This window comes from Rhinopithecus roxellana, chromosome 10 (genome assembly GCF_007565055.1).
Source record: "Rhinopithecus roxellana isolate Shanxi Qingling chromosome 10, ASM756505v1, whole genome shotgun sequence".
NCBI lineage: Eukaryota > Metazoa > Chordata > Mammalia > Primates > Cercopithecidae > Rhinopithecus > Rhinopithecus roxellana.
Window position 1 is genome coordinate 92487958 of NC_044558.1, and position 124435 is coordinate 92612392.

Here is a 124435-nt window from a genome sequence, read left to right on the forward strand (position 1 = left end):
GCGGTGGCTCACACCTGTAATCCCAGCACTTTGGGAGGCCAAGGCAGGCGGATCATGAGGTCAGGAGATCGAGACCATCCTGGCTAACACCGTGAAACCCCGTCTCTACTAAAAAGTACAAAAAAAATTAGCCGAGCGTGATGGTGGGCACCTGTAGTCCCACCTACTCGGGAGGCTGAGGCAGGAGAATGGCGTGAACCCCAGTTTGCACCACTGCACTCCAGCCTGGGCGACAGAGGGAGACTCCATCTAAAAAAAAAAGAGGCCGGGCGCGGTGGCTCAAGCCTGTAATCCCAGCACTTTGGGAGGCCGAGACGGGCGGATCACGAGGTCAGGAGATTGAGACCATCCTGGCTAACACAGTGAAACCTCGTCTCTACTAAAAATACAAAAAACTAGCCAGGCGAGGTGGCGGGTGCCTGTAGTCCCAGCTACTCGGGAGGCTGAGGCAGGAGAATGGCGTGAACCCGGGAGGCGGAGCTTGCAGTGAGCTGAGATCCGGCCACTGTACTCCAGCCCGGGCGACAGAGCCAGACTCTGTCTCAAAAAAAAAAAAAAAAAAAAAAAAAAAAAAAAACAAATAAAAAAAAAGAAAAAGGAAAAGAAAGAAATTTAAAAAACTAGCCAGGCATGGTGGCACACAACTGTAGTCCCAGTTACTTGGGAGGCTGAGGTGGGAGGATCACTTGACCCAGGAGGTCAAGGATGCAGTGAGCCAAGATCACACCACTGCACTCCAGCCTGGGTGACAGAGGGAGATCCTGTCTCAAAAAAGATAAGGAAAAACATCTGGAAGGACCTCAGGAGGTTGGTACTAGTATCACCCCCATTTCACCAAGAGGAAAACTGAGGCTCAAAGAGATGCTCTAAGTGTTTAGAGAAGGTCCTATAGAAACCTGATGTTCTGCGATTCCAAACATCATGTTCCAGGTCACAATGTCACCTGCCCAGAGGTGGGAATTAGAGGCAGACTCTGAAGGCGGGGAGCCCCGTGGCCATATGGAGGGGTGGGGAGGAGGGTGAAAGACCACCTCGTGGCGGTGACCTCTGAGCTGAGCCTGACAACATGAGTAGGCGTTTGTCAGGTGGAAAAGAGAAAAGGGTGTCATCAGGGCAGGGGGCTTGGAAGGAGCAGAGGCAGGTGGCTGTGGGCAAGAGGCCAACACGTTCAGGAAACAGGGAGCACTTCTGGGCAGGAGGTGGAGGTAGGGGTGAAAGATGATTTCAGAAAGGTGTGCTAGGGCTGGATGCTGCAGGGCCTTGAATACCAGGCTTGGCATTGGGCCCGGGTCCGGCCCATGATGAGGAAGCAGGTCGTACCCTGAGGATGAGAGATGGGGGGATTAGATGCACGATAATGGCAGAAGCGGGGCTGCAGGCAGGAGTGGCCTGGGAGGACACACTCCAGCCTTAAGGACCCCAGGTCCAGCCCCCATTACCACCTCCTCCCACTTCCCCATCCCCCCAGCAGAAGAAATGGCAGAATGAACAGAGCTTCCCCAGGAGGCTGGGAAACTGGAAATAGGGGGAGATACTAATACGTCCACCAGTAGATCACTAACTCCTCAGTCTTGATTTGTTTGCCACATTCTTTTAAAAGCGATGCTGTGTGCCCCCTTCTGCAGCACATCTACTAAAATTGGAACAATATAGAGATTAGCAAAAAGAAAAGGGAAACAATTAAATACAAATTTTAAATATTAGAAAAAAAGGTAGTCGTGTTGGCTCACACTTGTCTTCCAAGCACTTTTGTTACCGGAAAGGGGTCCTGATCCAGACCCCAAGAGAGGGTTCTTGGATCTCGCGCAAGAACGAATTCAGGGCGATTCCATAGAGAAAAGTGAAAGCAAGTTTATTAATAAAGTAAAGGAATAAAAGAATGGTTACTCCATAGGCGGAGCAGCCCCGGGGGCTGCTGGTTGCCCATTTTTATGGTTATTTCTTGATGATGTGCTAAACAAGGGGTGGATTATCTATGTCTCCCCTTTTTAGACCATATAGGGTAACTTCCTGATGTTGCCATGGCATTTGTAAACTGTCATGGTGCGGGTGGGAGTGCAGCAGTGAGGACAACCAGAGGTCATTCTTGTCACCATCTTGGTTTTGGTGGGTTTGGGCCGGCTCCTTTACTGCAACCTGTCTTATCAGCAAGGTCTTTATGACCTGTATCTTGTGCCGACCTTCTATTTCAACCTGTGACTTAGAATGCCTTAACCATCTGGGAATGCAGCCCAGTAAGTCTCAGCCTCATTTTATCCATTGGAGATGCAGTTGCTCTGGTTTACACAGCTCTGATACTTTGAGAGGAAGAGGCGGAAGGATCGCTTGAGATCCAGCTACGTGGGAGGCTGAGGCGAGAGGATTGTATAAGCCCGGGAGTTCGGGACCAGTTTGGCCAACATAGTGAGAACTTTTTTTTTTTTTGAGAGGGAGCCTTGCTCTGTTGCCCAGGCTGGAGTGCAGTGGCGCGATCTCGGCTCACTGCAAGCTCCGCCTCCGGGGTTCATGCAATTCTCCTGCCTCAGCCTCCCAAATAGCTGGGACCACAAGTGCGTGCCTCCACGCCCGGCTAATTTTTTTGTATTTTTAGTAGAGACGGGGTTTCACCGTGTTAGCCAGGATGGTCTTGATCTCCTGACCTCGTGATCTGCCCGTCTCTGCCCCTCAAAGTGCTGGGATTACAGGCGTGAGCCACTGCGCCCGGCCCATAGTGAGAACATTTTACAAAAAATGAACAAAATTAGCCGGGCATGGTGGCACTTGCCTGTAGTCCCAGCTACTTGGGAGGCCGAGGTGGGAGGATTGTTTGAGCCTTGGAGGTTGAGGCTGCAGTGAGCCGTGACAGATGCTACTGCATTTCAGCCTGGGTGATAGAGACCCTGGCTTAAAAAATTAAAATTTAAATTAAAAAAAAAAAGCTATGCTACTAGAGGGGAATGCTGAACCCAGTTAGGATCTCAGAAGGATTTCAGGTGAAACCGCCCGAACTTTCGTGGGCAGGGTGGGGCTTTCTCCACCTGGGATTTTCTCAAATCCTCTTTGTCACCATTCATTACCAGGAGCAGCTTGACACCCTCTGGTCCCTCTGCTCTCGGGAAATGAACCTCCTAGTTTCACCCTCTAACTGTCCCTCTCCGCCTTCCTGCAGTCCTTACCCATCGGCTTGTATCTCAGTTTCAAAGTGGAGAGAGAGGACAGTGGAGAGTGGGAAGACCCTAGGAAGCTCCCCGGGAGCTGTACCTTTAAGGGCAGGGGCGGGGCGAGTCTCCTGGGGCGTGTCCCGAGGGGGCGTGTCCCGAGGGCGTGGCCGGGACCGGGGCAGGGCGAGCTGGGGCGGGCCCGGACGGGAAGAGTAGGATCCCGTACGCTGCAGCAGGCGGGGCACCCGGGCTGGCGGCTTCGCTGGCGGAAGGTCGGGCCGGCGGCCAGGGACCTGGAAGGCTGCGAGGACCTGCGACGTCGAGGTTCGGAGTTTGCGTGTCCCAGGCCCGGCCCGAGTAAGAAAAAGCCGCCTCCCCGCAAGGCCGGAGGAACCGGGCGCCCCGAGTTCTACTTCTCAACCTCCGTCCGGATCGGGAAACGGAGCACGGAAATGTTCCTGAGGTCTCTTCCCTGGAAAGCGCAGCCCCGATTTCCCGCCCCAGACCCTTAGCAGGTCGGCGACCATCCGAGCGCTAGACATAGGCCCACGTGTACAGAGGACGCTGAGTAAATGCTCACTAGTGAATCAGTAAAATAAATCGGCGGCAAAGAGAGACGACACGCATGCTGATCTTCAGGTGTTGGGGACACCAGGGAGGCGAGCATTTATTGTGCTCTTATTGTATACCCCGTCGGCCAGCATTTGTGTCCATTTTACACATGAGGAATAAGAGGCTCGGAGAGGTGAAGTATCCTTAAGGCCACACAGATAGTAAGTGGCTGAGACGAATTTGAAACCAGGGGTGTCCTGTTTCAACTTGGTGCCAAATAGAGTAACTCGGACTCCACTTGGAGGGGTTCAGGAGAACCACAGAAGAGGAAGGGCCGTGTCTTCCGTGGACAGGTAAGGAACCGTGGCTGGGACAGGCGCCTTTCTGATCTCTCTTCCCCTCCCTACCTCCTCTCCCTCCCCTCAGGCTGCCAGTACATTGAGAAACACCTGTGCAGACTTAAAGAAAAAAACGGTTTTATGGGGTTTGGTTTCCTGATTGCAAAAATAAGACATACTCACCGTAGAACACATGAAAAAGCCAAAACAGGAAATTTAGTTTGCTGAGGACTTTTGTTTTTCCAGTTTAATTCCTTTGAAATAAATTGAAGCCATTTTGGCCCTGGGCTTGAGGGAAGAGGCACATGGTAGTGACCAGCCCAGCCCCACTGCTAACCGGCTGTCTCTGAGCAACTCACTTCCCTCTTGCCCTTAAGTTCCCTGTCGGAGGGGCTGTGGGCTCTGTGACCCTCTTGCTGTGTGACCTTCGGCGGGTTACAGAATTCCTCTCCTGGGCATGGTGGCTCATGCCTGTATTCCCAGCACTTTGAGAGGTCGAGGTCGGCAGATCACTTGAAGCTCAGAGTTCGAGACCAGCCTGGCCAACATGGTGAAACCCCATCTCCATTAAAAATACAAAAATTAGCTGGGCATGGTGGTGAGTGCCTGTAATCCCAGCTACTCAGGAGGCTGAGGCAGGAGAATCACTTGCACCTGGGAGGCATTGGTTGCAGTGAGCCGAGATCGTGCCACTGCACTCCAGCTTGGGTGACAGAGCAAGACTCCATCTGAAAAAACAAAAAAACAAAACAAAAAAACTCCTCTGAGCCCCTGTCCCTGTTGTGCAGGGTGCGGGGGTGACATTTCCAGAATTGTTCTGAGGACTGGATGAGGGAGGCATGGTGCAGGGAGGAAACAAGCCTGGCTTCACTTCTCTGTGCCTCAGTTAGTTCATCTGTGAAATGGAATGGTAATGCTACCCCCTCTCAGCATGTTGTGAGGATAGAATGAGGTCATCCATGTAAAGCTTGGCTCCTTGTAAGACACAGAATAACAGCATTGCTTAGTGGGCTCCATAAAATGTGGTGGGCAAGCCTCTCTAGGTCTCAAACTGGTGGCCTAGAGGCCAAGTCCACCCCTAGAAGTAGAGTTTGTTTTGTTTTGTTTTGAGGGCTTCTGCAATCCCGCCCACTGCCCATTTCCCACATGTATGTCACCCAGCTGGCCCCAGAAGCCTGAGACTCTGAATCTTGGTTCAAGTCCTAGTCCCTTGCAGCCCTGACATTCTGGCCTCAGGCTGGGGGTCAGGTGGGACAGGGTAGGTTTTCATGGGGGCTCAGGAAGAAGGGTGTATCTGATCTGCACACTGAATAGGCAGGGCCTTGGGTCCCTCCAGTGAGACTATGCAGAACACGGTTTCTCCATCAGCTTTCCTTTGCTGCTGGGAGGCAGGAAGGCAGTTCCTTAACTGAGAAAGTCTTCCGGCCCCTTTTGCTGGGTCCATGGGTTTTCAGTGACATTGTCCCCCCTTCTCACTCCCACCTTGCAGGCCACCGGAGCCGCCAGCTGTTTGGAACTGAGCTACTGCAGAAAGGGAAGTGGAGAGTGAGGGCCAGGCCCCGTGGGGGCGGATGGCCGGCAGATGGCTGGATCTGTGCTGGGCACTGACTGTGCTTTGTGTGCTGCTAATGGCGGAGACAGTGTCTGGGGCTAGGGACTCGTCTACAGGGGCTCACATTAGCCCTCAATTTCCAGCTTCAGGTGTGAACCAGACCCCCGTGGTAGACGTGAGTATCCTGATAGGAACCTGGGGTTGGATGGGGCTGTGTTCCTCCAATCGATAAATAACTGTTGAGCATCTGCTATGTGCCAGGCACTGACCACAGCCTGGGATATACCAGGGAACAACACAGACAAAACTCACTACTCTCAAGGAGCTGACAGTCTCCTGAATAGACAGATCAAGAAGTAAATGTATACACTTTGGGAGGCTGAGGCCAAGAGTTCGAGACCAGCCTGGCTATGGTGTCAAAACCCTGTATCTCCTAAAAATACAAAAACTAGCCGAGCGTGGTGGCGGACGCCTGTAATCCTCAGAACCCTGAGACAGGAGAATTGCTTGAACCCGTGAGGTGGATGTTGCAGTGAGCCAGGATTGTGCCACTGCACTCCAGCCTGGGCAGCAAAGCAAGACTCTGTCTTAACAAAAAAAGAGAAGTAAGCATATACATTTCAGGTGGTGATGTGCTAAGTGCCCCGCACACAATTGCTAAAGTGGTATGGGGGACGGCGTGAGCATTTCCAAATATTTCAGATTGAGCGGTCACAGATGATCTTTGAGGCAAGCCACTGAATGGAGAGAGGAAACCACCTACATAGACACCCCAGGGAAGAGCATTCTGGGCAAAGGGAACAGCAAGTACAAAGATTCTGCAGCAGGAACAAGCTTAGTGTGTTCCCGGAACAGCAGGGAGGCTAGAATGGATGGAACAGAGCAAGTGAGAGGAAGAATGTTAAGAGAGGAGGATGGAGAGGTAATGGCGGGCAGATTACAAAAGGCCTTACAGGCTGCGGCTAGGAGATGAGAATTGTTTTGCGGTAGTGGGGAGCCAATGGAAGATTTTAAGCAGAGGGCACCAAAATCTGTGTTAGTCAGAGTTCTCTAGCGGGACAGAACTAATAGGATAGATGTATATATAAAGGGGAGTTTTTTAAGGAATATTGACTCACATGATCACAGATGAGGTCCCACAATAGGTCATCTGCAAGCTGAAGAGCGAGGAAGTCAGTCTGAATCCCAAAACCTCAAGAGTAGGGAAGCCGACAGTGCAGCCTTCAGTCTGTGGCTGAAGGTCCAAGAGTCCCAAAGCTGAAGAACTTGGAGTCTGATGTTCGAGGGCAGGAAGCATCCAGCACGGGAGAAAGTTGCAGGCCAGAAGACAAAGCTAGTCTAGTCTCTCCACATTCTTCTGCCTGCTTTTATTCTGGCTGTGCTGGTAGCTGATTAGATTGTACCCACCCAGATTGAGGGTGGGTCTGCCTTTCCTAGTCCACTGACTCAAATTTTTTTTTTTTTTTTTTTTTTTGATAACAGTTTCACTCTATACCCAGGCTGGAGGCAAAGGCTGGCGATCTCAGCTCACTGCAACCTCTGCCTCCTGGGTTCAAGCAATTCTCATGCACAGCCTCCCGAGTAGTTGGGATTACAGGTGCATACCACCACACCTGGCTAATTTTTTTGTATTTTTAGTAGAACCAGGATTTCACCATGTTGGCCAGGCTGGTATTGAACTCCCAGCCTCTCTCTTTCTCCCAGTGGTGGGAGAAAGAGAGCAGTCGTGGATGACTCCAGGTTTCTGGCCTGATCAGCTGAGGGTCTGCTGGTGCTGTGATTTGAATGGAGAGCACTGAAGGAGGACCAGTGACGACGCTGGAGTTAGAGGCAAGAGGCCTTCCTCCCAGGGCAGGGAGGGCACAGCCCATTGAGACGGGCTACAGAGAACTTACATCTTTCCGCTCTGATGTCTGTAAGGGGAGCAGAGGAGGTCACAGCGGATCTGGAGTGAAGGAACAAAAGCAGGGGACTGCTCAAGATGACCCCCTGGAGTCCCCTGTAACTGTCAGGGGCTGGAGTTCTCGCCATTTCTTCAGCAGGAATCCCAAACTCAAACTGATGGGCTGAGAGCATTCAACGCCCACAGCAACTTTATGAGGCTGCAAAGTGCCTTCAAGTCCACCCTCTGAAGCAGGCCAACAGGCAATTAAGCCCATTTTACAGATGGGAAGGTGGTTTGTGGTTACTGTGGTTATAAAATTGAGTACCCCCTCTTGGAGCGTGCTCCTTGGGGGCAGGAAAACTGGGAGATCATACCAGATCATTGTGCCAGATAATCTCTCCAAGTTATTGAGTACTTACGTCAGCCCTTTGCTCACAAGTCCTCCCCTGAACCCTATGAGGTGGGAGGTGCTGTAGATGAAGGCTCCGAGGTTCAGGGAGGTGAAGGTGGCCAGGAGGAAAGTGGCAGAGCCAGGTTGAGAACTCTTGGCTGCTTCATGCTAAATCTGTCCCCTTCCCCTCTAGTCCACCGCCTCCCAGGACAGATGGGCCAGCTGCCTTTCTGGAAGTCCCCACCATCCAGGGAGCCCGCAGGCTGGGAAAGGCCCCTCCAGCCCCTTACCTTAGGTCCTTTTCAAGTAGTCATTATGCAACAAATATTTATTGAGCACCTACTGTGTGCCAGGGCCTGTGCCACGTGCTGAGGGGATAGCAGGAAGCAGAGAGACCTGGTCCCTGCCCCCCTGGAGCTTATACTCTAGTGGGGTCATGGATGAGAAGCAAGTTGACAAATCATTCCACAGGGTGAGGGGGAGGGGGACGCTGCTCTGCTTAGGCTATCATGGAAGGCCTCCCTGAGGACAGGACATTTTGACCAAGACCTGAATGGCTTATGAAGATCCAGGGGAAGTGAGAGAACAGTAGATGCAAAGGCCCTGGGGCAGGAACAGAATGACAGATTTTGCAAAGTGGCTGGAACAGTGAACAAGGGAGAAGGAAGGGAGACCAGGCAGGAGAGAACAGGGGCCAGATCATACAGGGCCCTGGGAACCACTGCAGAGTTGGCTATCAGTGAGAGGAAGGTGGGAGCCACGGGAGGCTTTAGAGCACAGGAAGATGTGATCTGACATAAGTTTTTATAAGAATTCCAAGGCATTGAGTCCGTTACCCTTTCCCGTCCAGCCTGACCCCTGTGTGCACCTCTCTGGGTTTCCTGGGACTGAGTTAGTGATGCAGGAAAGAGGGTGGGAAGAACTGGAAGGAAGTGAAGTCACCCCCTCTTCCCCACACGCAGAACAATCCCACCTTCCTCTGTCTCTCTTGAGCAGAGAGCTGGGGAGGGGTCCTGAGGGACCTGGGGGAGGGCTGTGCAGCTCGGGGAGGGCGGAGTGAGGCAGACTGTACAATAATGTGATTTGGGAGGCCAGATTTGGGGGAGCTGCCTTGCTGACTCATTCTGCTGTCAGCGAGATGGGGTGACACCCCACATCCTCCCTGGCTGACCCCGAGGACAGGGAGGAGGGAGGGGAGGAAGATAGTGAGAAGGCAGGAAATGGAGGCTGCCCCTGCCCAGTTGGGCAGTTTCCTCAGGAGATGTAGCAGGTAACTTTTAGCAGATGGAGCTGAGTTTGGAGCCACTTCTCAGTGGTGGGCTGTGTGCTCCTGGGCAAGCCACTTTGCCTCTGTGCCTCAGTTTTCTCATCTGTGAAGTGGAAATAATCGTGCCAACCTCCTGGGTCTCTGATGAAGACTGAATGAGTGAGATGATGCCCAGCACAGTGTGCAGCACGACTGTTAGGAGGGCCTGCTCTGCCAGGCACTGTGCGAGACTTTGGTGGGAGGGACAGATAAACAAGTCTATGATCCTGCCCGGGTACGGTGGCTCACACCTGTAATCCCAGCACTTTGGGAGGCTGAGGCACGTGGATCACTTCAGGCCAGGAGTTCGAGACCAGCCTGGCCAAAATAGCAAAACCATCTCTACTAAAATACAAAAATTACCTGGTCATGGTGGTGGGCACCTGTAATCCCAGCTACTCGGGAGGCTGAGGTAGGATAATCTCTTGAACCCATGAGGTAGAGGTTGCAGTGAGCTGAGATCACACCACTGCCCTCCTGCCTGGGTGATGGAGTGAGACTCCATCTCAAAAAAGGAAAAAAAATAAAAAGTAACTGGGAGGGCCTACTAGGCTGGGAGTAGTCAGGGAGGGCTTCCTGCAAGAAGTGTCCTGGGACCAAGAATTGGATGGTGAACGTGGATTAACTAGAACGAAAGGAGCTGTGGCACCAAGCAGAAGGAACAGCATGTGCAAAAGCTGGACCAATGCCAGGAGGGTCTGGGCATTCCAGGACCTGACAGCTGACCAGACGAGCTTTACTGGAGACTGACAAGGGCAGAACACAGGGACCAAAAACAGGCAAAGGAGGGCTCTTCAGCAGCTGGAGGAGGGAGCACTTTAGAAAGAGCCCCTCTGGTAAGACTGGGGGTAAGAGGCCGAATGAGAACCTCTGCAATTGTTCTTCGTGGTGGTGGAGATGGAAGGAAGGGATGAATTCAAGCATTGTTTAAGAGAGAAAAATTTTGGGCCAGGCTTGGTGGCCCATCCCTGTAATCCCAGCACGTTGGAAGGCCAAGGCGGGAGGATCGCTTGAGCCCAGCAGTTTGAGACTAGCCTGGCCAACATGGCGAGACCCCTTCTCAACAAAAAATTTAAAAATTAGCCTCGTGTGATGCACACCTGTGGTGTCAGCTACTCAGGAGGCTGAGGTAGGAGACTGCTTGAGCCTGGGTGGTTGAGGCTGGAGTGAGCTGTGATCATGCCACTGCACTCCAGCCTGGGTGACATAGACAGAACCTGTCTCAAAAATAAATAAATAAATAATTAAAACTTAGATGATGATAATGCAACTTTTTTTAATTTTTTTTTGGAGACGTAGTTTCGCTCTTGTTGCCCAGGCTGGAGTGCAATGGCGCAATCTCAGCTCACTGCAATCTCCGCCTCCCCGGTTCAAGCGATTCTCCTGCCTCAGCTTCCCAAGTAGCTGGGATTACAGGTGCCTGCCACCACACCCAGCTTTTTGTATTTTTAGTAGAGACAGGGTTTCATCATGTTGGTCAGGCTGGTCTCGAACTCCTGACCTCAGGTGATCTACCTGCCTCTGCCTCCCAAAGTGCTGGGATTACAGGTGTGACCCACTGCGCCCAGCCTATTTTTTTTTTTTTTCTTTTTTTTGAGACAGAGTCTCACTCTGTTGCCCAGCCTGGAGTACAATGGTATGATCTTGGCTCACTGCAACCTCCGCCTCCCAGGTTCAAGCGATTCTCATGCCTCCGCTTCCCAAGTAGCTGCGATTACAGGCGCCCACCACAATGCCCGGCTAACTTTTTGTATTTTTGGTAGAGACAGGGTTTCACCATGTTGATCAGGCTAGTCTCAAACTCCTGACCTCAGGTGATCCACCTGCCTTTGCCTTCCAAAGTGCTGGGATTACAGGTGTGACCCACTGTGCCCAGCCTATTTTTTTTTTTTTCTTTTTTTTTTTTTGAGACAGAGTCTCACTCTGTTGCCCAGCCTGGAGTGCAATGGTGTGATCTCGGCTCACTGCAACCTCCTCTTCCTGGGTTCAAGTGATTCTCCAGCCTCAGCCTCCTGAGTAGCTGGGAACACAGGCGCACGCCACCACACCCAGCTAATTTTTATATTTTTAGTGGAGAAGGAGTTTCACCATGTTGGCCAGGCTGGTCTCAAACTCATGGCCTCAAGCACTGGGATTACAGATGTGAGCCACCATGCCTGGCCTCCATGGCCTTATCCCGTTCTTATCTAGGCATGTGGGTGTTATTGCCCCCATTGTTCAGAGGAGAAAACTGAGGTTAATTTACTTGCCCAAGATCACTCACCTCGAAGGATGCAAATTAGAATTTCAACCAGGCAGTTTCATGAGAGAGGAGGCTCAGTAGGGGGAGCTGTACTGCCTCCCAATATACTATTGTTCTTCCCAGAGGAGGAAATGGCAGCCCGCCTGCTTCCCTGGCCCCCATTTAGTGTCTTCCCTCCTTGTGCTGGGCAGGACCCTCTTTATCAGAAACCCCTTCGGTGACTTTATCTCCCTGGGAAATTCCTGGGCCCCAGCAAAGCCACAGGCCCAGGCTTAGGGCAAGACTGAAACCCTCCCCCCAGCAGTATGGAAGGAGCCCAGTTGACTTTTGCTTTTGGGTGGGAGCTGGGGATGGGATAAGGGAATCTCAGGACAGGAACTTGAGACTTGCTTCTGCATTTTTTGGTGGGAATAGTTGATGGAGATTCCCAAGCCTGGGTTGGGATGTGCACACCATCACTCCAGCCTGGGGCACAGACTTTTTCTGTAAAGAGCCAGATAGTAGGGCCGGGTGTGAGCTCACATTTGTAGCTCCAGCCACTTAGGAGGTTGAAGTCAGGGGAATTCCTTAAGCCCAAGAGTTGGAGGCTGCAGGGAGCTGTACTCAGGCTTCTGCACTCCAGCCTGGACAACAGTGAGACCTTGTCTGAAAAAAAAAAAAAAAAAGAGAGAGAAAAAAGACCAGGCACAGTGAACACACCTATAATCCCAGCACTTTGGGAGGCTGAGGCTGCACTTTGGGAGGCTGAGGCTGCACTTTGGGAGGCTGAGGCAGCACTTTGGGATCACTTGAGGCCAGGAGTTTGAGAGTAGCCTGACCAACATGGTGAAACCCCTTCTCTTCTAAAAATAAAAAAATTAGTCAGGCGTGGTGGCACATGTCTGTGATCCCAGCTCCTCCAGAGGCTGAGGTAGGATAATCATTTGAACCCAGGAGGCAGAGGTTGCAGTGAGCTGAGATCTGACCACTATACTTCAGCCTGGGCAACAGAGCAAGACTCCGTCAAAGAAAGAAAGAGAGAGAGAGAGAGAGAGAGAAAGAGAAAAAGGAAGGAAAGGAAAGAGAGAAAGAGAAAAGAAACGAATAGGAACTAGACAGTAAATATTTTCAACTTTGTGGGCCGCATGGTTTCTACAACTACTCAGTGCTCTCACAGTGCCCAGGCAGCCACAGATTGTATGTCAATGAATGGGTGTGGCTGTGCCCCAGTAAAATATTTATGGACATGGAAATTTGGATTTTATATAATTTTACATGTCATGAAAAATTCTTCTTTTGACTTAATGTCTCCCAACCATTTAAAAATGTAAGAATCATTCTTGGCTTGCAGGCTGTGCATAACCAGATGGCGGGCTGGATGTGGTCCAGGGGCCGACGTTTGCTGACCCTTGGCTTACCCATGTGTTAAAGGGGAATCATTCCATTTGCCTCACAGGAGTGTTGGAAAGACTACACGAAATCACTTAGTCATTCAAACAGCCATTAACTCAAATATATTAAGCCCCTACTATGGGCCAGTCTCAGGGCAAATACAAGAATGCAGACAAAAAAAAATTCAGGCCAGGTTTGGTGGTTCATGCCTATAATCCCAGCACATTGGGAGGCTGAGGTGGGAGGATGGTTTGAGGCCAGGAGTTCGAGACCAGCCTAGGCAACGTAGCGACACCTCCATCTCTACAAAAAATATTTTTAAAAAAATTAACTGGGTGTGGTGGTGTATGTCTGTAGTCCCAGCTACTTGGTAGGCAAAGGCAGGAGGATCACATGCGCCCAGGAGTTCGAGGCTGAAGTGAGCCATGATTGCCCCACTGCACTCCAGCCTGAGTGACAAAGCACCCTGTCTCTAAAATAATAAAATTCAGTAAACAAGGAAATGAACAAAATAAAGATTGTGATAACTTCTATGAATGCAGAAAACTGGGTGTTAATAGTGGAGATAGGGGTAATAGCTACTTTACATGGACAGTCTTTGAGGAGGGCAAATTTGAACACCTGTAATCTCATTTGATTCCTTTATCAATGGGGTTGGTATAATTAGTCCCATTTTACTAATGAGACTGAAGCTCAAAGAGAGGAAGGGAATTGCTACAGACGGTGGAGCTGGTTGGGCGCGGAGGCTCACACCTGTAATCCCAGTACTTTGGGAGGCTGAGTTAGGTGGATCACTTGAGGTCACGAGTTCAAGACCAGCCTGGCCAACACAGTGAAACCCCATCCTTACCCAAAATGCAAAAATTAGCCAGGTGTGATGTTGCTTGCATGTAGTCACAGGTACTCAGGTGGCTGAGGCAGGAGAATCACTTGAACCCATTAGGTGGAGGTTACAGTAAGCCAAGATTGCACTACTGTACTCCAGCCTAGGCGACAGAGGGAGACTCGGTCTCAAAGGAGAAAAAGGGGCTGGGCATGGTGGCTCACACCTGTAATCCGAGCACTCTGGGAGGCCAAGGCGGGTAGATCACTTGAGGTTAGAAGTTCAAGACCAGCCTGGCCAACGTGGCGAAACCCCATTTCTACTAAATATACAAAAATTAGCCGAGCGTGTTGGTGGGCACCTGTAGTCCTAGCTACTCGGGAGGCTGAGGCAGGAGAATCAGTTGAACCCGAGAGGCAGAGGTTGCAGTTAGCCGAGATTGTGCCATTGGTGCCATTGCACTCCAGCCTGGGCGACAGAGCGAGACTCTGTCTCAAAAAAAAAAAAAAAAAAAAATCTGAGTGGCTGAGTGGGTATTATGCTCAGGTTGTCCTGATCTCAAAAAAGTTTTTTTTTTTTTTTGAGATGGAGCTTGCTCTGTCACTCAGGCTGGAGCGCAGTGGTGCCATCATAGTTCACTGCAGCCTCAACCTCCCAGACTCAAGCAATCCTCTCACCTCAGCCTCCGAAGTAGCTGGGACCACAGGCGTGTGCCACCATCCCTGGCTCATTTTTAATTTTTTTTTGTAGCAATGGGGTCTTACTGTGTTACCCAAGTTGGTCTCAAACTCCTGGGCTTAAACGATCCTCCTGCCTCAGCCTTCCAAAGTGTTGGGATTACAGGTGTGAGCCAGTTTACCGGGCCATGGATTTTGTCTTCCCCACTGGCATGTGCTTTCTGAGGACGGGGCACTGTAGAAAGATTGAGGAGTTGGGACAGGGCTGGGAGGTTTCAGTCTCTGCTCAGGGGATACTGTATGGTGGGCAGAACTCTTAGCAAAAATTGGTGAGAAGGCCAGAGGCTCAGAGATAAGAAATCTCACTTCCAGTCTGGTGTTGGTGGGAGTTCAGAGAGGGCTTGTGGAGGAGGTGGAACTGTGGTTTGACAAAGTGTTTAAAAAATTATAATGAAATACACACAATCTAAAATTTACTGTCTTAACTTTTTTTGTTGTTGTTGTTGTTTTGAGATGGGGTCTCACTTTGTCACCCAGGCTGGAGTGCCGTGGTATGATCTCAGCTCACTGCAACCTCCGCCTCCTGGGTTCAAGTGATTCTCCTGCCTCAGCCTCTGGAGTAGTTGGGACTACAGGTGCATGTCACCACGCCCAGCTAAATTTTGTATTTTTAGTAGAGATGGGGTTTCCCCATGTTGACCAGGCTGGTCATGAATTCCTGACCTCAAGTAATCTACCTACCTCGGCCTCCCAACATGCTGGGATTACAGGCATGAGCCACCACACCTGGCTAGACTTGCAGTTAAACAATGACATTCCTATCACATTGATCTGATAAGGCTGCTCATAGCCAGTGTTGGTGCAGGCTTATGAGAATTGCTTTTCCCATTCCTGGTGGGAGTGTATATAGGTAGAGCGCGGCCAGGGCATTTTGGCAAAATCCAGCAATGTTCAAGATCCCCTGTAAGGGTCTTGACCATTTCTTTCGGACTGTATTATTTTGTTGGGCTTTTGTTGACTTCCAGTTGCCAGTTTATTGTTCTAGAACCACTTATAAGCATAGTAGGCTAGAGGTGCTGGGGAACTAAAACCTCCATCTAGCAGTCCTCACCCAGTGGCTGATGGGAGTTGGTATATAAATACCCCAGCTCCCTTGCCTCCTGATTAAGCTCATGGTGGTGGTAACTGGCTCAACCCAGCCTTCATTGGCAGCTATCCCTTCTCTGTACCACTTCTTTTCTTCTATTTCTTTTATTTTTTTTTTTTTTTTATTTTGAGACAGGGTCTCACTCTTGTCACCCAGGCTGGAGTGCAGTGGCACAATCATAGCTCTCTGCAACCTTGACCTTTCAGGCTCAGGTGCTCCTCCTACCTCCTTCTCCTGAGTAGCTGGGACTACAGGTGTATGCCACCAAGCCCAGCTAATTTTTTTGTATTTCTTGTAAGGTGGGGTTTTGCCGTGGCTGGTCTCGAACTCCTGAGGTCAAGTGATCCTGCAGCCTTGGCCTCCCAAAATGCTGCAGTTATAGGCGTCAGCCACCGCACCCGGGCCCACTTCCCTTTCTCTATGTTTGTGTTCCTTAGCTCTCCCAAACATACTATGTCCCTCTCAATCTTTGTCTCTGAGTCAGCTTCTGGAAGAGCCCAGATCAGGATACCCTCTGACTCAGCACTTTTACTTCTCAGATCCTCTCTGACATTTTTCTCACATGTGCTCAGAGAATCATGTGTGAGGAAGTTCGTTGGCTATATTGAAAAATTAGGCCTCCCCAAATGCCCAGAAGGGAAATGCTTACCTCAGTGATGTATCACCCATAGTACAAAATACTCTGCTGCAGTGAAAGACTGCGGGGAGGCAGGGGAGAACAATGGGCTCTAGAGCCTCAAACTGCCTGGGTTCCAACCCTGACCCTCCCACTGAGTGCACACGGACATTGTCTCAGTCTCCTTTTCTGTTTAATGGGCATGATAATAGTTCCTTCCTCGCAGATTGTTGTGCAGAGTAATTGAGATACACTTTTTTTTTTTTTTTTGAGACAAGATCTCACTCCATTCCCCAGGCTAAATACGGTACTGCAGCCTCAACCTCCCAGGCTCAAGTGAGCCTCCCACCTCAGTCTCCTGAGTAGCTGAGACTACAAGTGCACATTACCATGCCTAGCTAATTTTTTATTTATTTTTTTTGCAGAGATGGGGTCTTGCTATGTTGCCCAGGCTGGTCTTGAAATCCTGGGCTCAAGCAATCCTCCCACCTCAGCCTCCCAAAGTGCTGGGATTATAGGCATGAGCCACTGCCCCCAGTCATCATAGAATTATTGTACAGATTAATTGAGGTACATTTTAAGCTCTTAGCACTATGCTTCACATATAGAAATCACTTTAGTATATTTTGAATTTTATTATGTGTATTAAGGTATATTAATATTATATATATCTAAAAAATGGTAAAAGCAAATTGTAGAAACAAGAGATTTGGGATGGATCCATTTCTGTTAAACAAAACAAAGTGTGTAATAAGGTATGTATACAAATGTAATTGATCTGATAAATGTCTGTAAGGATGTGCTTCAAACTAATTATGGTGGGACCACTGGAGTGGGGGGATTACAGAGGGCAGGGATAAGAAAGTGGAATTTAGATATCTTTATGTATTTTTTTTAAAAAAAACAAATATGTATTCATGAATTACTTGTGTCAATTTCAAGCAGACGTTTATTTATTTGTTTATTTATTTATTTATTTATTTATTTATTATTATTATTATTTATTTTTTTTTGAGACAGAGTCTCGCTCTGTCGCCCGGGCTGGAGTGCAGTGGCCGGATCTCAGCTCACTGCAAGCTCCACCTCCCGGGTTTATGCCATTCTCCTGCCTCAGCCTCCCGAATAGCTGGGACTACAGGCGCCCGCCACCTCGCCCGGCTAGTTTTTTGTATTTTTTAGTAGAGACGAGGTTTCACCGTGTTAGCCAGGATGGTCTTGATCTCCTGACCTCGTGATCTGCCCGTCTCGGCCTCCCAAAGTGCTGGGATTACAGGCTTGAGCCACCGCGCCCGGCCCAGACGTTTATTTTTTAAATTAAAAGTGCATACATAGTTGGCACCCAGAGGGTATAGTGGCCTTGGAGACCAGGCTGAAGGGATGTTATGTTTAGCTGCTTAGATGGGCCTAGTCCAGTCCTCAGGGAGGTCTCTGCCCCCGATGTCCCCCTCCCTGTCTTCCTACAGTGTCGCAAGGTGTGTGGCCTGAATGTCTCTGACCGCTGTGACTTCATCCGGACCAACCCCGACTGCCACAGTGATGGGGGCTACCTGGACTACCTGGAAGGCATCTTCTGCCACTTCCCTCCCAACCTCCTCCCTCTGGCTGTCACCCTCTACGTGAGGCCCTGCCCCGGGGGGCTGGTGAGAGGGGCTGGTGTCCCCAGCTGGACTTGACTCTCTCCTCCCCGCCGGCTCCCTACCCAGGTTTCCTGGCTGCTCTACTTGTTTCTGATTCTGGGAGTCACCGCGGCCAAGTTGTGAGTTTGGCTCTGGGCTCCGGTCTGGCTTATCAATGGGAGGAGGGGTTCCAGGAGGCTGACATCCGCTCACCCTGGGTTTGGGGGAAGGATAGGGGTCCGGGGCCAGTCACTATGGAAATGTTTCCTGTCTGCTTTTTCTCCGTAGTTTCTGCCCCAACTTGTCGGCCATTTCCACCACGCTCAAGCTCTCCCACAACGTGGCAGTATCCTTTTGTCCAGTGTCCTGCACCCTGGAGGGAGGGCAGTTGTGGGGAGGCCAGGGGATAGGGTTGTGGCTCGTGGCCCAGGGAAGGCCTGGGTGGGCTGCAGCTGCGATCCTAGCCTGCCTTGACATGCTCCCCACATGGCGTCACCTTCCTGGCATTTGGGAATGGTGCACCTGACATCTTCAGTGCCCTGGTGGCCTTCTCCGACCCGCACACAGCCGGCCTGGCCCTTGGGGCACTGTTTGGTGAGAGCAGCCCCGGTGAGGGGGGCGGGAGAAGCAGCAGGAGAGGGTGCAGGGTGACTGAGCTCTGACCTCCTCTCCCCAGGCGCTGGCGTGCTGGTTACCACGGTGGTGGCCGGAGGCATCACCATCCTACACCCCTTCATGGCTGCCTCCAGGCCCTTCTTCAGGGACATCGTTTTCTACATGGTGGCTGTGTTCCTGACCTTCATCATGCTCTTCCGTGGCAGGGTCACGATGGCATGGGCTCTGGGTGAGCAGCTGTGGGGCTCAGGAGGCAGATCCCAGGGCTGATGGGCAGGAGGTTTAGGAGGTGCCTGGGACAGAGAGATGTGAGGGGTGGTCAGTGGGGGGCTTGATTTGATTACAAGTGACAGAAACCCTCCTCAAGCTGGCTTGCGCAAAAATGGGAACATGTGGGTCACATAACCAAAGAGGCCCAGCAGAGCTGGGGGCTGGGGAGGAAGTATTCAAAAGTTTCACAATTTTTTGGCCAGGCGTGATGGCCTATCATCCCAGCAATTTGAGAGTCTGAGGCAGGAGGATCACTTTGGTTCAGGAGTTTGAGACCAGCCTGGGCAACATAGTGAGACTACATCTCTACAAAAAAGAAAAAACTTAGCTGGGCATGGTAGTAGAGTGTTGCTGTGGCCCCAGTTACTCTAGAAGCTAGGGCAGGAGGATCCCTTGAGCCTAGGAGTTCGAGACTGCAGTGACCCATGATTGTGCCACAGTACTCCAGCCTGGGCAACAGAGCAAGACTCTGTCTCAAAAAAAATTTTTTTTCATAATTTCCAATTTTAACAAGCAGTACAGGTGGGATGCTAACTGGGGCCACCTGGATCGTGACAGCATACATGTTCCATTCAGATGGCTCAAGGGGTATGAATGGAGGGACAATTTATGCAGAAGGATAACGAAACCAACAAGGGACACTGAATTGCGAGATACCCAGGGGCCAGCAACAGTGGGAGCTGTGACCACACCTATCCCCCGTGGCAAAAGGAGCAGGGAATGGAGTGGTGGGGCCCAGTGAGAGCTGGAGGGCTGAAGGCCTGGAGCTATACTGAAGAGGGTTGCAGGCCCTACCAGAGACACACAACAGGGAGGGAGTAGGAAGAAACACTCCAAACTCTCTCCCGCTGCTTCTGATTTCCTGTCTGGCCTCCCACTGGCTGAACCTAGTTGTAGCCAGAGCTGCAGGGCTGCCTCCTTCCAGGGCACCGAGTGGGACACCTACCCTTAGCGCTTGAATAGGGTCCTGGAGGTCACGCTGTGTGCCTGGCATTACCTCCTCAATTGCAAGGGAGACAGGAAGGGAGATGGTCCTGGAAGGTGGGAGGAAGGATTGGGGAGCTCAAGGAAAAGACCATTTACCCACCGGTACCAGGCGGGGCTAACACAGATTGCCACCGCTAAAATGCACCAGTGATAGATAGAACTGCCAGCCTTTGTTCTCTGGGCCTGTAGCCAGGACACCACTTGGTGACGGCCTGCACCATCCTATCTGCAGGTTACCTGGGCTTGTATGTGTTCTATGTGGTCACTGTGATTCTCTGCACCTGGATCTACCGATGGCAACGGAGAGGATCCCTGGTCTATTCCATGCCAGTTACTCCAGGTAAGAGTCTGCATCGGACTCCAGAGAGGACCAGTGGGGATTGGGAGCCTCTGTGCCCTTCAGTGCTACCGTGGGTCTCTTGAGGCCATTGTCCCCACCAAGCTCATCTCCTCTTCATGCTTTTTCTACTCATTCTGCTGAGGTCCCGCCTCCATGCTTCCACTAGTGCCCATGAGCCTCCTCATCACCTACTGGCTCAAGTGCACTCCTTCCTCCTCTATGCAGTTGCCAGGGCCATCTCTCTAAGAATCGCCACTGCTCCCTGCTCTGATGTTTCCCACCACTTTCAGGGTAAAACCCAAACGCTGCGGTGACAGGGACACTGAGAAATAAAAAATAAATAGAAATCAGTAATATTCAAACATAGTCATATACACAAATACACGCACACACACATGCACCCAGCATACATACACAACTCACACCCATATATAAATACATGCACACATACATGCACACACATACACAAATACACAACTCACATGTACGTGCACACATATACATGCACACACGTACACCCAACATATACATAGACAAATACATGCACACATACACAACACACAAATACACAAATACATGCACACACATATACAACACACACACAAATATGTGTACATATACAACACACACATATACAAATACATGCACACACATATACAACCCACACACACAATATACACACATACATATACAGATACAAACCCGTACACATACACATATACAAATACATGCACACACATACGCAACACACATACGAATACATGCGCACACACATGCAACACAAATACATGCACACATACACAACATGTACACACACAAACGTACACACAACACTATATGAATACATGCACACACATACACAGATACACAACACATACAAACTCTCATGCACATACAACACACAAATATATGAACACACATTCTACACACATAAAGATACATGCACACACATATACAAATATGTGGACACACATATTTGTGTTCACATAATGCTTCCAACATACAAAAATACATGCACACACACAACACACACATATACAAATATGTATACACACAGCACACACATATGCAACACAGATACATGCACACACACACGCAACACAAATACATGCATGCACATACACAACACACACAAAAACATAAATGCACACAAATACACAACATATACATACACAAATTCATACACACATACACAACACAAATGCATGCACACACAAATACGCAGCACATAGTACACATACACAAATACATGCACCTATACAACACACATACACAAATACATGGACACACGCACAAACAAATACATGAACACAGATACATAACACACACGCAGCGTACTCAGAGGCAGAATCAGGGCTAGAGCTGACTGACTTCTCACTCGAGGTGGGCCATTTTCCTTTCAGGCCCCTTCTTACAGGTCTCAGGCCTCTCAGCATCCACAGGCCTCCTGAGAAGAGAAAAATAATATAGGTTCCAGATTCTGAAAAGGACAGCACTGAAGTCAATAAATGTTTGAGTTGTGTCTTTGAATGCCCCTATTAACTTTAGCATTTTAGCTGCATGCTTACATTTGGCCACGTTTGATGAGTTAGACTTTTTCACTGTGTAAGAATTCCTGAGCATGCATGCAGACTGCTAGAAATCCAAAATAGAGAGGACCTGGACATGGCTGGGCGCAGTGGCCCCTGCCTGTAATGCCATCATTTTGGGAGGCTGAGGCGGGTAGACTGCTGAGGTCGGGAGTTTGATACCAGCCTGGCCAACATAGCAAGACTCCATCTCTAAAAAATTTTTTTTTAATTAGCTGGGCATAGTCTCAGCTACTCGGGAGGCTGAGGTGGGAGGATAGAGTGAGCCCAGGAGGTCGAGGCTGCAGTGAACCATGATCATGCCACTGCACTCCAGCCTGGGTGACAGACGAAGATCCTGTCCCAAATAACTAAGTAAATAAGATGGCCTGAACACTTGCACCCCTAAACCTGCTGTGTCCCAGTGTGCTCCCTTGAGAATGGTCTGGGTTCTGTATGTAGCTGGGCCTCTCTCCTGCAGAGATCCTCTCAGACTCCGAGGAGGACCGGGTATCTTCTAACAGCAACAGCTATGACTACGGTGAGTCCATGCCCTGTGCCCAGCTGGGGTGGGGGTAACAGGGAAAGGCTGGGGGTGGAAAGATGGGTCCCTGCAAGACCTGGGCTCCAGGAATGAGGCTCCAAATTGGCCCCACCTCTCACTGCAGCTCAGGTGAGCCAAGGGCCAGGGTTGTCTGCCCTCTGCTGGGTGCTGGGCTTTGCCTCCTCCCCTAGGGCTGGGAGGACTGGTGGGATGGAGCAGGGAAGGTTTCCTGGAGACCAAGCCAGCTGCAGGCACACCTCACCACCCGACCCCCTGCACACAGGTGACGAGTACCGGCCACTGTTCTTCTACCAGGAGACCACGGCTCAGATCTTGGCCCGGGCCCTCAATCCCCTGGATTACATGAAGTGGAGAAGGAAGTCAGCATACTGGAAAGCCCTCAAGGTCTTCAAGGTAAGAGGGGTCCTGGAGCTAGGCTCACAGCCTTGTGAGAGCGGCAAGACAGAGGTCACGCTACCCTCTCCAGCTCTATGAGGGGGAGGGCATGGGGTCTACCGAGACCCTCTCAGAATACATGACTTAGGATTTGATGGGGAAACTGAGGCATGGAGCTTGGCTGATGACTTGACCTGGGGCTCTGCCCTCTAGTGGCCCCCAAAGACATCCATATCCTAACCTCTGAAACCTGGGAATATGTTACCTTTATGGCAGAAAGACCTTTGCAGATGTGATTAAAGATCTTGAGATGAGCCTGGCTTATATCCAGTGGGCCCAGTGTCATCACAGGAATTGGCATAGGGAAAGAGGGAGGCAGGAGGGTCAGAGTCAGAGACTGAGAAGTGGCGACAGGAGCACAGGGTGGAATGATGTGGGGCCAGGAAGGCAGGCGGCCCCTGGAAGCTGGAAGGACCCTCATTCTCCCCTAGAGCTTCCAGAAGGAACAGCCCTGCTAACAACTTGACTTCAGGACTTCTGCCCTCCAGAACTGTCCAAGAATACATTTGTGCTATTGACAGTCTCTCTGTTTGTGGTCATTTGTCCCAGTAGCCAGAGGCAACCGGGCGCTTAGCCTGGGACCCACACACAGTCGGTGCTTCAGCAAGGGCGGGAGCTCTTGAGTCACTGAAGTCCATCTGTGGCAGCTGGGATTCAGGCTTCCCTACCGACACCCTCCCACCTTTGCCCCCTTGACAGCTGCCTGTGGAGTTCCTGCTGCTTCTCACAGTCCCTGTCGTGGACCCGGACAAGGATGACCGGAACTGGAAACGGCCCCTCAACTGTCTGCATCTGGTTATCAGCCCCCTGGTTGTGGTCCTAACCCTGCAGTCGGGGACCTGTGAGTATCCCCTACCCCGGGCCAACCCACCTTCCACCTCCTTCCCATGTTCCGGAGTTTTCTTCCACCCAGGCTGGGGTACAGTGGCACAATCTCAGCTCATTGCAGCCTCCCTCCGCCTCTCGGGTTCAAGTGATCATCCTGTCTCAGCCTCCCTGGCAGCTGGAATTACAGGCGTGTACTACCATGCCCGACTAATTTTGTATTTTTCGTAGAGACAGGATTTCACCATGATGGCCAGGCTGGTCTTAGATTCCTGACCTCAAGTGATCCGTCCATCTTGGCCTTCCGAAATGCTGGGATTACAGGCATGAGCCACCATGCACGGTGGAGTTTTCTTCTCAACCACATGAGGGAGGTTTGGGCTAGAGGCAGAAACCTGGATATACAGCAGGCGCTTACTATGTGCTTGTGCCATAAGGGACACCAGCCGGGAAGTTCACCCAGGGACCGCCTGCAGTCAGTTGATCCAATCTTGCTGGCCCCAGATGGAGGCTGCAAAACAGGTGACCCCAGGGCCAAATCCAGTCCTCTGGCTTGTTTGCCTGCATTTAAAATTTGGGGGATTTTACGTTAAAATCTGGATTTTGGCTTCTCAAGATCTGGGCCACATTCCTGAAGGCAAAACTGGCTGGAGCAGAGAAGGGGCACCCCCTATGGGGTGCCTGCGGCCTGAATCATCACAGTCCCCTCCATTGCCTGTTGGGTGCTCTGGGCTGAGCTTCCTTCCCTCGTTTGTGTTCCCTCATTTGTGTTCCCTCGTTTGTGTTCCCTCGTTTGTGTGACCTGGCTGGTCCCCACTGGCATTTGAATTTTCCCATCTGCCCCAGAATGTCCTTTTCTTTCTTGCCCTGCTCTGGCCAAGGAAATGCTCAGGCTTGTCTGACGTCTTCTAACTCCTGCTACCCAGGTTTCTTCCTGTTGTCTAACTTCAGTATCTCATGCTGTCTGTTTCCTATCATCTAGGCTCCTCCCCCTCAGCCCCGGGGCATTGCCTGGAGGTGGGAGTAGGACTCTGGTGCAAATGCCTGGCTGGGCATGGTGTTGTGCGCTATAACAGAGTCAGTGTGAAACTCCATCGGGATGAAACAGCCTCCTTGCCACATTCCCTGTGAATTTCTCCCCTGGTTTGTGGGAGGATGCAGGCATAGAGGGAAGGAGATGGGAGGAGAGGTGATTGATAGTGACTCAGAGCTGAAAAGGGCCACCCCCTAGGGCTGTCTGGTTCATCACAGTCCTCCATTCTTCATCCATTCTCTACGGAGCAGGGAAGCCTTGCCTTTCAGGCCAGGGCAAATCCAGGGACTTGCTTTCACAAGCGGTGTGGCATCTTTATTTATTTATTTATTTTAATTTTATTTTATTTTGAAATGGAGTCTGACTGTCACCCAGGCCCGAGTACAGTGGCGCGATCTCAGCTCACTCTAACCTCCACCTCCAGGGCTCAAGCGATTCTCCTGCCTCAGCCTCCCGAGTAGCTGGGATTACAGGCAACTGCCACCACGCTTGACTAATTTTTGTATGTGTTGTGGCTTCTTAAAAGAGTGATTCGCACACATCAGTCATTCACAGACCATCTTCCCAATTTTTCTCTTACTCTATACTATTACATTTGATATTTTTCTTTGTTTTTCTTGAGACAGAATCTCACTCTGTCACCCAGGCTGGAGTGCAGTGGCACAATCTCGGCTCACTGCAGCCACCACCTCCGGGGTAAGCAATCCTCCTGCCTCAGCCTTCTGAGTAGTTGGGACTACAAGCACCCGCCACCATGCCCAGCTGATTTTTGTATTTTTGGTAGAGATGGGGTTTCACCATGTTGGCCAGGCTTGTCTTGAACTCCTGACCTCGGGCGATCCGCCCGCCTCAGCTTCCCAAAGTGCTGGGATTATAGGTGTGAGCCACCACACCCGGCCGAGGCCTCTGAGACTCTGAGCCAGCTGCCTCCTACAGCCTTTTCTGTGCTATTCCTGGTGCAGGTCTGCTTGATTCCATCTTACCCAACTCCCCTCTTCCCACAGAGTCCTTGTACCCCTCTCTGCTTAACACTCAGCTCAGATCCTCAGTGTCTTCACGCCCCAGCCACCTCCTCAAATTTCTCTAGCACAGGAATGGCAAATACATGGAAAGGGCTTCCAACCCAGGCGTCTGGATCCAAAGCCAGCACTGAGGTAAAAATCCCATGCTGGCAAAATTATCTCAGGAGCTGGGTACAGTGGCACACACGTGCAGTCCCCACTACTCAGGAAGCTGAGGTGGGAGGATGGCTTGAGCCCAGGAGTTTGAGGCTGCAGTGAGCTGTGATTGTGCCAGTGCACTCCAGTTTGGTTGACAGAATGAGACCCTATCTCAAAAAAAAAAAAAAAAATCCCCCTTGACAATCACTCATAACATATTGTGTATACAAATTTGTGTATTTCGCCCACTCACATAACATTTTTTTTTTTTTTGGAGACAAGATCTCACTGTGTTGCCCAGGCTGGAGTACAGTGGTGCAATTTAGGTTCACTGCAACTGCCACCTCTCGGGACTCAAGTGATCCTTCCACTTCAGCCTCCCAAGTAGCTGGGACCAGAGGTGCCCACCGCCACACCCAGCTAATTTGGTTTTGTTTTTTTTTTGAGATGGAGTCTTGCTCTGTTGCCCAAGCTGGAGTGCAGTGGTGCGATCTTGGCTCACTGCAACCTCCACCTCCTGGGTTCAAGTGATTCTCCTGCCTTAGCCTCCTGAGTAACTGGGACTGCAGGTGTGTGCCACCACCCCCGGCAAATTTTTGTATTTTTAGTAGAGACGGGGTTTTGCCACCTTGGCCAGGCTGGTCTCGAACTCCAGACCTCAGGTGATCTGCCTGCCTCAGCTTCCCCAAGTGCTGGGATTACAGGTGTGAGCCACCGCGCCCAGTCTAATTTTTGTATTTTTTGTAGAGGTGGGGTCGCACCATGTTGCCCAGGCTGGTCTTGAACTCCTGGGCTCAAGCAATCTGCACGCCGGGGCCTCCCAAAGTGCTGGGATTGTAGGCATGAGTCACTGCACCCGGCCTTCTCACATAATTCTTAAGCCCACTGACATTTGGGAGCCATGAGCTAGACTAAAAAAAGAACAAAAGAAGGGTCTCGATGCAGGTATATGAGCATTCGAACGATTCATTGTCTTTAAGACCAGTACCGACTCCTAGTGGTGAAAAGGGTGATGTGTGGGGAATTCTAGAGTGTTCTCCTCACCTTAGGGTATCTCCCTTGGGTGTTTAATATGAAGCCTCTGGAACCTTCATATTTGTTAATGGATTGGATGATAGAGTGGACTTACTTGGGTACCTCTTAGTGGGGAGGCTGGGTTTGACTGTCAGGTTCATCTCATAGAGCAATGCCATCCACTGGTAATGCCTGGCTGGAGGGGGCTGCCTGGAAATGCAGTTGAATGGAAGTGTTGTGCTTGATTAATGATGTCTGTCACGGAGGTGGAAGAGGGTGATGGTGTTAGTGGTTCTAGCCATTCCTATCCTAGTTCCACAGCAACAGGCTGGAGAGAGTCGTTTTTGTGTGTCTCTATTGTCTTTCAAATGTGACTAACTTGAGGGCAGAGGCTGCATTTTTAATTTTTCTGTCCCCTTGAAGTGTCTAGGACAGGGCTGGGCAGATAGCAAGCATCTACCTGACATCCAAACAGTCCGTTGTAAGTGGGTGTTGAGGCAGCTGGGAAGGTACCGGTCCCTTTCTGTCCCTTTGCAGATGGTGTCTATGAGATAGGCGGCCTCGTTCCTGTCTGGGTCGTGGTGGTGATCGCAGGCACAGCCTTGGCTTCAGTGACCTTTTTTGCCACATCTGACAGCCAGCCCCCCAGGCTTCACTGGGTAAGAAGCCCGGGCTCTCTGAGATGGGGGAAGAGGGATACTGAGGTCTCCCACGCAGATGTCCTGTCTGCATCTCTGAGGCACTTTGACCAGTTTGATCAGGAGTCACACAAAGACAGGTAACTGAACTTTAAAGCTGCTTTTGAGAGTTTTTGTTTCTGTGCAGGGTTACTTTTTTCTTTTTTTGGTAATAGCTTTTGTTGAGATGTAATTCACATACCATGCAATTTACCCATTTAAAGTATACAATTTAATGTTTTTTATTATAGTTACAGAGTTGTGTAATCATCACAGTCAATTTTAGAGAATTTCATCACCCCAAAAAGAGACCTCATGCCCATGAGTCACTCCCCGTTTCCCCACCCCCCACATAGCCTCTGGCAACCACAACTCCACTCTCTGTCTCTATGGGTTTGCCTATCACAGACAGTTTATATAAATAGAATCCTACAATATGTGATTTCCTTTTTTTCGAGACAGGGTCTCCCTCTGCTGTCCAGGCTGGAGTTCAGTGGTGCAATCATTGCTCACTGCAGCCTCGACCTCCTGGGCTGAAGCCATCCTCCCACCTCAGCCTCCCGAGTAGATGGAACTACAGGCGCGAGCCACCACACCCAGCTAATTTTTGTATGTTTTTTGTAAAGATGAGGTCTCACTATGTTGCCCAGACTACTCTCAAACTCCTGGCCTCAAGCAGTCCTCCTGCCTCAGCTTCCCAAAGTGCTAGGATTACAGGCATGAGCCACTGCACCTAGTCTTGGGTTTCCAAAGACATTCCAGGGATAGTATGGAATTGCCTTTGGGGGTATCTTTTTCCATTTTCCCTAGTCTATGCACTCTAAGGAATATTTAGGGAGTTTGTCCAGAGACGTTTTCCTTAAAAGTTTACTTAATATTAAATTAGCTGAGCGTGGTAATCTCAGCTGTAATCCCAAGGTGCCTGTAATCTCAGCTACTTGGGAGGCTGAGGCAGGAGAATCACTTGAACCCAGGAGCCAGAGGTTGCAGTGAGCTGAGATCGCATCATGGCACTTCAGCCTGGGTGACAGAGTGAGACTCCGTTTCAAAAAAAAAGTTTACTTAATATTTTTATTTTGGCTGAGCTTAGGGGCTCATACCTGTAATCCCAACACTTTGGGAGGCCGAGACGGGTGGATCATCTGAGATCAGGAGTTCTAGACCAGTCTGGCCAACATGTTGAAACCCTGTCTCTACTAAAAATAGAAAAATTAGCCGGGCATGGTGGTGGGCACCTGTAATCCCAGCTACTTGGGTGGCTGAGGCAGGAGAATCGCTTGAACCCAGGAAGTGGAGGTTGCAGTGTGCCGAGATCACGCCGCTGCATTCCAGCCTGGGCCACAGAGTGAGACATCATCCTTAAAAAAAAGTTTACTTAAAATTTTCATGTTTTAGTACTTAGTGATTTTTAAAAATTTTAGTTTTTACTTTTGGGAACTCTCAATGAATGTACCAACCGAAGGGTGTTGAATTTTCAGCAAATGGATCATTTAGGTAAGTTGCTTTTTACTACTTAGGGAAAATTGTCTTTCACTATTTTTTCAAGTACCGATGTGTGCCACAACATGGATGACCCTTGAAAACATGATGCTGAGTGAGAGAAGACTGAAGCAGAGGATCACACACTGTGGGATTCCATTGTTGTGAAATGTCCATGAGGCACATTCAGATACACAGAGAGCAGAGTAGTGGTTGCATTGGGCTGGCGGGGTGGGGCTAGGGAGTGACTGCTCATGAGTACAGGGATACTTTTGGGGATGAGGGGTGCTGTTTGGTTCATAGACTGGAAATCTGATGAAAGTGATAAGGAACCCTTTCCAGACAAAATAATATTTTTTTTTTAGTATATGAAAGGGAGGATTTTTTTTTTTTTTTGAGACAGAGTCTCAGTCGCCCAGGCTGGAGTACACTGGCACGATCTAGGCTCATTGCAACTTCTGCCTCCCAGCTTCAAGCGGTTCTCCCACCTCAGCCTCTCAAGTAGCTGGCATTATAGGTGTGTGGCACCAGCCCGACTAATTTTTGTATTTTTAGTAGAGACAAGGTTTCACCATGTTGGCCAGGTTGGTCTTGAACTCCTGATCTCAGGTGACCTGCCCACCTCGGCCTCCCATAGTGCTGCGATTACAGGCGTGAGCCACTATGCCTGGCCTGAAAGGGAGTTTATTAAGGAAAAAAGAAAATAATATTGAACTCACGTTTTATTGAGCACTAACTATGTGCAGGCACCAATGCATATAATAACGTGTTTTATACTCATAATAAGCTCATGAGGTAGATACTGTTATCCCATTTCACAGGTGAGGAACTGAGGCTGTGTCCCTGTTGGGGCTGGCCTTGGTCCCACAGCAAACCATTCCCTCCGCAGCTCTTTGCTTTCCTGGGCTTTCTGACCAGCGCTCTGTGGATCAATGCGGCCGCCACAGAGGTGGTGAACATCTTGCGGTCCCTGGGCGTGGTCTTCCGGCTAAGCAACACTGTGCTCGGGCTCACGCTGCTGGCCTGGGGGAACAGCATTGGAGGTGACTCAGGGCTGGGTAGGGTTGAGTGGGGGGTCAGTGCAGCCACATCTTAGCTCTTTCCTCCCCCAGCCAGAGTTGCATCTGGGCAGGGGTGTCCAGGGTGTCTGCCCTCTGCACCTGTGCAGTGTCCCCTGTCACTGTGGAGTGGCCAGCATCGGGGTGAGATGGTCCTGACTGCAGTTGGACCAAGAAACTCTATAGAGGCCCCTGCCGCTTCCCCTCCCTCTGATGCGGGGATGCTCGGTGGCTCCTAGAGTTCAGGCAGGACGTGGATCCCATTGCAGCCAGCCATGCTTGATGTGTACACGGGTGTGTGACATGCGGGCATTCACACTTACATACATACACCCTTAACTAGTGTAGCAGCCAGGTACGGTTGGCCAGTTTATGCACTGCTCTAGAGCATCCAGACAAGAGGATGAGGGAGCTGAAATCTAGCCCCTCCTCCACTCACCTTTTTGAGCACCTTCTTCTAATTCATGTGGAGGTGCTGTGCATGTTAGCAGCAGATGAGACTTTGAAAAATTGGTGGCCGGGCGCGGTGGCTCAAGCCTGTAATCCCAGCACTTTGGGAGGCCGAGACGGGCGGATCATGAGGTCAGGAGATCGAGACCATCCTGGCTAATACGGTGAAACCCCGTCTCTACTAAAAAATACAAAAAACTAGCCGGGCGACGAGGCGGGCGCCTGTAGTCCCAGCTACTCGGGAGGCTGAGACAGGAGAATGGCGTGAACCCGGGAGGCGGAGCTTGCAGTGAGCTGGGATCCGGCCACTGCACTCCAGCCTGGGCGGCAGAGCAAGACTCCGTCTCAAAAAAAAAAAAAAAAAAAAAAAAAAGAAAAATTGGTAACTGAGGCTTTTTTTTTTTTTTTTTTTTTGAGATGGAGTCTTGCTCTGTTGCCCAGGCTGGAGTGCAATGGTGCGATCTCGGCTCATTGCTGCAACCTCTGCCTCCCAGGTTCAAGCAATCCTCCTGCCTCAGCCTCCTGAGTAGCTGGGATTAGAGGCGCCCACCACCACACCCGGCTAATTTTTGTATTTTTAGTAGAGACAGGGTTTCATCACGTTGGCCAGGCTGGTCTCGAACTCCTGACCTCAGGTGATCCATCTATCTTGGCCTCCCAAAGTGCTGGGATTACAGGTGTGAGCCACTGTGCCCAGCTGATAGCCACGTTTTTCACACCTGGGAAGTTGTTGCTGGTGGGAAAGAGTGGGGTAAAGGACTTAAGGAAGGAAATGTGTCTTCCCAGTTGCTGTGCCCCTTCACAGAGCACCCCACCAGCTAGTGCCCATGCACACATGGGCATCTATCTGTTTGTTGCCTGAATGACCGTGGGTGAGAATGAAGGCGTGGATGACCAGGGAGGGCGGGGGAAGCGACTCACCACTGCAGGCCCCTCTTGTTCCTGCGCAGATGCCTTCTCGGATTTCACGCTGGCCCGCCAGGGCTACCCGCGGATGGCGTTCTCCGCCTGCTTTGGTGGTATCATCTTCAGTATCCTTTGTGGTCTGTTCTTGGCCTTAGCACTGGTGTCACAGCCATGGGTGAGGGGTGCTCCGTGCCCCACCCTGGGGATTGGCTCTCGGTGTAACACCTGGGGCAGGTAACGTGGCTGCCTGGCCCTCAGCCTCTAAGGCTTTAAAATAGGAATTTGGGGAGTGCTAACCTCCTAGGGGGGTGTTGTAAGGATCCAATGAGGTGAATGAAATTCTTGGCCCCTGGTAAGGGCTCAGCAGACAGCAGCTGTTATTGTTAGGGCGGTGAGTGGTGTGAGAAGCAGGTGCCCACAGGATGAGCTTGTGTGTTCTATGGAAGACCCTTTCTCTCTTGCTGACGGACATGTCATGGTCTATGCTAGGGGTTGGCAGACTTTTTCTAAAAGGGCCAGAGAATACTTTTTTTTTTTTTTTTTTTTTGAGACAGAGTCTCGCTCTGTCACCCAGGCTGGAGTGCAGTGACACAATCTCGGCTCACTGCAATTTCTGCCTCCTGGGTTCAAGCAATTTTCCTGCCTTAGCCTCCCAAGTAGCTGGGACTATGGGCACGTGCCACCACACCCAGCTAATTTTTGTATTTTTAGTAGAGACAGGGTTTCACTATGTTGACCAGGCTGTTCTCAAACTCCTCACCTCAAGTGATCTGCCGGCCTCAGCCTCCAAGTGCTGGGATTACAGGCGTGAGCCACCATGCCTGACCCAAAGAATAAATATTTTAGACTTTGGGCGCCGTGCAGGCGGTTTTGCAGCTACTCAACTCTGCTGCTGTAGTGCAGAAACAGGCCCAGACAATGCATAAGTCAATGGCCATGGCTCTGTTCCAATAAAACTTTATTTATAAAATCAGTTAGTGGGCCAAATTTGGCCAGAGGGCTGATGTTTGCCAACTTTTGGTCTATATAGAAAGGATGGATATAGCCAGCCTGGGGCTATGAAGAGAAAGAGCTTTGAAACTAGATGGTCATGGGTTCCAGACAGTGCCTGGCACACGGAAGGCATTCAGCCAGCAGTGGATATTGTTGGCTGCTAAAGAAAGAAAGATGATCACAAAGCACCTGAAGGGCTGCTCTCTCCAGGCTCCACAATGACAGAGCCTCACCAGGGGCTACGGTGTGAGCAGCTGGCTGGCAAAACAAGCTAACTACAGGGACCATGATGCCTGCGCTTTTAACTCCCAGGCTGAGCAGGACCCTTGATGGCCCTTTTGTGCCCACTGAGGCCTACTTCTGGCTTTCGGGCTGCAGCCTTGCCTGACCTCCCAGGTTGGTTGTGAAGGAGGGAGCCCTGAACGACCCCTAGAGATGGCCTTGGCTCACACACCATCACCAGTCCCTCTAGGGACTGTGGGTAGTCCCTTCACCTCTCCTGGCCTCTGTTCCCCACCTACTGAGTGCTTACATGGGCCAAGTATTCCTGGCACCCTAAGGTGTTTGATCCTTAGAGACTGACTGCAACACGTACTCAACACCCATCTTCTTAAAGGCCTAAATGAATAGGGTGTCCTCAGATAGGGTGTTTGGGGAAAGGGGGAGTTGGGCATAAAGAAAGCCAAGTGAGTTCATTTTTTTGTAGGTCTGGGCATGGTGGTTCATACCTGTAATCCCAGCACTTTGGGAGGCTGAGGCACGAGGATCACTTGAGCCCAGGAATTTGAGATTTGCCTGGGCAACATAGCAAGACCCTATCTCTACAAAAAAATTAAAAAATTAGCCAGGCGTATGCCTGTGATCCCAGCTACTTGGGAGGTTGAGGTGGGAGAATCACTAAGCCTAGGAGGTCGAGGCTGCAGTGAGTCGTGTTCACACCACTGCACTTGTCTTCGTCCAACCACCACCAAATTTTTTTTTGAGACGGGTCTCACTCTATTGCCCAGGCTGGTCTCAAACTCCTGGCCTCTAGTGATCCTCCTGCCTCGGCCTCCCAAAGTGCTGGGATTACAGGCGTGAGCCACTGCGCCTGGCCCAAGTTCATTCTTGCAGTGGCATCCCAAGCCCCGGAGATGAACGCAGTAGGAGGAAAGGGCTATATGGTCGGGTTATGTGCAGGCCATTCCAGCAAAGCTTCCTGAGCTGGGCTGCAGACATCCTTGTGGGCGTGGGGCTGGGCTGCCTGCTCCAGATCTCCCGGAGCCACACAGAGGTGAAGGTGAGTATTCCTTGTAAGTTTACAAGTGTATATAACCAAGATGTAGCTTGACATGGGAAGGGGCAGGAAGGCCCTGGGTTTGGATCTGGGTGCCATCACTTAAGTCCCTGGCTGTATGACTTTGAGTGAGTTAGGGCATCTTGGCCGGGTGTGGTAGCTCATGCCTATAATCCCAGCACTTTGGCAGACTGAGGCAGAATATCACTTGAGGTCAGGAGTTCGAGACCAGCCTGGCCAACATGGTGAAACCCCATCTCTCCACTAAAAATACAAAAATTAGCCAGGTGTGGTGGTGCACTCCTGTAATCTCAGCTACTTGGGAGGCTGAGGCAGGGGAATCACTTGAACCCAGGAGGTAGAGATCACAGTAAGCCGAGATCACGCCACTGCACTCCAGCCTGGGCGACAGAGTGAGACTTCATCTCAGAAAAAAAAAATGGAGTTAGGACATCTCTGGGCCTCGATTTCCTGCCCTGTAAAATGAGATTGATAACACCAGCTGAGCTTCCTGGATAAGCACGCAGGGGGAAGGGCCAGGCTGAGCACCATATCCCAGCACTGCCCACAGGGGAGGTGACAGAAATGTGTGGGTGATTTGGGTGGGTAGCATGTGGCCAGATATTCCAGGTCCTCTAGAGAAGAAATCGAGATTCCTAGGTGAATTGTTTTCTATTTGAAAATCTGCCTTGCATGCAAACAAAACCCTGTGAGTGGGAGGCAGATGGGACCCCTGAGCCGCAAGCTGGCAGTCCCATCCCTGCATCTCTATTCTGGAGGACTTGAGTCCGGAGGCTCAGCAAGGAAGACATAGGCTGGGGAGGAAGAGATGGCCTGGGGGCTGGTTTTAAGCCTCGTGGAGGGAAAGCACTTGGAGTGTTATGAGGCTGAACAAAGTCTCCCGTTTCTCCCAGAGGCATGAGGCACAAGTTGTTGAATAGGCTCTCAGCAGAGCCTATTAGCTGGGGGCAGGGCGGTTCTTTCACACTGGTCATGCCCACAAGCAAACAGCTACTTAGGGCTTGTAAAGTTTTCTTTTCTGAAAGGTAAACACCCTCTGCAAACTTTGTTGACCCTCTTTATCGGTGTAATAGGTTCCCTTTCATGGTAGATTCTAGGGCAGTTCCAGGTAATGAGGCTTTAGGGTTGGCCCCTCAGGGGACCTATTTCTTCTTTTCTCCGGGGCCGGGGGGGGGGGGGGGGGGGGGGGGGGGGGGGGGGGGGGGGGTGGGGGGGGTGGGGTGTGTGTGTGTGTGTTCACCGCCTTTGTGCTGAGTTTAGGAAATTGTGTGTGTGAGTGTGTGTGTCCACTGCCTTTGTGCTGAGTTTAGGAAATGTGTGTGTCTGTGTGTGTCCACCGCCTTTGTGCTGAGTTTAGGAAATGCTCCTGCCGTTAAATTGCATGAGACATCAACATGGAAGGATGTCCATGGTGTACAGTTGGTTGAAAACCACAAGTCGCTTTGAAACGCTCACCTATTGTATGGCCCCATCTCTGTTTTCAGAATTGATGCACATGTCTAGAGGGGTGTGTGTCCACAGGTGTGTGTAATATGGCACCCCATGGGGAGGGAGGGTAGGCATTGGTTAAGAGCTTGCACTTAGATTTGGGCTCTGTCAGTTACTCTGTCAGTTTCTTCATCTGTGGGTTGGAGATGAGAAGGATGCAGATGGCTGGAAACACCCTGCACAGTACCTCGTGTTGTCTTCCTGTGTGTTGGATGCCTGCTAAGTGTGGAAGGAAGAGAAGTGGGGAGGGAACATTTCAATCCCTTTTACTCTTCTGTACTGCTTGAAAATGTGTCAGCAACCATGTGTGACATGTATACCATAGATTGTGTTAGTTCCCTAGCACTGTCATAAATGACCACAAACCAGGGGGCTGACAACAGCAAAAATTGAGTCTCTCACAGTTCTGGAGGCCAAAAGTTTGCAATCAGGGCGTCAGCCAGGCAGTGCTGCCTCCAAACTCCGGGGGAGAATCTTTCCTCGCTTCTTCCAGCTGCTGGTGGCTCCGGGCGTTCCTTGCCCAGTGGGCCCATCACTGCAGTCTCTGCCTCTGTGTCCCCATGGCCATCTCTCTCTTCTTCTTACGGAGACATGAGTCATTGGATTTAGGGGCCACCCTAAGTCCAAGGTGATTGTATCTTGAAACCCTTAGCTTATTATATTTGCAATGACCCTATTTCAAGCAAGGCCACATGCTGAGCTTCTGGATGGGTGTGACTTTGTTGGGGGTGGGGCACTACTTATCCTACTACATATATAAAAACCTGCAGCTGAAATCTGCAGGCTCCTCCCCAGTTCTAGAGAACGGGAATTGCAGTCAGCTCCTCCTTCTCTTGCAGAGGAGCCTGTCTTGTGCCTGACACTGGCTCTCGCTCATTCATTTCTGCTGCTGCCACTCCTCTATCATTCATCCATCCCCTCCTTCACCCAGAAGGCGGAGTCCTCCCAAGTTCAGAGTCAGGCTGAGGTGCCAGGCCCAGTGCTGCTGAGCACCTTGGACAAGTCAGTCAATTCTGAGAGTCTTGGTTTCCTCATCTGTAAAATGGAGTCCATCCTAGTACCCACCATACAAGACTATTGTTAGATCAAAGACGACAGTGTCTGTTAGGCCCTTTGCACAATGCCTGGCATAGAGCAGGCACTCAATAGATACTTGTAGCTGCCATTTTTTCAAAAACCTTATGGGCTGGGCATAGTGGCTCATGCCTGTAATCCCAGCACTTTGGGAGGCTGAGGTGGGCGGATCACTTGAGATCAGGAGTTCAAGACCGGCCTGGCCAACATGGTGAAACCCCATCTCTACTAAAAATACAAAAAAATTAGCCAGGCATGGTGGCAGATACCTGTAAGCCCAGCTACTCAGGAGGCTGAGGCAGGGGAATCACTTGAACCCAGGAGGTGGAGGTTGCTGTGAGCCGAGATCATGCCATTGCACTTCAGCCTGGGTGACAAGAATGAGACTCCAAGTCAAAAAAAAAAAAAAAAAAAAAAGCCTCATAAAGATTTTTTCCATTTTATTATGAAAACTCAAACATAGAACAAAGACTTGTATGATAGACACACATATTCCCACCACCCAGGCTCTACTGTTTACATTTGGCTGCCTTTGCTTTGTCATCTGTCTGTCCATGCCTGTCTGTCTATGCCTCCATCTGTTCTTTTTTTTTTTTTTTTTTTTTTGAGATGGAGTCTTGCTCTGTCACCCAGGCTGGAGTGCAGTGGTGCAATCTTGGCTTGCTGCAGCCTCCGCCTCCCAGGTTCAAGTGATTCTCCTGCCTCAGCATCCCAAGTAGCTGGGATTACAGGCACGTGCCACTGCATCCGACTAATTTTGGCATTTTTAATAGAGATGGGGTTTCACCATGTTGGTCAGGCTGGTCTCGAACTCCTGACTTCAAGTGATCTGCCCGCTTTGGCCTCCCAAGGTGTTGGGATTACAGGCGTGAGCCACCGTTCCTGCCCTAACACATCCATGTTGTTTCTTGATGCACTTCACAGTAAGTGGTGGACATCCGCTTGTGCATGTCATTGACTAGAGTTCAGTGTTAAAAACAGAGGGAATTATAATGACATCTGACTCAAGCCAGGGGAGAGGCACCCAGGCAGGTGGACCTGGCTGAAGTTGGAAGAGAAGGTTCCCTTTCCCTGCTGCTTCTGAGTCTGGAAACTTCTGGGGCCATGTCTGGGTAACTTTAGGGTGGGGCCTGCCATCCCACAGGGCAGGCCAGGGTGCTGCAGGCCAGTCTTCCTCAACTGGCCCCCAGCTGGTGCCCTCAAACATTGTTGAGGCTGCATTGTTGTTGTTATTTTTATTTATTTATTTATTTTTTTGAGACAGAGTCTTACTCCATCACCCAGGCTAGAGTGCAGTAGCACGATGTCGGCTTACTGCAACCTCTGCTTCCTGAGTTCAAGTGATTCTCCTGCCTCAGCCTCCTCAGTAGCACACCATCATGCCTGGCTAATTTTTGTATTTTTAGTAGATACAGGGTTTCACCGTATTGGCCAGGCTGGTCTTGAACTCCTGATCTCAGGTGATCCACCTGCCTCAGCCTACCAAAGTGCTGGAATTACAGACATGAGCCACCGTGCTCGGCCGAGATTGCATTGTTGTTGAGGGTACATTGTTGAGGCTGCATTATTGTTAAGGCTGCATTGCTGAAGATGCATTGTTGTTCAGGGTGCATTGTTATTGAGGCTGCATTGTTGTTGAGGCTGCATTGTTGTTGAGGTTACATTGTTATTGAGACTGCATTGTTGAGGCTGCATTGTTGAGGGTGCATTGTTATTGAGGCTGCATTGTTGAGGGTGCATTGTTGAGGCCGCATTATTGAGTGTGCATTGTTGTTGAGTGTGCATTGTTGAGGATGCATTGTTATTGAGGCTGCATTGTTGTTGAGGCTGCATTGTTGTTAAGGGTGCATTGTTGAGGCTGCATTGTTGAGGGTGCATTGTTGAGGCTGCATTGTTGTTGAGAGTGCATTGTTGAGGCTGCATTGTTGTTGAGGGTGCATTGTTGAGGCTGCATTGTTGTTGAGGGTGCATTGTTGAGGCTGCACTGTTGTTGAGGGTGCATTGTTGAGGCTGCATTGTTGTTGAGGGTGCATTGTTGAGGCTGCATTGTTGTTGAGGGTGCATTGTTGTTGAGGTTGCATTGTTGTTGAGTCTGCATTGTTGTTGAGGATGCATTGTTATTGAGGCTGCATTGTTGTTGAGGGTACATTGTTGAGGCTGCATTGCTGTTGAGGGTTCATTGCTGTTGAGGTTCCATTGCTGTTGAGGCTGCATTGCTGTTGAGGGTGCATTGTTGTTGAGGGTGCATTGTTGTTGAGGTTGCATTGTTGTTGAGGGTGCATTGTTGTTGAGGGTGCATTGTTGAGGTTACACTGTTGTTGAGGGTGCATTGTTGAGGTTGCATTGTTGTTTAGGGTGCATTGTTGAGGTTGCATTGTTGCTGAGGGTGCATTGTTGAGGTTGCATTGTTGTTGAGGTTGCATTGTTGTTGAGTTGCATTGTTGTTGAGGCTGCATTGTTGTTGAGGCTGCATTGTTATGTTGGCTGCAGATGGGGCGGGGCCTGTGACGGGCAGTGACCCAGCCTCTCTCCCCTCATTCTTCCACAGCTGGAGCCAGATGGACTGCTGGTGTGGGTCCTGGCAGGCGCCCTGGGGCTCAGCCTCGTCTTCTCCCTGGTCTCAGTCCCATTGCAGTGCTTCCAGCTCAGCAGAGTCTACGGCATTTGCCTGCTCCTCTTCTACCTGAACTTCCTTGTTGTGGCCCTCCTCACTGAATTTGGAGTGGTTCGCCTGAAAAGCACGTGACTGAAGCTGCTTAGTGCTGTGGCCTCACTGCAGGCAGATGCCCCACCCCTCCTGCTGGGGGAGGCCCAGGGACTGGAGCATTTCTGCAAGGCCCCTGTGGACACGAGAGCGTGGCCCTTGCTGCTGGAGATCTGAGGTCACTGCTGTGAGCTGAGAGAACTGCTCCGTACTTTTTTTTTTTTTTGAGACGGAGTCTTGCTCTCTTGCCCAGGCTGGAGTGCAGTGGCCGGATCTCGGCTCACTGCAAGCTCCGCCTCCCAGGTTCACACCATTCTCCTGCCTCAGCCTCCCAAGTAGCTGGGACTACAGGCACCCGCCACCATGCCTGGCTATTTTGTATTTTTAGTAGAGATGGGGTTTCACCGTGTTAGCCAGGACAGTCTTGATCTCCTGACCTTGTGATCCACCCACCTCAGCCTCCCAAAGTGCTGGGATTACAGGCATGAGCCACGGCGCCCGGCCTGCTCTGTACCTCTTGCTGCCAGCATCTAACAGCCTTGCCTTGGGGACCTTGGAAACCGGGCTTTGCTCTGGACAAAGGGTTCCAGAGAGAAGCTAGAAGGCCCCCTTGAATGACCCCCAGAGCTCCTCTGAGAAGGTCTGGAGTTTGGGGGAAGGGGACAGCTGGGTGTGTTCCAGGCCATGCTGGAGGTACCCCCGAGACACAGGCGCTGCCCATTCCCCTTGCCTGGGCTTCAGGCCTTCTGGTACCTTCTCAGGGCACAAGTGGCTGCCCAACCCTGACTCAGAGAACAAGGGTGGCTTGGACCCCTGGGAATCAGGCCGCCAAGGGCTGAGCTCCAGAGCTGCACCATCTGCCAGAAACAGAATTTGAGACATACTTAATTTTGAATTTCTCCTTGCCACGTTAATAAAGCCAAAAGCAGTGGGTGCCATTCATGGCAACACACTTCACTGAACCCACTTGCTCCCAAAACGACGTCAGCCCGAGGCACTGCTACGCCAGCAGCTGCCACGTGGGATGGCGGCTCAGGCGCTCCCTCCAGGATTCTGCCCCGACTGTCCACAAACTCCTTTGTTTGTGCTGGAACTTGGGCTTCTCCAGCTGCCAAGCAGGAGTCAGTAGGACCGTGCCTGTGCCTCCCTCAGTGGGGACCCTGGGCGGGGTTCCAAGGCCTGTGAGCTGGGAAAGGACAGATGAGGGGACCTTGTGCCTTCTTACTGTCATGCAGTGACCCTGCCTTATGCTGCCGAAATAAGCAACTCTTAGGTTTGCCTGACTGCCTTATGCTGGTAAAGAAAAGGGATTCAACTATCTTTTTTCCAAATAAAAAAAAAAATTCAAAATTTCAAGTGTAGAGAAAATGATACCCCCAACTATCACCAGTTCTTCCTCACCTGGGGCCAGCGTTGAGTGGCTGAGCCCAGGGCCCGACTCGGGGTGGGGCTGAGGCAGGATCAGGAGTGGCCATGGCCTTGGATGGGACCACTCTCCCGACAATACCCGAAACCACAGAAGTCAAGAGGCAGCAACCGTGTTTACAAAGCAGAGGCTCTTTTATTAATATGCCAGAAATCCAGAGACGTAGTGGGTTTTCTAGGAAACAAACCACCGATGTACAAAACCATACAGCATTGCTCCCGTGATCCGTACAAAATGATTGTCCGCATGGTGGAGTAAGGCTGGGGTTGTGGGAGGGGAAGCGAGGAGCTGGGGAGGAGCACAGTTCTGTTGCCGCCACCAACAGGCTGTGCCCCTGGCTGCCAGTGAGTGTCACTTGGGTGCACTCAACTGTGACATCAAGGACGAGAGGGCATCTGAGCTAGATCACATCCCGGGGCCCACAGAGCTCACAGCCTGTGGGGGGACCCCAACTCCCTGCTTGGTGGGGCCAGGCATAACCTGGAGATAGCTGTCCCTGGCCTCAATGACAAGGGCGCCCACCTCTGGTCTGTTAACACTGCTGCCATGAGGCATTTGTCGGGTCCTGTGGCCAAAACCGGGTCCTTTCTCAGGACAGGGTTGGGCGGATGGACACTTCACTTGCTCTGAACAGGGCTGAGATCCCCCTTCTCCTGGAATAGGGGGCCTCGACTGCCCTGGGCAGACCCCGGGGCGCTGCTGGCCCCTCCAGGTTTCCACCCCTGGGGAGAAAGGGCTGAGGCAAGGCCCAGATGCTCAGGTCAGAGACTCACACCTTTAGAAGCTGTCCCCTGACCCTTGCTTCCAAAATGCCCATTTCAACACACAAAAGCTAAAAGGCACCCAATTGTGCAATAAAGTTCCCTCTCTGCAAAAGGGAGGGGGTTCTGGCCTGGGGCTCGATGTGGAGCTCCCGGTGACGGCCCATGGCCCTCCAGAGAGGAAGAGGACAAAGCCAGTCTGACTCCCAGGGGAATCACAGTGAGTCTCAATAATTTGTGATTTTCCCAAAGGGCTGTGCTTTAAAAACAAACACCCACCACTTCTCCAACTCCCCTGACCTGGGAAGAGGGGAAGGGGAGAACCATGCCATGCTGGCTGTGGGATCCAGCTTGGCCTTGGAGGTGGTTGGGAGCAGAGGTTGGGGGTCCAGGTACTGCTCCCCTGGGGTTGGGTACCACCTCGCCCGTTCTGTGGCTGAGAAAAGGACAAGGCCAGAGGGAGCCTCTGTCCACCTTCCTTCTGAAGTCACAGAAAGCAGGCACCAGAGGGCCGGGGCGGCCGGAAATGCCCAGCAGCGCACTCCTTGCCCTCCGCACCCTCCATGCTGCCGCTGCAGCTCCTGCTATGGAACCTGTGCTGTGCTCTGTTCTGTGGCCCAGGAAAGCGGAACCAAAGCAACCTCTGCACTGACCCTGCCTCTGTGGGTACTGTGGCGGGAGAGGGGGGTGGTGACGTTAACTGAGGGTTCATCTGAACCTACTTCTGCACCAACAGCTCCTGCTACTGTAATCTCTGGTGTGAGCAGAGCCAGGGAGTGTGGCTGGGAGCTGGGCCAGGGCCACAGGGCTGCTGCGTCCCACAGGGAGCATCTCCCTGTGCTGTTCGCTCCTGTTCCTAGTGCACACGTGTGAAGGACCTGGTATCAGCTTTAGCACAATCCTTAATTAACCAAAATGTTGTTTTGCTTGCAAGGATAAATCACAAAAAAGGGATCTGGTCAAGAGCCCATTCCAGGAAGTGGTCTGGGTTACAGACATCGGCCCTACCTCCTGCCTCATGCCCCTTCCTCCAGGGTCTGGGTCCCCAAGGAGGCCACTGTGGAAGGATTTTTGTCAATAAGGGTTAAGCCAGAGAAGGCTGGGTGGGAGGCTTGCAGAGCCAAGAGAGGAGATTGGTCAGTGTAGTCTGTGGCCGCCTGGAACTGGCTAACTGAGCTCTGGCCACATGGGCACAGTCACCCCAATTCCACTTCCCATTAGATCCTGGGCACTGGTCCCCGAAGAGTGTTGCATGACATTATCACAGAAGCTGAAAATACCACCCTGGACACCAGGCGTTCTTTCCTTCCTAAGTGGTTCGGTCCCAAAAGCAAAACACAGAAACCTGTGGCATGGGCCGCCGGGAGAGGGGTGGGGATGCCATCAGGTCGGGGCACGTGAGCCTGAAGCAGTAGCAGTGACGGCTTTGGACATGGCCGACGGAGGCCAGCCCACGTGGGGGGCAAGTCCCGCAGAGTCGACTGGATCCAGGTGAGGGGTTTCCTTGTGAAGGGGCTTCTGGAGCCTTCCACAGTAGGAAGAGCTCAGACCTGGTGGCCACACCCCACCCCTCACCAAACTGGCTTCTGGAGTTAAGGAAAACAGGGCAAGGTGGTTATAAACCGAGCCCCATCTTGTCTGTCTTCTTTCTTCCTGTATATAAATATGTGCATATACGTAAGTATGTGTACACACACCACAGTTCCGTACATCGCAGTAGAGTAATACTATTATTGTGTTATTGCATAGAAGAGATGGCTTTCGGGCACTGGGCTAGGTAACAGTCTGGGAGCGCTGGCGGCTGCTGGGGGGCTGCTGGGTGGCGGGCGCTGCACTGCTGCTGAGCTGTCGCTGCTGCTCCTGCTCCCTGGCATGCTCCTCGTACCACTCCTGGAGAAGAGAGCAGAGGGGGCGCTGAGGGCTGCACCCCACCCCGTGCCCTGCCCACCCCACAAGGTCACACAGCCCACAGCATCCAGGCTGGAGGGGGCAGGGCTGCCAGCCTCACCCAGCTGGTACTGAAACTCCCCTGTCACAGGCCCAGAAATGCTGGGAATTTTGAATATGGCCCCAGAGGCGAAAATGACAATGACATCTTTCCCTAGTGTCTGGAGGCTTGCACACAGCAGCTGTCCAACAGGTCCAGGCAGGAACAACCCTCGCCCCTTGTTTGTGAGCATAACCCTTCACTAAAGGGTCCCCCTGAGTGACCCCTTTTGAGCTTGGCAGGAATTGTGTCCATTTCACACCTGAGATACTGAGGCTCAGAGCTGTATTGTACTGATACTTCACCTAACTTTCACCCTCCAACAGGAATGTGAAGGCATTCTGAAAACATCCAACAGTGCACCCACCCAAGGCCATGATTATAACCTCTGACATTTTCAGGGACTGAGGTATTCAGGTAATTAAGGAATTAAGAAGTATACCCCACATTTCCTTTTTTTTTTGGAGACAGAGTCTCACTGTGTGGCACAGGCTGGAGGGCAGTGGCGAGGTACGGCTCACTGCAGCCTTCCACTCCTGGGCTCAAGTGATCCTCCCACCTCATCCTCCCAAGTAGCTGGGAGTACAGGCATGCACCACCATACCCTACCCGCCTTTTTAAAACACTGAACCATAGACTTTGAGAGCTTCAGGATGGCCTAGTTCTGAGCACCCTTGTTTTACAGAGGGGAAAACTGAGCCTGGAGCAGATGGACAGGCAGAAGGGCAGAGGCCGAGCGCAGCACACCTCCCTCCGACCACACCTGAGTGGGTGCTGCTGCACAGTTGTCCGCTTGCACAGACAGGCATGGAGTGACTTGCCCAAGGTCAAATGCTTCTATTATTCCCATGTCTCTGTGATACCAAGTTCAGTGAGCCGCTACACATCAGCCCAGAGAACACTGCCTGAGTCTCTTGTGTTCCTGAAGAGAATGTGTAAGCTGCTTTGGGGATGGCACCGCCTGCTTTTCAGGTGTGGACCCCGGTTGTCACCGTTTTAGTGAAACAGAAGGGCTTCGAGTTGTTAAAATGCTAGAAAACAAAGCAAAGCCACCACAGCTGGTGTAGGAGAGGCTCCCCAGAGCCCTGGCAACCCTGAGGTGGTTGAGAAGACCCTGCAGGGCTCATGTGCTGGTGGCCCATGGTCTGGAAGGCACAGTGCCAAGTGCCAGCCCACATGATGCTTTGTGAGATATTTTCCTTAGCTGCCAATATGTAGAGATTGGGAGATTGTGCGAAGAAAAGGAAAAAGAAAAACATCTGACTCTGCCTTTTTTTTTTTTTTTGGAGACAGAGTCTTGCTTTGTCACCCAAGCTGGAGTGCAGTGGCATGATCTTGGCTCACTGCAGCCTCCATCTCCTGGAGTCAAGCAATTCTGCCTCAGCCTCCTCAGCAGCTGGGATTACAGGTGCACAGAACCAGGCCTGGCTAAATTGTTTATTTTTAGTAGAGACAGGGTTTCACCATGTTGGCCAGACTGGTCTTGAGCTCCTGGCATCAAGTGATCTGCCTGCCTTGGCCTTCCAAAGTGCTGGGATTACAGGTGTGAGCCACCGTGCCTGGCCTGCCTTTTCTTAAATTAGAAGCCAAGGTGGCAGGATCGCTTGAGGCCAGGAGTTTGAGACCATAGCAAGACCTCACCGCTACAAAATAAGATAATTATGGTGTCACGGTTCACACCTGTAGTTCCAGCTGCTTGGGTAGGCTGAGTGGGGAGGATCACTTGAACCCAGGGGTTGGAGGCTACAGTGAGCTATGATCGCGCCACTGGACTCCAGCCTGGGTGACAGAGCGATACCATCTCTAAAAGAAAAAAAACAAACACCCAATTATGAAAAACCCCAAGCGGTCCCAGCCTGGCCAACATGGTGAAACCCCATCTCCACTAAAAATACAAAAATTAGCCAGGTGTGGTGGCGTGTGCCTGTAATCCCAGCTACTGGGGAGGCTGAGGCAGGAGAATCGCTTGAACCCAGGAGGCGGAGGTTGCAGTGAGCCTAGATTGCGCCACTGCACTCCAGCATGGGAGACAGAGCGAGACTCCATCTCAAAACAAAACACCAAGCGGCCTGGCCACAGCAGACCTTCTTCCTATTGGGCAGCACTCGCTGGAGCTGGGAGGAGGCTGTGTCCCCTTTGGACAGGCACATCCTTGCCAGTTCACCACCGTCACTGCTCTTTCCTCTTTGCTCGCTGTTTCTTGCTACACACGTTTGAGTTTGCAGCTGACTCAGAATAAGAGATGGAGGTTCTGGAGAATTCATAAGGGGCAGGGACATATGGCGGCAGGCAAATGGGAGAGCTGCCTCTGCTGTGCACGTGTCAAGGGTTTAAGGCTAAGTGGGCCCCACTCAGGTCCCACACAACCCCAGCAGTGGTCCCGATGGACGATCCGCATCTCTCTACCAGCCTTCTCCCTCTCCTCAGAGGGCTGGGGAGCAGCTCCCTGCCCCTCCCAGGACGTAGCTCGGGGGAAGACTCGCAGCGTGGTCAGCCAGACTCCTACCTGGATCTCTTCCTGGTACATCTTCAGGCTCAAGTCGCTCTTGGTCCTTGATCGCCGTCCCAGAAACACCATGGAACGTTGCTAAGGAAGAGCAGAGGCTGCAGGGCTGGGCTGCAGATGTTCAGGTCCCACCCCTGGTGCCACAGCTGGCCTCTCCCACTTCTCTGGCTTTTGCAACTGTGTCACTCAAAAATGTTACCAATATCTGAGGGAAGGGATCACACCATGGTGAAACCTGCCTCCCTCCTTCAGACCAGGGCCTGGGCTCCTCACCTGGTATCTCTCCATCTGGGAGAGGGTCTCCAGCAGCCGAGTGACATCGGAGGAGGCCCCCCGTACCTCCCGGTAGAGCTCCAGGACAGCAACCAGCTCTTCTTTGGAGATTTCCTTCTCAAGGGTGATGCCACCATCAACTGCAGGGAGGGAGGGCAGGTGTGGGAAGGGTCTGGAGGTGTGGGAAGGGCTGGAGCCGCCAATCTGGCTGGGTCTCGTACCTCCCTGACCCCCCTACACAGGGGGTCTTAAGGTTCCCTCTTTAAACCAACACTGCATTGGCATCCTGCTCTCCCCCTCGGCCCTCCCTTCCCTTCCCTTCCCCCTCTCTGCTGTGATGTCAGGAGCGCAGGTCTAGCCAGCAGCTGTTACAGGGCCAGAGGGTTTCAGGAAGAGGCCTCTAAACACAGAGAAAATGGTCAGATGGTCTGATACAACAGAGATCTGAGGATGAGTAGTAACAGGTGTGGGCACAGGGTATTCTGTTTGTTTTAAGAGACAGGGTCTCACTCCGCTGCCCAGGCTGGAGTGCAGTGGTGTGATCATGGCTCACTGTAGCCATGACCTGCTGGGCTCAAGCAATCAAGTGCGGACAGTTTTGAATTGGGGAAGAGTGAGGCAGTCACTAAAGCCAGCACCATCTAGTTGCAGCAGGAATACGATTCGCCTGTGCTATAAACAATGTTTACACCATTTAAATCAAGAACTGTAGTGTGAACCTATTATTGAGAAATGTGGAGATGACTAACAGAAGAAATAGCTAAGAGGGAGAAGCCTCTGGAGGATGGGAGGGGGAAGGTAGGGCACGGGCTGCTGCTGCCACATAAGCCTTTCTCTACTTCTTGATTTTTCTCCAACTATGACATGCACTGTCTTGTTTTAAAGTTAGATCATGTTTTCTGACATTAAATATTTGAAAATCAATACAAATACAAGATCTAGAAAGACAAGCCAGATAGATAAGCTGGATAACCAGATGGCAGAAAAATGACAGCCTGATGGCTGGCTGGACGGCCACCCAGACAGACAGAGCTGGGTAGGCGGCAGACATCAAATGCCCAAGGTATCATCCCTGCAGACCTTCTGAGTCCTGGTTCTTGCGGCTGTAGTTCATCCGGAAGACGAAGGCCTCGAGGATGAAGGCGACAATGATCGTCATCACCACCTGGCCAGGGACAGGAAGGGAGGGGCAAGACAGGGGAGGAGGGTGGGTGGGTGTCTGTTGCTGCGCAGCCCACGCCCAACAGAGCCCGGCCAGATGGGAACCGGCCCCACTCCCTGACGCTGCAGTCTGAAGAGCAGGGGCAGCTGGTGACGTGGAAGACAAAGGACAAAGAGCGTTCTGTGGTCCGGGACCTACCATGGTCACAATGTAAAAGGTCATGAAGTAGAGGCGGCTCCAGTGGGAGGTCTGAGAGGTGACGCCTTCCTGGAGACCAAGGGAAGCAGCCAGTGAGGGGGTGCCCATGCAGGGCAGGTCCCCGTCTACACAGGCTGCTCCATGGCCCCGGCTCTTCGTAGACCCCACCCTGATTTGTGGCTGGCTGTGAGAGACGGAGGAGTGGGAGCTTGCCCCTCTGGGCCCAACACTAATTCCTGACTGCTGAAGGAGCCCTGGCTGCTCCCCTGGATGGCTGGATCCAGAACCAGGGCAGCCTTTATCCCAGTAGGGCTGGAAGTCGGGAAAGTTTAAGGAATGGAATAAAGAGATCAGCAATGCTCGCTGCATTGTCACTAGAGGGAAAAGTCATCCCTAAAGTGGGCGAGACGGGACAGAGACCCAGAGTCTAAGTGGCATCTCCTGGCTGCTGGGAACATGCAGGGAGATGGGAGTGACAGCCGAGTCCAGCCAACACTGGGAGGGGTGGCTCCTGGGGCCCAGCCATCCTGTGGCTGAACCCCAACACAGCATGACTCAAGACCCCCAGCCCTGCGGCTACGGGAAGAACAATATACCCTGGGTTGGGGGGGAGACCCAGGGCCGACCCCAGGACTGATGGGAAGACACCCCCAGAGCTGCCCGAGCTCTTACCATGATGATGTACCAGTTGTTGACAACTGTGAGCTCAAACAGGGTCACTGCCGGGGGAAGGGAGAAAGAAGCATTCTGATGAGGCCCCACTTCAAAGTCAACTTCGAGTGGCCTCTTGCCAGCTATCCTGGGTGCCATGTGCTGAGATGAGGGGGTCGCCATATGATCGCTTGGGTTGTGACTCCAGGAAGGGCCAGGCAAGGCACTCCTAGGGCGCCGGCTCCACAGGACATTGTGGCCCGGCCCCAAGAGGACACACCCTCTGCCTCGGCAGCCTGTGCCACACGAGACCATCTGGATCTTACTGGGCGCAGATCTGGAGTGTCGTGGGGGCACACCCTTTTTCTGGAGAGGCGGTTTGGCTGTGTTTGCCTCTTCATGGGGATGGGCAGAGGGCTGTGGGCAGCCTGAGCTGGGGGGCAGTGCAGCTGCAGCAGCATTGGTGTGGCTGGGTCCCATTCTGCAAGTGGCACTGTGATGAGGGGACCCCGCCCAGCTAAGGCTTGCAGCTCTTCTCCTCCCCAAATACTGAGAAAGTATCAGGAAAGAGTGGAATCAGGCAACTGAGTGAGCTCCAGGATCCGGCCTGGACTTCACTGCTAAGGCTGGGCAGACCACGTCCTCCACCTGGGCCAGGGAGGCTTCCAGAAAGTGTGGCCCTCGGTGCTGGAGGGAGAGGCCCAGAGACTTTTGCTGCAACACCTCTGGGACCCGCGGTGACAAGGGCGGGGTCCCCAGGGAATGTGCCCCCTGTGATTTTTCCCACTCACCAAAGCTGTTGAGGATGTTGTCAAAATTATTGAGATAATAGTAGCCTTCCTCCACCACGGTCCTGTTGCCCACGGTGTGGTTGCGCCAGCGGTAGGCATCTGCCACTGTACTTGTGCTGGCCGGAGCACAAGGGAGAAAGGAAGGAGGGTCACAAGGCGATCGGTCACCTCCAGAGAGGACAGAACTCTGAAACAAACCAAAGTCTGGCCAAGGATCCTTCTGTTCTGCCCGCAGTCTCGTTTCCTGCCTAACCCTCTCCACCTCATGCCTGGGTCCCCGCTGGAGGAATGCTCTTGGCTACTCCTGCCTGCTGGGCTTGGTGGGAGCCCCTGGCCAGCCTGACCCACCTCTGTCACCTGGAAGTTCTCTGTTGCAGGCGGGGCCTTCTCTCTCCCCACTGCCTGCAGGAGAGGGAGGAGAGGCCAGGGCCTCCCTGCACCTGCCCCGTCTAGGATCTGCTCTTGAGGCTGGACACTAGGCCACAGCCCCGGGGAAGGAACTCCCTACTGGGGCTTCCCTGATACTTGGCCTGAGCAAGTATTTGAAAAGGTTGGCCCTGTTTTGAGGAGCTCATATTTGCCACTTTTCTTCTAATCCTTTATGGCTGTTCTGTTAGTATCCATGCTAATGTTTATAGAAGTCTAGTGTCTGGGCCACCAGGGAGCCTCCTCCCACATGCACGCATCAGATGCACAGGTGACGTCTCCAGCTTGCACTAAGCTCCCTAGTGACTGCAATGTGCTCTAAAGTCTGGGACCCACTGCTATAGGCTTCTGGTTCCAGACCAAGCTTGACACTCAAACTGGGTCTCAAAGCTACCAGTGTCTTTGTAAAACTGTTTCCTTATCGGTGCTTGAGGCTGTAAAGACCAAATGTAAGAGGACTCTGAATTGAGGATGAATGAATGGCGGTGTGCAGTGATTTCACTGTGGCAGTTCAGGAGAAAGGGAGTGGTCATGGGAGATTTCACTCTCTGCTCCCCATCCCTGAGCACCATGACCTTCTTGCATGTGTCCGTCTGTCTTATCCTATGATGCTGTCCCTAGAAGACTGGTCTTGGCCCAGGTCCCCAGCCACTCCAGGAGAGAAGTGGGAGGAAGCCATGGCACTTGACCTCGGGACCCGGGCTACTTCGGGGGTGGTCTCCAGCCCTCGGCAGAGGGTGAGCTGACAGCTCCCGACCCTATCTGGGGGATGGGGAAACAGGGACCCCGAGTCCAGGACCCTCGTTTAGCTCACTGCACTCAACTAAGCCCTGAAAGCAAAGCAAGGTGGTTGCTCAGAGAGGAGCATCCCTGAGGACCACAAGGCCACAAGGACACCAATCCTGGCCCTGGCCAGCCCTCTGCCCCGGAAACGCAGACTGCCTGGGGCTGGGTGGGGCCGGGCACCGCCTACTCACTTGCAGCAGTTGGGGAAGACGATCCCGCAGAAGAACTCCATGCCCACGATGGCGAAGGAGTAGTAAAAGATGAGCAGGGTGAGGCCCAGGCTGTGGGGTGACAGGGGCAGGGTGATGCGGGGCCGGCAGGAGGGGGAACAACTCCTCCACAGCCCCGGCCTCCTCGGACCCGTGGGGCTGACTGTGGGGCCACGCCCCAGGTCAGTTCACCAACTGGAAAGTGCCTGCGGGGAAGGGGCCTCGTGGGGCAGCTCTGGGGTGAAAAACGGCTCAAGTCAGGACGCTATGAACAAATGCCCCTTTCCCAGAGATTCACCCCTTACCTGTGAAGGTAGACTCACAGGTGACCCCTTACCTGTGAACGTAGACACAGGTGGTAAGCAAGTTGACCGCTCCCTGCCCTCCCTTCTAAATATGTCAGACAGGTCAGTGGAGAAAAATGGTGCCTAGGAGACCTGTGGTGGTCAAGATTCCAGGCTCCTTGGAGCCCTGTCAGGCCCTCAATTGCAGTCCTTTGTGGAACTCCTTTCCCCCGACTGCCACTTGGCTCCCGCCCCCACGGGGCACCACCGCATGGCACCTGGACCTGCAGGCCGGGGTAGGGGCTGGCAGTACCTGGCCATCCGGGGCAGCAGCTCGAACATGGTGTCCAGCACGTTGCGGTAGCGCTCTTTCAACTTAAACAGCCTGAGTGAGGAGGACGCCCGTCACCTCCACACACAGGCGCATGCCTCAGCCCCCGCCCTCAGAACATGCCAGCCCCGCCTTCTACACGCCACATGCTGAAGACAGGAGAGGGCATCTCCTCCACCTGCGTCTGCTCCCTTGGGTGCCACCAACCCTGAGCTTGGCTCAGGTGACTCATGCATGAAGGAAGGGACAGTGGCAGCCCCAGGACACCGGCTGGGCGGGGCCCTTCCATGATGAGGAGCAGGGCCAGGCTGCGTCTCCTTGCAGTAGAGCTGCAGGCTCAGACAGGAGCAGCGGCTCCCGGGGAAGACGGGGGAGAAGCCTGTGTGCCCTGGGGAGTGGGGGCAACGGAGCTCACCAGTGAAGAAGGGTGGCAGGGAGTGGGAGGGAGGCGGACACTCAGGGACAGCCCCAGGCCACCCCCACACGCCAAAGCGGTAGGCTTTTCCTCCATAGACGCCACCACCCCTCCCAGCACCTGCCCTGCCCATCCCGCCTTGGGAGAGGATGGGGCAGACATGGATGGGGTTGCAGCTGGAGGGACAGGAGGCAAACCCAGGCTCTGAGGGCACAGAACCTTGGGACCTCTCATTAGGAAGAAACACACCGTCAGTGGGGCAGGCTCGCCTGGGACTTCCTCCAGTGTCCCTGGGAAATCACTGGGACCCACACAGGACTTTTCTCCACTAGAAGCTGAGCCAGAAAAGCACGAGGGGTCCCTGAAAGGCCCTTCCAAGCCTCAGACCTGTGGCTCTGTGATCTGTGACTGAGCACATGGGCTCCTGTGGCTGGTGCAATGCCACCTCGGGTGGGGTGCACATGAGTCATGGGCTGGGCTTCTCTGCCCAGAGATGCCTGGTGCAGTGAGGGGAGGGGCACAGGCAGCCTGCACACCCTCAGGGGTGGGGATGGTGACCCCATGGCACTTCTGCAGGGGGTGACATCTATGACTCTGGCTTGTGAACCTTCTGGCTCGTTCTGGGTCACTTCCCGGACCAATCCTGGGGCATTCCCGCCCTCCCACTCTTTCTCCCTCTCCTTCTCCAGCTCTGCCCTGCCCCATCACCTCAACAGCTGGAGGGGGCGCAGGACCACGATGAAATAGAAGGGCTCCATGTTGAGGGCCAGCGCCAGCAGTCCCAGGAAGGCGAACACTGTCACGGAGAAGTCAAACCTGCAGGAGGGGAGAGGCCAAGGTCCACCCTGTGGCCCTGAGCCTCCCTGCGCCTGCTCCCCTCCCTGGCACTGTGCACAGCCACCCTCCCACGGAGCCCAGACACAGCAACACCAACAGGAACCAGCCGGCTACGGGAAGAACTTCCTGCCACCCTGGGGTTTCAAGGTGGCCAGGCCCTGTCCCAGCATGTGTCTTGGGAGTCAGGCCTCAGTGCTCTGACCCCAGGGCCAGAAATGCCCGGGAACCCCCTCCAAAGGGCCCCGTGCTGGTCTAATGATGGGGAGGAAAGAAGCCCCGGCCTCCGCAGCCCTGGAGACAGGCCTCGTCTTCCGCTCAACAGACATCTGGCTACACACTGTGGACCAGCCTGACCCCAAGGAACTTTTTGAGGGAAGAAAGCAGGCCCTTCCAGTGAGATTCCTGTTAGAACAGCTTGCCCTGCCCCAAGCCAGAGGACCCTCTCTCCTCTCCAGACACGCAGGGCACACATATGCTGTCAGCTCCTCCCAAATCTGCTCTGTGTGTTAACCCGCTCACCCTCGCGGCCCAAGACCTCATGAGTGCAGCCTGACTTCACGGGCCAGTTAACTTGAACAGGGCAGGGAAGTGACCTCCCACGCTCTGGGGAACAGGCAGAAGGGCCACGTGGGTCTCAATGCTGCTGATCAAGGAAGGTGGGGGAGCATTCTTCTCTGTGGGCATTGTGGTTTTTATGGAAGAGAAAAAAGTTTAATGACTCAGGAAGAGCCAACCAGCCTGTGGCACCTCAAGAGGCCATTTCCAGAAGGACTGGCGTGGGTGGTCTGAGAGGCTTCAGACAAGGGCCTGACCCTGGGGAGTTCCTGGGCTGTGGGCAGGGCTGCTTGAGGGAGACACAGGCCGCGGCCCGTCCTCAGACCTTCCCTCTGCAATTCCAGAAATGGCCTGGGATTGGGGTGTGCGGAGAAGGGTCTGGGGCCGCCATCAGAGTTTCAGCTTTGCGTCAGAAACACGCTGTCCACTCACAAGTTCCATCCGGAGGACAAGTACTCCACAGGGCCCAGGCCGGCGACCTTCAGGAACAGCTCCACCCCATAGACTGCGGACAGAAGGAGTCCATCGGCAGCAGCCCCGCCACATCCTCCCCCGCTCGGTTTCCTCTTTGAGGTTCCTCCACAGTCTGCAGCCTTCCTGCTGGCCGTGTGCCCTCCAGGCTGAGCCCTGGCCTCACTCATGTCCCACCGTGAGAGCAGGTGCTCCATGAGAGGGCCCAGATGGTGGCCAACTGAGTAATCTGCTTAAAAGAAACTGGCCAGGCACAGTGGTTCATGCCTATCATCCCAGCACTTTGGGAGGCCAAGAGAGGAGGATCACTTGAGCCCAGGAGTTGGAGACCAGCCTGAGCAACATAGTGAGACCCCGTCTTTACAAAAAATACAAAAATTAGCCAGGCATGGTGGCGCTGTGTGCCTATAATCCCAGCTAGTTGCGAGGCTGAGGCTACTTGGGATCCCTTGAGCCCGGGAGGTTGAGGTTGCAGTGAGCTATGATCACACAACTGCACTCCAGTTTGGGCGACAGAGAAAGATCCTGCCAAAAAAAAAAAAAAAGAGAGAGAGAGAAATCCTCCCTTCCCATCTCTGGGCAGGGCCTTGCTAACCATGTGTCCATCCAACAGGCGTGTCCCGACTACCTCTTCCATCTTGGGCCTCGCACTGGGTACCAGGTGTGCAACAGTGACCAGTGCAGGGCACCCCTTGGGGCAGAGAGCTTATCAGCTCGGTGGGAGAAAAGACGCCAACAAGGAATGACAGACAGCACAGTGTGCTCAGACTTGATAGAAGGAGCAGGAAAGTCAGGAAGAGGCTGGGGGAGACACCACCAGGCAGAGGAAACCCCTGTGCACAGCCCAGAGGCAGGCGAGAGCAGCAGGCAGCAGAGGCCACTGAGGAGGGCAATAGCGTGCAGCGGGGGACACGGCGCTGGCAAGCAGTGGGGCTGCAGAGCCGAATGGAGGGCCACACACGCCTAGGATCTGGGCTCCATCCAGAGGGCAGTGGACAACCACGAAAGAGTTTTAAACAGGGACGACATGGAATCAGACTAAATACTCTGTCTCTTTATAGCTTCCTGTTTTAGAGAAGAACCATGAGGTTCTATATTGAATGAAAGTTCTCCCAGACAATTTTAAAACAAGCAGTCCAGCAAAGCCATGTCAGAAACTTACTAGTTAGAAAGACGAGGTAACTCCAGGGCACGTGCTTGGAGAAGAAGTTCCCACCTGTAAGACAGAGAAGTAGCAGCTCACAGGCAAGCTGGGTGTGCCGGCCAGGACATGGCCAGTCCCCAAGCAGGGCTCACCTTTCAGCATAAACGTCTCCACGAGGATCCAGACCCCGTTGACTGCCACCACCAAGTCTGAAATACACAGGCCCATAAAAGACAGAGAAATAACAGGGGGGCTTAGAAATCTGCAGGTCACAGCTGCTGTCCCTGGTTAACTTCCTGGAGCTCTACGGGATGGGGAGAATGGGGGTGCTCCACACACCCATTTGATAGGGAACGTCTTTCTGCTCAGTGCTCTTACCAAGGGAGCTAAATCAACCAGTGTTTTCACCTAGAAACAGCTACAAATTTCTAAAAACACTCCCTCTGTCACTGTGTGAATACCAGTTATGATGTAGAGATTATTCCAAATTGGTGTAAAAGATGGACAATATACAAGGCATTCAAGTATTGAAAACATGTGTTTTTCCCTAGAGACTTCTAATTTAAAAAAACTGCATGAACTCTTTAGAAAAACTGCATATGTATTAAGCCATTCGCCTAGCGATCCCACTTTCCAGAAACCATCCCAATGATGCACTAGCAAAAATATAAGATGTATCTGAAAGCTATTCACTGCAGCACTATTTGTGATAGCAAAACACTGGCAACAATCTCAATGATCATCAGTAGGGGAGTGGTTGAACAGACTATGATACGTTCATAAAGTGGCGTACTTTAACCATAAAAACAAACACAGGCTGGGTACAGTGGCTCACACCTGTAATCCCAGCATTTTGGAAGGCTGAGGCAGGCAGATTGCGTGAGCCCAGGGGCTCGAAACCAGCCTGGGCAACACAGGGAGACCACATCCCTACAAAAAATAAAAACAACTAGCCAGATGTGGTAGTATGCACCTGTGGGCCCAGCTACTCAGGAGGCTAAGGTGGGAGGACCGTTTGAACCCAGGAGGTCAAGGTTGCAGTGAGCTATGCTTGTGCCACTGCACTCCAGCTTGGGTGACAGAGCAAGACCCTCTCTCTAAGAGAGAAGAAAGAAAAGAAACAAGGTACATTTCTACATATTACTTTTCTTTTTTTTTTTTTTTAGACATGGTTTTACTGTTACCCAGGCTGAAGTGCAGTGGGGTGTGATCTTGGCTCACTGCAACCTCCACCTCCTGGGCTCAAGCGATCCTCCCACCTTAGCTTCCTGAGGAGCTAGGAACACAGGCGCACACTACCACGCCAGCTAATTTTTGTATTTTCTGTAGAGCTGGGGTTTTGCCACTTTGCCCAGGCTGGTTTCAAACCCCTGGGCTCAAGCCATCCACCCGCCTCTGCCTTCCTAAGTGCTGGAATTACAGGTGTGAGCCACCATACCCAACCTCATTTCTACATATTACCATGAATTGGTCTCCAGGGCACATTGTTAACTGCAAAAAGCCAGGTGGCAGAAAAAAGTGCATAAAATATGCTATTGGTTAAGACAGAGATATTGATATGCATCCAACTTACAGGTTTTGAACAATGGAAGAAGCCATAAATAAAAGTTGCCCACTGTGGGAAGTGACAGGGATAGACATGAAACTTCCTTCAATATATATATTTTCTGTAGATCTGACTTGGAACCATGTAAGTATTTTACATAATTTTTTTTTGCTTTTTTTTGAGATGGAGTCTCGCTGTGTCACCCAGGTTGGAGTGCAGTGGCGCCATCACAACTCACTGCAACCTCTGCCTCTCAGGATCAAGCGATCCTCCCGCCTCAGCCTCCCAAGTAACTAGGACCACAGGCGTGCATGGCTACTTTTTTCTATTTTTGGTAGAGATGGGGTTTCAACACATTGCTCAGGCTGGTCTTGAACTCCTGACCTCAAGTGATCTGCCTGCCTCGGCCTCCCAAAGTGTTGGGATTACAGGCATGAGCCACCATGCCCAGTCCTAATTTACGTAATTATGAAACAAAATTTGGGGTTTTTTTTTTTGAGATGGGGGATCTCACTGTGTTGCCCAGGCTGGAGTGCAGTGGTATGATCACCGTGCACTGCAGCCTCAACCTCCCCAGGCTCGGGTGATCCTCCCACCTCAGGCTCCCAAGTAGCTGGGACTACAGGTGTGAGTTATCACACTCAGTTAACTTTTGTATTTTTTTGTAGAGATGGGGGGTCTCACCATGTTGCCCAGGCTGGGCTCGAACTCTTGGGCTCAAGCAATCCAACCACCTCGGCCTCCCGAAGTGCTGGGATTTTAGGTCTGAGCCACCATGCCTGGCCATAAAATAAAATAAAATGCCAAAAGCAATCCCAAAAAATAAAAAATAACATGGCATAAAAAAATCCAAATGTGTATCCCGTTGGTGACATGTCCACATGTAAAGGAACTATTCCAGGTGACCTTAAAACACAAAGCCAGGCACAGTGGCTCACACCTGTAATCCCAGCACTATGGGAGGCCAAGGCAGGAGAATGGCTTGAGGCCAGGAGTTCGAGACCAGCCTGAGCAACATGAGGATACCCCAACTCTACAAAAAATAAAAAAATTAGCTACGTGTGGCGGTGCGCACCTGTGGTCCCAGCTACTCAGAAGACTGAGGTGGGAGGATGGATTGAGCCTGGGAAGTCAAGGCTGCAGTGAACCATGACTGTGCCATTGTTGGGGCACCAGACTAAGTCCTTGTCTCAAACAAACGAAAAACCCCACAGTAATCTGAATGTACATCCCCAGACTGATGTTTCTAGGAATTATATCATTGGGATTATGTTGCAATTGTTATCCTGGGACTGTGAGATAAAGCAAATGAATAACTGTGCCAGTGTAGTCAGAACCTGGATATTTTTCTTCTTTGTTGGTGTCTGATTGTCTTCAAAGACAACCTGGATTTTAAGATTGAGAATCTAGGCCGGGCACGTGGCTCACGCCTGTAATCCCAGCACTTTGGGAGGCTGAGGTAGGCGGATCACCTGAGGTCAGGAGTTCGAGACCAGCCTGGTCAACATGGTGAAACTCCATCACTACTAAAAATACAAAAATAGCTGGGCATGGTGGCATACACCTGTAATTCCAGCTACTCGAGAGGCTGAGGCAGGAGAATCACTTAGAACCCGGGAGGTGGAGGTTGCAGTGAGCTGAGATCACGCTAGCCTGAGTGACTGAATGAGACTCTGTCTCACAAAAAAAAAAAAAAAGGGATTGAGAATCTAGATGTGTAAGATTCATGAAATCAGTCTTACACATCTAGATTCTTAATCTTAAAATCCCTGCAGGCCTGAATGTGAAGTATCAGCACGAACTCACAACAGTTTATCTTTAAAGAAACAAAACCCTAGTTCTATCCATGGGAAGGCCTAGAAACAATGACCAACCCAAGCAACGAGCACTCAACGCCTCGAATTGTGTCTCTAACACCATCTCCTACTAAAACGAACCAGAGCTCCTTGGAAAGACCAAATTGGATCAAGCCTCTAGGTTAGTACTGTCCAAGGGAATTTTCTGGGACAATGAAAATTTTCTTACCTGCACCATCCAATTGGTAGTCATTAGCCACTTGTGGCTATTAAGCACTTGAAATGTGACTGCTAAGCTGATTTTTTCATTTTAATTAGCTTAAATGTAAATCACCGCATGTGGCCAATGGCTTCCACACTGCACAGCATAGCTCTAGATAGAACTACCAAATTCCAGGAAAGGGCAACAGAGGAACACACAAAACCCAAATCCTGCTTCCTCACCTAAATACTGCATGAGGGGAGGAAGAGGAGCCTAGAGATTAAAACAAACTCAAGAGACATATTCACCAATCAACTCTGCGGTTCTGGAATTTGCTTCCAAAAAAATCTAGGTCTAGAGGGGATGATGAACAGGAGTGAGGATACAGATGGGTGACGGGCACGGGGATGAGCGTGGTAATGTTTTCTCCACTTTTATACATGCTGAGAATTCCCCACAGTAAAAAGTCAAACACAGGACTCTAGGACCAATCTCTTGCCTTGCTTCTAGAACAGCAAAGGACTCAGGGGGAAAGTGGCCTAGAGTGGAGATACTTCATACTTACACATGAAATACTGGAAGGCCTTGGACTTCACAAGGATATTAATGCCTATTTGAAGAAAAGACCTGTTAAAATGTAAATTTACGCACTTATTTCCCCTACCGTATCCTTTATTTTTTTATTTATTTATTTTTTTGAGACAGAGTCTCGCTCTGTCGCCCAGGCTAGAGCGCAGTGGTGCAATCTCGGCTCACTGCAAGCTCCACCTCCCGGGTTCATGCCATTCTCCTGCCTCAGCCTCCCGAGTAGCTGGGACTACAGGCACCCACCGCCACGCCTGGCTACTTTTTTGCATTTTTAGTAGAGACGGGGTTTCACCGTGTTAGCCAGGATGGTCTCGATCTCCTAACCTCGTGATCTGCTGGCCTCGACCTCCCAAAGTGCTGGGGTTACAGGCGTGATCCACCGCGCCCGGCCCCGGATCCTTTATTATTATTATTTCCTTCTGGGCAGGTGCAACCACCTACCACATTCTTTGTGCATGCAGGTAAGCATGGTCTTTAGCCCAGAGGTTAAGAAAGGAGGGTCCTGATCAAAGAGTGGTACCCACATTTCTGTTCTGACCGCCAGACAAGACTGCACTGACTGCAACTGCTCTGGGGAGAGGCTGAGCAACCTGGAATTGAGATAGAGCAGGACAAAGCTCTGCTGACCACTGCTGAAACTGGCATGAAATTAAGGGGCAATTGTCAGGTAAATAATATGATTTATACTATTTCAAATTTTCAAACTTTACACTACACAAGCATTATTCAAGGGGTCATGCAAAGTAAGTATATATTCTGTCATAAGAGGAGGGTAAAAATATATTACTGGGGCTGGGCGTGGTGGCTCATGCCTGTAATTCCAGCACTTTGGGAGGCCAAGGCAGGCGGATCATGAGGTCAGGAGTTCGAGACCAGCCTGGGCAGCATGGTGAAACCCCATCTCTACTAAAAACACACACACACAAAATTACCCAGGCAGGGTGGCAAGTGCCTGTAGTCCCAGCTACTCAGGAGGCTGAGGCAGGAGAATCACTTGAACCCAGGAGGCAGAGGTTGCAGTAAGCTGAGATCGCACCACTGCACTCCAGCCTGGGTGACAGAGCGAGACTCCATCTAAAAAAAAAAAAAAAAAAAAAAAAAAAAAAAAAAAAAAAAAAAAAAAAAATATATATATATATATATATATATATATATATATAATTGGACTAAAAGGTAGATAACAGAATAGAATATATAATGTCACCCTATTGTTTTAAAAATGCATAGAAAAACGGCACGGAGGGAAACACATAAGAGAATTAACAGTGGTTATCTGGGTGGTAAATTTCCATTTACTTCTAATTATCTCACTTTCAAGTTTCTTCAGTGAATATCTTTGCTTTTGTATGAAAAAAGAAAAATTCCCCAAATGTCTTGGTTGGGTTAAGTTACCCATTTCTCTCCTAATCTGCTTCCTACCACGCTTACCTCCCTGCTGGGGTAATCACGCTGTTTCTTCACACACACATTCAGACAAACACAGACACACACCTGTCTGAACCTCTCCTCAGATGCTCCTCTGTGGTCTCTGATAACTTCCATCAGCCCCCAGCTGCCAACACCTGCCATATTCAAGACCACTTACCTTTGAAGATGAGGAGCGCCGTCCTGGGAAGCTCATCAAACCAGTGCTCTCTGTTTTTCTTGGCCTGGTAGACAACAGGACCAAGAGGGAGGCTGTCAGGGCCAGGGACCAGAGCCGTGCCCTGGAGCCAGGATGCTGGCTTCCTTTCCTGTTCACCCTGCTAAACTGGGGAACAATGTTAACCTTCAGGCATCTATATGAGAACACAGCCAGCCAGTGTGTACCGAGCATTTACAATGTGCCATGCAGAGGCATTATTTTGGTATAGTCCTGAAATTAGCTTTGTCAGTAGGGATTATCATTATGCCACTTCCCAGGCAAGACAAGCCTCAGAAAGGCTCAGCAACCTGCCTGATGTCACACAGCGACTAATGGGGTCTAAGTGAGATTGGGTGCTGCTAACGATGACACTATGTCACAATTGTAAGGGCAGATTTGGGAGCTGGGGGCCACCTGTGATCGCTGAAGTGTACCATGCCAAGCTGGGGGCTGAGCTGCTGTAGCAGGGAGACAGCTGGATCTTGGGATGCCCCTGCTTCTCACTGCCCCACTTGGGGACCTGTCTGTCTACTCCTTCTATGGTCTCAGAGGAGAACTCACCTTCCACTTCAAAGCCGCAACTTCATAGATATCGTAAAAGTCCTTTAGGCTGCCAAAAGCAAAGTAAAAAGGGACAAAATATCAGAACATAGTTCCACTGAGCTTTGCTTCTCTTACTTGCCTGCCTATGGACACCTTTACAGGGTGAGGGTAGGAGGAAGGGAGGGGACACTGTGTGAGTCCCAGCACAGCAGTGCTGGGGGATCCTTTACCTGCGATTGTTTGGATCTCCTCTGACCTTGAGGTACTACGAATACGTAATCCACTTAGTCTCCACCAACTGCACTAACGACGGACAGTGTCAGTGCCCTGGAGAGGCAGCTGCTGGAGTACTAGGATTCTTAGGAGGACGGAAACTTCGCCTTTTAGCAGGGGCCTTAATGTAATACTTGGGACTGCAAGTTCAGCTCAAACAGGGCTTGTGCTCAGCTCCACAGCAGGCTGCTATGGACAGGGCTTGGTCATCAACAGCCTAGAAGACCAATCCTGCCCCTGGAGATCTAGGGTCAGTTCTCTGAGGCCGAGCCAGGTGTGTGCAGGGGATGGGGGAAGTATATTCACCCCTCTCTGTCCACCTGGCTCACATGGGACTATCCCACCCCACTGGGGGTTCGAGGGCCAGCAGCTGGGCTAGTCCAATCCATGAGCTCCTTTTTTCTCAAGTCACTTTGAATTGGATTTGTGTTGGACTTTTGTCACTTGCAAAAGGAATCCTGGTGAATCCAGGCTGTAAGTCTACATGGATACACATCTCTGTGGAGGAAACTGAAGTCCCCTGACAAGCCTATAGGCCTGCCCACCTCCAGGGCCTTCACATGCCCTGGTTCACTCTAGACATGAACGCCTTGTCTGGCCACGCTGCCCCTACCAGGCACCTGCTCTTACCTGAGCAGAGGTGTGTTGTTCTGATTCAGGGCCTTGAAGGTAAGATAGCGCTCCCTGGCACTCATCCGGGGCTTGTAGAAGCGCATGAGGCCTTCAAAATGCCTGTAGGAGATGCCGGCGGGCCTCTGGGGGAGAGGGAGGAACAGTGTGGAACCCAGACTACTCCCTTTCCCTTGGGGCACCCACTCCAGATCCACTCCAGCTCTGTTCATTCTTCCAAGGGCAGGGCTCCTGGTTTCTAAAGTCGCTGGCCTGGCCATGCTTAGGGGCTGCTCTGGGCAAGGGAGGGAGGACAGGGACCAAGCCCCTCCCTGGGCCATGGCTCCTACCCTCTGGCTGACGAGCAGGCGGTAGGCATGCTGGATGGCAGTTCGCTTGTGCAGTAGCAACGACTTGAACTTGCGTTTCTCAATGTCATTGAAGGTGTCGAACACCACAGCCAGAAGCTGTGGGAGAGAAGCACAGAGCCCTGGTTCAGGGTGGTGAGTGGCTGGGGCAGGGGGCGCAGGGGGGGATGGGTTCATCATCTAGGCAGGGCTCTCATCCAGCCAACCCAGAGAGGCTCTGGGGAGACCCTTTCGCCTGCACTTCATGGGGTAGGAAGTCGGTCTCCCAAGTCTCAACAGAGGAAAGCCCTTTGTTCCTCTCATAAATTTCCCTCTTCAGATACATGAAGGCACTGTTACTCAATCTTTCCCAGGTTCCCCTCCACTTTCCCACACTCCCTTCCCCAGTTCCAGCTTGTCCCAGGCTGGGCAGGGGCAAGCCAGGGGAGGATAGAGTAGCAAGAGGGGTGCATCTGGGTTCTGAGCCCAGTCTGACTCTGGCCAGTAGCAGGAGGAGGCTGCCTGCCCACTGCCCTCCTGACCTCCGAGCCAGAAGTAACCTTCCTCCTCCTGCCCCCTTTGTACTTCTCCTTGTGAGTCATTGCTTCACATGTGGCCCAGGAAAAGGGGGAGTGAGAGGCTCTGCATGCAAGGAAATAACGTTCTAGAGTTGGCTAATACCAAAGTTAGCTTATCAGAGGGGGATGGAAGGTGGGGGAAGAACTTGAAAGAATCCTTTTTAGAAACACTTTCTCTGTCTTTAAAAATGTTTTAAGGGAAACTCTCTGGTCCTTTCCCTCAAACTGGTCCCCCATTTTTTCCCTGTGGATCAAAGGTCAGCACGCTTTTTCTGTAACGGGTTCGACAGCAGCTGTTTTAGGCTCTGGAGGCCAAATGTTCTCTGCTGCAACTACTAACCTGTGGTCATATCATATGATCAGCCACAGACTATACATAAACAAATGGGCATGACTGTGTCCCTGTGTATTTACAAACACAGGCTGTGGGCCAAATTTGGCCAGCAGGCCGTACTTTGTTGACTGTTGCCCTAAATTCTCATAGCTCTAAATATATTACAAATTAAATCAAATACAAAGAAGTACTCAACATATTTCTTCTTGGTTTTGAGGAATTAACACAAGAATATATTTTCTCCTTTTTAAGACTTAAATTTTGGCCAGGTGCTGTGGCTCACACCTGTAATCCCAGCACTTTGGGAGGTTGAGTCGGGCAGATTACCTGAGGTCAGGAGTTCGAGACCAGCCTGATCAACATGGCAAAACCCTGTCTCTCCTAAAAATACAAAAATTAGTCGGGTCTAATGGCATGTGCGTATGCCTATAATCCCAGCTACTCAGGAGGCTAAGGCAGGAGAATCACTTGAACCTGGGAGGTGGAGGTTGCAGTGAGCCGAGACTGCGCCACTGTACTCCAGCCTGGGTTACAGAGCGAGACTCCATCTCAAAAAAAGAAAAAGGACTTAAAATTTTTTAGATTTCACATGTCTACCTGGAGAAGATGATTTTCATTTCTATACTGGGCCTGACTGTGGTGACTAGTGTGAGAATGCTCTGCAGAAGCATAAAAATAAACACAACACTCGATTGGAAGCCTCTTCCCATTAGTCCTGCCATGGATGTGTCGTCTGAGCACCGGCCTAACAGCCTGGTGTCGGATGTGATCTATGATGGCTGGGACATTCCTGGAGGCTGTCTGCGCCTCCACAAACACCCTCAAAGTTCTTTGAGCACAGGGGCTTCACAGAACGTGTTCTATACTGGATTTTCTGATGGTTTCTGATAAATGAGGTAGAAATACACAAGACATTTCTGGCATGTGAATGCAACTGAACAGAGTGGTTAGGAACAGGGCTCTGGAATGGGCCTGGCCTGGCCACTCCAAGCTATGCAGCCATCAGCAAACCACACTGTCACTCTGACCCTCAGTCTCTTCATCTGCACTTTGAGAACCATACTCACTACCTCCAGGGTTGTGTTTATTTATTAAATTATTTCATCCTTATATGTAAAGCACTTTGCATGGTGCCAGGTGGCTAAGGCTTACTAAATGCCAGCTTTTACGGTTATTATAATATAGTTGGCCTTCCGTATCTGTGGGTTCTGCATCCATGGATTCAAACAACTGCAAATCAAAAATATTCCAAAAACAAAATGATGGTTGCATCTGTACTGTACCTGTACAGCCTTCTTTTTCTTGTCATTATCCCCTAAACAATAAAATAAAACAATTTTTTTTTTTTTTAATACGGAGTCTCGCTCTGTCACCCAGGCTGGAGTGCAATGGCATGATCTTGGCTCACAGTAACTTCCACCTCCTGGGTTCAAGCAATTCTTCTGCCTCAGCCTCCTGAGTAGATGGGATTACAGGCACCAACCACCACACCCAGCTAATTTTCGCAAGTAGAGACGGGGTTTCACCATGTTGGCCAGGCTGGTCTCGAACTCCTGACTTCAAATGATCCACCCACCTTGGCCTCCCAAAATGCTGGGATTAAAGGTGTGAGCCACCCTGCCCGGCCCAGTATAACAACTATTTACATAGCTTTTACATTGTATTAGGTGTTATAGATAATGCAGGATAATTTAAAATATACGAGAGGATGAATGTGCACAGGTTATCTGCAAATACTCTGCCATTTTAGACAAGGGACTTGAACATCTGTGGATCTTCATACCAAAAGGGGTCCTGCAAACAATCCCTGTGGACACTGAGGGTCAACTATCTCTGATGTAAGAATGCAAAGGTCCCAGGGTTGCCTGGGTTTAACATCCAGCACTATCAGCAGCAGCAGCACTGCCCTGGTGAGGACGCCACCCCCAGCAACTGGCTGAACTCCTGAAGTCCTGACAGGTCATTCCCTGCAACACTGCACCTGACTATGATTCTGGGACTTCCTGCCCCAGCATTCTGCCCTGAGAGGTGGAAAGCAGTCCCTACTTCTCCACTCCCACGGTGCCCAGCGCTGTGTGGGTAGGGGCAGGCTGCTTCAGCATATAGCCTGAGGCGCAGTCACTCACCAGGTTCATGATGAAGTACAGCTCAATGGAGAGGTACACAATGAAGAAGACACAGGACCAGGGGTTCCGGGAGTAGGAGGGCATCATCACATCTGGGAAACTGTATTTGCAGAGGGTGACCCGGCGTGCTGTATCTGCCTGTCTCCATCCTCTCAGAGCACATGCCTTGCAGAGGACAGCTCCTTGTTCGCCTTCCCAGCCTCCAACCCCGGTTCCCCTACTCTCACCCCTGGGCTTCATGCTCAGTGGGCCAACCCTGTCTCCCAACGGCACCACAGCACCTGCCTGTGCTGGGATGTGGAATATACTTTGCAGAAAAGAGGAGGAGACCCCAGCGCGGCAGCAGAGGACCAAAGGCAACGCAGAGCCTGCACTTACTTGGCTGTGGTTAGAAGGACAAACAGACTGACAATGCTGTTCTCCAGGCTGCTGAAGTACTGCAAGGGAAGAGGGGGCAGAGGAGAGGTCGGGACCAGCCAAGAGCACATGGCCGCCAGGAACAGGCTGTGATGGGCCACCTGGCGCACCCTGCCATGCCCGCTCTTGCATCTCTCAAGGAATCCCTGAGGGAGGCAGAGGAAAGAGCAAACACGCAGTCCAGAGGCCTCCCCTTTCCTGCACCCGATGTTTCTGGCAGAAGCAGACTATTGACTTGGGGGGACTTTTTTCTAGGGAGTCACATGTCTGGGCCATTTGCCTGGCTCTCCCCCACTACTCCTCTGCCAAAATATTCCAATGGTCCAAACCTGATCCTGGCGGCACCCCTTTCAAGGACAGAAAAGGGGATCCCCAGCTCTCAAGGAAGGAAGTGGTCAAGTCTGAGTGACGGGAACTCCCACGTGTGGTGCACACACAAGCTATGATGAGAAACCAGGCAGGGCCCCCCTTCCCCACAGGTCACCAGCGTGACCCTGTCTGAGGGAAAAACCCTCCATAAAAGAAGAGACAGACAAATGTGCCAATTACTTACGGGGTCTGAAGGGTTAGGGGAGAACAAGTAGAAACCTAGAAGCGGGTGGAAACACAGATAAACAAAAGGATTAGAGCAAAGGTCCCAAAACCTGGTGTCAAAAGGACCGGACAAATACAGGCAAATGAATGCAGCAGGTCAGGAAGAGCAGCAGGGACTGCTGGGGACCACAGCACCCCGAGAACACATGCTCTGTTGGAAGGGAGCAGGGCTGCAGGCACCAGACACTTGCCGCTCTATAGCAATGTGCTGGGCACTATCGGCTCTGTTCTTTCAAAAGGGGGAAGTCTGTATTTTTGTGTAAAATCTAATTTTAAAATGCTGGCTCCAAGTTTTCAGACCAAACAAAACCCATCTGTAGGCTGGATCTGGAATCCAGGCTGCTGTTTTGCAATCTTAGGTTCTGAGAACATGACAGCCGAGTAAAATTCCAAAGGGATCCGCTGCTCCCCTGCAGCCAGGGTCCCAGGGTGGGAATGCCATTCACTTCCTCCCTTCAGGAATGGACCACTCCCGGAGTCCCTGAAATCCTGAGTGGGAAAAGGGAGGAACTCTGCCCTCAGGGGAAATCAGCCCTACCCCTGGAGAAGCACAAACAAAATTCTACCAAGAGTGGGATGGCGGGTGGGAGGAAGTGAGAGCCATGACTCAGGACAAGGCAGTCATGAGGGCCGGGAGGGGTGGGGCCTGGCTCTAGCCTCAGAGTCAGGGCTCTGGAGTCCCACTGTCTTCGCCATCTGCGGAGTCCTGGTGAAAGGACCTCGGCTTTCCCAGCTGAGTACCAGGGCTTCCAACGTCTACGCCCTGTGACTCTGTGTGGCTATCACAGTCAGCCCCATGTGAAAAACCAAGCCCTCCTGAGTGAGCAGCCTGTGACCCTGCTGTACCCAGTGAAGCTGAAGCTTGCCATCTCTCAGGGCCCAGACAAGTGCCTTCGAGAAACTCTCAAGCGTGAGCACCAGGAAACACACAGGAGTGTTCACTGCGGTGGGATGTGTGATAAGAAAAACGTCCAACAGGAGAGCAGATTAACAAGCTTTGGCATACTTGCTCTGCTCCAGTGAAAATGAATATACGGCATCTACATGTATCAACAGGAATAAATTTCAAAAACACAGTACTGAGCGAAAGAGCAATGTGTAGAAGTGGACATCCATATTATATAACCACTTAGAGACTTTTTTAAGTATGCAAAGCTTTATCATTTCTTTGTCACTTGGGGAAATGTAAATGTGAAACAAAATATAAAGAAGTGCATGGCAATGATAAGCTTAGGACAGTGGGTACCCTTGGGGAAAGTGGGAATCACGACCACTAAAGGTCACAAACGTGCCTTCCATTTTATTCTAAGGCTTCATTTCCTAAGCTGGATGGTAGGTCCATGGGTGTTCATGTTATTATTATTTATTTACTTTGAGACAGGGTCTTGCTTTGTCACCCAGGCTGGAATGCAGTGGCACTGTCACAGCTCATTGCAACCTCTGTCTCCCCACGCTCAGGTGATCCTCCTGCCTCACCTCCTGAGTAGCAGGGACCACAGGAGCATGTCACACACTACCATGCCCAGCTAATTCCTGTATTTTTTTTTTTTTTTTTTTTTTGTAGACATGGGGTCTCGCGCTGGTCTCGAACTCCTGGACTCAAGCGATCTACCTGTCTCAGCCTCCCAAAATGGTGGGACAATCGGCATGAGACACCATGCCTGGCGTATTTTTAAAATCTTTCTGAATTTCTGAAACTACCTGCTCTGGTCTGAATGTTTGTGTTCCCTGCCCCTAATCCCTATGTTGAAATCTAATCTCCAAGTTGAGGGTGTTAGGAGGTGGGGGCTGTGGGAGGTGAAAAGGTCATGAGTGTGAAGTCCTCCCGAAGTGCCCACATAAAAGAGGTCTCAGAGGCTGGGCGCAGTGGCCCACACCTGGAATCCCAGCACTTTGGGAGGCCAAGGCAGGTGGACCACAAGGTCAGGAGTTGGAGACCAGCCTGGCCAATATGGTGAGACCCCGTCTCTGCTAAGAGTACGAAAATTAGCTGGGTGTGGTGGTGGGTGCCTGTAGTCCCAGTTACTCAGGAGGCTGAGGCAGGACAATCACTTGAACCTGGGAGACGGAGGTTGCAATGAGCCGAGATCACACCACTGTACTCCAGCCTGGGTGACAGGGTGAGACTCTGTCTCAAAAAAAAAAAAAAGAGGTCCCAGAGAGCTGCCTCCCACCTTCCACCACGTGAGGACACAGCCAGAAGGCACCACCTATGGATCAAGGAACAGGCCCTCACCAGACACCCATGGCTGGCCCTTGATCTTGGACTTCCAGATTTCACAGCCTCCAGAACAGGGAGAAAAAAACTTCTGTTGTTTATAAGCCACCCAGTTGGGAAGAAATAAACTTTTGTTGTTTATAAGCCATGCAGTCTATGGCATTTTGTTATAGCAGTCCAAAAGGACTAAGGCACTGTCAAAATAATTTTTCTTCTCTTTTTTTTTTGAGACAAAGTCTCACTTACTCTGTTGTTGCCCAGGCTGGAAAGCAGTGGTACGATCTCAGCTCACTGCAACCTTGGTATCCCGGGTTCAAGCAATTCTCCTGCCTCAGCCTCCCAAGTAGCTGGGATTACAGGCGTGTGCCACCCACGCCTAGCTAATTTTTGTACTTTTAGTAGAGACTGTATTTCACCATGTTGACCAGGCTGGCCTCAAACTCCTGACCTAGATTATCCGCCCACCTTGGCCTCCCAAAATGCTAGGATTATAAGCGTGAGCCATTGCGCCAGGCCCAAAATAATTTTTCATCCACTGTGAACGTGCTTTTTGAGTGCACCTAGGCCTGAGAAGCAGGAACTCACCGAGGATGGCGAAGATGATCATGAAGAACAGCAGCAGCAGGAGGATGTCCATGAAGGGTGGTAGGGACTGGAAGATCTGCCGCAGGTTGCTGGGGAGAGATAGGGCAGCTCAGGGGAGGTGCCAGCTGGGGCGGGCCGTCTAGGACTCCTCCTTGTTGAGATGGGGGCCTAGTGCTTCTGACTCGAAATACTAAACCCTGCCACACCCTGGTGTGACATCATGCTTCATTTTCCTAAAGTGTCTTGAGACCCCCACTCAGTGGGTGGCGGGGAACTGGGGCAGGCGTAGCACACAGCCGCCTCCACCTGGTGACGGCCCAAGGAGGCAAGTGCCATGCAAGCGGGGAACGGAGTAGCAGAAGGCCAAGGGCATCACCTTGGGCGCAAAGGTCAGTTTCCATGAGCAGGATGTGGAAGGCATGAAGGCATTTCAAGGCCACTTAGCCCTGGGACACTGGGCCTGTTTCAAGGACAAGTCCTGTTTCTAGCTTCGCAGATGGGCACAAAGAATGAATTACAAGCCCACTCTCAGCAACAGTAGACCAGCCAAGACATTTTCCAGATTGCGTCTCCCAAAATAAATCTCAGTCGAGGCTTGGTCCGGTTTGAGTTTGGTCCCACAGCCTCAGTGGAGATGGCGGAAGAGTCTGCTTGTGTCACATGGACACTGCTGAGCTGCCTGCATTTGGGTAGATAACACGCATAGAGCGAGGAAGCAGCTCTGGAAGGCTGCAGAAAAGATGGGAAAAAGCCCTGGACCCAGAGGCCGCAAACCTACACTGCGGCAGGAACATCACCTTCTCCTGTGCGTGGGTGGAATGGCAGAAGGAGAGTGAGTGTGCGTGTACTCCCACCAGCATGCAGGGTCGACCTCATCACTAACTGACTCACAAGCTCTTGCCCCACCAGCCCAGAGGTCAGGCCATGTCAGGATAGTGACTGTCTGCCCAGCTTCCAACCCGGGCCTTACCGCCGGACGCCACCGCAATACCGACAGTCCACCAGGAAAATGCAGCGCAGTGCTCGGGTCACCCGCACATGGGACATCTGCCGTACCAACACCACGATGGCCTCGACAAACTGCACCACCAGCACCGAGGTCTGCGGGTGGCAGGCATGGAGCACTGTCAGGCCCTGCAGCCCAGCCGTCATCCTGCATACCTAGAATAGGGGGCTGGAGAGGCAGTGCCCACTCTGGCCTCGGGAGGCCTTTTTTTCTCTCCAGCCCTCTCTCACACTTCCTGCCAACACCAGGCAGCCCCAGAAGAAAAAAACTCCAGCTGCTGGCTCAGGTGTGTGGCACCAGGAGAATGAGCCGAAGGGAAGCATGACTGCTGGTATCCACTGAGGAGGCAAAACTGCCACTCTGCCAGGCCCCCTCGATCCCTACTCACATCAGGGATCCTGGGGCCTGCAGCTCCTCTTCAGCTCTGCTTACTTGGCTACACTCTCCTAGAGTAGCACACATGCTCCACACACTACAAAGTGCCACCTTGACGTGCTCCTACTCACGCCACTCTCTGCAGCACAGAGAGAAAACGCATAACACTAGGGACAGGTGAGCCCGGGTGCAGTGGGGTGTGAACCCCATGTCTCCAGATGAATATAAAACAGGGAGAGCAGCACACCTCTCTCCAAGGTGACTGCACCAGTGCCTGGCAGGTACTAAACACCCCTCACATTAGCTACTGCTGGCATCACCACAACATCTAGGGCACCGGCAAGGCTGAGGGCGTGGTCAGGACAAGGACCCTAGGGTGACACCTCTAAGCATGGACTGGGTCCATGGTGGATTCTGAATTGTACCAAAGAGACAGGTTTGAAGGTGACATGGGAGAAAAGGCTGCAAGGGGAGGGACAGATGGGCGGACACATCACCTTGACCATGGTCCGCTTGTGCCGGATGAAGGTGTGGAGGCCCAGCCAGCGTAACTTCATGCAGAGTTCAAACACTACCACCATCAGGGCGAATAGTTCCAGGGTGGCGTGGACCTGAGACCAGAGGGTGTGGGGATGTGTCATGGCCAGCCCAGCCCACGGCCACTCCTCATTGCCCAATCCTCCCAGGACCTGGAAGTGCCCCAGGACATCCTCCCAACACACATCAGAGTTACAAAAACCTGGCCCTGCTAGCCTAAAGACAAAGCTCTGGTCACGGAGCCTTCCCCAGAACAACTAAACATAAACTTGGTATCCAGGAAACTGACATGCTGGTCCAAATGATGAAAAATCAGGAAGGAGCCCGAAGTTTAAAAGTAAGAAAAACAAATTAGCTGGGCGAGGTGGCGCACACCTGTAATCCCAGCTACTCAGGAGGCTGAGGCAGGAGAATCGCTTGAGCCCAGGAGGCAGATGTTGCAGTGAGCCGAGATGGTGCCACTGCACACCAGCCTGGGCAACAGAGGGAGACTCAGTCTCAAAAAGAAAAAAAAAAATAAGAAAAACAAAATAAGATAAAATTTAATATCTAGCCTTGTTCTAAGAGGGATTTCATGTAATTTACAAAAGATCTATGAAAGACACTAAGAAAGCATCAATTAGGAACTTAAGAAATAAAATCCGATTGTCAAAGAAACAAGGACTGTCAAGCAGAGAGCAGTTCCTAAAACTGTCATCCTCATTCTGGACAAAAGGACAAGACATGGAAAACCCCCAGCTGGAAAACCTTCCCAGCAGGCAAGTCAAGTGCTTCCGGGAAACAGACATGGGAGAGCTCCTCCTCCCGGGGGTGCGGAGGTCCGGGGCCTGTGGACATTCCAGTGGGCAGGAACTGACAGAGTAAAGGGATGGGAAGACAGACTCCAGCACAGGGGACAGAGTGGGGGAAGTGCGCAGAGGAAAAAACACAGACTGGCTGGAACTGTGAGTTTCAGGCACGAAGAAGGAGAAACAGGAAGGGAAACTGAGTCATGGAGGGCCTCAGAGGCCAGGCTGGATGAGCGCTTCCTAACTCAACAGGCACAGGCTTCCTTCCCTGCTTCCATGCCTCCCGCACACTCTTTGAGAAGGGAACAAGCACAGCTCCACACCTGCTCTGGCCCCCACTGAATGATGGCTGGGCCTAGGTGTGGGGACATCTGAGGGGCTGGAGCTGTCCAGGAAACATCCCCGCCTCCCATGGTGACCACACCCAAATGCCTTCTCCTTTGAGGCTGGAGACAGAGTAGTGGGACTGTCCACTGGGTGCCCTCCCCACCCGGAGCCAAGGTGTGGGCATTGGTTCTGAGCAGGGCCTGGGACACTTCCTCTCCCTGGAATGTACTGGTGGGTAGAATCCCAGAGAGACTGGCTGAAGGCCATTCACTCCAGCAGGGACACCCAGGCATTTCTGCTCCCAAGGCTTCTATGACCACCTGGTATCTCTCTGTTTTAAGTCTGTTTGCAGTGTTTGTCCTCCCAGTATGTTCCTTTTTGGGGTTCTGTCGTTTGCCCTGAAAGCCATGGCTCCCAGCCCCCCATGTGAGGAGCATGTGCGCTCACGTAGATGCCAAGCCGGAGCGCGGGGACGGCGGGGGCCTCGCACAGGGAGAGCAGCAGCAGCAGCAGGGCCGTGGCCAGCTCCATCAGGTAGAAGAGGTGATTGTGTGCAAAGAGGTAGGCCGCCAGCGCCTTGGCATCCTTGGGGTGGGTGAAGAACTTGTCATTGTTCTCGCCTTCCTGAAAAGATGAGAGCAGTGTGGGCATGTGAGCCTGGAGACCTGTCCAGTGCCAAAGAGGAACCATGGACAGGGGAGGAAAGGAAGGCCCCAGGCAGGCGAGGAGAGATTCAGGCCAGAGACAGAAGATGCTGGAAAATCAAAATGATCTTCGTGAAACTCATGATGGTCAAGTCTCACTCCTGCCTGCTGATGGGCTCAAGAGACTTGCTGCTTCTTAAAAACCACTTGGAGGAACCAAAGACTAAAAGGGTCCTGAGACAGCCAGGTGTAGTGACATCCCAGCTACTCCAGAGACCAAGGCGGGAAGATCCCTTGAGCCAGGAGTTCAAGTCTAGCCTGGTCAACACAGCAAGACCCCATCTCTTAAAAAAGAGGGGAGGGACTGGGTGCCATGGCTCATGCCTGTAATCGCAGCACTTTGGGAGGCTGAGGCAGGAGGATTGCTTGAGCCCATGGGTTTGAGACCAGCCTGGGCAACATGGTGAGACCCCTGGTGCCAGCTACTTAGGAGGCTGAGATGGGAGAATCACTTGAGCCCGGGAGGTCAAACCTGCAGTGAGCCAAGATCGTGCCACTGTACTCCAACCTGGACCACAGAGCAAGATCTGGTCTCAAAAAAAAAAAAAAAAAGAAAAAGAAAAAAAGAAGAAAGGTCCTAGGAGGAGGTAAAGAGAAACAGGCATGTCCAGTCCCCTTAGACGCCAAGTTCTCCCTCTAGGAGTGCCCAGCAGAGTGTAAAGAGCTCAGAGGCCAGGTTCGGTGGCTCACGCCTGTAATCCCAGCACTTTGGGAGGCCGAGGCGGGTGGATCACGTGGTCAGGAGATTGAGATCATCCTGGCTAACACGGTGAAACCCCGTCTCTACTAAAAATACAAACAAATTAGCCGGGCATGGTGGCGGGCACCCGTAGTCCCAGCTACTGGAGAGGCTGAGGCAGGAGAATGGCATGAACCCGGGAGGCGGAGCTTGCAGTGAGCCGAGATCGCGCCACTGCACTCCAGCCTGGGCGACAGAGCAAGACTCTGTCTCAAAAAAAAAAAAATAAAATAAAATAAAAAGAGCTCAGTGTAAAGAGCCTGGGAGGAACCACATGAGCTGAACCCTGGCTTTCTACTCCTTCCCTGAGGAATGTTGGGAAGGTTCCTTCGCCCTTGAGGCTCAGCTTCTTCAACGGTAAGGGCACTAACATTAGTGCTTCCTCCTGGGGCTGTTGTGAAGAAGAAAGGTGAGGACATTTGAAATGCACTTAGAGTGGTGTCTGCCACACAGTCAGCTCACTACAGGTATTTGCTATTATCATAAGTTACATGAACATTACCAGAAAAAAGGAAGCCAATAACCCTGCCTAGTCAGACCCTTTAACACCCTTCAAGAGTTACCCAGAACAGGCACAGTGGCTCATGCCTGTAATCCCAGCACTTTGGGAGGCTGAGGCGCATGGATCACCTGAGGTCAGGAGTTCGAGACCAGCCTGGCCAACATGGTGAAACCTCATCTCTACTAAAAATACAAAAATTAGCCGGGTATGGTGGCATGTGCCTGTGGTCCCAGCTACTTGGGAGGCTGAGACAGGGGAATCACTTGAACACTACTATACTCTATACTCCAGCCTGGGTCCCTGTCTCCAAAAAAAGGAGCTGCACAGTGGCGTATTGCTACTATACATTTACTTAATTCAGGATTCCCCATACCCTACTTTGTTTCAATTGACAAATAATAATTATATATGGGGTACAATGTGATATTTTGATATATTTATATGTTATGTAACAACATTTTTTTTCCTTTTTTTTGAGACAGAGTCTTCCTGTGTCACCCAGGCTGGAATGCAGTGTTACAATCTCAGCTCACTGCAACCTCCGCCTCCTGGGTTCAAGCAATTCTCTTGCCTCAGCCTCCTGGGTAGCTGGAACGACAAGTGCACACCACTACTCCTGGCTAATTTTTGTATTTTTAGTAGAGATGGTGCTTCACCATGTGACCCAGGCTGGTCTTGAACTCCTGAGCTCAAGTGATCCGCCCACCTCAGGCTCCCAAAGTGCTAGGACTACAAGTGTGAGCCACCATGCTCAGCCCATTCTCACAAACTTATTCTGGGAAAGGCCCTGCTTGCAGTTTGCAGAGTGACTGTGAGTGAGTCACTTCCCTGAAGCTGGATAAACTGCTCTCCTCATTAGCAAAAAATCGAGGCAAACCGCAGACCCAGCAGCAAACCTGGCAGGGGTAGGCATGTCAAAGGGAGTAAACACCTTGGCAGTCAACAGAGGGTAAGTTGAACATGGTTCTGTGCTCTGTGCAGGGCTGTAGTTTTCACTACCACCTCCATGGCCACGGCAGTGGGCAGGGGGCCACATACAGTGGCCTGGGAAGCTGCTGGTTTCAATAACTAAAAAAAAAAAAAATGTATTTCTTGGGCAATTTCTTCCAACAAATAGCCAGGAATGAAGGTCTCGCTAGAAGAACCACTGACATGGGGGCTCAGATTTTAACTCCAGGACTTGGAATCATCCCAGAAGAGATAGGGGGAATGAGGTCTCCACCAACAGATGGAAATATCACCCATGGCACTGGATTCTGAAGAAAACCCAAGAGAACGTCGGCCCTGTTTCCTGGCTGCTGATCATAAACTAGATTTGGAAAAATAAGGAAGGCCAGTTGTAGCGACTTCTAGGCCTTTGCTCTCTGCTCCCTGGGGTACAAGTCCACATAGAAATGAGTACTGTTTCAAAGGCACCAGGACTGCTGAGCACGTGGCTCCAGAGGATGAGTGAGTTAACAGGTAACAGGTAAAATGTGGGAAGAGGGGAAACTGCAGGCACCAGACACCCTTAAAGTAGCGAGGGCCAATTATCCACGCACACCAGCAACCTGGCTCACTGCAGGACCTGTAGCCTGGCTGCAAGTGTGAAAAACCAGGCCATCTTGAGCCGGGCACAGAGGCCCACACCTGTAATCCCAGCACCTTGGGAGGCTTAAGTGGGTGGATCACTTGAGGTCAGGAGTTTGAGACCAGCCTGGCCAACATGGTGAAACCCCGTCTCTACTAAAAATACAAAAATTAGCCGGGCGTGGTGGCAGGTACCTGTAGTCCCAGTTACCTGGTGGCTGAGGCAGGAGAATCGCTTGAACCTGGAAGGAGGTTGCAGTGAGCTGAGATCGCGCCACTGTACTCCAGCATGGGCAACAGAGTGAGAGTCTGTCTCAACAAAAACAGGCCATCTCATCCTCCAGGAACAGATGTGAATGACTGTGACTGTTCAAAGAAATCCAAGTTTTTCTTACATTTTTTTAAAAAAATGCATTTTTGGTAAAATAATTTAAACAATATAAATTTGTAAGGTAGTAAAAATTCCATCAGCCACAGATAATCATCTTTAATATTTAAACAACTTTCCAGATATGTATAGATATCTGTACACATACATACCCACATGCATATGCTGCTGTATGACATCAATTTAAAATGATCATACAACACCAGCTGTTCCATAACTGCTTTTTTCCACAAATACATGGCCCATTTTCAAGGAGATGCACACAGTCAGTTCATAAGTGATGCAACAGCACACAGAATAAAAAATATCATCTGGAGGCTAAACAGTTTAAATGTGGAGCTCTGCAACTCCCTAGCCAGGTGGCCTTGGGCACCATTTGGCCCCTCTGAGTCTTAGTCACCACATCTGTAAAGTGGGAGATGATCACTGCAGCCTCAGAGGCTTGTTAAAAAGATTAGCAGGTGCCCCTTAAAGTCTCATATTTTCATTACCAATGTCCTCACCTGCTTAGGAAAAGGAGGAATGATCAGGATCCTTAGAGCTTCAGCCATTCTGAGTCTGTGTTCTGACCAATCCCACCCTCTTATCCAGCCTCAGAGAAGGCGATGTGCAAAAGATGTCCTCGCTAGATCATTAACAAGTATGCCTGAGCTTGGGACAATTTCCCTAAAACATTCTGTTGCCTTAACTTGAAACAAAACACAATCTTTTAGGTGTATATGATGCTGCATGAACATATGAGAAACAGATGATTGAACAACCATCAAACAAATGTCTAAATTTCATTAAATCTTTTTTCTTTTTTTTAGACAGGGTCTCATTTTGTCACCCAGGCTGAAGTGCAGTGACACAAACATGGCTCACTGAAGCCTCAACTTCCCAGACTCAGGCGACACCTTCACCTCAGTCTCGCAAGCAGCTGGGACTAGAGGGTACACATGCCACGCCTGGCTAATTTTTGTATTTTTTCCAGAGATGGATTCTGCCATGTTGCCCAGGCTTGAATTTCACTAAATCTTTTTTAAATGACAAAACAAATACTTGCAGTGGAGAGCTGATTCAGATAAGAAAGATTAGGGAAAATTATGATGTGAATGCATTTAAGAAAAAGTCTATTTCCTCATCCAAACTCTTAATGCAAACCAGAAACTGAAATCTTATAGTGACAAGACTGGCAAGATTAAGGTTAAAATGTCACCGCCAGTGGGGCCGTCAGTAAAGAGGCAATACTTCCTGTGGAGAGGATTCCATGCTAAACATCAAGGCCCTAAAAATTGTTGATTCCTTCTACCCGGTCATTCCATTTCTTAGACTTTCCATTTCTTTTACTTTTCTAGTAAAATAATCCTAGATGTAAGGGGGTGGGGGTGCTATGTATAGATTGTCCTTGGATTATAATTTACAATAAGGGAAAATATTCAAGATTATCAGGTTAAGTAAATTAGGATAATTTACCTGATATAATTTAAAGCTATTTAAATAGCCAGGTGTGGTGGCTCATGCCTGTAACCCCAGCAATTTGGGAGGCTGAGGTGGGCAGATCACCTGAGGTCAAGAGTTCAAGACCAGCCTGGCCAACATGGCGAAACGCTATCTCTACTAAAAATACAAAAATTAGCCCGGCATAGTGGCACGTGCCTGTGATCCCAGCTACTCCAGAGGCTGAGGCAGGAGACTCGCTTGAACCCGGGAGGCAGAGGTTGCAATGAGCCAAGATCAAGCCACTACAATCCAACTCCAGCCTGGGTGATGGAATGAGACTGTCTTCAAAAAAAGAAAAAAAGAAAAAAAAAAAAAGCTTATGCTAGGGGGGGAAAAAAAACCAGAATATAAAATTGCACATACCGTATGACTTTTTTGGAAAACAGATATATTATTCTTATAACATATATATTTTTTTTAACCTGGAAGGAAATAATGTTGACAGTGACTGCCTTAGGTGAATCTTTCTTCATTCTTTTTTGTATCTAAATTTATTGTAATAAGCATGTATTACTTTCACCTTTCACACAAAAATATTAAAAAAAAAAAATCCTAAAATAGCAAACAGGAAAGCAGCAACAAGTTAAACAGGAATAAAGCTACAGCATTCAGTATGTAAAGAAGAGTTCCCTCCTGAGAATGTGGCCTCTCAGTGTGCCCTGAGAAGAGGGAGGGTGGCAGGGAAGGCCGAGTGGACAGACTCTGGAAATTGTGGGGGTTGGCACAGCCCCAAACAGGGGCCTGAAGACAAGCTGGTGCACGGCAGTTTTCCCCTATGAGCACAGTCAGGTCAGCCAGCCCATCTTACAAACCTGAAGCTCACATACGAGCAACAGCAGCATGAACCGCCGCTGGAACTGAATTTCTGGGCACCTAACAGAGTCCTGGCTGCCCCACCCCACCAAAACGTGCAGAGAACCGCCAGGGCCTGACTGGAGATACTCACCTGGAGGTAGATTGCTGCCTCTTGGTAATTCATCTCCCAGTTGTGTGTGGGGCTGGAGGGGGAATTCCTGCCCTCAGAGCTGAGACTGGGGGCCTGCGAGTCGTGGATGGCATAGCTGCCGCCATCTGCATTGGAAGAGGAGAGAGATTCACTTGGCACCCAGGCTTAAGAGCAAAAAGACACTGTTCGGCAGAAGAAAAGCCTGGCAGTCCCTTCATATGCTCACATGGACATCCCGTCATCTTCAAATCAACCTCCATGCTGTGTACTGACAACGGCAAGAATTAGCACAGCTGGTTACAAATGTTTTCCTTTCTCTTGGTAAGTGAAAAAAGCAAGTACAAAAGAGTACAAACAGTATGCTCTCTAATGTGTACAAAAGGGAGGAAACAAGGAAAACATAAATACATCGACTTATCTTTACCAAAAGAAACACAGGAAGGAAAAATGAGAAGTCAATGAAATCAGTCGTCCTACAAGGGCTATAAGGAACAGTGTAGATGGACTCTTTTTGAATCCTTTGACTTTTGGAAGCATATTAACATCCTACTTAGTTAAAAATTAAAAACAACTGGATTTGTCCCCTGGTGCAGGGCCATCTGTTGCTCTTCCCTGCTGACAGCCACGCCCTCCTCCCCCAGCAACACTGGGCCATCTGTCTTGGTAGAACATCCCCTCCTTGCTCTCTGTCCACACTGTTTGGCTCTGGCCGACTCCACCCCTGGCTCCCGGGCAGGTGACCTGGGCCTGGCAATGAGCCCCTCGTCTCCCCTGGGGCCAGGGATTGGTTCAGGCATGGCTGCTGACCCAAGTCCAGCCAGTGACAGCTGAACTTGAAACTGTTCCTGGGCCAATTAGGAAGGAGGGGCTCTTTCCCTGTTGTTGCTCGCGGCTGCCTCTGCCACCGCATGGGGAAAACTTGCCTGAGAAGAAAGTCAGCAGAGAACAAAACAATAACCAAGAGATAACACTAATACCAGCTGCACCTCTGGAATTCAGCTGTGCCTGAAATCTACCCCTTAATTTCCAAAATCCAAGCTGATAAAGGCATCCCATTTGAGTCTGAGTTGGGTTTGTCACACTAATCCTGAGACGCTACTGATACACACAGCAAACAATGGCACCAGGAAATGACGCATTCATTGGGAAGAAGTGAATCTGAGAGAAATCTGTAAATCCGCATTGTAAATGATCCACCTGAAGGAAGATAAAGAATCTAATGTTTTGGGCTGAGCACGGTGGCCCACACCTGTAATCCCAGCACTTTGGGAGGCCAAGGTGGACAGATCACTTGAGGTCAGGTGTTCAAGACCAGCATGGCCAACATGACGAAACCCCGACTCTACTAAAAATACAAAAAGTAGCCAGGCGTGGTGGCAGGTGCCTGTAATCCCAGCTATTCAGGAGGCTGAGGCATGAGAATCGCTTGAACCTGCGGGGGCAGAGGTTGCAGTGAGCCAAAATTGCGCCACCACTCTAGCCTGGGGGACAGAGCAAGACTCCATCTCACAAAAAAAAAAAAAAAAATCTAATGTTTTGATACTGTGATTTGCACAGTTGGCAGGAAGCAAATGTGTAAGGCTTACAACCATGCAAGGTACAGGAAACTGACAGGGCTCAAAGGCCTGTTGGGTTGCAAAAGGTCCTTCTGATCCTGAATTGCCAGTCATGAGCAACCAGGACCAGGCACATCCATTTTCCTAACAATAATGCTGCACATCTTTCCACATGTTTATTTACCATTTGTGTATCTTCTTTGAAGTGTCCAGATCTTTCACCTTTTTCTTTGCTTATTATTATTATTAAATTGAGAGCTCTTGTATACACTCTGGATACAAGTCTATCAGATACATGATGATTTGCAAATCTTTTCCCCTTTGTGGTTTCTCTTCTCATTCTTTTCTAACAGCGCCTTTCAAAGGTCACTGAAACAGAAGTTTTACAAATTTTGATGAAGGCTAACTTATCCATTTATTCTTTTATGGATTAATACTTTTGATATCATATCTAAGAAATCTTTGCCTAACCCCTGGTCATAAAGATTTCACATCAGGCCAAGGCGGGGAGGATCACTTGAGCCCAAGAGTTCAAGACTAGCCTGGGCAACACAGTGAGATCCTGTCTCTACAAAAAAATTAAAATAAAAAAGATTCCACATCAAGGCACAGTGGTGTAAGCCTGTAGTCCCAGCTGCTAAGAAGGCTGAGGTGGGAGGATCACCTTAGCCTGGTAGTTCAAGCCAGCCTGGACAACACAGAAAGACATTGTCTTTAAAAAAGAAAAATAAAAACAAAGATTTCACATCAATACCTCAATGCCTTGATTACTGTGGCTTTATAGGTCTTAAAATCAGGTAAATGTTGGCAGGGCGCAGTGGTTCACGCCTGTAATCCCAGCACTTTGGGAGGCCAAGGCGGGCAGATCACGAGGTCAGGAGATCGAGACCATCCTGGCTAACATAGTGAAACCCCGTCTCTGCTAAAAATACAAAAAAATTAGCCAGGCGTGGTGGCGGGCACCTGTAGTCCCAGCTACTTGGGAGGCTGAGGCAGGAGAATGGCGTGAACCCAGGAGGCGGAGCTTGCAGTGAACGGAGATCGCGCCACTGCAATCCCACCTGGGGGACAGAGCGAGACTCCGTCTCAAAAAACAAACAAAAAAAACCCAGGTAGTGTTAATCCTCCAACTTCGTTCATCTTTTTTCAAAGTTGTTTTGGCTAGCCCAGTTCTTTTGAACTTCCATATAAACTTTAGAATTAGTCAATTTCTTTGTCCCTAATCTAGGAGTCCAATCAATCAATCAATCGATAAAAACCCAGCCTGGGGAATATAGTGAGACCCTATTTCTACAAAAAAAAAATTTTTTTTAAGTAAAAAAATTAGTCAGGCATGGTGGCATGTGCCTATAATCCCAGCACTTTGGGAGGCTGAGGTGGATGGATCGCTTGAAGTCAAGAGTTGAAGACCAGTCTGGGTAACATACTAAGACCTCATCTCTACAAAAAGTATAAAAATCAGCTGGGCATGGTAGCTTGCACCTATAGTCCCAGCTACTCAGGAGGCTGAGGTGGGAGGATTACTTGAGCCTGAGAGGTCAAGGCTAGAGTGAGCTATGATCATGCTACTGCATTCCAGCCTGGGTGACAGAGCAAGATCCTGTCTCAATAATAACAGGCCAGGCGCAGTGGCTCACGCCTGTAATCCTAGCAATTTGGGAGGCCAAGGCAGATGGATCACCTGAGCTCAGGAGTTCGAGACCACCCTGGGCAACAAAGTGAAACCCCACTGGTCTCTACTAAAATACAAAAATTAGCCGGGCATGGTGTCATGCACCTGTAGTCCCAGCTACTCAGGAGGCTGAGGCATGAGACTCACATGAGCCCAGGAGGTGGAGGCTGCAGTGAGCCAAGATTGCGCCACTGCACTCCAGCTTGGGCTACAGAATGAGACTCTGTCTCAAAACAAACAAACAAACAAACAAACAAACAAACAAACAGTCAATTTCTATTGTAAAAAAAGCCTGCTGGGATTTGATTGAAATTATGTCAAATCTATCAATGAGACATCTTAAAAACTCATGAATATGGTATATCTCTCAGTTTATTTTGATCTTCTTTAATTTCTCTTAGTAATGTTTTGTAGCTTTCAGTATATGGACCGGACACATCTTTTGTTAGATTTATCACGAAGTCTTTCATATTTCCGATGCTGCTGTAAATGAAGTTGCCTTTTAATCTCAATTTCCAATTGTTTATTGTTAGTATACAGAAATACAACTAATTTTTATATATTGGCCTTCTATCCTGCAACCTGGATAAGCTCACTTAAAAGGTCTAGTAGCCTCTTTTGTAAATGTCATGGGCTTTTCTATACAGAAGATCAAGTTGTCTGAGAATAAGGACAGTTTTACTTCTTCCTTTCTAATCCAGATGCCTTTTGTTTTTCTTGCCTTATGGCACTGTTTAGAACCTTCCTTACAATACCGAATAAAAATGATAAGAAGGGATATCTTTGTCTCATTCCTGATCTTAGGGGAAAAGCATTCAGTTTTTCACCACTCAGTATGATGTAAGCTAGAAGTTTCTCATAGATACCCTTTATCAGGCTGAGGAAATTCATTTCTATGCCTAGTTTGTTGTGAGATCTTACCATGAATAGGTGCTGGATTTTGTCAAACACTTTGTCTACTTTGAGATGATTTCAGCTTGAGTATCCCTAATCTGAAAATCTGAAATCCAAATGCTCCAAAATTCCACACTCTTTGAGTACCAACATGACACTCAAAGAAAATGCTCACTGGAGCATTCTGGATTTCATATTTTCAGGTTAGAAATACTCAACCAATAAGTATAATGCAAATATTCCAAAATCTGAAAAAAACAAAAATCAGAAATACTTCTGGCCCCAAGCATTTTGGATAAGGGATAGTCAGTCTGTATATGGTTTTTTTTTCTCCTTTGGTTAATATAGTGAATTACAATGATTTGTTTTTGAACATTAAACCAACCCTGCATTCCTGAGCTAAGTCCCTCTAGTCATGATGTATTATCCTTTTTATGTATTATTGCATTTGCTAAAATTGTTTAAATTTTTTGCATCTATATCCACGTAGAATGTTGGTCTGATGTTTCTTTCCTTGTGATGTCTTTGGGTATCAAGGTAATGCTGGTCTCATAAAATGCGCTAGAAAATATTTCCTCCTTTTCAATTTTCTGGAAGACTTCGGGTCAAATTCGTATTATTTCTTCCCTAATGTATAGCGTTCACCAGGAAAGCTATCTGGGCCTGAAGTTTTCTTTCTAGGAAAGTTTTTATTACGTATTAACCTTCTTCAGTACATATAGGGCCACTCAGGTTTTCTATTCTTACTGAGAAAGCTTTGGTGGTTTGTATCTTTCAATAAATTTGTCAAGAGGTTAAGCAATCTGTCCAAGATCACACAGCTGTAAGGGCGGAACCAGGCTTTGGCCCCTAGCAGCTTGCCTCCAGAGCAGATGCACTTAACCACTATGCTGTACTACCACCCCCTCTAAGGAAGAGGAGTTGGGGATGAGGAATGCAGATGATGATTTTAATCTACTGGTAGCAAACATTTATTGAGGTTTACTGTATGCCAAAACCTATCCTATGGCAGATTTTATTTTCCAAAAATGGCCACCACATTATCTTTCACCTTCCATGCTCTTCTGGAACCTTGCCACTTTTCCACACACAGATAGAAGCTGTCTCTCTTCCTCTTGAAATCAGGTGCGCCTTCATGACTGCTGTGACTAACAGAGAACAGGGAACCTCATGACTTCTGAGATTATAAAAATACTTTCACCTTATTCTCTTGGGGCACTTACTTGTGGAACCGAGCCACCATTTTGTAAGGAAGCCCAAGCAGCTGGGGGAGAGGCAAGACTCAAGGCCCCAGTTCACAGCCCAGCTGAGCACCCAGCCAAGGGGTAGCACCAACTTCTCTGACACATCAAGGAGCCATCTCAAAAATAGATCCTCCAGCCCCAGTTAAGCTGTCCAAACAGATGCTACATACAACAGCAAAAAGGCAACTCCACCAAGCCCTGCTCAAACTGCAAACTCAAGCAAAATAAATGTTGCCATCTTAAGGCACTCTGTTGGGGCAGTGATTTGTTACAAGGGCAACAGATAACTGACACCTATCTAAATACATTGTATCTATTAACCCTCTTAGTTCTTACAACAACCCTGGGAAGAAGGTAATATTGTTATCAACAGATAACTGATACCTATCTAAATACATTGTATCTATCCATTAACCCACTTAGTTCTTACAACAACCTTGCCAAGTAGGTAATATTATTCCCACCTCAGACTTGAAGAAACTAAGGTGCACAGAGGCTAAGTAACCTCCCCAGGTCATGCTGCTAGTGAGAAGCAGGGCTGGGATCCCAAACTAGGCTGCCTAGCTCCCTATCGGTAGACTACTTGCCTCTCAAGAATCAGAAACTCGAAAAGGATGACAGGGTAGTTAGTGCCAAAAGGACCAAAAATACACTAGCATTTCCATCACTAGAGTGGAGTTCCAAGTAGGAGGTGGGACATCTGGGTGCAGTTTGAACTTGGTAATTCTGACCCTTGTCTTCCCAATAGCAACAGAGCAGCATTCCCTAATCTGATCCCACTGCTCATTTCTGAAAGAACTAAGCCCTAGGCAGAGACAGGAGAAGGTCAAACCACCTTCCTCATCTGCTCCCGTGGATCAGGGAAGCACCAGCCAAAACGTGACTCCTGAGCAGAAAAAGCCACAGGCGAGCAGCTGGATGGAGCTGCGTCCTCATGCGCCCATGCCCTGTCCTCCATGACCTCCATATGCCCCAGCAGGAGCTGGCACCGGCAACACAGCAGAGTCCTAGGTAATATAAATAACAATGATGGAGTGGGGCAGGTAGCTGCTAGCTGGCACAGATGGCAGCAGCCATTAGTGCCACCCTTCTACCTGACACTAGACAGGAGCGTCTATGTAAGCCGCTGCTGTGAAGACCCCCTTTGGAGGCTTCCCACCCTTTTTCTCACACAGGGGTCTCCTTGAATTGACAGGAACTTCCTCTTTGTGCTCAGGAGCTTTCTCAACCCATTCCTGGTGAGGAGAGGACGTCTGGTCCTCCCCAACAGCTCCCCCATCCCTCACCACTTATACCACAGCACCCCTGGGACCAGGTGGCCCAATGCATCCCATGGTGCAGGCCATTCCTTGCTAACAAGCCTCACTGACACTCCCAGCAACAGGTTTCTACGGGGAGCAGGTAACCTTTGCTATCTTTAGGTGTCCTGGTTTGGGTGAGAGATAGTCCCTCTTCCCCGATACATAACCCTTCAAAGCCACAAAGGACAGTTCCATTCAGCTGAAATCCACAAGGACCACCGAGACTGGAAGGACCAGGCTTATGGCTGCCCTGGGAGGACAGTTCTCAGAGCCAGAAATCTTTTTTTTTTTTTTTTTTTTTTTTTTGAGGCGGAGTCTCGCTCTGTCGCCCGGACTGGAGTGCAGTGGCCGGATCTCAGCTCACTGCAAGCTCCACCTCCCGGGTTTGCGCCATTCTCCCGCCTCAGCCTCCCGAGTAGCTGGGACTACAGGCGCCCGCCACCTCGCCCGGCTAGTTTTTGTATTTTTAGTAGAGACAGGGTTTCACTGTGTTAGCCAGGATGGTCTCGATCTCCTGACCTCGTGATCCGCCCGTCTCGGCCTCCCAAAGTGCTGGGATTACAGGCTTGAGCCACTGCGCCCGGCCAGAGCCAGAAATCTTAATCCCATCTTCTTTTTCACTCCTCATGGCCTGTAACTCACCAGGTCTGGAAAGGTCTCCTCCCTCCTCCCTCTCATCTCTACTCAAGAGGTCTTTGGGGCCTCTTGTCTTTCACCTAAAAGGCTGCAGCAACCTGGACTCGCTCTCACTGTCCAGGCCTTTCCTGACCACCTGACCCAGGCCCCTTGAGGCAGGATGAATCAATCGGGTAAGGCCGAAGTCTGATGGTGTCACTCTGCTACTTAAAATCCTTCCATGGCTTGCCCGCAGAAAAAGACTGACTCCTTGGAACAACAGGAGAGGATCTTTAGAGCTGGCTCCTGCTACAGCACTCTCCCTTTTCCCTATTCCTGTACCAAACTCCTAACAGCAGAGTGGCTGGGGCCTGGGCCTCAGGGCTGGCCGCAGACAGCAACAGGTGACCATGGAGCGCCAAGGATGCAGGGAGCTGGCTGGAGCCCCTCCATGCCCCCCCCCCATGGGACAGTGAGCACCACAGAGACAAAACGTGAGCCCATGGCCACAGACCATATGTGGCTGGTGGGTGAGGGCAGACACGTGGCAGTGCTGCCAATGGTGGAACGAGGACTCAGGAATGGACTTCACAGGGTGTTTCTGCTAGATCTGAAAGGGCTTTCTAATAGCTAGAAATGATGGACCATCAGAGAGGGCTTTAACTTTGTCAGGTTTGATGGATTAAAATACAGAAGTCAGTGCCATGCTTCGTTAGAACTAGGTACTTCAGTATTTGTTTTTTTAATCTAAATATGATCTGTGAGTTGGAAATAAGTCTCTTTCCTTTTTTTTAATTTTTAGTTTTAGAGATAGGGTCTCACTACGTTGCCTAAGCTGGACTCAAATTCCTGGACTTGGGGGATCCTCTCTCCTTGGCCTCCATTTGGAAATAATTCTTTTTACTGAGCCCAGGCTGGAGTGCAGGGGCACTATCATGGCTCACTGCAGCCTCAACCTCTCAGGCTCAAGCCATCTTCCCACCTCAGCCTCCAGAGTAGCTGGGACTATAGGCATGTGCCACCATGCCTGGCTAATTTTTTCTTTCTTTTTTTTAGAGATGGGGTCTTGCCATGTTGCTCATGGTGGTCTCAAACTCCTAGGCTCAAGCAATCCACCTGCCTCGCCCTCCCTCCCAGAGTTCTAGGATTATAGGTGTGAGTCACTGCACCTGGCTGGAAATAATACTTTTATTTTTATTTTTAAATTTTTATGTATTTTTTCTCTCTTTTTTTTTTTTGAGACAGAGTCTTGCTCTGTTGCCCAGGCTGGAGTGCAGCGGCACAATCTCATCTCACTACAACCTCTACTTCCCAGGTTCAAGCGATTCTCGTGCTTCAGCCTCCTGAGTAGCTGGGACTACAGGCGTGCACCACCACACCTGGCTAATTTTTGTATTTTTTGGAAGAGACGGGGTTTCACCATGTTGGCCAGGCTGGTCCCAAACTCCTGACCTCAAGTGATCCAACTGCCTTGGCCTCCCAAAGTGCTGGGATTACAGGTGTGAGCCACCACGCCTGGCTGGGAAATAATTCTTAATGAAAATATTCTAAGACCAACAACTGGCCTGTTCATCTACTCCTTTGTTTAGCAGACATTCCCAGGGTTGTCCCTGCCCAAGGGCAGCTCCTAGGTGCTGGACCCTTAGTGGGGACTGTAGGAACTAGGTAGCCCTTGCCCTCCAGGGGCACCTGTCTGCAGAGGCAGTGGAGTACCCCATCACCACGTGGCCTCAAAAAGAGGCTCTGTAGCTACTAGTCATGGAAGTTTCAACAGCAAAAAGATTCACCAGCCAGTGAGCAGTGGACTAGCTGCCCCTGCAGCTTGTGGCATCTAAATGTTTACAGGTATGTGGTGACTTCAAGGGGAGCAGGCAGGTGGGTGCAGATGGCTTCAGAAGGAGCTCCAAACTGCGGAGCTGCCCCAGAGGATTGGCAGTGCCACACACAGTCTGAGCAGGGCCCAGCTGCCTAGATCCTGATGGCACCAAAAGCCTTCCACAAACACTTCCTCACTGCTTAGGGAGGGCAATGGCATCTTTTTTTTTAGCGCATGCGTCCCTCTCCCACCTCCTGATTAACTGCAGCCCCCAAATCTAGCCCCAATCTCATCAGCTCAGCTTCAGCTAAAAGAACACACACAAACACTTGTGGAGCAAATTCTGTGAGGCAGGCACTACTCTCGGCACTTTATATGTGAAATAACTTCATCCTTGCAACAACCTTAGGAAGTGGATACCATCAGTATCCCCATTTCACAGGTGATGGGACAGAAACACAGAGATTGGTCAGTTTGTCCAGGGGCTCCCACATTTAGAAAGTGATGGAACTGGAGAATAAATGAGGTCTGTGCCTGGAACCACTCTAACTGCGGGCGGTGTTATTCCACGTGGTCTGCACAGTCCATGAATGGTGTGTGATGGTTGGGGATGAGCACCATCCAGGAACCAGAGCCAGCGTGTAGAGGCCATCACCGCAGGTGGCACTGTGTGGCACTTCCTTTTCCTAGTACTTCGTTTTTGCTGTGTTTGATGGAAGTAGAGGTCCTCTGCCGCAGAGTGTGGGAAGCCCTGCTACATAGCTCTCCTGCATGCATTGTAGGCACTTTCTGCTGCTGTCTTAGGAGCAACGACTGTCAGGTCAGGAGCAGATCCTAGAGACCACCTAATTCAATGCCCAGCTTTTAGAGATGGGGAAACTGAGGGCAGGGAACGTGATGTCTCCGTGGTATAGGGCCAACTGGTTACAGCACCAGGTCTAGCACCCAGGCCTCCTGGCTCCCCATCCAGAGCTTTCCTTCATACAAATATCTCCCACTTAATTCTCACTAGAGAAATGTAGGGGATAGCTCCGCTGACCCACTGTCTGCCGTGGGGTACACTGGCCATTGTCTCTTCTGATGGACAGCATACAGCTGTGAGACAGGCTTAGCACCTATGACCCAAATCAAAGAGAACACGTGGCTGGTTCTCGCACAGATGGTCCATTCATTGGCCAGGGCTCTTGGGATGGACTCTTACAGGCCACAAGTGACTGGGGGGCAGGAGAAGGCCCTGAGGTGACTGAGACCACATTTTCCTGGCCGTACCGGTGCTGCATGGAACAGCTGCACCAACAGGGAATCTTGCAGCAGGAGGGGCCTCAGGAATCAGGAGGCTCCTCCCCTCCCACAATCAGCTGAAAGGCCCACAAATAGGGGCTGTGCCTGGCCCACGAGACCTTGCTCTCACCAGCTCCTCTGCCACACTGTGGCCCTAATCACCTCTCCCCTGGACGAACACAATCCCTTCTCTGTGTCCCTACTCTGTTCTACCCTCTGTGGCCTATTCTTGACACCAGTCAGAGAAATCCTCTGTTCCATGCACATGTGTGTGGGTTTTTAGGCAAACTTTTTTGTTTAATATAACAATAATCCTCAAGAACCCTAAGCCAAATGGTATCACTCCTCTGCCCGAAACATGCCCCAGCCTCCCTTGATCGGAAGGTCTCGTGGAACCTGACCCATGACCTCTCCAAGTCACCTCGTCCCGCCTGCCCCTTGCTGCTGCCATGCTGGCCTCCTTGTTCTGAAACGTGCCTGGAACATTCTGCCTTGGGGCCTCTGCCTCCCTAGTCTTTGGCTGTTTCCTCACACCTTCCAGTTTCTACCCAAACATCTTATTAAAGGCTACCCTTGGCCTCCCCTACAAGGTGAGACCACATCACTCTGTCCCCTCAAAGTGCTGAGGCTTCCTCCTGGGGCTGTCACCATCTGACAGGGTATCTGTTTACTTGTGGGCCTGTTTCCCCACCTTGAATGTCAGCTCCAAGAGGGCAGGGACTTTTGTTTTGGTCACTGTGGTGTTCCCAGGCCCCAGAACAGCGTTGGATACAATGTGTAAGGGGTCAGCAAACATGTCTGAATTGAAGTGAAATAGAAGGCTTTGCCTGCCCTGAAGATTCCACACAGCCCCGTGGGGCACTTAAGGATGGCCACAGCCTGGAGGGTGGAGAGCAAGGAGACATCCATGGGGCCTGGCAGGCCTCAGGCAAGAGGGTGGGCTCCATCGGGGATGCAGTGGGCATCACCAAAGGGTGTTAGGAAGGGGTGTGACGTGGTAAGTTTGTATTTGTAAAAACCCTTCTTTTAACAATCTGCTGAAGAGGGGCTATTTTGTGTAAGAGCAATTCAGGGTAGAACCTTGAAAGGGAAAGGGGAGAATAAGACTCAAGAGCTAAGGTGAAAGAATAGCGAATTCTCCCCCTCCCAGGGCAGACTTTGCTCTGTGCTTCTAACCACTCAACCTCAGAAAACAGGACTCGGCGTGCTCACGTGGTCCCAAAAGGCAAAGCACGATCACTCTTTTCTCCACATGGAGAAAGGGATGAAAGGCCTGAGGTGACACTGGCCATTCAGGGACTTTTCAAGAAAGCCACAGGTGATCGCAAAGGGCCTCCTTCACACCCAGGCACGAGCGAATGGGGTGCATATTTAGGGATTATAGAAAGGGTGCAAATGGAAGGCAAGGAGCCACAGTTCCGTTCTGTTCCTTTCGTACATGGCCTTCATGCAGCAGTGCAGCTGTGCCAGCCAAGTCCAGGGCACGGCAGGGGCCGGGTGGGGCTGGGCTACCTTGTGGGGTGCTAATCCCCTGCCCTGTCTGCTGTCTAACCCTCTTCCCCACTTTTTTTTTTTTTTTTTTTTTTGAGACGGAGTCTCGCTCTGTTGCCCAGGCTGGAGTGCAGTGGCCGGATCTCAGCTCACTGCAAGCTCCGCCTCCCGGGTTTACGCCATTCTCCCGCCTCAGCCTCCCGAGTAGCTGGGACTACAGGCACCCGCCACCTCGCCCGGCTAGTTTTTTGTATTTTTTAGTAGAGACGGGGTTTCACCGTGTTCGCCAGGATGGTCTCGATCTCCTGACCTCGTGATCCGCCCGTCTCGGCCTCCCAAAGTGCTGGGATTACAGGCTTGAGCCACCGCGCCCGGCCCCTCTTCCCCACTTATGAGGTTACAGAAGTAGCCGGAGAGGCAGTGGAAATGCTCCCACCCCGAGTGCTGCGTTGTTCCCGCTGAAGGTATGCTCAAAGGCTCGGCAGCTTCCTGAGGAGGACATTTCAGGCCCAGGAAAGAGGGAAGGCAGTGGGCAGAAGGGGCAGATCAAAGGGGACAGGGCCGATAGCCAAGTCCTGGTGAGTCAGGGTGTGAGCCGGTGAGTGCAGATGGAGTGGTGTCTGGGAGAATAGCCCCTGCTTGCTGGGGAACCAATCCCGGCAGGCCCAGCTTCCTCGAAATGAATACCCTCCGTGTGGGAAGTAAGAGGGCGTGCAGGGGCCCCAAGCTGCCCTGAGAGGTCAGCACTATATGTGAAGCTAGAGGACAGTCTGCCCCACTGAAGCCCATCGTGCCCACCGGGTTGGCTCCAGGACCTCTACCTGGGCAGCCTTGAATGCCAACAGTTGTTCGCACCCACCTGCTCTAGTGGCCTGGTGCCTTGCTCTGACCTCCTACTGCCCACAGACCCTAGGCAGAACCTCCTGGTCAACGATTAGCACTCACATCTTCGGAGCACCAGGCACAGAAAACATGGGAAGCGTCCTAGTCAACAAAGTGACCAGGCAGACTCACCCCGCATCACCCCAGTCCAGCCCCTTCCTCTGTGTGCCAGGGCTGGCCCTCTCCAACCGGTGCTCATTACAGACTACGGAAGAAGCAACACCTGTGGCCTCTGACCTTGGCACTGTTCTTGCCCAGAGCAGAATGGGTTCTTCCAGGCCAGCCGGAAAGGCAGGGATTGGGGTACGCCGCAGGGGCCCAGCTCGAGGAGAGAGGATGACCTCACCATCGGGCTGTCAGGGAGCTGGCCTCCACTGCCTCCTCCAGAAGGCTGGCAGCTAGCCCTTGCCTCTGCATGTTCACCTTTCCTGGAAGGCAACCGGGCCAGACATGGGAGGGAGGGAGGGAAGGAGGGAGGGAGATGAGCAGCAGCATGGGCAGGTGGGCAGGATTTGCAGTCTCCCTGGCTCCTGCAGCCAGCAAGCTCCACACGCAGGTTTCAGAAAGGACCAGAGGAGGCTGACCAGGAACACTCTTGGCAACCAGGAAGATTGTATTCTGCATCTCTGCTCTGGGCCTCTGGGGAAAGTTCCACGAAGGGAAACATTTTGTCCTGCCCTTCCGGTGCCCTGGGCAGACAGCTCTCTTGGGAAAACCAGACCAAGAGGACAGGCACAGAGTTTCAGGCCCGCAGACTTTGGCCACTAAAGATTTATATGGCACCAGCCCCTTAACTTCCCTCCCTGAATCCTGGCAATCAGCCCGGAGGAGAGAACATAAAATCACTCAGAGGAGGGGAAGGAGTGGAAAGAAACAGCTGAACTGACAGGCATGAGAATACAAAACAACAACCCAAACCCTGACTCAAAGCAGGAGAGACATCCTGGTGCACAGGAAGGTGGACAAACCAGAATGACCTGTTTGCATACATGGTAACACTCCCCCATGCTGATGTCACAGGGATGTCACAGGGCCCAGACGCACCCATGAAACAGCTGGCTGATTTGCACGCCACACTGGAAATGACCCTGCGGGAATCCAAGGTTTCTGTTTGCTGGAGCACAGCATGCAGCAGCTTCCTGGTGGTGCCGGATAAATAGAAACAGTTTCCATATGCCGGCCATAAACATGCACTGGGGAGGAGCAAGAAAGAGTGGGCAGGAGGGGAAGGCTTCCACGACCCACCTCCCACCCAGCAAGCGCAGGGGGCAGCCTGGGCTGTGTAAACCACTGCGGCCTTTCTTGGGTGCCTGGGCCAGAGATTGCTTTGGATAAAGGGCCCCTCCTGGGAGGAAGCTCTGATCAGAAAAAGCAGAGAATGACTGTTCTCGGGAAGGGTGATACTGAGGGGCCTACCTTAGTATCTAACCTCTCTCCTTTTCAGTCTCATTTTCTTTCTTTTTTTTGGAGACAGGGTCTCACTCTGTTGCCCTGGTTGGAGTGCAGTGGTGCAATCGTGGCTCGCTGCAGCCTTTACCTCCTGGGTTCAAGCAATCCTCCCACCTCAGCCTCCCAAAGTAGCTGGGACTACAGGCATGCATCACCATGCCCAGCTAATTTTTTGTATTTTTTTGTAAAGACAGGGTTTCATCACCATGTTCCCCAGCCTGGTCTTGAACTCCTGGGCTCAATTCATCCACCCAGCTCAGCCTCCCAGAGTGTTGGGAATACAGGCATGAGCCACCGTGCCCAGCCTCATTCTCATTTTCTTAAACACACACAACCTCACACATTCTCGAATGTACACACACACACACCCCCTCACACACCATCTACGAGACAAAACGGAACCCTGGACACCCAAGTTCACTCCAGCTATGCCGCCTCCCCTCCCCCTAGTTCATGATCTTAATCCCCAGAGCCTCAGTTTCTTCATCCAGAAACTGGGACCGGTGCCAACCGTGCTCTAGGCATCGCAGAAACAAATGCGAATACCCACAAAGCACTTGGAGCCCTCCAGAAACCAGTGCCTACCAGAATGACAACGAGCAACCACCCCGCCGCTTGCCAGTTGTCACTGAGAGCCCCACTCCATGGGAAAGAGCTGAAAGAGAAGAGGAAAATAAACCAGAGTGACACTGATGAGTTTTCCAGGCACAGCGTCGCCACCGTGCTTCTGTGCCGGCTGGCTCTTCAAAGGCCCCCAGATAAAAATCTAGCATGAGATGCTACGCCGAAAGAAAGCAAAATGCACATCCCCCTGCTCAGGCCTTCTCTCTCTGATAATTGCTTGCAAGATGGTGTAGAAGGTGGACCCGCATTATCGACACATGTTAGTAAAAGCTCCAAACCCAAGCAGAGTCCTGGGCAAATACACTGACCTCCAGAAAGGCAAGAACTGGCATGGAGCCCTCCCAGTTGAATTGCTGGCCTCCAGCCCAAAATCTGTCCTGCCAAAGGCTTAAGCCAAAGGAGAAAAGGAAAAAAGAAAGGCTCAACGGGGCAGTACCATGGGTCAAGCTCTGTTCTAGAGGGAGGGACTATGGTGTGAAAGTCTCTGTTTCCGGCCACCTGACAGAGACCTAAGTGGCCAAGTCCAGAGGGATTCACTGTCATCCATGAGGTCAGGCCCAGGGAGCCTGGAACTGGGAGGGGATGGGGCAAGGAAGCGGAGAGCAATTCTATAAATGGAGTGCGAAAGACGTGGAAAGGCAGGAGGGGTGCAGATCAGAAACAGGCTTTTGGGAGTTGGGGGACAGGGAAGAATGTAGGCAGGGCGAGGGGCTGGGAAATGAGCACATCAAAATCACTGGGGGCAGTGACTGCAGCCTGAGATGCTCACTTCCTAACTGTCCACATGAGAAACTCACAGCAGACATCCTAAGGTTGCAAACATTGCCTCGAGAGAACACCTTTCTAATCTTTTTTTCTAATCTTTTTTTTTTTTTTTTTTTTTTTTTGAGATGGAGTCTCACTCTTGTTGCTCAGGCTGGAGTGCAGTGGCACAATCTCGGCTCACTGCAACCTCCACCTCTCAAACTCAAGTGATTCTCCTGCCTCAGCCTCCTGAGTAGCTGGGATTACAGGCACCCGCCACCACACCCAGCTAATTTTTTGTATTTTTAGTAGAGACATGGTTTCACAAAATTGGCCAGGCTGGTCTTGAAATCCTGACGTCATGTGATCCGCCCACCTCGGCCTCCCAAAGTGCTGGGATTATAGGGATGAGCCACTCTTTCCCATGGAGTGGGGTTACAGGCATGAGTCTGTGCCCAGCTTCTAGTCTTAATAAATCACATGGTAATTTTGCAGAGAAAAAGGGAGGATGTAGTAGTTTTTTTTTTTTTTTTTTTTTTGAGACACAGTCCTGCTCTGTCGCCCAGGCTAGAGTGCAATTGCACGATCTCGGCTCACTGCAACCTCCATCTCCCGGGTTCAAGTGATTCTTGTGCCTCAGTCTCCCGAGTAGCTGGGACTACAGGTGCCTACCATCATGCCCAGCTAATTTTTGTATTTTTAGTAGAGATGGGGTTTCACCATGTTGGCCAGACTGGTCTTGAACTCCTGACATCAAGTGATCCACCCACCTCAGCCTCCCAAAATGCTGGGATTACAGGTGTGAGGCACTGTGCCCAGCCAGATGTAGTTTTAAAAGGCTGACCGCCTATATACAAACACACGTGGTTTAATTTGAGGAGACATTTATTCAGCACTTACTGTATACCAGGCATTGTGCTAGGTGCTGGATTAGAAAAGGTGAAACCATGGCCCTCGCCCTCATGGAACTCTCCATCAGTGGGTGAAGAAGGATCGTGACTCTGGTGCACTGAGATCTAAAACAGGCTGGGATGACAAGGGCCCTCTGTGGGGGCTGGTGGCCAGTGGCAGGGAGGAACTCAGGGGATGCCAGGGCTGGCATTTCAAGGATGAGGGATGAAGAGGTTCACAGGGTGGACAAGGATGGGGTGAGCGGCACATTCCAGAAACAAGGATGGTCATTCAGAGAGCACAGAGACTTGAACAGCAGGGCACGTCTGGGAAACTGCAGAGGGTTCCGTAATTCTGAAGCTTAAAATGCCAGAGACCAGTGACCAGGATGATGCAGTGGACAACGGTAATAGCCGCAGCTCGCACTCAGTACTTACCACACACCAGACCCGGTAAAGGCTTTACGTTAATTAATTATTCTAAGCATACAAAGGCCCTACAAACAAGACTTGATTATTATCCCCAGTTTACAGAGGGGGAAAGTAAGGCCCAGAGAAGCTGAGTGACTTGCCCAAGGTCACAGAGGGAGGAAACGACGGGCAGCCAAGCCCTTGCCTTTCCCTCCACTATTTCTATAAGGCTCGGGGTGTAGGCCAGGTGGAAAGCCATGCTGAGGGCCTGGACTTGAGCCACTGGGGACTAACAGTGTGGAGCAACCTGACTGGGTGTGCTACTTGGAAAGACACAACCAACGAGGTCAGTCCTGGCTAACTCCCTAACCCATCTGCAAACATTCTGCACAGGCAAAACCGCAAGTTCCTTTTCCCAGCGGAGCCATGGCCAGCTAGTGTTCGTGAGGCAGAATAAATGGCCAGGGGCCGCCACGGTCATTTTTACTGTCTAATCCTTCTTCCTGAGATGGAGAACTATGTCTCGTCCCTACGGCATGCCCCATGGTTTGCCAGATGTCCATGGGTAATTTCTTGGTGAGGCAGGACACGACTTCTTCTTTAGTCCATGAATTTCAAGACCCAACTTGGAATTGTACTTCCTGCTCCCATGCCACTGAGTTTATTATGAAACAAAGGGCCTTCCCTGCCACTGCTCACTCACTCACTAAGTATTTATTGAGTACCCGTCATGTATAAAGTGTTTCAGATGCTTTAAAAAACATTTGTAAAGGCCCTACGCTTCCTGCTGTTACATACACACACACACACACATACGCAAAGGCACGCAAACGCCACTGTTTACCCAGTGAAGAGTATAGCACCTGTGCGAACATCTGTTCCATATTCACTTGGAAGCATCTGAAATGCTAATTGTGAAACACCCAGGGACAGGGGAGGGAGCCGGAGAAGAGTAGATGGAGATTAAAGGCATTTTTCACTGTGTACTGGTGCTCTCTGGTTCCCCTGCAAGAGGTCAGCAGAAAGCCAGTGCTCAGAAGAACAAGTTTGGCTTGAGACTCAAGCTGCATGAAGGCCACTGATGTGTCAGCTGATGGCATCCACTCAGCACAGATCAAACGTCCGCTCTAGCCCTTAACCAGGAACACCTGCAGGCTGGCTGGCCCCGGCTTCCATGAACACTGGCCACGCCCCAGCACCTGGATCTGCTGCTGCTGCAGGCAGCTTTGTTCAGAAGAAGAGCAACAAGGGGTGAGGCGACCATGAGGCACGGGCACCTTGGGGAAGTGACAGCTGGGGGACAGCTACATCCCACAGAGAGCTTGATGGCCTACGCCTGCCACTTCTCCAGGACCCCGAATTCCTACGCAGTCAGTGGCCAGGCACTGCTTTTAGCCTTCCCTTCCTTTTGCTTCAGTTTACCTTTCTGTTGGTGGGGAAGGCAGCCCCAAAGAAGCATTGTGAATAAAGGAAAATACAATGGAAATCAAGAAGCCATCCTAAAGAATGAGCAGGAGTGGCCGGGGCAGTGGCTCACGCCTGTAATCCCAGCACTTTGGGAGGCTGAGGTGGGCGGATCACCTGAGGTCAGAAGTTCAAGACCAGCCTGGCCAACATGGTGAAACCCCATCTCTACAAAAATACAAAAATTAGCCGGGCATGATGGCAGATGCCTGTAATCCCAGCTACTCAGGAGGCTGAGGCAGAAGAATTGCTTGAACCTGGGAAGCCGAGGTTGCAGTGAGCCAAAATTGTGCCTCTGCACTCCAGTCTGGGCGAGAGTGAGATTCTGTCTCCAAAAAAAAAAAAAAGAAAGAAAGAAAAGAAAAGAATGAGCAGGAGATAGAGCTGCTTGATTTTTAATTAATTCTCCCTGCAACACAACAGGAATGGTAGTCAAGGAAGTTAACTACCATCCCTCGACTGCTACAACACTTAAGAATATGCAAACTACCAACTCACATCCCTTAAGAGGAACCACAAGAATGTGAGAATGGAGGAAAGGTTCACATCCTCAGTGCAGAAAGTCCTTCAATTACCTACTCATGGGCTGAGACTCTGACTACAGACATTCATATACTGATTTGACAGATGAAGAAACTGCAACTTAGGAAAAAACAAGCTTAGCTCCTCATTCAAGGATGTTCAGCTATCAAGAGATGATGCCAGAAATTCAACCCCATCCTTTGCAGTCGACTGAGCGACACTCAGAAAATGTTCAACTGTTGTAGACACCAGCAAGTACCATCACTCCTCAGCAGACACACATTCATCACAGTCTAAGAGTCTCCCGAGCCACTTCCATTTCTAGACTTCTGTGTCTCCATACACTCTGGACGGTGTCTGGTCTCCATGAGGAAATAGAGAAAAACAACATGCAACAAAATCAAATGGGCCAACTAGGCTGGAGGCTGAGTGGACTTTAGCACTCATAAAATCTGTGCCCTGTTGAAGCTACCAGACTGGCTCCAGGCTGTGCAGTAAAAACTGCAATTCCAAACAACCAGGCAGGCCAGCCAAGTGTGAACAGCCGAGCCCGCAAGAAGACAGGCCCCTCGAGAGTCACAGAGAGAAGACATCACGCTTGTCGACGACCACCCACAAGTGAAAGGCAGCGCAGCCGGCAGCTTGGAGCAGCTCCAAGTTATTAGCCAGCACTGAGCACAGGTTGCTCTGCCCAAGCTGGTTTTCAGCAAGTGCTGAAAGAATTAGGAAAAAAATAATAAAATCCCAATCTAACAAAAAGAGAGATGGACAGTCTACAAATGGTAGGGAGGCGACGGGGAAGCTCAGAGGGAAGGAAGGTGGGGATTGAGCACCCGGGGCTAATATGGCTATTACAGGACATGTGTGGGCTCCTGGGGAGTTCAAAGCTGGAAGCAGAGACCTAAACATCCAAAAAGCAGGCTGTTCCTAGGGCAGCAATGCCATGCCCTGCTGGGCTACTTCTGATCTGATCACATGTGAATGAATCTCCTTGTCACCCCGTAATGGCTCCAGGGGCTGGTTTAGCTGTGACAATCACCTGGGACCCTGGATGTTTTTGGAAACCAGTGACTCACTCCCAGATATGCAACTTCTATTATGTCTATTATTGTGCCCGGAGTATGTGCCCAGAGTATGTGCCCAAAGGTCCCTGCCTTTGCAAAACTTGTATTACCAGAAAGAGGCACAGTTGTGTAAAACATCAGCACCTAAAACAATAGCCATTAACACCCAGGCATTACACCAGGTTAGGCCTCTACCTTCCTGCCCTGCCCTGCCTAGTCATCTCAAACAGGCATCAGCGAGACACAAGAAAGAAACTCATAAACCGGGTAAGCCCTAACTGGCGGGACCAGGATTCCCAAAACCCTGCTTGATGCTGGATAAACAGAGTGGCTATGATTCACACTATGAAAGGATTATTTGCCAAACCTAGGCCTCCCACCTATATTTTATTTTGAAATATATATGTATATATGTATTTCTAGAGATAGAGTCTTACTCTGTTGCCCAGGTTGGAGTGCAGTAGTGTGATCATGGCTCACTTCAGCCTCAGACTCCCGGGCTCAAGCAATCCTCATGCCTCAGCCTCTCAAGTAGCTGAGACTACAGGTGTGCACCACCACACCTGGCTAATTTTTTTAACTTCTTTGTAGAGATGGGGTCTCACTATGTTGTCCAAGCTGGTCTCAAATTCCTGGCCTCAAGAGATCCTCTTGCCTTGGTCTCCCAAAGTGCTAGGATTACAGGGTGAACCACTCGCCTGGCTCCCACTCATATTTTAAATTACCTAATTCATCAAAACTCCATTTTCTCACAATCCATCATGGCACAAAGCAAACTCTGACTCAATCATCAAATCGACTACATCCCAGTGTTGGGGGAGCGAGTGGGTCTCTGTGCAGTGAAGAGCAGAGAATGAGGTGTAAACAGCACACATGGAAAAGGAGAGGCTGTGGAAACACAACCACTATTCTCCAGGGTTAGGGAAGGTTCTAAAGGCCTTCAGCTAAAGAAAACAGGAAGGGCCAGGTGTCGTGGCGCACGCCTGTAATCTCAGCACTTTGGGAGGCCGAGGCAGGTGGATAGCAAGAGATAGCACGAATGGCTCTGGGGAAGACTTGGTCATTTAAGGTAGCAAAAAAGGACACTCTAATATACAGCTACTAGATTGCCGCCAGGCAGGGGCCACACCCATGTGGCACTCATAGAACATATCTGCAAGTCTAGATATCTGCAAGTCTTCCAAATGCCACTGAAGCAGGAAGCCACCAAAACTAGGAGGTTCCCCGAACCCCTAAATCATGTTTTTTAAGGGAAAAAAAGTGGCACTGCTGCTGGAGTAATATGATGCTCTCTGCTTGCTTCTACAGCTAAAATATGTGGGCAAAGAGATCAGAATATTTTTAATAATTTGTCATCCAAATACCCAAGCTGTATTCCAAGATGCCAATTCCTCAATACCAGAAGTGTGGCTATGAGGATAGGTTTCTCCACTAAGTGGGAAAGGCAGAACATCAGGGCTTTATCGTGAAGGAGGATGATAAAATGAGAGGTAGGCTGCCTGTCTGAACAGACTAAGAACTTCCTGATCAGATGGGTTGCTCAGGAGAATGTGTCAGTGCACTGGAACAAAGCAGGAACTTATCTGCCAGAAACAGCCACATCTTTTTTATTCAGGAGAGTGGCCCTGGAACTTCAACGTACTTTCTGATCCTAAGAGCTGGGTGTGGTGGCATTAGGAAGGGCAAAGTGGGAGACGTGTGACAGGGCTGGGCACAGTCAAACATCTTCCTCCCATCAGCCCTGCTTTTCTTTCACTAGTTGCTTCCTCCGTGCCCAATACCGCTGGGATGTTTCTCATCAAAGAGCACCCTCCTGGGCCGGGCCCCAGGCCAGGTGAGCCTGTGGAAGTCCTCATCTGTTCAGCATTGTCCAGATGCTTCCTGAGTGCATTTTAAGAAGTAAGGACTGGCCAGGCATGGTGGCTCATGCCTATAATCCCAGCACCTTGGGAGCCCGAGGCGGGCAGATCACTTGAGGTCAGGAGTTTGAGATCAGCCTGGCCAATGTGGTGAAACCCTGTCTCTACTAAAAAATACAAAAAAATTAACAGGGTGTGGTGGTGCACACCTGTAATCCCAGCTACTGGGGAGGTTGGGGCACTAGAATTGCTTCAACCCGGGAGGCGGAGGTTGCCGTGAGCCGAGACTGTGCCACTGCACTGCAGCCTGGGCAACAAAGCAAGACTCTGACTCAAGAAAAAACAAAAAAAGAAGTAGGAACTGAGCTGAGCTTCCAGGACCTGGGGAAGTTCAGTGACTGGTCAGAGAGACAGACACAGAGAGAAAAATGCCAAGTCTGGCTCCTACTACTGCAGAACAGCCTGGCAGTTTCCTCTCCATCTACCTCCCAATCTCCAGGGGGAAAAGTAACCCTTATTCAGGGCTGACCCACCCCAGGGTTTCTAAGCTCAGGGTTTATCAAAGCGGCTAGAGACAGCATCCTGAGGGGGCAAGATGTCAGCAGGATGATGCTCCGTCATCAGGTACTTTCTGGCCCAAACACATTTAGCAGCTCCCATGCCCAACTCAACCAGGTCCAAACTTCTGCCATCGGCATTTTAAGCACTCCATAAAACGGATATGCCTGCTCTGACCCCGTTCCTAATTATAAGGGTTGACATCCACCCAATGCTTATTCTGGTATAAGCCAGGCACTGTGCTAGTTGTGTGAGGCATGCTATCTTGTATAAACCTTAGAGCAGTCTTAAAAGGTAACACTAATATTAGTGTCATTTTACAGATGAGGAAATCAAAGCTTAGAGAGGTTACATCATCTGCCCAAAGTCCCAGCAGGAGAAGGCAGGGCTGGAATCAAACTCAGTGGGTCTGACCCCAGAGTTCATGTAACCACACCCCAAATCCAATCTGCCCCCAGCATGCTAATCTCTGGCCCTGTCCAGGGTGAGAGTCTCAGAAGAGTTCCTACTTTTTTTTTTTTGAGACAAGGTCTTGCTCTGTCACCAGGCAGGCTGGAGTGCAGTGGCAATCTCGACTCACTGCAACCCCCTCCTTACTTCAGCCTATGCCATTTCCTCTCCCTGGGATGTTCAGTACCTCTCCCCAGAATCCTAAACTCCCAACTATTCCTAAGTCACACCTGTCCATAGTTGATCTTCTGCTACTCCCCTGGCTGAGCTGCGTGGTCTCCAGTCAAAGGGCTGTACCGTCAGAAGTCAACCAGGGGCTACAAACTCAAATGCCTACAGGCACCAAGCAGGTAACAAACATGGGGCGCTTGGGCATGCAGACTCAGATGCCAAGCTGTATCTGCATAGCAACTATTTGGTTACGCTGCCTCTTAAAACACTGTTCAGGCAAAAACACAACGGGTACCCCATGTCCCTGGGCCACCTCCACACTGCCTGGTCTTGCCATCATTGCCAACTGCTCTTGGCAGGGCAGCATGAATAAATTTTCAGACACTCTCCTGAAAAACAGTGGTCATTCCCCTGCTTAAAGTGCCCTGGGGCTTTTCCACCACCCCAGGAGGAAGGTCCAGCTCCTCTTCAGTATGGCTCTAGGAGTGCAGGCAAGGAGACCCTCAAGATTTGGATCCAACCTTTCTCCCCAACCCTCTGACTCAGGTGCCACCCACTCCAACACAGGTACACCTTTCCTCCCCTGTTCCTTTCTTCTGGCAGAGTCTTTCACTTCCTGTTTATCTCCTTAGACCCTCAGCACACTCAAGCTTAATCCAATCTCTAAAGCCAATCTGGATGCTACCCCAACTCCTCACCACGCAGACCCACGCCATCTCCTCCTGCCCCCGTCTTCCACCTTCTTGGGAAGCCATGCCCACCTCCCCTAAACCCTTCTAGAGTTATACACCACAAAAGCAGCATGTTCTATACTCATCTCACTGCCAACCAGACCAAGCTGTAACTACATTTGACGCACTTCTTCTAACTTCCAGGGCAGCTGTTCTAAGTCCTAAATGTGCGGCCATTTTAATAACTCGACTTAGTTTTTCAGTTGACAAGGAAGTGACAATTTAGAGAAAAAAGAAGATTAGCTGTTAAACCACTATTTTTCCTTTTTTTTTAAACCACTACTTTTTAAAAAAAACTTCTAATGCTCACGTGAATCTTTATTATACATCTCAAAGTCAAACCTAACAACAACAAAAAAAGGTGATAGCCGGCCGGGGGTGGTGGCTCACACCTATAATCCCGGCACTTTGGGAGGCCGAGGCGGGTGGATCACAAAGTCAGGAGATCAAGACCATCCTGGCTAACACAGTGAAACCCCATCTCTACTAAAAATACAAAAAAATTAGCAGGGCATGGTAATTTTTTACCACGGGCAGGCGCCTGTAGTCCCAGCTACTCGGGAGGCTGAGGCAAGAGAATGGCGTGAACCCGAGAGGTGGAGCTTGCAGTGAGCCAAGATTGCGCCGCTGCACTCCAGCCTGGGTGACAGAGAGAGGCTCTGTCTCAAAAAAAAAAAAAAAAAAAAAAAAGGTCACAGCCCGAATCAAATCACTTTTAAAAAAAGGTAGGGGTCCAAAATGGCGCAGGATGAAGATAAGAAGAAAGAATGTAGAATGAGCACTCCCTAGACTCATGTGAACCATAACAAAGAAGGAAAGAATCACCAGGAAAGAATGATGCAGGGTTTCCTGGGAGATGCGCCCACCTGCCCTGGCTTCAGATCTCCCTTTGCCTGGCCTGGCTTGACACCTCCACCCTCCAGCCCCAGCTTTGATTCCAAAGTCAAATGAAATCTGGTCTTTCTTTGGGTAAAGCATTTAGTGGCAAAGAGGAGACTGCCTGACCTGTTCTGATTCCCACTGGAAGCCACTGGAAGAGGAAGATAACCTCAGGGGCCATGGAGAGTTTGTTGCTCGGTTTTGTACTCTTTTCCTTAATTTGAAGTAGTTTTCTCTGAACAGAAAATAAAGGGTGAATCGGTATGTTCTATGTCAGAGAGAGCAGGAGCAGCCTACTGACCAGATTTCACTCAGCTGGCTACTTTGAAGACATATATGAATTTGTTGCCACTATTTACGAATCAAAAGACTTTTGATTAAAAATATAGGTTCTAATTTCTTTTGAAAAACTGGCAAATGTGCTAGCAATCAGCCTGTGATCCTATACGACAGCGATCAGCCAGAGTAAGTCACAGTGTCCCTTCAGAGACACCCAGCAGGCCCATGGCCCGGCAGGCCACATGGCGGCCCAGCTCTCAGATTTTATGCTACGACCTTATACTTCCTCTGAGCCACAGCCTCATCACTGGGGTAGGGAAAGAACTGCACTTTTTACAAGGAGATAAATATCTCCAACAAAAAGTAAACAAGGCGTAAGGGGTATCCAGTACAAAAGGCAACACAAGCACCAGTGGCTCCAATTTGGTTATCTGGCTCAGTCCAGGGACTTCTACCAGGCAGGTCCGGATATGGGGTCACCTGCCACTGGGAGTCAACAGCCTCAAGGGGTCACTGCCCTCAGCAAGCCCACCTGGCCTTGGGAGTTTACCTTCATGCCCCACTCCAAACTCCTCCTCCTCATCCTTCCTCTCCCAGGCCCAATTCTTGACTCCTGAGAACTCCCATTTTCCGCCCAAATTTTCTTGTTCTAACCACCATGATGGAAAAAGCAGCCAAATGTCTCTATGCAGAGGAAGAATCCGGGAAAGGCATGCATTGCGGAAAAGCCTAGTTTCCCCAGATGGTGAGAGCATGGCTGTCCTCTGTGGTGTGGTGTTCACTTCCCCTGTCTCAGAGCTTCTCTGGGATGATCCAACACAGCTTCACAATGAAACACCATCAGTTGTGCTATTTTTACAATATGAAAGGGAGTTCCAGGTATGGAACTCCATTTAGAATAATTGCCTTGGAGGAAATAAAAGTTTAATTTAAAAAAAGGATAAAGATAGAAACCAACTTCCTTTTGGGAAAGAAAGAGATTCAGCCTAAAATGCTACCTCTTCCACAGAGCTCTACCTCACGGTCGGGGGCATATTAGGTAAGAGACTAGTTCTGGAGTCAGTAGACACGGGTTCAAAGGAAGTCAAAGTGGCTTTGTGACCTTGGGTAAGTTTCAAACTCTGAGAGCCTCCGTTTCCTCTTCTCTACGATGATCTTGAAAGTAATGGCCTCCCAAATCTGCTGTGAAGGAGGACCAAATGATAGACAGCAACACAAAAGTGCTTTGGGGCCGGGCGCAGTGGCTCACATCTGTAATCCCAGCACTTTGGGAAGTCGAGGCAGGCAGATCACAAGGTCAGGAGATCGAGACCATCCTGGCTAACACGGTGAAACCCAGTCTCTACTAAACAAACACAAAAAATAAGCCAGGTGTGGTGGCAGGCGCCTGTAGTCCCAGTTACTCAGGAGGCTGAGGCAGGAGAATGGCGTGAACCCAGGAAGCGGAGCTTGCAGTGAGCCGAGATTGCACCACTGCACTCCAGCCTGGGTGACAGAGCGAGACTCCGTCTCAAAAAAAAAAAAAAAACCAAAAAAAGTGCTTTGGATACCGCCTAACACACAGCGAGGGCTCAACACCCACAGGCCATGATTATGACTGCACATACTCTGACCCAGGCACATACCCTCCCCAGGCATACCTGCCTGCAGGGAGAAGGGTGACAGTCAGAGGATGCCTGAACCAGAGGATTCACTCTAGCCAAGGGCAAGAATGGAGAGCTGCCCGGGGCTCCTGGAGCAGGAAGGCAGCATGGGGGCTGTCTCAAGACTGATATCACTCCAGGTTTGTTCCTGGGCTACCTTGCTGTCATTTGAAACCTCCCCGCAGAGGGCACTGCAACCAGATGCCCCCAGCGGCACGCTGCTGTGAGCCATCTAAGCCCTCCCATATTCCCTCCCCGATGGGGAAGCTGAGAAGTTCATGGTTCTGGCTCATGAAGCACTCTCAGAGCAAACGTGAACTCAGCCCTCCCCAAGGCGAGCAGGGAGGAGCGTGGCAGGTGCTCCAGCCCGCACCCAGCTGCCACGACTGCCATTTAGAGCAGCAGCATCTTGTGTGGGGGGAAAGGGGAACGGGAAGAGATGGCACCTCATGGCAGGGGGCCTAAGGCAACAGACAGGATCCCTCCAATGAAGAAGCGGAGGACTGAGGAAGTGAAAGCTCCAAGGCTCGGCTGCAAGTTTCCTGCCCAGCATGCTGGATGCTTACTCATTTTAATTGGCGCCACTGCTGGTCTGGTGACACCCAGCGCTCTGCCTTGGCGAGGCCCTGTAAAAGCCAGGGGAATGACTCCAGTGGAGCCAAATGCCCAAGCTCGGTGGGAGCCTGTGAAAATCAAATTGCTGCTTGGTCTCCAGCTGCTACACGGAGGCGTCCCAGCTCGGCAGGGGCCACCTGCTGTGCCAGGAGTGAGGCAAGAAGGATCTGAATCATGGCCTGGACCTATGCTCATGGAGGATATTCCAAGAAAGCCCAGTCTCTGGCATGATAATAACGCCTATGACCGGCTGAGCACTGACCATGTGATCACAACAATCTCACTCAATCCCCCGCAACGACTCTACTGGTGGATGCCATCGTGGTCACATTCTACAGATGAGCAGGCTGAGGCTTGGAGCAGCTAAGCACTATACTCAGCTCAACCACTCCACCCACCATGGTATTACAAGTGACAAAAGCTGTGCAAGCCCCTTGGGCTTCTTCACTCTTTGGCAAGTATGCTGGGGCCATCTGGTCAGAGGCAGAGCCACAGCACAGATATCAGTGATGGAGTGCATGCCTCGGGGTGGATTATCCTCTGGTGCCAGCCAGTGAGGATCTCTCCCAGCTCCTCCTGGTTACGGCGGCCCTGAGGCCAACAGCTCTGGCCCACCTTGATTGAGCCTGGTGCCAACTCACCCTGGCTGCATGAAGACCCTGAAAAGGAGACCAGGGTGCAACATGGGGGCCCTTGCCAGGGGGCAGGGATCCTCCACATTGCTGAGGTTGCACTGGGTCTTAGTGAACTCCTGATGGTGTACCAGGCATTGACATGAAGGAGGGAGAGGGTAGGCTTTCTGCGCTGTGACCTTGGGCCTTAGCTGCAGGACCTGTCACCTGAAAACCATAAACAACCCGGCACCAAAGCAGAGACCGAGCATCCTGCTCAGACCTCAGCCAGCCCCACCGAGCCCAATCCTTCCTTCATTCAGAAAAGGCACATGGTCCAGCCCATCTTAGGCAGCGGCTGGCTTTAAAGGCAGGGAGAAGGCAGAGCTGAGTCTGACCAGAGGTACCCTGGGAAATTCCTTGGACTGCCCACTATGTTCAGACTCGTCCTGATTCCCTGAATATGGTGGGTGAGACTACCGCCTGCCACACGGTGTGGACTGTGGTCTGTCTCTAAACCGCTCTAATAGAGGCCCCGCTGACTGTTTTCAAGGTTATTCCTAGTTTCCAGGCTTTAAATACCTCTGCTCATACCTGCCTCCTTTATCAACCTGACACCGTGCTGCCTGTGAGTCATTCATTAGCACTGCAGCAGCCACGCTTAGAGCCCAAAGATGTCTGAGTCTTGGATTAAATCCACAATTGCCCATATAAGGAGAAAAACGCAAACCCTCCAGTTTCCTACAGGGATAAGGCCCTCACATAGGGTTAAAGGTCACAGGCAGCACAACCAGATTCCTCGGCCCCTGCCTCTGAAGAAGGGATAGGAGTGTGATGGCCTGAACTGTGTCCCCCTCAAATTCATAGGCTGAAGTCCTAACCCCCAGTAGTTCAGAATGTGACTGTGTTTGGAGAAAGGGCCTTTAAAGGTGATCAAGGTAAAACAAGGTCATATGGATGAGCCCTAATCCAATAGGACCGGTGTCCTTATCAGAAGAGGACACACAGACTCACGGACAATCACGTGGGGACACAGCAAGAAGGCAACCATTTGCAAGCCAAGGAAAGAAGCCTCGCAAGAAACCAAACCTGCTACACCTTGGTCTTGGACTTCCAGCCTCCAGACCCATGAGAAATTAGATTTCTGTCATTTAAGCCACCAGTCCATGGTGTTTTGTTAGGGGTGCCCAAGCAGACATGGAGCGTGGAGGTACAGTGCCGAGAAGGTCTCAGCAGCTGCTGGGCCAAAACGAAGGCCAGGCTTGATGGTGACTCAGCCTTGGAAAGCTTGCTTCGTTCCCAGTAGCCCATGTTCATGTCACTGCCAACTCCGAGGATGGCCTGCATCTGCATTCTGCCACCTCCTTAGTACTTCAAAGGTTTACAGCAACCAAAGACAAAGGTCAATGATGGCAGCCACCAGGACACTCAGCTATGCTGAGAGCAATGGGACTCAAAGCAATGGTGAGGAGAGGCGGCAGGAGGGAGGCTGCCCACCTCTAACTCGGGTCCTCACACCGCCATTCCCATGAGCTGTGAGGCCCTAGAAATCCAAGTACACTGATTCTGATCACGATTTGTTGAGTACCTGCGTATTGTGGGCATTGAACTATGTGATACAAAGATAAATGGTCCAGGTATGGTGGCTCATGCCTGTAATTCCAGCGCTTTGGGAGGCCAAGGCGGGCAGATCACTCGAGGTCAGGAATTTGAGACCAGCCTGGCCAACACGGTGAAACCCTGTCTCTACTGAAAATACAAAAATTAGCTGGGCATGGTGACACGTGCCTGTAATCCCAGCTGCTGAGGTGGGAGGATCACTTGAACCTGGGAGGTGGAGGTTACAGTCAGCTGAGATGGTGCCACTGCACTCCAGCCTGGACGACAGAGTGAGACTCCATCTCAAAAAAAAAGATGAATGGATTTCAGGGCCTAGCTGGTGATCAGATGGTTAAATGTGTAATTACTCCCCCATAATCTACTTATAATAATGGAAGCCTAATCAAGATACCGAAGCAGAAAAGGGTAGTGAGTAATTAGCTCTGTCAGGAAGGGGAAGTTCAGTGAAGGCTTCAAAGAGATGGTGTTATCAGCAGGATTTTCCAGACAGAACTGGAGGCCACGAGCAAACAAGAGGCTGAGAAAGGGATTCTAGACCGACTTGTCAGCAAGGTGGAGAGGTTTAAGAATGCACAGGGGATTCACCAAACTAAATGCAGTATGATGCTGTGGACTGAGGCAGGAAATGGGACCGGTCAAGCAAGAAGGCACTAGAACACGCAAGGCTTCATCTGCCCGCTGAAGAGCTTGCCCTCCCCAACACCCCCAGAGGGATGGGAAAGTCCCAGGAAGCTTTAAAACAGGGAAACAACCAGGGTGGGCTTGTGTTTTAGATGGACTCCTCAGGGCCGGATGCAGTGGTTCACGCCTATAATCCTAGCACTTTGGGAGGACAAGGCAGGCAGATCACTTCAGGCCAGGAGTTCAAGACCAGCCTGGCCACCATGATAAAACCCCCATCTCCACTAAAAATACAAAAAAAATTAGCCGGGCGTGGTGGCTGACGCCTGTAATCCCAGCTACTTGGGAGGCTGAGGCAGGAGAATTGCTTGAACCCGGGAGGCAGAGGTTGTAGTGAGCCGAGATTGTGCCACTGCACTCCAGCCTGGGTAGCAGAGCGAGACTCTGTCTCAATAAAAAGGACTGAAGGACTGCTCCTCAGACAGCAGGGACAGGGGGACACTGGGGTAGAAGGTCAAGGCCAAAATCCAAGCACAAAACAGCAAAGGCCTACTATGCTAAGGCAGAGCAGACTTCCTCTGAAATCTCTTGTTTACTTGCACAGGTCCTACTCTTCTTCCCAGTCAGGCTTGGTGAATTATACCAAGTCACTGAGGTTTTAAAAAACAACCCAGTAAGAAGTTGAGAGAGGAAACTAAGATGCTAATGTGCTGTGCAGGAAACACAATGTCCCTGGACCCCAGCAGTTGGTTATACATTTCTTTATTCTTAAGAAACAAACCAAAGTAAGCCACTAACTTTGCCAAGATAAAAGCAGCCTCGCTAGTGGCCGAGCCAAGGGGAGTCTTATTGTGTCTCTGGCCTATTTCCTATTCATCGATGTTCAAAGCCTGATCTTGACACAGGACTGGGTTGCTCTCTTGCCACTTTCATCCCAGAGGAAAGCTGGACACCCCACCATCATATCAGGCACGTTGGAGGGACTTAAAAGTGACACTCACGATGACAGCCAGGACTTCCACTTAGAATCTTGAGCCTGGCTATTTCCAGACACAAGTCACACCCTTAGTAGGCCAACCACTCTCCCTCACTAGGAAGCATTCCTCTCTAAAGCTGAAACTGAGCCACAACCACTTTCATTCCTTTCCCCAAAGCACCTTCCACTGTGGTATGGGAGGAAATATCAGACAGGCTTTACTGCTTACTAGCTGTGTGACCTTGGACAAGTTACTTAACCTCTCTGAGCCTGTCTCTTCCTTTGCAAAATACAGATAATAATAACAACCCTATATTGGGGTTATATGAGGAGATAATATAAATGCTAAAGGCCTGTATTCACCTTTTATGTTTTTGAGACAGGGTCTTGCTCTGTTGCCCAGGCTGGAATGCAGTGGTGCAGTCATAGCCCACTGCAACCTCGAATTCCTGGGTTCAAGTGATCCTCCCACCTCAGCCTCCTGAGTAGCTGGGACTACAGGCATACACCACCATACCCGGCTAAGTTTTTAATTTTTTTGCACAGCCGAGTTCTCGCTATGTTGCCCAGGTTGCTCTTGAACTCAAAATCACTGGGCTCAAGTGATCTTCCTGCCTTGGCCTCCCAAAGTGCTGGGATTAAAGGTGGGAGCCACCATGCCTGGCCTGTGCTCACATTTATTAAGGGTGGTGAAGAAGAAAGGAGAGGGAGGAGCAGCCGAAGAAATAAAGGAAGGAAGACGAGAAGGGGAAGGAATTCTGGAGTCAGATGATGCTGGGTTCAAATCTCTGCTCAACCATTTCCTGGCTGTATGACTTCAGACAAGTTACTTGACCTCTCTGACCCATAGTTTCCTCCTCTATAACATAGAGATAATACTGCCTAGCCTTGCAAAGGGATTTCAGAAAGCAAACAGATAGTCTGAAATCGGAACCACTGCTTTCTCACCCTGAGTGGCACTTGGGGAAAAATCAGGTTTATGTTTGAATCCTCCTGGGCAGCCCAGCTCTGCCACCCTAGATAAGGGTGAACACAGTGAAGCAAAGAGAAGCCTGTTTCTAGGCAGCCAAGGCTCCCCACCACACTCACAACACTGGAAACACTGCTCGCCTTCATCAGTTCCCAGGGGAGGCCACCAAACTCCCTGCAACTCCACGAATTCTCTCGGACAAAGGAGACGGGAGAGCCTGGCTCGTCTCTCCTTGGCCCCAAACATCTCTGCCTGGCTGGGGAGCACTGGCAGATGGTGGAACATCCATTTGCTAAGCAGACTCTAAAGCACTGTTTCCCAACGTCTTAGGACCCTCCAGAAAAGGCGAGTTATTTTAAGTCTCTCCTGAGCCCAAGGCCTGAGCAACTGAAACAAATGGCTTCGGGATGAGAACCACAAAGGTTTTCAAGGCCTCTCATTCTGCCAGAAGCACATTTAAAATTAAAAAAATTTACAGCTCCTTGTGGCACTTGGGTTCACTTTGTGCTAGGCTTTGGTTCAGAGGAAGACAAAGCAAAACGCCAAGCCCTCAAATCAATGGATCATGACAAAACACTCGCCCTCTTCCCCGCTGTCCTGGGCAAAGGGGGACTGAGATGGAGCAAAGAGACACGGGCAGTGCTGCTTTCCTGCCAACGGTTTCAGATGGGGATAGACGGAGGCTGGTGTTGAAATCTGTTTCTTTTTTTAACAAGGAATGGGGCAGGGAAGGCAGCCAAAGCAGGCTGGCCTGAGGTCCCCGCCAAGCATCCACAGGCAGGCCAAAGTACCTCAGGTGCAAGGCAGAAAGGTGGAGAAGGGAATGAGACCATGAAGAAGGGCAGCTAGGCCCCCAGAAACACTGCCAAGCTGGGGGTGTGGAAGGAGAAACCCACAGTCTCCCAGGAGTAGCTTCTGTATCAGAACTTGGGGCTCAAACATGGGGCCAGGCAACAAGTTACACACCCCAACTATCAGACCACAAAGCGCTTATCACCTCTCAGCCTCTGAAACAGAAAAGCTGGGCTCCCCCCAGCCCACCCCACCATCTTACTTTTACTAGGTAGCTCTTCCTGGCCCAGGCCGTTGGAGGGAGCCAGTGGGGCACTGCCACCCTCGTCCAAGGTCAGGATGAGTGGCACGTCGTCATCCAAACTCACAGCCATGTTCTCTTCTCCTGTGGCCCTCAGGATATGATGTCCAGGGCTTGAAATAGTCTCTGGTTTGAGCTCCCTTTCAAAGCCACTGGGCCAGGGGTGCTGCTCAGAAATTCCTCCATTAGAGGCATCTTCTAGGGTTTGGGAATTAAAAAAACAAGAGATAATTATTAAAATACAGCCATGACTGATTAATCTATTCTGAAATTAGATAGTGGTGATGGTTGCACAACCTCGTGAATAAAAAACACTCAAGTATACGCTTTAAAATGGTAAATTAGGGTCAGGCGCAGTGGCTCACACCTATAATCCCAGCACTTTGGGAGGCCAAGATGGGTGGATCACTTGAGCCAGGAGTTCAAGACCAGCCTGGCCAACACAGCAAAACCCTGTCTCTGCTAAAACTACAGAAAATTAGCTGGGGTTGGTGGTGGGTGCCTGTACTCAGGAAACTGAGGCATGAGAATTGCTTAAACTAGGGAGGTGGAGGCTGCAGTGAGCAGAGATTGTGCCACTGTACTCCAGCTTAAGTGACAGAGACCCTGTCTCAAAACAAATAATAAAATGGTAAATTATATCTCAATTAAATAAACAATAAATAAAATGGTAAATTATATCTTAATTTAAAAAAAAATAATAAAATGGTAAATTATATCTCAATTAAAAAAATATTGGCCGGTAGGGTGGCTCACATCTGTAACCCCAGCATTTTGGAAGGCTGTGGTGGGAAGATCAATTAAGGCCAGGAATTTGAGACCAGCCTGGGCAATACAGCAAGACCCTGTCTCTATAAAAAAATTAAAAAAAAAAAAAAAAAAAGCCAGTTGGGTAAGCATACGCACAGAAAAAAATAAAATAAATATTTAAAATACAAAAATAAATAAATAAATAAATAAAATTAGCTGGGCAGATGGCATGCACCTGTAGTCCCAGCTACTCAGGAGGCTCACTTGAGCCCAGGAGTTCAAGGCTACAGTGAGCTACAACTGCACCACTGCACTCTGGCTTGGGCAACAGAATGAGACCCTGTCTCTTAAAAGGTAAAAGAATTAGGCCAGGTGCAGTGGCTGACGCCTGTAATCCCCCTTTGGGAGGCCGAGGTGGGTGGATCACTTGAGGTCAGGAGTTCGAAACCAGCCTGGTCAACATGGTGAAAATCCATCTCTACTAAAAATACGAAAATTAGCTGGGCGGGGTGGCGCGTGCCTGTAATCCCAGCTACTCAGGAAGCTGAGGCAGGAGAACTGCTTGAACCCAGAAGGCGGAGGTTGCAGTGAGCCGAGATCAAGCCACTGTAGTCCAGCCTGGGTGACAGGGCGAGACCCTGTCTCAAAAAAATAAATAAATAAATTTTAAAAAATAGAATTAAAAAATTATTACAGTATAATAGCCTTAAAATATGGAGGGGGGAACCCTGCAAGAACAAATACTAAAAAGTTAAGGGTAATTCTGTCTGGATAGTGAGATTAAGGCTAATATGTTCTATCTCCACTTCTCTTTACATTTATTTGTAAGTTTTGTAAAGACTTTAAAGAAAAAAATAGGCTGGGCACAGTAGCTCCCACTTGTAATCCCAGCACTTTGGGAGGTCAAGGTGGGAGAACTGCTTGAGCCTAGCAGTTCAAGACCAGCCTGGGCAATGTAGCAAGACTCCATCTCTACAAAATAAAAAATTTAAATTAGCTGAGCATGATGACATACGCCTTTAGGCCTAGCTACTTGGGAGGCTGAGGTGGCGAAAACACTTGAGCCCAGGAGTTGGAGGTTATAGTGAGCTATGATCACACCACTGCAGTCCAGCCTGGGCAACAGAGTAAGACCCTGTCTCTAAAAAATAAAATAAAATAAAATAAAAGGCCGGGTGTGGTGGCTTACGTCTGTAATCCCAGCACTTTGGGAGGCAGAGACGGGTGGATCACTTGAGGTCAGGAGTTCAAGACCAGCCTGGCCAAAATGGAGAAACCCCGCCTCCACTAAAGATACAAAAATTAGCTGGGTGTGGTGGTATGCACCTGTAATCCCAGCTATTCTGCAGGCTGAGGCAGGAGAATCACTTGAACCCGGGAGGCAGGGGTTGCAGTGAGCTGAGATGGTGCCACTGTACTGCAGCTTGGGCGACAGAGCCAGACTCCATCTCAAATAAATAACTAATAAAATAAAATAAAATAAAATGACAAAAAATACAACCATTAAAATAATAGTTAATACTCGCCCGGGCACGGTGGCTCGCGCTTGTAATCCCAGCACTTTCAGAGGCCGAGGCGGGCAGATCACAAGGTCAGGAGATCCAGACCATCCTGGCTAACACGGTGAAACCCCGTCTCTACTAAAAATACAAAAAATTAGCCGGGCATGGTGGCGGGCGCCTGTAGTCCCAGCTACAGGACTCAGCTCTAGTCCCAGCTGAGGCAGGAGAATGGCGTGAACCCGGGAGGCGGAGCTTGCAGTCCATAGCACTCCAGCCTGGGCGACAGAGAGAGACTCTGTCTCAAAAAAAATAATAATAATAATAATAATAGTTAATACTCAATGAGTGCTTACTATGTACGAGGGACCCTACTAGCACTTCATAAGTAAAAGTTAAATGAAAATTCTTAATAACCCCATGAGATAGGCAGGCCTATTACACCCCCATTACAGGATGGGGGTGGTGGGTACTTCAGGCACACAGAGATTACGTATCCTGTCCAAGGACCCACAGCTAAAAAAAAGTCAAGCTTTCAACTCTATGGTGTGACTCCAAACCTGTATTCCTAGCCATTACACTATAATTCCTTGAAGTCTGGTCCATGTATTTAGGCAGCATCTAGCTCCAATCACCAACATGTACTTGCCCATATATACAGATTTAAAACACATCTTTCATTTCAGCTTTACCACGCAGCCTCTCAGGAACAGTTAGAAACATACTTCTAAAATGTATCATTTTTATACCATTTTTATATAGGAGTTGTTCTCTTAGATTTAGGTGTCCCAGGAAGGGGGAAAGAGTATTTTTTTTTTAACTGATGAGTATTTTTTAATACAGCAAAAATGCTCATCCTTAACTCTCAATTTAAAACACTCAGAGCAGCCGGGTGCAGTGGCTCATGCCTGTAAACTCAGCACTTTGAGAGGCCGAGGCAGGTGGATCACTTGAGGACAGGAATTCGAGACCAGCCTGGACAACATGGTGAAACCTGGTCTCTAGTAAAAATATAAAAAATAGCCAGTTGTGGTGGTTCATGCCTGTAATCCCAGCTACTGGGGAGCCTGAGGCAGGAGAATCACTGGAACCCAGGAGGCAGAGGTTGCAGTGAGCTGAGATCACGCCACTACACTCCAGCCTGGGCGACAGAGCGAGAATTCATCTCAAAAAATAAATAAACTAAAAATTTAAAAATAACTAAATAAGTAAAACACTCCAAGCTAGCCTGTTACAGCTCCTATTTATGCACATTCCCGTTTCCGCTGAGAAGGACCAAAAAAACAAAAAAAAGACTCAGCAGATCTGACTGCAGACCTTTGAACTTGCAAACAGCAGCAAGTTCCTTCCTCAAGCAGTGGGCTCTGGGATCAACCCATTTTGCCTCCTAAATGACCTAGTCAATAGCAACTGACTTCTTCCTCGAATCACTGGAACAACTCTGAGCAAATCCGCATGCATCCGCAGGGAACGGTACAACTTTTTGAAACAAGGCAGCGAAAGTAAACACCATTCTGCTTGCCGCTAAGCCCGTAGCTCTGCCCAGCACACTTCCTGTGAGATTTTTTGTTGTTGTTTCCTCCAGATCTGGGGATTTATTTTGCTTTTAAATCTCAGCAGTGGAGAGGCAGAAGAGGAAATCCCAGATGAGACACTACTATTTGGCAGTCTTAACAATTATGGTTGTATTGTCCTTTTGGTTTAACTTTTTACCACAGACATTTTCAAACATACTCAAAAGTGCAGAGAATATATACGTGGACTTCCTTGTATCCATTACTCAGTTTTGACAATCATTTGCTATATTTACTTTGAAGGCAGGAGAATTTATTAACTCACAGAGAAGAGGTTTCTTAATGTTACCATTATCATAATGGCTAGTGGTTTCTATGTTTTAACTCACGGCTGTCCAACATTTTGGTTTCCCTGGGCCACGCTGGAAGAACTGTCTTGGGCCACACATAAAATACACTAACATTAATGATGGGCTAAAAAAAAAAAAAAAAAAGAAAAAGAGGCGGGGGGGCGGTTCATGCATAATTTTCATGATATCTGCCACCATAGATTAAAGTCCTCGCATTCAAACGCTTGGACACGGTTAACTGTTGAATATATGACTGCTTGCCTGCCTGTATTGTCTTTGCCCATTGGCTTTCAACTGGGGTGATTTTTGCCCCCACAGGGACATCAGGAATGTCTGGAGACATCTTTGTCACAACTTGGGTGTGAGGGGATTGCTGGCGGGTGGAGTCGGTGGCTCAAAATGTCAATTGAGCTGCTGTTAAAAAATCCTATCTTAGCTAATATCCCCACTTTACGAATGAGGAAATTGAATCTTGGAGTGGTTAACTTGCCTCTTAGAAGTTTCAACCCAGGCAGTCTGAATCAGGGAAACTTCCTGCTTAACCATTACCCTATATACAGCTACGACTAGAACCAGTACCCTGATTTGAATTCAAACATGTCATTTGTCCAGAGAGACAAAAATGAGGTCCAGAGAGGGGAAGAGACTTGCCCAAGGTCACACAGTGCAGGCGCAGGGCTAGAACCCGGGACTCCTGAGTCCTGGTCCAGTGTTCCCTCCGCGGGCTTTGCTTCTGTCTCTACAGAGGACCCAAATGGCTAGCCCTGGGGAAAGGGCCTAGGGGAAGAGGGCCAGCTGCCATCCTGCTGTCCGCTGGGGCAGCCTGACCCGGGCACGAGACTCCTGCGGGGTCACCTGAGGGCGCCAGGGAGAAGAGCGAGGGAGGGAGGAAGAAGGAGGCAGGAGCGCTGGCTCCAGCTCCACGTGCTCCCAGCCCCTGGCTGGGCGCCCACGTGAGGGTCGCCCCAAGAAGTCGGGGGCGAGGAGAGAGGGTGCAAAGCCCCGGCCTGGGGTGGACGGAGAGTAGCGCAGCGGAGACTTCCCCGCGCCCTCTCTGGGCCCATTCAGCCCACCTCCCACACCAGAGTGTCGCGCCGCAACCCCTTACTCCGCGCCCTCTGACCCCTGATCCCTGCCCTCTCCCTCTGGCCAAGTCCTCGCATCCCTCGGATTCTTACACGCGCCGCCCCAGCAACCCGGACCGCGCGCCGGGGTCCGCACCACGCAGCCCAGCCCGCCGGCGCCGCCGCCAAAACCCCGAGCCCGAAGCTGTTGCAGCCGCCGCAGCCGCCGCCACTTCAGCCACCGCCACCAGGGTAGCTGCGCCAGCTCTCTCATCCGCCACCTACCGTCCTCTCAACCCCGCTGGCCCCGCCCCATTTCCCCTTCACAGCGTCCTACTGGCTAACTGGGCTACCATGATGAGCTCTGATTGGTCAATTCTCACGTCCTTCCGCAGGTCTCGCCCGCAGCCAAGGCAGTACTCCCTGCCCGCCTCCTTAAGAAGGGCGGGACGAGGAATCCACGCCCCTTTCTCCTCCCATCTTCCCCGCCTTACTCGTTGAGTCCAACCCAGAGGGAGTCCCGAGTCTTTCCATTGGTGAAAGGTCAAAATGGTGGTGCTTCTGATTGGTCAGACTTCAGGAGGTGGGGACAATTGAGCGGAACAAGAAATTGAATGGTGAAAAGAAAGGTCAGTCAGACACCGAGTCCCGCCGTCTGAGATTGGCGGGTAACCTCGCAACGCTGGGACCGTGGTGGTAACTGTGGCTAGGGAAACCTGGAGCCGTCAGAGCGGTTGAGTAACCAGGTGGGAAAGGGTCGCGGATCGGTGGAATGGGGTTCAGCCCGATGTCCTTTGGCTCCCTGAGAAATTGGTAGCCCCCGCTGCGATCCCGTCTCAGCTTCAGGACCCGGTCCCTCAGCCCCTGCCTCAGTCTGGACCTCTCGCTCCACAGCCTGCAGGGAGCCGGCCTCCATTCTTCCCCTTCTACCTGCCCACTTCATGGCCCCACTCCCTCATCCCTAAAACGAGGAGGACACCAGTCAAGCAGAGTCACATCGTAGTTAACTTATTTCAAGTCAAACATGGGAGCTGTGGGTGGGAGGGGGGTTTATAAGTCCCCTCCCATGCCACCCAACGACCATACGTTCCTCGGTGAGCAGGCCATCTCACTTCAGCGTTTAAATTAGGTAGGTTTTTTTTGTTTGTTTGTTGTTGTTGTTGTTGTTGTTGTTTTTGCCTAGCGCGGTGACTCACGCCTGTAATCCCAGTATTTGGGGAGGCCAAGGCGGGCAGATCACTTAAGGTCAGGAGTTCTAGACCAGCCTGGCCAATATAGTGAAACCTCATCTCTACTGAAAATACAAAAATTAGCTGGGCATGCTGGTGCACCTGTAATCCCAGCTACTCGGGAGGCTAAGGCACGAGAATCACTTGAACCCGGGAGACTGAGGTTGCGGTAAGCCAAGATCTCGCCATTGCACTCCATCCTGGGCAACAGAGCAGGACTCTGTCTCAAATAAATAAATAAATTAGGTAATTTTTATTATACCACTTTTGCCTTTGTCCTAACTTTGGAATTTATCTCCCATCTCCGTCCTTAAGATGTAATCTCTTTGTACCTACTGAAGATAGAGAGTTTCTTGTGATGATTAAATGAGGCTGAGGGCTGGGCACAGTGGCTCAACCTGCAATCCCAGCAATTTGGGAGGCCGAGGCCGGCGGATCACCTGAGGCCAGGAGTTTGAGACCAGCCTGGCCAACATGGTGAAACCCTGTCTCTACTAAAAATACAAAAATTAGCTGGGCATGGTGGTAGATGCCTGTGATCCCAGCTACTTGGGAGGCTGAGGCAGAAGAATTTCTTGAACCCGGGTGGTGGAGGTTGCAGTGAGCCGAGATGGTGCCACTGCACTCCCGCCGGGGTGATAGAGCGAGGCTCCATCTCAATAAATAAATAAATAAATAAATAAATAAATAAATAAATAAGGCTGAAGTGGAAGAATCACTTGAACCCAAGAGGCGGAGGTTGCAGTGAGCCATGATTGCACTGCTGCACTCCAGCCTGGGCCACAGAGCAAAAAACCCTGTCTCAAAAATATATATATATAAAAAAACCTTTGAGGTTCAAAAGATATTTTCATAAGAAAATGAAAAGATCAGCTCAGACACAGACATGGAGGAAATATTTGCAAATCATGTGTCTTATAATAGACTTGTATGTAGAAAATAAAAATAACTCTTATAACTCAAGAGGACAACTCAATTTTTTTTTTCTTTTTTTTTTAGACGGAGTCTCGCTCTGTCACCCGGGCTGGAGTGCAGTGGCCAGATCTCAGCTCACTGCAAGCTCCGCCTCCCGGGTTTACGCCATTCTCCTGCCTCAGCCTCCCAAGTAGCTGGGACTACAGGCGCCCGCCACCTCGCCCGGCTAGCTTTTTGTATTTTTTAGTAGAGACGGGGTTTCACCGTGTTAGCCAGGATGGTCTCGATCTCCCGACCTCGTGATCCGCCCGTCTCGGCCTCCCAAAGTGCTGGGATTACAGGCTTGAGCCACTGCGCCCGGCCAGACAACTCAATTTTTTTAATGGGCAAAAGAGTTGAGTAGACATTTAAAAATCAAAAAGACAATCCCAAGTATCATCATGTGGATAAATAAACAAACTGTAGCTTTCATATATTGCTGGTAGGTACAGCAGAATACCAATTGGTACCACCAATTTGAAATATAGTTGGCAGTTTCTTGAAAAGTTAAACATAGGCCAGGCACAGTGGCTCATGCCTGTAATCCCAGCACTGTGGGAGGCACAGGCAGGTGGATCACCTGAGGTCAGGAGTTCGAGACCAGACTGGCCAACATAGCAAAACCCCGTCTCTACTAAAAATACAAAAATTAGCAGGGCATGCTGGCGGGCCCCTGTAATCCCAGCTACTTGGGAGGCTGAGGCAGGAGAATCACTTGAACCCAGGAGGCGGAGGTTGCAGTGAGCTGAGATTGCTCCACTGCACTCCAGTCTGTGTGACAGAGCGAGACCCTGTCTCAAAAAATAAATAAGTAAATAAATAAATAAATAAATAAATAAATAAATAAATAAAACAAATGAAAAATAAACAAACACGTAACCTAGCAATTCCACTCTTAGGAAGGTACCCCCCCCAAGTTAAAACATAAGTCTACACAAAGACTTAAATATAAATGTTCTTAGCAACATCACTCTTAACAGCCCAAAACTGGAAACAACCCAAATGTCATCAACAGGTGAATGAATAAACAACTCATGATATTTCCATAGAATGGAATACTATTCAGCCATAAAATTCTATACAGGAATGAAATACAATAATTGCTACAACCTGGATGAGCCTGAAAAACATGTTAAGTCGAGGGTTTTTGGCCCAGTGGCTCACGCCTGTAATCCCAGCAATTTGGAAGGCCAAGGCTGGACGATCGTTTAAGCCTAGGAGTTTGAGAGCAGCCTGGCAACAAAGTGAGACCCCATCTCTACAAAAAATACAAAAATTAGCCAGGCATGGTGGCATGCATCTGTAGTCCCAACTATTCAGGAGACTGAGGTGGGAGGATCACCTGAGCCTGGGGAGGTCGAGCCTATAGTGAGCCATGATTGCACTGCTGCACTCCAGCCTGGGTGACAGAGTAAGACCCTATCTATTAAAAAAAAAAAAAAAAAGTCAGCTGGGCATGGTGGCTCACGCCTGTAAATCCCAGCACTTTGGGAGGCCAAGGCAGGTGGATCACCTGAGGTAGGGAATTCGAGACCAGCCTGACCAACATGGAGAAACCCCATCTCTACTAAAATACAAAAAAATTAGCTGGGCATGGTGGCAGATGCCTGTAATCCCAGCTACTCGGGATGCTGAGGCAGGAGAATCGCTTGAACCCGGGAGGCAGAGGTTACAGTGAGCCGAGATCATGCCATGGCACTCCAGCCTGGGCAACAAGAGGGAAACTCTGTCTCAAAAAAAAAAAAAAAAGGCAGAATTTTTCAACCTCAGCTCTACTGACATTTTGGGTGAGAGAATTCTTTGTTATGGGGGACTATCCTGCCAATTATAGGATATTTAGCAGTATTATGAGCCTCTACCCACAAGATGCCAGTAGTAGCTTCTCTCAGCTGTGACAAGCAAATGCATCTTCCAATTATTGCCAAGTGTCTTCTGGAGGGCAAAGTTGCCCCAGGTTGAAAACCACTGTGCTAAGCAAAAAGTCAGATGCAAACAATTACGTACTGCATGATCCCATTTATATGAACTATCCAGGAAAGTTAAATGTGAGTGGAGGCCGGGGCAGTGGCTCACACCTGCAATCCCAGCACTTTGGGAGGCCAAGGCAGGTTGATCACTTGAGGCCAGGAGTTCAAGACCAGCCTGGGCAACATGGTGAAACCCCGTCTCTCCTAAAAACACAAAAATTAGCCAAGCGTGGTGATGCGCACCTGTAATCCCAGCTACTTGGGAGGCTGAGGCACGAGAATTGCTTGAATCCGGAAGGTGGAGGTTGCAGTGAGCCAAGATCACGCCACTGTACTCCAGCCTGGGCGACAGAGCGAGATTCAGTCTCAAAAACAAAACAACTACAACAAAAAAATGTGAGTGGAAACAGAGATCGTTTGCAGATTAACTCATGGGAATTTGGGGGAGTGATAGAAATGTTCTAAAACAGGATTTATCTAAAACTGATGTGGCAACTTTAGATACATTTACAAAAATAGTCATTGAGTTTTACACTTACAATGGGTGAATTTTATGCTAATGTAAATTACACCTCAATAGAGCTGTAAAAAAAAAATTACATGCGTGATTAGTACCATGCAGGGAAGGTGAGAGAGTTTCCACAGGTTGTAAAGTGTTGTGTGTTCCTGTCTGAGAAGGGGTAGCCATTGAGCTAAGACCTAAAAATGAGAAATTGTTAATCCAGGGAGAAATTGTTCATGGGGGGTTGGTTTCTGACATAAAGGAACATTATACGTTAGTGTCTGAGAGCAGGAGGGGTTTGAGATAGGCTGTTTTTTGTTTGTTTTGTTTTTGAGACAGAGCCTCTCTCTGTTGCCCAGGCTGGAGTGCACTGGTGCAATCTCAGCTCACTGCAACCTACGCCTCTCGGGTTCAAGCAATTCTCCTGCCTCAGCCTACCAGGTAGCTGGGATTACAGGTGCCCGCCATCATGCGCTGCTAATTTTTGTATTTTTAGTAGAGACGGGGTTTCACCATGTTGGCCAGGCTTGGTCTCGAACTCTTGACCTCAGATGATCCACCCACCTCGGCCTCCCAAAGTGCTGGGATTATAGGCGTGAGCCACCGTGCCTGACCCTGTTTCATTTATTTTTAACACTAGTCCCCGTCGGCAAATTGATTTCACTGCCCAATAAAGGGTTGCAACCCTAAGATATTATTATTATTATTATTATTTTTTTTTTTTTTTTTTTTTTTTTTTTGAGGCGGAGTCTCGCTCTGTCGCCCGGACTGGAGTGCAGTGGCCGGATCTCAGCTCACTGCAAGCTCCGCCTCCCGGGTTTACGCCATTCTCCTGCCTCAGCCTCCCGAGTAGCTGGGACTACAGGCGCCCGCCACCTCGCCCGGCTAGTTTTTGTATTTTTAGTAGAGACGGGGTTTCACTGTGTTAGCCAGGATGGTCTCGATCTCCTGACCTCGTGATCCGCCCGTCTCGGCCTCCCAAAGTGCTGGGATTACAGGCTTGAGCCACCGCGCCCGGCCAAGATATTATTTTTTAAGCAGTTTTAGATGCACAGCAAAATTGACAGAAAGGTAGAGAGAGTTCCCATATACTCCCTATTCCCATATGAACAGCCTGCACCACCATCAACCTCCCCTACCAGAGAGGTGCATTTGTTACAGCTGATGAACCTATATTGACACATCAGCAGCAGCATCCAAATTCCATAGTTTACATAAGGGATAAGGGTTCACCCTTGGTGTTGTACATTCTGTGAATTTGGATAAATGTATAATGATGGTATCCATCATTGTAGTAAGGTACATAGTATTTTCACTTCCCTAAAAATCCTCCCTATTCTGCCTATTCATCCCTCCCTTCCCCCAGCCCTTAGACAACACTGATCTTTTTACTATCTCCATAGTTTTGCCTTTGCCAGAATGTCATATAGTTAGAGTGATACCATATGCAGCTTCTTCAGATTGGCTTCTTTCACTTAGTGATATGCATTTAAGTTTCTTCCACGTCTTTTCATGGCTTGACAGCTCATTTCTTTTTAACGCTGAATAATCCTGTATTCCATTGTCTGGATGCACTACTGTTTATTTAGCTATTCAGCTCCTGAAGGACATCTTGGTTGCTCCCAAATTTTGGCAGTTGTGAATGAAGCTGCTATAAATATCCATAAGCTTTTTTTGTGTGCAGGTTTTTGTGTGGACATGCATTTTCAACTCCTTTGGGTAAACACCAAGGAGTGTGATTACTGGATCGTACAGTAAGAGCAGGTTTAAATTTGTAAGAAAACAACTGTCTTCCAAAGTGGCTGCTCCATGTTGCATTCCCACCAACAATGACAGAGTTTTCTGCTTCACATCCTCACCAGCATTTGGAGTTGTCGGTGTTCTAGATTTTGGCCATTCTAATAGGTGTGTAGTAGTTAAATATTTTTTTCAAGTTGGAGAAGTTGATGGTAGAATAATCTAAATTCACTGCTAGGAAATCCTTCTGTCTGAAACTGCCAAAGTGATACTGTCTACAGTTAGATATAACTAGTCATTTCTAAAGTGACACTGTAACCAAAAGAGGAATTAAAATTCCTGATGAACTGATTGACAAGGAGGGGAGACTGGACAATAGGGAGTGATTTAAGGGGAACTTGGTCTTCTTCAGTCACTAACAGGAGAACATGAATAATACAGAAACCAGCAAAATTAAAAACGAAATAGTAAAAAGGAGTAAAAACTGCTTCTGTTTTGGCTCTTTATAAAGCCTTTGACACAAAAACATATACCATATTATTTTGTTGAAAGGTACATCTATTTTAAGCAATATTAAAGTGTTGATATTAACATATAATTTTTGAAGTAGTACTAAAAGTCATAAAAGCTTAACACTTTTGAGCGAGGATTTCATTTCATTCCCACAACAGTGCTGTGTCCCCATTTCACAGGTAGAACACCAAAGCTTAGAGAGGTTCATCGACTTACCCAAAGCCACACAGCCAGGAAGTGGTGAGACACTGGAATTGCATTCCAAATGTGTTTTTAGTTTCCACTTCAGTAATGAGGAAATGAAACCCCAGAAGATCAAGAGGAGTTACCCAAGGCTATATAGCTTGTGGCCAGTGGAAAGTATTTCATCATAACCAGCAACATAGAAATCTGTCCGGGAGGGGGGCACATTCCCTCCCAACTTGAGTCACTATCCCGTGTCCTCTGTCTCCAAAGCACCAGATAATCCTAGAGCCTACAGCCACCCAGGCAGCATTACAAACAGGGTCCCATCTGTCAATACCTCTAGCTTTCACTGCTGCAGCCCTAGCCTGGGAATCTTTTACACACCAATTATAAACCGTAAAACACAGGTTCTCAAAAAGAACGAGAGAGGAGGATTGGGTAATAGTTCAAAACTAGTCACAGAAAGACAAAAAAAGAAACCACTCAACTATGAAAAAGTAAAAACTTAATTACATTTAAATCTTTTTTTTTTTTTTTTTGAGACGGAGTCTTGCGCTGTCGCCCGGGCTGCTGGAGTGCAGTGGCCGGATCTCAGTTCACTGCAAGCTCCGCCTCCCGGGTTTACACCATTCTCCTGGCTCAGCCTCCCGTGTAGCTGGAACTACAGGTGCCCACCACCTCGCCCAGCTAGTTTTTTGTATTTTTTAGTAGAGACGAGGTTTCACCGTGTTAGCCAGGATGGTCTCGATCTCTTGACCTCGTGATCCGCCCATCTCGGCCTCCCAAAGTGCTGGGATTACAGGCTTGAGCCACATTTAAATATTTTATTTAAAAAATTCCAAGCCCTGAGTAAAGGGATGCAAAACAATTCATAGGCCAATTCTTGGCCTACAGTTTTATCATGAAAATATGACTCTCGGCCGGGCGCAGTGGCTCACGCCTGTAATCCTAGCACTTTGGGAGGCCGAGGCTGGTGGATCATGAGGTCAGGAGATAGAGACCATCCTGGCTGACAGGAGATAGAGACCATCCTGGCTGACATGGTGAAACCCCATCTCTACTAAAAATATAAAAAATTAGCCAGGCGTGGTGGCGGGCACCTGTAGTCCCAGCTACTCGGGAGGCTGAGGCAGGAGAATGGCGTGAACCCGGGAGGCGGAGCTTGCAGTGAGTGGAGATTGGGCCACTGCACTCCAGCCCAGGCGACAGAGCGAGACTCCGTCTCAAAAAAAAAAAAAAGAAAATATGACTCTCTTTTCTGACTCCAATTCAGGACATATATATTTTGCAAAACAACATCATCCTATTATGCCAGCATCTCCCAGTGAGGAGACAGGCCTATTGGTAAATCTGGGTTTGCCATCTCATTTATTCAACAGTGATTTTTTTCTTTTTTTTTTGAGATGGAGTCTCACGCTGTCACCCAGGCTGGAGTGTACAGTGGTGCAATCTCAGCTCACTACAACCCCCATCTCCCCGGTTCAAGTGATTCTCCTGCCTCATCCTCCCAAGTAGGTGGGCTTACAGGCATGTTTTACCACACCTGGCTAATTTTTGTATTTTTAGTAGAGACAGAGTTTCGCCATATTGCCCAGGCTGGTCTCAAACCCCTGACCTCAGGTAA

The 124435-nt window shown here is 50.2% G+C and overlaps 2 protein-coding genes across 7 annotated transcripts; one reads left to right on the forward strand and one right to left on the reverse strand.

Annotated features, from left to right (window-relative positions):
• Window positions 1-3329: 3329 nt before the first annotated feature.
• On the forward strand, window positions 3330-38924 carry SLC8B1 (solute carrier family 8 member B1). Of its 3 annotated transcripts, XM_030938298.1 has the most exons (16): window positions 3330-4045; window positions 5520-5757; window positions 17504-17656; window positions 17744-17796; window positions 17945-18002; window positions 18145-18250; window positions 18333-18500; window positions 19761-19868; window positions 21918-21977; window positions 22264-22394; window positions 23136-23277; window positions 27006-27127; window positions 29514-29667; window positions 31083-31163; window positions 33246-33310; window positions 38439-38924. In XM_030938298.1, exons 2-16 carry the CDS (start codon window positions 5602-5604, stop codon window positions 38634-38636), a joined length of 1755 nt encoding a protein of 584 aa, XP_030794158.1. In that variant the 5' UTR covers window positions 3330-4045; window positions 5520-5601; the 3' UTR covers window positions 38637-38924. The 3 variants fall into 3 exon arrangements, 2 of the variants coding, with proteins under 2 accessions (XP_030794158.1, XP_030794159.1); XR_004059462.1 differs by lacking the exon at window positions 38439-38924 and having other exon boundaries at window positions 30919-31163; XM_030938299.1 differs by lacking the exons at window positions 3330-4045; window positions 5520-5757 and having other exon boundaries at window positions 17625-17656; window positions 18143-18250.
• Window positions 38925-42498: 3574 nt separating this feature from the next.
• Window positions 42499-116017, reverse strand: TPCN1 (two pore segment channel 1). 4 transcript variants are annotated; one of them, XR_004059463.1, is made up of 28 exons: window positions 115838-116008; window positions 110508-110741; window positions 77551-77675; window positions 71668-71844; window positions 70066-70179; window positions 69158-69288; window positions 68188-68276; window positions 65344-65378; window positions 64752-64810; window positions 64374-64473; window positions 61339-61455; window positions 61010-61134; window positions 60125-60173; window positions 59525-59588; window positions 57917-57961; window positions 53960-54016; window positions 53826-53879; window positions 52625-52697; window positions 51509-51616; window positions 50368-50439; window positions 49753-49842; window positions 48350-48536; window positions 47580-47626; window positions 46908-46976; window positions 46628-46712; window positions 45548-45687; window positions 45275-45355; window positions 42499-42671 (listed from the first exon to the last, which is right to left on the reverse strand). XR_004059463.1 is itself a non-coding variant. In XM_010368766.1 (28 exons), exons 2-28 carry the CDS (start codon window positions 110617-110619, stop codon window positions 42555-42557), a joined length of 2451 nt encoding a protein of 816 aa, XP_010367068.1. In that variant the 5' UTR covers window positions 110620-110744; window positions 115838-116017; the 3' UTR covers window positions 42499-42554. The 4 variants fall into 4 exon arrangements, 3 of the variants coding, with proteins under 3 accessions (XP_010367068.1, XP_030794160.1, XP_030794161.1); XM_010368766.1 differs by having other exon boundaries at window positions 48350-48465; window positions 110508-110744; window positions 115838-116017; XM_030938300.1 differs by having other exon boundaries at window positions 48350-48465; window positions 115838-116005.
• Between the last annotated feature and the right edge of the window lie 8418 nt (window positions 116018-124435).

Bases quoted from the DNA above. Each gene is read 5' to 3' on its own strand.
- TPCN1 (XM_030938300.1), bottom strand. From the start codon at position 115,997: ATGAGAGAGCTGGCGCAGCTACCCTGGTGGCGGTGGCTGAAGTGGCGG. The intron at 71,845-77,550 runs GTGAGTATCTCC...TCATCTTTTCAG, and splicing joins AGGCAGCAATCTACCTCCAG to GAAGGCGAGAACAATGACAA. The intron at 65,379-68,187 runs GTGAGTTCCTGC...ACCCGCTTCTAG, and splicing joins GATCATCTTCGCCATCCTCG to GTTTCTACTTGTTCTCCCCT.
- SLC8B1 (XM_030938298.1), top strand. From the start codon at position 5,602: ATGGCCGGCAGATGGCTGGATCTGTGCTGGGCACTGACTGTGCTTTGT. The intron at 17,657-17,743 runs GTGAGGCCCTGC...CTCCCTACCCAG, and splicing joins CTCTGGCTGTCACCCTCTAC to GTTTCCTGGCTGCTCTACTT. The intron at 33,311-38,438 runs GTGAGTATTCCT...ATTCTTCCACAG, and splicing joins GGAGCCACACAGAGGTGAAG to CTGGAGCCAGATGGACTGCT.